Source organism: Aulonocara stuartgranti (genome assembly GCF_965226115.1).
Source record: "Aulonocara stuartgranti genome assembly, chromosome: 4".
Classification (NCBI taxonomy): Eukaryota; Metazoa; Chordata; class Actinopteri; order Cichliformes; family Cichlidae; genus Aulonocara; species Aulonocara stuartgranti.
In genome coordinates this window covers 35,875,579-36,008,360 of record NC_138942.1, presented here as the reverse complement: position 1 = coordinate 36,008,360, position 132,782 = coordinate 35,875,579, and the positions used below count along the sequence as shown (strand labels likewise).

Below are 132,782 nucleotides of genomic sequence, written 5' to 3'. Positions count from 1 at the left end.
GGGTCTAATGTTTGGCATGAATTTAGCTGGAAAAGCATCATGAGATTTTTCATTACCCCTGCTCAACAAAGATATCGAGGACTTGGTGATAAATGTTGGAGATGTGGGGGAGACGGAGCTAACCATTTCCACATCTTTTGGGACTGTAAAGATATTCGCCAGTATTGCTCTCTAATCCATGATCATTTACAAAATGTTTTTTCATTTGTTTTTCCTTCAACTTTTGAGACCATGTTTTTGTGCAATGCACCAGTGGATAAACTGGATTCCAACGACAGAAGACTCCTGTACATCCTTCTGGCCGTAAGTAAAAAGCCTCTTACGAGAAGATGGCTTAAGCCTGAACCACCAACGATAGAAGACTGGATCCATTCTGTACAAGAGATCTATACGATGGAAAAAGTGTCATTTTCTCTTAAACTTCCAGGGAATATGGTCTAAATGGACAGACTATGTTAAGCATATGAGGTGTGATTTTGTGTACGATGTTACAACCCTGAGTACTACGTAAACCTGGCTGCCCTGCTGCCTCCTAACCCTAGATTTTTTGTTTGTTTGTTTGTTTGTTTGTTTGTTTGTTTGTTTGCTGTTGTTTTTTTTGGGGGGGGGGGTTGTTTTTGTTTTTGTTTTTTTCTTCTTTTCTTTTCTCTTCTCTTTCTGTTTCTACCTGTGGCTCCCTATGTGTGTTTTGTTAGAGTCTTCCCAGTTTAGGTTTTGTAGAGTTTTGTGTTCAGCAATAAAAGCTGCCATTTTGAGTTCAGTCTTGTCTCCAGTGAGTTTGCGTTTGGGTCAAATTCCTGCCTGCACACAGCCGATCATGACATTATTGACCAAAGATAAGCTCACATGTCACCTCATGACACAGACACTTATTTCCACAGCATGCACGAGGACTGACAATAAGTGTCTATAAAGCCACTTCTATCTGCCACACCTGTGCTTCTGTCATGGTTGCTCTCCTCTCACTCTGTCATTTATCCACAGTCTGCCTCCCTCTGCTCCGTCAGCTGACGTCCTCTCTACACCACCTGCTGTGTTTTATCCTGCAAAAACACATTTAAGAAGCGTTGCACCGAGTAACGGGAGGAACTGCTATAAAATCCATTTAAAGGAGGTGGTGCTGAGTGCTGTGACTGGGGTCCCACCACTGACATCACGGGTGGAGGACATGTTGGAAAACTGCTACAAAGTGCTGTGCAGCCAGCAGAGCTTACAGTCTGTCCTGTGTGTCATACAGGCTCTCACACTTAGTGTTTCTGTGACACATTGAAGAGAAGTTTGTGTTGTTCACAGTTGTGCTTGTACTGAGTGACAGCTGACATGACCTAACAGGAATAATGTGTCTGTGCTGAATGAGAAGTAACACACAATGAAGTCTTGATGCATCTCAATCATCCAGGAAAGTGAGTCTGTTGCTTCTGTTCATCTGGACGCAGCGTTTTGTGGGAGAAACGTGTCGTCATCATCAGGTGACGTCTTCAGTCTCAGCTGCAGGTTTCAGTCTTACAAACAGGACATTTGCATAAAGACTGAAAGCAGCTGCAGGAACGATGGGCTGGGAGCTCCGTTCCTTCATCTTAATTATGCAGATTCTCAGGACCATTGATCAACAACCACTGATCCATGTCCATGAGTCCCATTCACAGAGATGTGGGAATGGCTGCAGTCACAGCATGTAAGATGGAAAGAAATTAGAAGTGTTTAGCTGAAGTGGATTTGATTTATCTTAGTTCTTTTTTAACTTGTAGTTCTACATTGGAAGATTATTGTGATATTGAAATATAAAAATAAATTTATATTCTATTATTTTCTCAAAATAAGCGTCACACTCGTGGAAGCCGGTGTAGCCGCCGAAACGCCAGCATTTATGGAGACTTTCAGCCCCAGGTAGGCCAGTTATGGATCTTCGGATCCACATTATGTCAGCAGCTCCACCGTGAACTATGTTAAAGACAAACACGCTCACGCCTCACAGACGACAGCTTACAGTCCTGTAGAGATAAAGTGACTTCGTACAGCCCCGACCTGCAGACGCTGTGCGCAGAGGTTCAGGAGCAGAAGTCCCGTTGTAAACATATCACGGCAGACCCGACGATGTTTCCATGAACACGCTTTCAGCATCTCTTTATTGACCACTCAGCCTGTGAGTGGGTCCTGTCTTCTCCACGTCCACACCACCTTCATGAATGCGCGGGCACCCCCCTCCAGACCTGATCCCTCCGTCCGTGCACATACCACTCACACCCGTCTCCTCATACTGGGGCGAGTTTTATAAAGTGATATTTCAGTGTGAATTTATACAATGACTTCATCTTTGATCCTGACACTGTGGGGCCCCCTTATACACAGACGCGTTTTAGACACTAGTCTGTAAAGGTGTATGTTAGACAAATTGTGTTGCCTTTGATGTACATTGTCATATTGTCTCAGTAACGGGACATTGACAGATATTTTAGACAACCCCCCCCCTTCACTAAGGTGTCGGTTATATTCTCCTCACAAATGTAATAATAACTTCTAAGCTCTCCTGACAGGATAATAACACAAACAGACACACATTGTCATGGGTAGTGAGGCAGACTCAGCGCAGACCAGATGTCACGGCTGGTAAGGCGAGCCGTGTGGTGTGGAGGAAGCAGGACCCAAGATGCAGGCAGTGGATGAAATACTGGTGAGGTTTATTTACAAAGGTGTAGTGGCAAACAAGCAGTGGAGCATGACAAATAACTGAAGACACCTAAACTGGGAGAACTAAAAATAACAGACCTGGGAGCATACGACAAAGGGGATGAAAAGCAGAGAGACGCAGACGAGGAACAGGACACTGTGGAACACAGGGTAACGCAGACTGACACGAAGTAACACAGACGAACCGGCAACAGGCAGGAGAACACACAGGGCTTAATACACACCAGTAATCAGGGGATGCGAGACAGGAGGGCAACACAGCTGGGAGAAATCTGGGCTGACGGGACAGGGGAAACGTAAACTGATCACACTCACATATGACACGGACCTTCACAATAAAACAGGAAACTCAGATACATGGAACCAGACAAGACATTGAACTAAACAGACAGATTCACAAACAGATGGGGAGACACCATAGACAGACAGATACAGACGCAGACTCAGAGGCAGATCGAAAATAACACAGAACTTAAACAATCATCATCTAGAAAATGATAACAAACTAAAAGCGCTGGGTCACCGACCCAGGACCATGACAGTACCCCCCCCTCAAGGGCTGGCACCAGACAGCCCAGCAGAAACGAAAAAACGGACCAAAACAAAACAGAAAACAACCCGACCAGGGCGGGCGGAGGGGGCCCAGGACGGAGGGACAGAGTCCAAAAAGGCCCAGATGGTCAAGTTCAGGAAGCCGACCATGCGAATGGCAACGGGGCAGGTCCGGATGCCGGCCACGCAGTAGGCAGTGGCGTGGAAACAGTTCTGGGGGCCGACCGTGCGGACGGCAACAGCGGCATGGAAACAGTTCTGGGGGCCGACCGTGCGGACGGCAACAGCGGCGTGGAAACAGGTCCGGAGGCCGGCCACGTGGAAGGCAGTGGCGGCGTTCAGGAGGGCGTCCACGGTGGCGGAGATGCCCAACAGGCGGCCAGGCAGATGACCGACGATGTGGAGGTGGTAGTAGGGGACCTGAAGGCTGCGTGGCCCCTGCAGCCCCAGGTGAAGCGGAGGCTGGACCAGACGAGGCGGAAGCTGAAGCGGAGGCTGGACCAGACGAGGAGGAAGACGAAGCGGAGGCTGGACCAGACGAGGAGGAAGAGGCTGGACCAGACGAGGAGGAAGAGGCTGGACCAGACGAGGAGGAAGAGGCTGGACCAGACGAGGAGGAAGAGGCTGGACCAGACGATGAGGAAGAGGCTGGACCAGACGATGATGCAGAGGCTGGACCAGGCAAAGCAGCTGATGATGATGCAGAGGCCGGACCAGGCAAAGCAGCTGATGATGATGCAGAGGCCGGACCAGGCAAAGCAGCTGATGAGGATGCTGAAGCTGGACCAGGCAAAGCAGCTGATGAGGATGCTGAAGCTGGACCAGGCAAAGCAGCTGATGAGGATGCTGAAGCTGGACCAGGCAAAGCAGCTGATGAGGATGCTGAAGCTGGACCAGGCAAAGCAGCTGATGAGGAAGCTGAAGACGAGGCCACTGCAGGTGATGCGGAGGCTGGACCAGGCGAGGATGAAGACACGGAGGCTGGACCAGGCGAGGATGAAGCAGTGGCTGGACCAGGCGAGGATGAAGCAGTGGCTGGACCAGGCGAGGATGAAGCAGTGGCTGGACCAGGTGAAGCGGATGAAGCCGAAGCATGCGCTGGACCAGGCGACGCTGAGGATGCTGAATCCGGACCAGGCGACGGCGTGGAGGATGCAGCAGAGGCCGGGCCAGGCAACGGCGTGGAGGATGCAGACGGAGGCGCTGCAGCAGGTGGCGGCATGGATGAAACTGCTGCTGCAAGCGTGGATGAGGCTGCTGGTGGAGCAGCTGGTGGCTGGACGGGCTCCTCGGGCCCCCCAGCTGACGAGGAAGGAGGCTGGACGGGCTCCTCGGGCCCCCCAGCTAACGAGGCAGAAGGCTGGACGGGCTCCACGGGCCCCCCAGCAAAGACAGTCTCAGAACCAGTGGGCACTGGAGCCCCTGGCACACACAGAACAGAACCAGCAGGTGCGGAGACCTCTGGCAGGGACGCAACAGAACCAGCAGGCACACGGGCCTCTGGCAGGAACGCAACAGGACCAGCAGGCACACGGGCCTCTGGCAGGGACAGAACAGGACCAGCAGGCACACGGGCCTCTGGCAGGGACAGAACAGGACCAGCAGGCACACGGGCCTCTGGCAAACACATAGCGGCCTGCAGCTGCGCAGAGCATTGACCCTGCTCAGGCAGCGACAGCTCTGTGCAGTCCTCAGCTGGGTTCCTAGCCTCCAGGGGTCCAGAGTGGGCTGAGGGCTGAAACCCAGCCTCTGGGGAGGCCCTGGAGTGCATCACAGTCTCAGGACTGGTCAGCTGTTGAGGGATGATTACGTTATTAACTGGTTTGTCTCTCTGCTTACAATGGACGGATGAAAAACAATTCCCTTCGGATAGCATAGATTCAGGTTGTTGTACTGGAGGAGCTGGTGACACAGGACGCAGGGCTAGTGGCTGCTGAACAGGAGGCTGAACTGATGATAGGGCTAATGATTCCTCTGCCAACTGAGCTATAGACTGGGTTATGGACTGTAGCATAGTTTGTAGTAAGTCTGGCTGTGACTGTAACTGAGCTATGGGTAGTGAGGCTGAATGTGGTGGAGGTGGCGACTGGGCTTTAGGCCGGGTGGCTAACTGAATAAACACAGCCCCAGAATTAACAGTCCCAAAGTCTGGTGAAACAGAAAGAGTGTCATTTTCACTCACCACAGCCGGCGGTTCTGAAGTCCCACCACCCGGCTGTGGGGTGAGGCGCCTACGACATGAACGTTGCTTCCTCCTCGGAGAACGCTCCGACAGGCCGGGTAACTCCACATCCGGCAGTTCGGACTGCATATCCTCCGGTGGGCTGAGCAGACGAGCGGTAGGGGGGTGAAGGTGCAGCTCGTTCAGAAAGAAATTCTGAACAAGTGGGTGGAGTAAGCTGAACAGCCAGGGGAGACCGGAAACCAGTCGCTCCAATCGATTAGTTATGGCTTGGCGGAATCCCTTCTCCTCATGCCCCAGCCATAAATTAATTAAACGGTCCACAGAATAAATGATATCCTCCCGGAGCTCCTCGGGCGGGTTGAATGCTGCTGGGTCCATTGTGGCCGGTTCGTACTGTCACGGCTGGTAAGGCGAGCCGTGTGGTGTGGAGGAAGCAGGACCCAAGATGCAGGCAGTGGATGAAATACTGGTGAGGTTTATTTACAAAGGTGTAGTGGCAAACAAGCAGTGGAGCATGACAAATAACTGAAGACACCTAAACTGGGAGAACTAAAAATAACAGACCTGGGAGCATACGACAAAGGGGAGGAAAAGCAGAGAGACGCAGACGAGGAACAGGACACTGTGGCACACAGGGTAACGCAGACTGACACGAAGTAACACAGACGAACCGGCAACAGGCAGGAGAACACACAGGGCTTAATACACACCAGTAATCAGGGGATGCGAGACAGGAGGGCAACACAGCTGGGAGAAATCTGGGCTGACGGGACAGGGGAAACGTAAACTGATCACACTCACATATGACACGGACCTTCACAATAAAACAGGAAACTCAGATACATGGAACCAGACAAGACATTGAACTAAACAGACAGATTCACAAACAGATGGGGAGACACCATAGACAGACAGATACAGACGCAGACTCAGAGGCAGATCGAAAATAACACAGAACTTAAACAATCATCATCTAGAAAATGATAACAAACTAAAAGCGCTGGGTCACCGACCCAGGACCATGACACCAGAAACTCCTTCAAACAAGAGTGAATTTATTTACAGTGCTCTCCACAGTGAAACATGTGTACAACGGTGTTTGGGAAAAGGGGCCGGAGTCCAGGAAGAGAAGGTTTTCACACGGATTTCACAAACAGCTCCTCTTCTCTCCACCAGCACTCTGGCTCACGCTCAGTCACAGTGCACAGGGAACGGGTCCAGGGGGAATGCTGACGGCTCAACGATCCAGCGACGAGTTGAGCAGGTCCGCCATCTTAAGTAGTGCTCTAATTCGTGATCGGCGGCAGGGGTGCTGATCATCCCCAGGTGCGTGGGCCAGGGGCGGGAGCCCACACTGAGCTCCGCCCCGGCAGGAGAAAGAGAGAGCAGAGGCGAGAGAGGGAGAATGAACAAAACTAAGTGTCTGACTGGCGTCAGCTGGCGAGGTGCGGGGACCATGACACACATGGAGCTGACTGTGAGTCCACAGGAGGCCTCCGTCCCCTCACTGTCTCTGCTGTGGTGAACATCTGGAGTCCTTTAACTGCTCGTCTCACAGGAGACTCAGCGAGGACGCCTCTGGTCTGCTCACTTTATCTCCACCATCTCCACCCACATCACTGACACTCAGCCCCACCCTGTCTCTATCTGTGACCTTTCACCCACTTTAACTAAGGTGGTGATCTACTGTGATAAGTTGCATCAGAAGCTTCATGGTAGAATCAAACTCTGTTGGTTCGTTTGCACGATAATGTTAATCACACACACACACGCATGTACGCACGCACACACACACACACAACAATTCTCACACTGGGGTTTTTGCAAATGATATCAGTGACCACAACCAAGACCACAAATAGCTTTTAAAGGAGATTTGAAGCTTTTCTGGCAGCAAGCTTCATGATTTATGGGACTATAACTGGAACAGAATCTACCTGATCACCAATGGTGACACTCCAGATCAAACCCTGATAACTCATAACCTACATGGTAATTTCAAGTGTGGGGGATGCATTAATTGTCAATACACCAAAAATGTCAAATCATTCAAAGACCCTATAGGTGACAAAGCCATTGCCACAAAGGGCTTTATCACATGCAGAACTAAAAATGTAATCTACATGATACAGTGCCCATGCAATAAGATATATATAGGAGAAACATCCCGCCCTCTTAAAGATTGAATTAATGAACACAGAAGTTCGATCAAGAGGAATGATTCAACCAGCCCTGTTGCAAGACACTTCAACGATAAACATCCAAATTCACCATTATTTTTCCGGCATTGAAGCCATTAAACTAAACCAAAGAGGTGGCAACATAAATTTTATCCGGAAAAAAAGAGAAGCATCTTGGATATTCCGTTTTAAGAGTCTGCACCCCAGAGGTATGAATGAGCATTTTTCGATCAATGAGGTTTTATGAACTACACCTTTTTTAAAAAGAATTATTTTAATTTTTTTATCCTAATTTTATCAGTTAAATTACTCTCACATGAGTAATGTTTATTCAAGTAATCTTGTTAGTTCAGCCAAAGAAGGAGTAGCGTGCTAGACATCTCACCTTAAGTCCTAATTTTAAGTCTAATCTTTAGAGACTTTACAATTTAGAGACATAAATAAGGTTCTTTTAACAAATGTGTTCCCATGTGATGATGTAATCGTGTTTTCTAATTCTAACGTGCTTTTACCATTAAAGACTGCCCCCCTGTTTTTGTTTTGTTTGTTTAAAATCTGTGTGTATATTTATAGCATCCTTCTTATGCATTTCATGCATGTGTTATTTTCAGACATATGGGGGTTATGTCCCCCCCTCCTCATCATTAATGATCTAGCCCAGTATTTACTTGGGCGGGACTTAACCAATTAACCAATACCTACCTATTATATGTCAGCTGACCTATCTATGAAGTTTTGACTGGTTAATTTGAATTTTTTTCTGTTTCCTGTCTTGTATTTAAGCAATTCTTTACAATGTTTTACTATGACCGTGATGAAGGCCACAAGCCGAAACGCGGTGGTCAATTATTAAAGTTGTTCTTCTTCCCTCAAGTGTTGCTGGAGTTCCTGCTTTTTTTATATACAAGTTATATGCCAGACAAAGGAGGAGGTGATCAGTGCAATATAAGGTGCAATGTGATGGGTGGTGGTGCACAGTGAGTGTCCAGGGTGCGAGGGGTCCTTGAGGATGACATTGTCAGTATATAAATGTCTCTGAGGGAGGTTAGTGTCGGGCCCAGGGCCGCTCTGCTGCCCTCACCACCCGCTGCAGTTTCCTCTTGTCCTCCACAGCAGCTGAACCACAGTGTGCAGCAGAAGGAGCTCCATGGTAGAAGTTCATTAGCAGTTTGTGATTAGCATTCTTGGACATACGTAGATCTTGTGGAGATACAGAAATTATTTTTACTGCAATAATATAACCTGCATTATTAACATTGCCTTAATAATATTACTTACAGGATTGATATTGTATCAAAGATGTTTGCCATCATAGTAACCTTTTTCATTACAGGTGTAGCTATGATCATTTTATACACATTGCATATTTGTGCTCATTCAGAGTTGATGTTCAGTCTATTAAAGGTCTCAAGCTTTGTGAAGCGCTATGTCTTCACAATCCATTGTGTGGGTGACCTGGAACATAGAAGGCCGCGTACACGCTTGCAAACACATATAATCTAGAAACTTGCCAGGCCAAAGGTCTGGAATTCATTTAGCTTCTAACTGCATGTTAGTCTACTTGGTAACAGATGACAGGAGAGCAGTTAAGAAAGGGATCAGTCTTCAGGGACCATGTAGGCTTGAAATGTATTACCATGTATGGCAGGTGTTATCAAAAACTGAACTTTTGTATCTCTTTTTACACATTTAAGATGTACCATTGACTGTAATCGATGTATTTTAATCTGTAATTGACGCACGAGGGGGCGTAAAACCCTGATGCTATGAAATCATCATCTTGTGTATTCTTAGGGGGAGGCGTTTTGCTGATGTGATGCTGTATACTTCTTCTCCTGCGTGTGTTTTAATAAACTCATTGTCTGATTGCACTCTCCTGAGCCTCTGCTGGTGTGTTCTGTTGCTCAACATTTTTCGAACTCGAAACAATCTCAAATTAAAAACCAATGATTGATGCAAAACTCATTTGTTACTTTGGGTTTGCTAGTTTCAGTTTATTTAATATGAACTTTTAGTTATGTCATTTCTTCTTCAAGTAATGATTCAAGACAAAGAGAAGGTAATAAGGCAAAGACGTGGTATTGGCCACTAGTGAAGTGTGTGACTGTCAGGCTGCCAAACAAACCTCTTCTCCAGCACGTCACACTTGTGGAGCTTCCTGGAAACTGTGACTGTAACAAGAGCAGAGATCAGATGTGGAAAGGGCTCATTCAAGTTTAATTCAAATGTATCTGCACCTTTAACTTTATCTGCACCAAGTCTGATCTGTGTGATCATTCACATGATCTGAAAGCAACTTAAAATTCAAATATAGATCTTGGGGAAGAAACACTGACTCCACATTCACAGGAGACTGAAGACACAAAAATAAAAGAAATGAATCAGCCAGTTGACCAGTGTGCTTATTTTAGGAACTGTTTAATATTAGATTTTTCATAAACTCTGAGACATTGTAAGTACATTTGTAAATACACCCTCTAGTGTAAAATTTGTGTTGATGAAGATGAAACAAGGGTTGACATTTCAGCAAACAATGATCCCAAACACAGCCAGCTGGTTTCAGAGAGAGAAACTAAAGCTGATAGAACGGCCATTGACCTGAATCCTCACAGTTTATAGAAGGGGCCCTGTTGATGTGGAGAAACGTCTGAGCACATGTAATGTGCAAGTTAAGAGCATTTGAGCATCTCATGGTGGTTACCTCAGATACTATCTGTCACTTTGTGTAGAGCCACGCCCACAGCGCACAGAATACATGTGTTCGACTAATTTGTCCACCAGGAGGCATCTTGATGCTGTCATCATACACAAAGGCTTTTGTACAAAGTGTTAAACAAACTGCAGCAAGTGTGTTCAAGACTTTTTCCCTGTCTTATTTCTCTTTATTACACATAATCTATGGAAACGTGTGGTTTGATTACTTTGCATGTGTGGATTTGATGGGTTGTTGCCACATCTGGTGAGATTTTCATGTCAACAGAACCTTCTGAAATATATTTCTTTAGAAAATTGGTGACACTGGTGACATTCGTCCAATACCCGCTCTAGAAGAAGCCCTACAGTACAGAGATTCTAAAGACTGCAAGGTGGCATCAGCAGGTATTGAGGTAAGGACAGGAAGAAAGTGGAAGGCTGAGAAGGCAGTTGAGGTGGCGGAGTCACACCTAAGGCAGAAAACACTGGTGAGGGTCTTAGCAACAGGGGGAGCAGGCTTGGGGTACTTCCCAAAGGCCCAGGTCAGCAGGGCACAGGGAAAGGAGAGACACCAGCTACTCCAGGAAGAGGTCCGAGCAGGTGTGGAGGAGGGGCGAGTAAGTCGAGCTGTAGGCCTTAAGCGGCAGAGAGCATGGACAAGGTGGGAGAGCACCTTGCAGCGCAAGGTCACCTGGGCAAACATCATGCAGGCAGACTTCCACCGGATCCGATTCCTAGTGCAGGCAGTATACGATACTCTGCCAAGCCCAGCAAACCTCCATCTGTGGGGGAAGAGCGAGACACCTGTCTGTCCCCTGTGCTCTGGAAGAGGGACCCTAGAACACCTCCTTAGCAGCTGCCCAAGGGCCCTGGCCGATGGTCGGTATCGTTGGCGGCACGACCAGGTGCTCAGAGTAGTTGCTGAAAAGATTGCCTCAGGAATCAGCACCAGCAAGCATCATCATGCTCCGAGGAAGGCAATCTCTTTCATTAAGGCTGGAGAGAAACCCCAGGTGCGCCCGAATTTAACAACCGGCCTCTTCAACACAGCCTCTGATTGGCAGCTACAGGCTGACCTGGGTAAACAGCTACAGTTCCCTCAGAACATTGCAAAAACATCCCTCCGTTCAGACATGATAATTATTTCTGAGGCCTCAAAACAGCTGATCATGCTGGAACTCACAGTGTCCTGGGAAGAGCAGATCGAGGAGGCCAATGAAAGGAAACGAGGAAAGTACTAGGAACTAGTGCAGGAGTGCAGGGGAAGGGGCTGGAAGACTTTCTATGAGCCCATAGAAGTGGGTTGTAGGGGCTTTGCAGGACGATCACTCTGCAAAGTCCTAGGCTGGCTGGGCGTGGCTGGGGCAGCCAAGAAGAGGGCCATCCAGGCTGTGAGTGAAGCGGCAGAGAAAGCCACAAGGTGGCTGTGGATCAAGAGGGCTGATCCGTGGGTAGCTACTGGTACGCAAGTCGGGGCCTGATCACCCCCAGCTGGGTCGCCTGGGCGAGGGTGTATGATGTTGTGAGACCCGAAACACCTGATGACCCCAGGATACATCACTGAAGATGCGTACCAGTGCATCCCAGAGATGTGTCTTTATAGTCTTTTATAGTTACAGGAAAGCTTGGCTGAGGTTGGAATCTGCCACACATGGAGTTGAAATGACAAAAGATGAGACTGAGAAAAAAATATGAGAAAACCGAAGCAAAAATCCTCCTTATATATGACTTTAATTATCCATAAAATCATCAACTACAACTATTGAACAGCGTATAAGTTAAAGTAAAAGCTTTAAAACCAAGTTAGTACAAACATCACTAATGTCACATAACTTTGTCTTGGGCAGTTAAAGGTGAGTCTGTCACGGTTCTTTGTGACCCAGCATTTTAACTTGTATTTTATATTGTGCTTCTAAGTCCTTGGTTGTGCTGTTTTGTGGGGAAACAGGAGATGTATCACTCCTCCTGTTTCCCCACAGCGTTTACACTTCAACCTGCTGTTGGTGGCTTTTTTGCTGTGACATGTAAAAGTCACAGTGGTATAGTGTCTCTTTAAGACAACCCAAGTTGAGGGTTAATGTTGTCATCGGTATGCGCCACTGCCCTCTCTGTGAATGTGTGGACATGTGCTTGCACGCTAGTGCATGAGGAGGGACGGATTTTATGTTTTACCTCTCCAGACACCTTTCTTTTGCAACGTTATGGGTTGTACGAACACTGTGCTATGTTTGTAAACACTATGTTTGTTAAGCTGCAGCCGTTCAACCGGGCTTATATGGTTGCCGAAGAGAAGGTCGATCGTGGCTCAAGAGTTGGCAGTTCGTCTTGTAATCGGAAGGTTGCCGGTTCGAGCCCCGGCTCGGACAGTCTCGGTCGTTGTGTCCTTGGGCAAGACACTTCACCTGCTGGTGTTGGCCAGAGGGGCCGATGGCGCGATATGGCAGCCTCGCTTCTGTCAGTCTGCCCCAGGGCAGCTGTGGCTACAACTGTAGCTGCCTCCACCAGTGTGTGAATGTGAGAGTGAATGAATAGTGGTATTGTAAAAGCGCTTTGAGCGTCTCGAAAAGCGCTATATAAATGCAATCCATTATCAGGTGCATTAAAGGACACACTGTGGAATTCCCAGTGTGAGTGTGTATTCTCTCTGTACCAAAGACGCCTCGTCCCAGTGGCCCCCAGGATTACAGGCCCGTGGCACTGACCTCCCACATCATGAAGACCCTGGAAAGGCTCATCCTGGACCAGCTGCGACCCATAGTAAGACCACATCTGGATCCCCTTCAGTTCGCTTATCAGCCTCGTCTCGGAACAGAGGACGCCATCATCTACCTGCTCAATCGTGTCTACACCCATCTGGACTGTGAGGGTCATGTTTTTTGACTTTTCCAGTGCTTTCAACACCATCAGGCCGACCCTCCTGGGTGATAAGTTAGCAGCGATGCAGGTGGATGCTTCTCTGGTGTCCTGGATTGTTGATTACCTGACAGGAAGACCACAATATGTACGTCTCCCACAGTGTGTGTCTGACAAGGTGATTAGCAACACAGGGGCACCACAGGGGACTGTCCTCTCCCCCTTCCTCTTCACCCTCTACACCACAGACTTCAGCCACTGCACAGAGACCTCCATCTTCAGAAGTTTTCTGATGACTCTGCGGTGGTTGGATGCATCAGCAGGGATGATGAGACAGAGTACCGGGCTGTGGTCGACTCCTTTGTCACGTGGTGTGAGCAGAATCATCTGCAGCTCAACGTGGCAAAGACCAAGGAACTGATCGTGGACTTCAGGAAGACCAGGAAACACTTGACCCCTGTTTCAATCCAGGGGGTTAGTGTTGACATTGTGGAGGACTATAAATACCTTGGAGTACACATTGACAATAAACTGGACTGGGCTAAAAACACCACAGCACTTTACAGGAAGGGCCAGAGTCGTCTCTATTTTTTGAGGCGACTGAGGTCCTTCAACAGCTGCCAGAAAATGCTGAGGATTTTCTATGAGTCTGTTGTGGCCAGTGCGATCCTCTATGCTGTTGCATGCTGGGGGAGCAGGCTGAGGGTCGCAGATGCCAACAGACTTAATAAACTGATCCGTAAGGCCAGCAATGTTGTGGGGATGGAGCTGGACTCCCTCAAGGTGGTGTCGGAGAGGCGGATGCTGTCCAAGATAAAGACAATGTTGGATAACACCTCCCACCCACTCCATGACACGCTGGTCAGTCACAGGAGCTCGTTCAGTGAGAGACTGAGATTACCCATGATGCACCACTGAACGACACAGGAAATCTTTCCTGCCTGTGGCCATCTCCTTGTACAACGCATCCACTTAACACACTGTTTGCTGCTACAACTACACATGTTTCCTTTCCAAATATTTATTTATAAGTGACTTATGTATGTATGTGTCACGGCTGCACAGCAGTCGTGTGGTGAATTGAGAAAAGGATCCAAGATGCAGGCACTGACTGGGGTGCGAGTGAAAATTTATTTGCAGAGGTGATAAAGTGACAAAACAGGAAGAGCAGAGCGGGGAGTAAACAAACCTAAACTGGGAAAACTAAAGAACAAAACTTAAACCAGACACTCACGGGAGGAGGAGCGAAATGCACAAAGAGAGATGGCAGAGAGACGCAGAATGAATACCAGGTAACAGAATAATGCAGACTGACATGGAGTTAAACAGACGACGCGACAGAGAGCACAGGAAGACACAGGGCTTAAATACACGGGGAGTAATCAGGGAATGGGCCACAGGAGGGAGACACAGCTGGGAGCAATAAGGCTAACGAGACAGGGGAGAGGTAAAACTGAACACACTGACATGAGACATGAACTTTCAGAATAAAACAGGAAACTAACAGACACAGAGAACCAGACCGGACACTGAACTTGACAGGCAGACTCATGAGCAGACACAATAACACCATGGACAGACAGAGGGAACACAGAGAAGTGGAAGCAGGCAGGCAAAGAACAGAAACCTAACAAATGGCAAAATCACAACAGAATACACACTCTGAATGAACAAAAGCACAAGGAACACAAAACACTGAGTCCTCAGACTCAGGACCATGACAGTATGTATGTATATATATGTATATATTGTACTATTCTTAGTTAGCGTATTGTCTGTCTTGTCTTAATGTTGGTTTAAAATGGAGCACTGTAACAAAAAATAATTTCCCCCAGGGATCAATAAAGTATTCTGATTCTGATTCTGATTCTGATTTTGACTATCCTGCTAAGTGTTTTTGCCGCCTCCTCTCAACCACTAAACACAACCCGACATTACAGACACTTAGTAGTAGAACTGACACACAAAACAAAACAACAACTACACTAACTATATACTCTGCAACACACCCAGTGAGCTTGATTTGAAGTGGGTTTAATAAACACATTGCAATGTGGAGAGAGCATCCCAGTGAAACACCAGGACCATCTCTGTGGCCACCGCCCTTACATCTTATATACAGACACACAGACAAAGAACATCCACAAACTTTCACATGCTCACACACATGTAAAGTGGAAACAAATAAATCTCCTTTCTGACAGTTTCAGCACATTTCTTCTTCTCTTAGCTGCTCCTATCTGTATGTTTCAGCCTGTATTTTTGTAAGAACTATAACAGTGTGGACAGCAGGACCCTATGATTGTCTGTTATTAACAGTATTGAGTCTGAACTCTGTGGGAAGAACATTGTTATTCAATATTTAACCCCAGTGCGTGCATTATGATAGAAATGGACAATGAACAGGACGCTGGACGCTCCTTAGAGGCACAGGCTGACACTCGATGATGTCTCAGACAAATCTGTGCTATGGAAACAAAGATCGGCATCATTCACTTTCAAATCAGCACATTTTTGGAACATTTCCTCCGATTTCAATGTCTGAAAAAGGACTAAAAGTGGGTGGAGGGACCATTTTAAAAACATATATAAAAGTATTTAAAGCAGAAAATTCACATTGTTATGAATATAAACATTTTCTACCGTATAATTTTCCTACCATGTTGGAGCAGGAGGGTGGGTGACCCACCATCCTGTATTTGGACCTACTACATCAGAGCATCTGCGTTAAAATAGTGATGTCGCTCTATAATGAGTGACTTTGAGTTTAGTGAAAGAAATGTTCATTCTAATTGTAATTATGAACTATGTGCAGATATTCTTGATGCCATTACAACTGCTGAGCAGTACAGGCAATGTTTAAATCGCCACGCCTCACTGGAAGTGTTTTATTTGTGTTTTCTTTTAAGTGCTTCACATGTTAACTGTGTTGTGTTTCATACATGACTTCTGCTCTTTTGTTTCTTAGAGTTCTCGTTTCTACACTGTGAAGCCTGCATCAGCATTAAAGGATTTCTTCAGCCTGCTCGAGCTGCAGGTTCTTGCTTGGCAATAATAATCTTATGGTCGCCCGATCGCTGTGTGTGCAGTTTCTTTCTCACAGCTCATCACTGGAGTGAATACTCACTCACTACTTAAGTGCATGGACGGCTGTTTATGTGTATCATAGCTTTCAGTTATAAACCACAGACTCGTTTATAATGAAGCAGCTTCTCTGGTTGAATCCTGTCATCCTCCTGAGATATCAGATTTCTCCAGAGAGCCGCTGTCTTACAGCCTCCGACTACCTACGTGGTCTCCGTTAGGGGGGGCAGAAGAGGCCCCAGCCCTCCATGCACCAACAATCTGCAACAGCTGATCCCGGGAAACACAGACGTTCCCAGCATAGAGACAGAATCTGTCCACTGTGATCTTAGTGTGTGCAGTACTGCAGATTGTGGGATAGATGTGATACCAAGTAAATGTATGGCCAGTATTGCTGATACCAATGCTGATACTATAAAAACAGCTTATGCAGGGGAGAGCAGTGTATCATAACTTATGACATGAATCATAAGTTTGCAACTTCTGCAGACGTTTTTAATGAATCACTGTGATTCTGCAACACTGAGTTAATAAACACACCTGTGAGCTTTTCATTTTAAACTTTTTGTAGACCTGAAAGGTCCGTGTGCCTGTCTGCAGAGCACAGTGTATGAAATGTGCCTGAGACCGGAAAATATTGCCTTAACTGTTCACCAAAGCCTGCTGTATGTGACAGTGAAAGAATGATATCGATGCTTCAAATAGATTTAGACTTACAAACCGTTGTTTGAGGGCAAGTCAAGGCAGTTCAACTCTACTCAGTTATGGTGCATTATAAGCCATATATCTTTAATAATTTATATTTTAATTATGAACTATCAACACTTGAAGATTCCCCCATCTCCTCTGAACAGAATGGTCTAAGAATGACCGCTCCAGCCCCTACGGTTAGGAAATTATGGCCAGTCGTTTGACAGGAATCCATAAAACCAGGAAGATTCAAATTGAATATTCAGAGTGGTTGACTGACATCCTGTGTGTCTCTGTGCATTTGTGTTTCCATATGTGCTCATATTTCTAATTGTGTGTATCTGCTGGCTGTTCTTTCGTGTGTTTTTAACATTTCTGCCAGTTTTTCACAGTTGAACAACAAGTAGTTTTGAGTGAACGTCACCTTATTCAGCTTTTTTCAGCTGCTCATTTTCCAATATTTCTGCTTAAGTTGTTACTTTTCTGCTGAATTGTCGTGTTTCTGCTCTGTTTTAGTTATTATGTTTCTCTTAAGTCACAATATTTTTCAATATTCAAAATGAGCAGATCCAGTTTCACTGGCATAGATACACACAGGCCACACGCTTAATAAGATAAGATAAGATAAGATAAGATAAGATAAGATAAGATAAGATAAGATAAGATAAGATAAGATAAGATAAGATAGAACTTTATTAATCCCTCGGGTGGGTTCCTCTGGGAAATTCGACTTCCAAAAAAAGCACAGCAACGACCGAAGTTACAGTTACAGAACTGTTATATATATATATACACACACACACACACACACACATATATAAATACAGAGACAAATATAAATAAAATATACAAAGGGGATAAATAGAATAAATAGGAATAAAAAATAAAAATACAAGTGAATTGCACATTTCAAGTATTGAGTCTATTGCACTGTTGACTATTTACAAAAAGTATTGCACAAGGTATTGTACAGTGAGGTGAAGAGGCACTACAGCTTAGTTGTTCCCCCCTCCTTTGTCCTCCTGTTTCCCCTCCCTCTCCCCTCCAGAGAGGAGTTAAACAGTCTGATGGCGTGTGGGACAAAGGAGTTTTTAAGTCTGTTAGTTCTTGTCTTGGGGAGAAGCAACCTGTCACTGAACAGACTCTTCTGGTTGTTTATGGCCGTGTGCAGAGGATGCCCAGCATTGTTCATAATGTCCATCAGTTTCTTTAATGTCCTTTTCTCTGCCACTGTCACCAGAGTGTCCAGCTTCATGCCGACCACAGAGCTAGCCTTCCTGATCAGTTTCTCCAGCCTGGATGAGTCCCTCTTTGCTGTGCTGCTCCCCCAGCACACCACAGCATAGAAAAGTACTCCAGCAACCACCGACTGGTAAAACATCCTCAGGAGCTTCCTGCAGATGTTAAAAGACCTCAGCCTCCTGAGGAAGTACAGTCGGCTTTGGGCTTTTTTATACAGGTGCTCTGTGTTGCATGACCAGTCCAGTTTATTGTCCACCCACAGCCCGAGGTACTTGTACTTGTTGACCACCTCCACCTCCTCCCCCTCTATCTGAACCGGCAGTGGACCTTCTCTGGACCTCCCGAAGTCCACAACCAGTTCCTTAGTCTTTGAGGTGTTGAGTTGCAGGTGGTTTGTGTGACTCCATGCGACAAAGTTCCTCACCAGACTTCTGTACTCCTCTTCCTGATCATCCCAGATACACCCCATGATGGCTGTGTCGTCTGCAAACTTCTGAATATGGCATAATTCAGAGTTGTAGCAGAAGTCAGAGGTGTACAGGGTGAAGAGAAGAGGGGACAGCACAGTTCCCTGTGGTGCTCCTGTGCTGCTGACCACAGTGTCAGACGTGATGTCCTTCAGCCTGACGTACTGTGGTCTGTCGGTGAGGTAGTCGGAGATCCAAGCCACCAGGCAGGGGTCCACCTCCATCCTGTTCAGTTTTTCCTGAAGCATACAGGGCCGGATGGTATTAAAGGCACTGGAAAAGTCAAGAAACAGTATCCTGACCGTGCCTTTTCCCCCATCCAGGTGTGAGTGGGCTCTGTGTAGGAGGTACAGGATGGCATCCTCCACTCCGACACCCGCCTTGTATGCAAACTGTAGTGGGTCCTGGGCATGTTGTACCTGTGGTCAGAGGAGGTTGAGGAAGAGCCGCTCTAGAGTCTTCATAAGATGTGACGTCAGTGCCACCGGTCGGAAGTCATTCAGCTCATTGGGCCGGTTCTTTTTGAGGACCGGGACGATGCAGGATGTCTTCCATAGGGCGGGCACTCTCCCCAGTCGCAGACTGAGGTTGAAGACTCGTTGTAGCGGCTCCCCAAGTTCAGCAGCACACGCCTTAAGCATCCTAGGACACACCTTGTCTGGGCCTGCTGCCTTTCTGGGGCGAAGCTTCCTCAGTTGCCTCCTGACCTGATCCACTGTGACACTGGGAGATGTTTGGGAGGAGGGGAGGGGGGGAGATGTCTTGCTGCTGATTGGAGGAGGGGGGTGTCATGGTGTCAGGAAGGGGGGGAAGCGAGGGAGGCAGGAGAGTGGGGATTGGACTCTGTAGTGAAGGTGAGGGTGAGGGTGGGGGGGTTGTAGGCTGGTCAAACCTGTTGAAGAAGTTGTTGAGTTCGTTTGCCTTCTCCACAGTCCCCCCCACTGTGCTTTTCTTGGTGTTGTGGCCTGTGATGGTTTTCACACCATTCCAGACCTCCCTCATATTGTTCCTCTCCAACTTCTGCTCCACCTTCCTCCTGTAGGTGTCCTTTGCTTCCCTCAGGCAGCGTTTCACCTCCCGCTGTGCTGCTTTCATCTCCTCCTTCACTTTGCTCCTGAAAGCCTTCTTCTTCATGTTGAGGACAGCTTTGACTTCCTGTGTTACCCACGGTTTGTTATTAGGATAACACCGTACCGTCTTAGCAGGGGCGACTGTGTCCACACAAAAGTTGAGGTAGTCTGTAAGACAGTGTCGCCCCCTCTATGTCCTCACCATGTGGGCTCAGGAGCACATCCCAGTCTGTGGTGTCATAGCAGTCTCTCAGAGCATCCTCCTTTTCTGGGATCCATCTCCGGATGGAGCGCGTTGTGACAGGCTGCCTTTGGACGAGGGGTGTGTATTGTGGCTGTAGGTAAACCAGGTTGTGGTCTGACTTCCCTAGTGGGGGGAGGGGGGTGGCTCTGTATGCATCTCTCACATTAGCATACAGTAGGTCAATTGTCCTGTTGCTCCTTGTGGGACAATAATAGTCCCTGTTCACTCTATGCTCTGTGTGTGTCTGTGTGTGCGTGTCCTAAATTAAAGGTAAGAACACACACTCTGACACACGGATGCAAATATAAGTCATCTTTATTTATATAGCACATTTAAAAGACATCAAGTGTCGGCCAAAGTGCTGAACAGAGGGATGATATGGTGAAAAGAATTAAAATAGATAAGATGAAAACATCATAGAAACATTGAGACATCCGTATATGTTTGTAAAAAAATATGTGTACATGCAAATATGCACATCCATATACAAAAATGTACACATTCACACACAAACACACATATGTGAACTTAAACTACACGTACACGTGTCTACACATGCAAACATCATCCAATGAGATAAAAGAGCAGAATAGCTGAAACACAATAACAGAGGTGTCAGAGAGATCCTTGGAAAATAGGAGGGGCTTCAGATTGGATTTGAAGACTTCCAAGGATGAAGAGGATTTCATGAAAGGGGGACGACAGCAATGGAGAAAGCTGTCACCTCTAGATTTGAACTGGGAGCGTGGAACTAATGACAGCATCTGACTGGAGGAGCGCAGAGTTCGAGTGGGGCGGTGTGGGCTGAGAAGACCTGAAATGTAACCTGGAGCCATAATAATAAACGCACACGCAGCTGCAGAAACCCAGCATTACTGGGTTTCTGCAGCTCCTGGTTTCCTGTTTAATACATTCACACAAGCAATCAAACGCTATGAATCCTTCCACAATGTTTGCAGTCACTTTGTAAAAGTTGTACAAAGGCAGTCACGGATCAGCTCATGATCTGGATTCATTGTGGCTGCTACACAGATACTTCTGGGTCACTTCTCTCAGTTAGGAACCTTCCTCACCAAACTGACTGTTGGACCACACCCCTGGTTTCATGAGAAATTGTTTCAGCCATGATTTCTCTTCCTGTATTTCAGAGTAAAGACTGAAGTGACAAATGGAAGCATGTTTAAAAAACGCAATGTGAGAGAGACGTTGAGGTCCTTAGAAGTTACCCTGGGTTTTTCTGTCACCCTGCTAGATGTTACACACCTTGTTATTGGACTGATTTGTACTGCTGGACTACTCCTGCGGAGAGTAACAATACTCTTACTAATTAGCTCCCTTTCACACCTTTGGGGATATTTATTTCTGTGTTTGCAGCGCTGTGAGCCAGAACAGCGAGAGAAAAATCTGCAGCAGCGACGAGCCGAATGCTTACGTGAATCGCAGCAGCTGCTCATGTGCTACGCTGAATTAGAGGATATCTTTGCTCTGGATTTCTATTTCTACTTTTTCATTTCTATATGATTCTTCTTGCATCTAAACAAAGATGATTCAATTTGCTAAATGTTGATGGCTCTTCGTGCTCAGGTGTAAATGAGACGTAATATTTGCTCTTGGTTTGGTTCTCCTGTACAGAACCTTGCAGTACAACAGAAACCTAAAAACATTATTTGTAGTTGTTATTCTTAGTTGTTCTGCTGCCTAAATACCACAGGGTCTGATTATGAAGTTATTGAGCTGCACATACTTTACGACCTGCTTAAGTTCGAGGTCACAGCGTCTGTAGAGCAGCTGGAACATAATGAAGTCTACAAGGTTAAAGTTTTCTCTTCAGTTATTGTTCTTTCTGCTGCTTGGTTTGATGGATCTGAGAGCTTTTGTTTTTATTATTGTTATTATAATTATCATGAATATTTTACTCTCTAGAAGCTTTAAAATAGTGTTTGTGTTTGAAAAAATTGATTTAAGAATTGAACAGAAACATCTGTCCTTCTGAAAATGGCCCAAAGGCACGGAGACAAAGTCAAAGGATGCAACCTGTAACTTTCTCTTCCTTCATGTCAGGACCATCATCCATGATTTATATAAAATGCATATAGCAACAGTAGCACTTTAGTTTGGACTTTATGATTTCTGTAACTGGAAAATATTATTTTGTTTAAAGACAGAAGTGACCGCATAGTTGCAACATCAAAGGGAAATATTAATTAATTAGCATCAAGTATATTATTCTGAAGGCATATTTTCAGGAGACACAAACAACCAAAAAAGCAAATAGGCCTACTCAATATCGTCCACTGCAGCACCATGAATTCAGATCAAGCAAAAAACAACATAATACAGTAATAGAAAAAACACTATACTGTACACACAAAAAATCATGACAACTGTGCATACGTGGGCTCATGGATCCCGCCGTCTGTTGGGGTCTGGCCACAGGACCTCATCGACATCGCAAGCAGTGTCTTCTCCCGCTGGGCACCGGGGAAAATATCCTCTTGCATGTCGAAACCATCCATGGATTGCTGTCACCTGAATGTCGCCGCAGGCCTGTTCCATTGCCTGCAGAAGAGGCATGCGGGCATGTGGTTGGCGGTCATATACTCGCCATCTCCAAGCCTAAAAAAATCCTCAATAGGGTTTAAAAATGATGAGTAAGGGGGCAAGCATACCACTTCAAGTTGGCTGTGGTTGGAGAACCAGGCCTGGACCAGAGCAGCCCGATGGAAACTGACATGATCCCATATCACCACAAACCTGGGCTGATCTGCTCTGTTCTGTACAACTATATCATGGAGAGCATCTAGAAATGTGAGTATGTGTTGGCTATTGTATGGACCTAGTATTGCATGATGGTGCAGAAGCCCTCGAAGGCTTATGGCGGCACACAATGTGATGTTTCCCCCGCGCTGCCCTGGGACGTGCACAATTGCCCTTTGGCCAATTACATTACGACCCCGTCATCTTGTTTCGCACAGGTCGAATCCAGCTTCATCAATGAAAATGAGGCTGTGCAGCTCCATCCATGGCCGAGATTCTCTGTAAAACAAAGAGAACATATTACTGCACTACAGTGCTACACATACAGAACCCTCACCCATCACACAGGTACCTGTGTAGCTCTCAGGATGGATCCATGTGGTACTGATATGGTACATATTCAGCTGCTGCTGGATTTCACCAATACTGTATTGTCATGTAAAGGACAGTTACACGTACCCGTACATATTCAGCTCGAAGTCCTTTGATCCTGTCACTGTTCCTCTCAAATGGGACTCTGTAGAGCTGCTTCATGGTGATGCTGAGTTTTCCCAAGATGCGTGTGATGGTGGTGATGCTCACATGGTCTATGTTGTTGAACACTCGCCTGTCTGCAAGTATTTGCTTTCGTAGCTGGTGGAGACGGATGGCATTGTCTGCCCTCACTAGGTCCACGACGGCGAGTTCCTGCTGTTGTGTGAACAGGCGTTGGCGTCCTCCCCCAGAAGGTCTTCGAGTCATTCTAGAGAAATACAATCAGAATCAGAATCAGAATCAGAAAGGGTTTATTGCCAAATGTTGAGCAGGTTTACAACATTAGGAAATTGCTGCGGTGCTTCAGTGCAAACATACTGTTATAAATACTGTTATAAATTAAGCTTAAATAGACATGAAAATAAAAATGAGAATAAGAATTAAAAGTGCTAAGTAGATAGATATATACATGATATATACATGAGTGCAGGTGGTGATCAGTGCAAACATGGAATGATGCAGTGACACAGCGTAGGGTCATGTGTTAGTGGTGGGAACAGTCATACGGTTATTGTTCATGTGTCCAACAGCAGAGGGGAAGAAACTGTTCTTATGGCGAGAGGTTCTGGTGCGAATGGACCGGAGCCTCCTGCCTGAGGGGAGCAGGTCAAACAGACTGTGTCCAGGGTGAGAAGGGTCAGCTGAGATCCGAGCTGCACGCCCCAGTGTCCTGGAGGTGTACAGGTCCTGCAGAGATGGGAGTCTGCAGCCAATCACCTTCTCAGCAGAGCGCACAACACGCTGCAGTCTCTGTTTGTCCCTGATAGTGGCTCCAGCGTACCACACGGTGATGGAGGAGGTGAGGATGGACTCGATGATTGCGGTGTAGAACTGCAGCATCGTCCGTGTTGGCAGGTTGAATTTCTTCAGCTGCCTCAGGAAGTACATCCTCTGCTGGGCTTTCTTGATGACGGAGGTGATGGTGGGCTCCCACTTCAGGTCCTGAGTGATGGTGGTGCCCAGGAAGCGGAATGAGTCCACAGAGGTGATGGTGGTGAAATACAACCACATACTGTCATCGCTTTGCTTATTTTCTTACAGTACTTTACTGTATATACTGTATCATCCACTGTACAACACTGTACTTCAATATAAGTAATCATGGTATGTTTCACAGAAACTACCACTTTGGCTGCAAAAGCAGCATTAGCACCCTGCAGTACGCTGTACACTTGATATGGTGATGTACTGTAGAACAGTGCTATGAAAACCATCTGAGTAGAGTAGAAGGCAGAGAGGTGAAGACAGACCTGCTTTCTAGTCTGAATGTTCTTACAGTTTTTTCTGATTGCTTAAGCACATTTTTTGTAACTATTGGCTAATTTTGCAAAACTCTTCACACAAATAAGAAAACCTGTCACCCAATAATCCAAACATTGTAGTTCTCTTGCAAAAGCAAACACAGCTGGATTAACTCTCCACACCTTTGTAAAAATGGTGTTTCCGTATCAAACAGTACACACAAGCCATCATCTACTAAGCACACAATGCGCCAACTGCACACTGATGGTATGAATACAAAACACATCTGGCTTTTGCTTTCTCTGTGCACAAGGTAGGCTATGTCAGTTTGAGCTCATACTTCTGTCATAGATCCATAAGCATAGAGGGATCCAAACTTCAAGTACTGCTGTTTATTCAAACACATCAAAACAAACACAAGTGTTTATTTCCAAGTATAGGATTATTTGCAATCGCCATAATGACTATATGGGTTACTTGGTCTGCAGTGAACATGCTTCCTCTGCCCCAGCATCTGGTCATCTAGCAATTCTGTAAAGTAACAATTTCAGTATTTTTACATCAATGGTATTGGTGTGTTTCTCATTGGCATATGCCAGTGCTACAAATCTTAGTGCGAAGTGACTGTACTAACCGATTCTCATTTCAAGATGTCCTTATGATGCTTGCTACAGTGTAGCGGCTCGAGTTAGGCTGGACCCGTTGGCCAGCTACCCTCAGGGTCATTCCACGGTTGATGACATGGTCCACTATTGTAGCTCTGATGTCATCAGCAATTCTATTTCTTACTCTTCCTACCCTTCCTCTCCCCCCTCCTCATCTGCCTCTCCCCCCTCCTCATCTGCCTCTCCCCCCTCCTCATCTTCCTCTCCCTCCTCCTCGTCTTCCTCTTGCTCCTCCTTGTCCTTGTCGTCCTCTTCGTCCTACTTCTTCACCTCCACGTCCTCTTCCTCGGCCTCCTCTACTTCTCACTCTTCCTGCTCCCTCCATTGTACTCCGCACACACAGCTTACCTGTATTATAGTGCTTAGGCTGATTGCAAAGTGAACTAATTATCTAAAACAGTTTTCACATGTGAAAGTGTGCCAGACAGTTGGCAAATTAGTGTTAATGATAGCCATACATGTGTATACTTTTGCTAGGAGTGTGTTGGAAATTTGGTAATTGAGTGTTGTGCAGTGAATTGTGCCTACAGTTTTGCAAAGTGTGTGTTACAAAATTGCAAACTGAGTGCAAAGCAGTTTTTGTGCTTTTAGTTTTGCAAACTCAGTGAGTGGTTTTGCTATAAGTCTGAATAGTTTTAGAGATTGTGCTACAGGAATCACAGTTAGGGTTTAAGCATTCAGAAAAAACTGTAAGTAGAAATTTCAGGTATCTGTACTTTACTCGAGTATTTTTTTCCTGACAATGTTTTACTTTTACTCCCTACGTTATCGGAGAAATATCTGTACTTTCCACTCCTTACATTTACAAAGCAGACATACTTTTGATTTTAAGGGGAGTTATTTCATCACACCTTCAAACGTCAACCTGATTTGAGCCTCAACAGCAACACGTGAAAGGCAGTCCTGTTCGTGTATTACAGTTTTTTCTGAATGCTTAAACCCTAACTGTGATTCCTGTAGCACAATCTCTAAAACTATTCAGACTTATAGCAAAACCACTCACTGAGTTTGCAAAACTAAAAGCACAAAAACTGCTTTGCACTCAGTTTGCAATTTTGTAACACACACTTTGCAAAACTGTAGGCACAATTCACTGCACAACACTCAATTACCAAATTTCCAACACACTCCTAGCAAAAGTATACACATGTATGGCTATCATTAACACTAATTTGCCAACTGTCTGGCACACTTTCACATGTGAAAACTTTTTTAGATAATTAGTTCACTTTGCAATCAGCCTAAGCACTATAATACAGGTAAGCTGTGTGTGCGGAGTACAATGGAGGGAGCAGGAAGAGTGAGAAGTAGAGGAGGCCGAGGAAGAGGACGTGGAGGTGAAGAAGTAGGATGAAGAGGACGACAAGGACAAGGAGGAGCAAGAGGAAGACGAGGAGGGGGGAGAGGAAGATGAGGAGGGGGGAGAGGAAGGGTAGGAAGAGTAAGAAATAGAATTACTGATGACATCAGAGCTACAATAGTGGACCATGTCATCAACCGTGGAATGACCCTGAGGGAAGCTGGCCAACGGGTCCAGCCTAACTCGAGCCGCTACACTGTAGCAAGCACCATAAGGACATCTTGAAATGAGAATCGGTTAGTACAGTCACTTCGCACTAAGATTTGTAGCACTGCCATATGCCAATGAGAAACACACCAATACCATTGATGTAAAAATACTGAAATTGTTACTTTACAGAATTGCTAGATGACCAGATGCTGGGGCAGAGGAAGCATGTTCACTGCAGACCAAGTAACCCATATAGTCATTATGGCGATTGCAAATAATCCTATACTTGGAAATAAACACTTGTGTTTGTTTTGATGTGTTTGAATAAACACCAGTACTTGAAGTTTGGATCCCTCTATGCTTATGGATCTATGACAGAAGTATGAGCTCAAACTGACATAGCCTACCTTGTGCACAGGGAAAGCAAAAGCCAGATGTGTTTTGTATTCATACCATCAGTGTGCAGTTGGCGCATTGTGTGCTTAGTAGATGATGGCTTGTGTGTACTGTTTGATACGGAAACACCATTTTTACAAAGGTGTGAGGAGTTAATCTAGCTGTGTTTGCTTTTGCAAGAGAACTACAATGTTTTGATGATTGGGTGACAGGTTTTCTTATTTGTGTGAAGAGTTTTGCAAAATTAGCCAATAGTTACAAAAAATGTGCTTAAGCAATCAGAAAAAACTGTAATCACCAGAGGATGTCGCAAAATGAGATGAAAGAGGCAAAACCGTGTGAAATAGTCTGGGATTAAAGTGGGCCACTGTTTTTATTTATTTTTCTGCACAGCACCAGAATGACTGCAGTTGCAGTACTTCAGCATCTGCCTGGCCAGGAGTGAACATAAAAGGATCAGTATTTTTTAAGTGACTTCTATCAGTTCAACAACCATCAGCAAACACAACAACTGTTTGTTTGCAGTTTGTCTCAGTGTTGTTTAGAGGCTGCATGATAAACAGGTTAGTTTGCTGCACTGTGGTGGAGTTAAACAGTGTGCTGGACTGTTGCTCAGCGGCTGCTGTGCTCACGGTCAGAGTTACGTTACATCAAGTGTAGCAGAGATTAATATGATCATCACCACAGGTTCTCATACCGACACTGTGACAAACCGTCAGTATGTTACATGTTGGGAATGACAATGCTCTGGATCTTTAGCTGATGATGCTGAGATTCGTTCACCTTCATACCAGCTGTATAGTGTCTAATATAAGACAGTATAAAGAGTATACTGTCAGTGTAGAGGACAGAAATCAGCCAGACAATTCATAAAACATCAGCTGGCATCTTGTTGAATTCAATTCTTTACATCCACAAAGAGCCGTGAGCAGCAGCACCCTGGATCAGCTGATCACTGAAGCTCTCGATAGAGACGACGGAGTTGTGATTCACAATCAGTCACAACATCTGACTTTAATGTTCCCCCACTTGCTAAACCCTGACTGTGCTCATTTCCCTGTTTAGAGGCAAAGTCACCCTCTACAGTGCACGCAGCAGAAAACAGATCTGAATGAGTCCTTCTTTAGATTCTGCTCATGCTCCATCTGACTGATTCAAGCTGAGGACAAGTAGAATTAACACTTAAACTGAAATAAAGCTTTTATTCCATCTACTAATATTATTTTAATATTACATTAATATAGCACAAGGTTCATTAAACATTCAAGGAGTTACTTTGAGTACTTTTCAGAGCCTGTACTTTCTCACTTTGGTTAACACGAGTATCCGTACGGACACTTTAGTCCAGAACGTCTGCAGCCTCTGCCCATCTCTCACAGCAGTGCAGCTGCCTGTTTAACACAGGACTGGAAACACTGGGCTGACTAACAAACTTCAACTAGCAGGAGCTGATTTGACGGTTTTAAAGCCACGATGCTGTGTTTCATGCATTGTTGCAGTTGGCTTTGTTTCCCCCCTGCATTCATTCACCAAACACAGGACTCAAACAGGCTCACATAGCTTTATTGGACTTGTGGAGAGGAAGCGTCTGTCAGGAAGCTTTACAGGAAACTGCGTCATTTCATCAATGCACCAAAAACCAGAACATGGCCTCACTGGAGAACTGCACTTACATGTGTTAAATGTTAAGCCAGTTCATTTTAACAGGCTGTGACCTGCAAAGGTATTTTGCTGCATAAAGTTTCTTAAAGATCTCTTTAGAAATAGCTCCAAAGCCTCACACTTCCACTTCAGTATAACAAACACAAGAAATAAAGAGAAGGCAGAAAATATACAGAAAAACCCAAAAACCCTGAAGAGCAGATGTGTTGGTGTGTAAAAAGAACTTGGCTAAGGAGAGGAAGACCAAAATGATGAAGGTACAATTACTGAACAAACTTTCAAACAGAGACGATCAAGTGGAGAATACTTGCTCATGTCTTTGGCAGTAAGTTTGGTGAATACGCTCTCAAAAAGACAAATACTGAGCTTCATTTGAAGATCATCAGGCCGTCTAAGGATTTATAGGATTGCAGCTTACAGAGGGGGCAGCACATGCTGGACCACCCTGTAGGTGCTGGGTCCTTTTAATGGACTGACTACAGTGATCAGGGTCACATGGTTACCACGTGACTTGCAGCACTTCACACCGTTTCACCTTCCTCTCCAGGCACAGTCAGTTTAATTCAAAACCAAAGCAGCTGTTAACCTTCACACTGATTTTACAGTCATTCAACATCCTGCTCTAAATATTACAAAGCACATTACTCCAGTTCACAGACACGCGCACAGCATTTGTTATCTGTGCCTCCATCAGGTCGACGCGGCCTGTACGCTGTGTGGTACGGTGTTGTTTGCTCCACAGTCGATGTACTCGTACGTCTCCAGGGACAGCTGCTCATAGCGGGCCAGGCAGAAGACTGTCAGAGATATCCTGCACAGAGATCACCGTGAAAATCAACAAGCTGGAAACTGCAGACCTTCACAGCTGTGCGTCAGCCCGAGTTTGAAGACACTTCTCCTTCACCGACTCCCTGCTGGGAGCGGAGAAGAAGGATGGCCTACACATTTCGTTGTCACGTACAAGTACCAGCAAACATTCATGAAGACCAAAGCAGACTCACGGGACATGTTCATACCTCAGCTGTGATCGGATCGAACAGCTTCTGTGAATCTCTTCATGCTTAAAATGTTCAGATTTCAAATAATGTAGAACCAATTAAAACAGCCAAGAGCAAAGACCTACTACACCACACTGATAATATAAGCTTGTTAACATCTAACTTTAAAACTTCTTTATTGTATTTTCTGCACAAACTGAAGAAGACTACGAGCCTGCTGAAACAAAAGCAGGAGGATGTCATACTTACTGTAGGTTCACATACAGAATATGGACAGGCAGCGACTCTTTCTTACAGTAGTTACTGCAGAGGGAAGACAGCAGAGGCAGGAGAATGAAATGTTTTAGACACAGAACAGAAACAAACTGTGCACCAGCTGCTAAATGAGAGCGTAACACAGCAGAGCTGGATCATTTCACAGTGCAAACCAACCTTTGAACAACATTCACCACTTTCTACATCACCTGTGCAGAATGTAACCTTCAAACAGCGGACTGACAAATACAGATTTAAGTCTACAGAGAAAGACTCAGACTTGGATGCTTCGTGTCACACATCTGCTGTTAGACAGCAAATGCATTAGAATAGATATGATTCAGTGACCTCTGACCCCCCAGTAACCGCTCTGACCATAAATTCGTCCCACTTAGGCTCACCTCAAACCAGGGTCTGTCAGCTGGATGGGTATCATGAAGGAGTACTGCGAAGAAAGAGAGATGCAGAGTCATTCCTCACTTACTGTGATACTTGTTGAACAAAGTCTCAACAACAGTAATCTTCCTTAAATTAAAAGCACAAAAATAACAGAAATCAGATCCATCAGTGAGGAAACATCGCTCTGGACAAGTGAAATGTTTTAATGTTCATTTTTGTTTCGTGAACAAACCAAATAAAGCCCTCATCAGTAACTGGGATATGTGAAAATCTGTTCTGGTTAGATGGAGCTCTCTCCGAATGTTACAAACACGTCACATGAATACAGCTCGGGTCAAACAGAGCCAGCTCGCTGCTGCAGTTACAGACAAAGACATCAGCAGTGCTCCAACAGCCTGCATCCAATCGGTTATCTGTCATTCAGCAGGATTCATTAAAGCCAAACATCCTTCAAATAATACACGTAGACTTTTCAGCCTCATACATCTGTCTCACCACAGTAACCACAACAACTAAGCTCTCACTGGCTGCAGAAAAAGCCTCTGACCACCTAACCTGGACATTTGTCCTGAAAACACTGGAGAAACATGGCCGTCGTTTATCCGATGGATCAAAACACTACGATAAACCAAAAGCAGCAGTTGTAACAAACACCTCAATCTCAACAAATTCACAGAGGTGCTACACGAGGAAGAAAACACTATGTTTGCACCTAAAACTCAAACACCCATATGGACTTACCCCGACTTCACTGCAAATGGAAAACACGTCGCACACCTCTGTCGCACACCTCTGTCACATGTTTGATCACGATCATTTCAACAGCTCATTGACAGGAAACAGTTTCTCCAACTCAAACACTCCACCAAAGCAAAGTATCAACAACACTCAGCTGGCACAACATCGCTGCAAGACAGCGTCACTGAAACTGCAAAGTCACCAAAAACACTGAATACACGAATACCCTCTAATGACAATGCACCGCACACTCCAATCAACAAACAGCAAAACGACTTCAACATCCACACAGACAGTCCAATCTGCACTAACAGCACCAACAATTTAAAATACTACAGTCCGCACACAGCACAGGACGCGCACCACGGGACCGACTGACTCAGACATCTGCACACATCACTGATGAGCACGTTAACACATCCTGGTCTGACCACCAATACACAACTTCTGGAAATGGTAAATGGCCTGTATTTATAAAGCGCTTTACACATCCAGTCATTCACCCATTCACACACTGGTGATGGCACACCACCAGTTGTAGCCACAGCCACTGTGGCACTGACAGAGGCGAGGCTGCCGGACCACCGGGCCCTCTGACCACCACCAGTAGGCAACGGGTGAAGTGTCTCGCCCAAGGACACAACGACCGAGACTGTCCGAGCCGGGGCTCGAACCGGCAACCTTCCAATTACAAGATGAACTCTCAACTCTTGAGCCACGATCGCCCCATGGAAAGAAAAAAAAAAAAAAAACTACCAAAACATCCCAAACCCTCGACCACAACATCCCGCTATGCCCCTCCGTCTGTTTACATGGTGATCTGGAAGAACTAAACATAAACTCCAAACAGATGAAAACAGTCCTGGCTGTGGCCCCGACTATCACCAGGAAAACAAACTGGAAAAAGCTTAGACCTCCTCACACAGCAGTATCAATGGAACAACAATCAGCAATACATAAAACCAATTTGAACACTTCATTCAAATCTAAAAGCTGCTGAGCTAATGCCACAGCAGAAATCATCAGCAGGAGAAGGAAACGCGACAAACTCGCTCTTATTTATCTGCTTTTCTCTTCTTATCCTGCCTCGCTGCACTTCTACACAGAAGGACAGGTGTGTGCTCCTTCCTCTCAGCTGTGGTGACTGCGTCACATCTCACCGTTTTCATGGACAGAGGTCTGACAGACACGACGTTCTTGATGGACACCGTTCCCAGCACCGTGCCAAAGTTGAGTGCCTGTACTGTCAGGTTGTAGGCCTGCACCGCTGCAAAGTTGTTATTAGTGATGTTCAACACGTTCTGCAAAAGAAAGCAAAGAGCCATCATCCCGTCCGTCCCTGCACAGCCTGACTGCTCCGTTCATCACAGCCGTCCCTCTCTGCTCACCGTGATGTTAATCTGCACGCCGTCGTGAGTGAAGTAAACAGAGGATGAACTGACAGCTACTGGAGACAGAATCACGGAGCGCGGAAACAGGAAGAACAACACCAGGACGCTGACCAGGAGGCACAGCCCGACAGACGAGGCCACATACAGCTTCCTGAGTGAGGACAAAACATGAGAAACACAAATGCATAACACAACAAGCATCAGCAGCTCTCTTACGTGTGTCTGGGCCTCAGCCTCTGGTCAGTACAGGCAATGACAGCAACCAGCTTGCTTTCCTGACCTGCAACACAGTTGGAACAAGGTTCTTAGATTAGAGAAGAAAGTGGGGCAGACGTAACGTTGCTGGGTTATCAAAGCAAACCGTGACCGCTCATGTCTGTGTCAGCCCTGTGGCACACCGCTGACCCCACTGGGGGGCTTCTCACCCTGTGACAGTTTTTCACACTCAACATGTGGTTTCAGTGTCAGGGTTACAGTTGGGTTGAGCTTAGGTTTAGGGTCAGGCATTCATTGTTGATGGCCACGAGGATATCAAACCAGACATGCATGTGTGTGTGTGTGTTCACTACCTCTGGGTATACGCCCGGTGCCCTGACAGGTGGGACAGTGAACAGTGTCTGCTGAGCTGCATCTCCTGCTCCAGCTGGTCCTCTTAGTGCTGTCCTTCTCACTGATAGGCTGGTTGGAATCTTCCTGTCCCGCCCCGCTGGGCTGGACACAGTCCTCGGTGACACCCTCACACTGGCTTGGAGCAGCTCCCATACCTAAAGAAACAAAAGATTACAAAACACAAGCAAAAAAAAAACAACTACCACACACACACAGTACTGTGCAAAAGTTTTAGGCAGGTGTGTAAACATGCAGTAAACAAAGAATGCTTTCAGAAACATAAATGACTGTTTATTGGCCCCAAACGTACACTACAGCAGGACAACGAGCCCAAACACAAAGAACGAGCACTGAAGTGACGGTCCGGCCCCCACAGAGCCCTGACCTCAACATCGAGTGTGTCTGGGATTACATGAAGAGACAGACGGATGTGAGGACGCCTACATCCACAGGAGATCTGTGCACTGATGGGATTTAGATTTCTCTTTTGTTCATGTAGTGCACAGGTGTCCAACTGCAGGCCTCGAGGGCCGGTGTCCTGCAGGTTTTAGATGTGTCCTTGATCCATCACAGCTGATTTAAATGGATAAATGACCTCCTCAGCATGTCCTGAAGTTCTCCAGAGGCCTGGGAATGAACTCATCATGTGATTCAGGTGTGTTGACCCAGGGTGAGATCTAACACCTGCAGGACACCGGCCCTCGAGGCCTGGAGTTAGACAGCCCTGATGTAGTGGGTGCGTTGGGTGCAGCTGGCAGATTTTCCAGAACAAACCAGGAGCGATGGGTCATCTGTGACAGTCCTGTAGTAGCTGGACTGTGCATGTGAAATTCCACAGTTTCAAATCATTTTCTGAATCATAAGGAAAAACTACTCATGCTGTGGAAGATGGGACCAGTGATCTGGATGTGCCAGGCCCGGAGGCTCGAGGCCTGGAAAAAGATGTGAGAGTGGATCACGTGAAACGGAGTGGGTCACGTGAAACGGAGTGGGTCACGTGGATGTGTGACTGCGCCCGTCAGTAGTAGTTTTTCGCTCAAAGCTCAGTGAATAAGTATCACAGCGCTGTGTGCTCAGTGACACAGACGTGTTTAAACGTTGCTGTGACAGGTTTGAACGCGTGTCTCTGATGTCTGTAAGCGCTGCGTGAAAACGTCCCTTCTTAATATTTGAACACCCGGGACGAGTGTGAACGAGACGCCTCCAGCTCCGGGGCCGCTGCTACGTTACACAAGCGGAGCACACAAACAGCAGCCGCGTTCCCAGCTTCTACCCCTCCTGCCCGCGACAGCACCGGGCTCGGGACGTACCTGGCCGCCGTGGGTCTCTGTTATGAAGCAGCCCGTGTCTGTATGCGCATTCCTGCTGCACCTGAGCCTCGGTTGGCTAATGGTCGATCACGCCGCTGACGTAAACACTTCCTGTAGCAGCTGGCTGCACTCGTTACGTGGCCTGTTATCGTCCTCTTACGGTTCTTTTTTATCCCAGAAGCTGGGACCCCGTGTGACCGCAGTCCGGAGCGGAATGTCACCGACAGGTCACTTCCCGTGTTTTCATTCGGAGCCGAGTCTGTGAGAGGAAGTGCTCTTCGTCAGTCTGACGTCAGTCACTACTGTTCACCTTTGTCTTCGTCACTGGACGCTGTTGGTCAAACTGACTGTGATCACTGGGCCATAATAAATGTGTCAGTGCGATTCTGGCTTTGGCTCATTTCAGCTGGTTTCCTGGTATAAATCTGGCGTTAAGCACAGGAAATGCACTTTCTATGGGGCTGCTCCCTTATTCAGACTGGGTCGCCACAGGGTTGCTTTTCCTCTGTCTCCTCTCAGCTGTGAATCTTTGATTTGTTACGTAATGTGTAAATCGTTCACCCACGCAAACAGACCCTGTTAGAAATCTTTGACTGTCAGTAAACAGCACATGGTCTGATTCAGTTGAGTTCTTCAGCAGTAAAGTTTTTCAATGTGATGAAAACATGTTCTGTGGCTTCGTTTTCTTCACACACACGTTTACTGGCCCACGCTTGCCCACAGTGGGTTAGGGTGGAACCCACACTTAGGGGCAGCTGTGTCTCAGGTGGTGGGCTTGGTCAGTGGTCTGATCTGTGACTCCTCCAGGCTCCTGAACCCGTAGCTGCCTCCAGCGTCTCCATCACAGTGCGTGTTGTGGTGTGAAAGAAGCTGCTTAAGCGTAGATAAAAGTGCAGTCCACTTACCATTTACCACTCAGGCCGGAGTGGGTGTGCCCACGCGGAGTCCGTTTTACTGTCTAATGAACAATTAGTTTATTTGAAATGACTTGTTGTGTTTATCAGTGAAACGTGGCAGCGTGAGAACAAAATCTCCCAGTGTTCAGAACATTGTGGGCATCGTGTGGCTGCATAAAAAAGATTTATGTCTAAAGAAGAGGATTATTGCTAAAATTGGGAAAGCTCAGCCCTGTTGTGGTATTGGAATAAAGCCTCAGCTTTGTGCATCTTTGACTGTCGGGTAGGATCATCACAGTCAGACTTTAACTCAATGATTCATGAACAGCTTTGTTTAACACGTATGTGGCACTACTCACACTGCAGGACATGCTCTTCTCCAGCATCTAGCCTTACCTGATGACAATGCTGAGTACATGCTTTCAGTGAGCACTGCTGTGGTTGCTGCTTCTGGCTCCCCTGGTTAAATAAGCGATGTTCCTACTGAAAGGCGGCTGTAAGGGTTTGGCTGTCCATAGAGAATTTTCCCACTTTTATGAGGCCGTGAAAGTCAAGATCTTATTTCAACAGAATTAAAAAATCATAATCAGAATAATCCCAGAGTAGTATTTGATGCTACCAGCAGCACTGTTCCTCCTCCACCTCTGATGGACGTGAGATCCAAACTCTTTTTCTCTCCTCCTCAGCCTAAACCCGCCTCTGTCAGAGGTCACTTCCTGTTTAAAAAGGAGCTACAGTGTTACAAGATACTTGCTCAAAGACGCTCAACAGTCCCATCTTTGACACTGTGAAAGATATATGATGACATTCATCTAGCATGTTTGTTGCTTCTATTTACAGGTGACATCACAAACGTGACCTTTTTAGTTGCACGTGATGCTTCTAACACACGAAGCAGAAGCCTCAGGTGGGTGTAATGCATTTAATTGGAGACATTGATTTGTACATCATACAATATTCATAAAGTGCAACACAGAAAAAAGCAAAGAGCCATCCCCCGTTTTTCTTCCTCCATAAATACATCTTCCCCAATTTGAACATATTTCATCCAACCACAGCTTCTGGCACACATGACGACTCATTTCAGCACGATGACACACGGCACACACCTGACCTTCATTTGAAGCAGGCCACACTGAACCTGTGGCAGGACACTTTTATTCTTACCTTTCAAATTAATTACCTATCCGAGAGGGTGAAACCCGACAGCATGATTTATGAAACGCTAATATAAAAGAAATAATGAATGCCTAAAACTGATGAAAAATCTAAACATCCGTGCGAGATGTCCGGAGCTGTTTGAGTCAAAAACGTGGCCCAGTGTGGGGGCTGTACCTCTGGTCCTTCAGACAGCAGCAGGAAAGACAAAAGTTAGAACAAAGAGCTCATGCTGTTCTTTAAATCGTTTCAACCACCCAGCATGTGACCTGCACGTCTGCCTCAGGCTCCACCCACACTGTTGCTTTCTGCACAGACATGTTGCATCAACCACACACCAGTGCAGACCGACACAGACAGGGTACCATGTGACGTGAGGTGTAACGGCATAAAGTATAGAAGCACGCAGCGTATCGCACCACACCAACAAAACATCCGTTATTACAAAGTATGAGACTAAAACTGCAGAGCAGCTTTAACTAGCACACCTAAAGACACGCCGTCAGACTTACAAACAGCCTTCAAGCAGTCAAAGCAGAACTTAAACTAACTCAGCCCACTACTTTACTAATGAAGTCAGCTCAGGGTCCAGCTACGAGCAAAAGGAAGGAGCAGCGACCTTACTGTGCACACCTGACCGAGCCCGCCAACGTCTGCAGCACCACGTGTGTCTGGGATTCACAACAAGCGTGGCAACGAGCCCCTCGTGACCCGCACACCTCTTTGGAACTTTCTCTAGTGGATGGAGGGAAATCCATTTCCAAAGGTGTTACTATAGCTACCAAACCTTAATGCTGAAATCAAGTCGCAATCACCCGGGCCCCTCAGCTGACCCTAATGAGCAGACGTACCACAAACCGAACAGGCAAGCACGTCGTCCGCCCATCTTAAATCCTTCATCTGATGGGAGAACTGAAAGCAAACAGCTGATAATGAACTGCGTCACGAAACTGCGTCTCCATTCAAAACAGCAGAAGCATGTAAACATGGGTGGGAAATAAGAAGATGGGACGCGCAGAGGACAGGAAAGGAAGAACGTACGCTGCTGCTCATCAAGTTTAGCTACGATCGCTCTATGCAGAGGAACTGGTGTGTTTCCACAGCAGCTCTGGGTAAACTGGTTCTCCGCGAGGTTGCAGCTCTGAGTGCTGAACAAACCTGGTTGATTAGCTAGTTAACCATCATGCAGTGGGACAGTGAAGTCTGTTCACCACCACTGACTCACAACAGCAGTAAATCACACACCAGCTAACAGTCCGGCTCAGTTTCAGCTACACTGAGTGGTTTCCAGTGACTTCTCTAAAACAGGTGATGCACACATGTTGTATTTAGTGTATATGAGAAAATCCCAGTGATGGACTAAAGTTACAGGACAAAGGCAACGCGCAACCAAAACGGCACGCTGCAAAAAGCTCATCACACACGTCGTTACCAGCATGAAGAGCGTCACTCAGATGATCTGGGCTGAGCACGTGTGCGAGTTCTGGGAAACCGACTCAAAAAAGGAGGAATGTGTGTTTTGAATAGCACGGCTATTTAAACATCAAAGTACTTCATTGCATTCATCATCACAAGTCACATCAACACGAATGTGTCGCAGCAGTCCTGCTCCTCCAGCTGGAGCTCTGGAAACACCAAAGGGTCAGATTTTATACAGTAAAGCCTCACACACACTACGTCACCTGACCAGTTCTGCTTACCTACAGTCAGTGTGATTATTTACAACCCGATAATAAAGTTATTAGTAGCTGTTGGAACGGCTGCTCAAATAAAAGAGAAAGAAGCAAACCTGCAGCTGACACTGTGCAGACGAGCTGTGTGGGCCTGCTCTGGGACACAGGCCAATGATATCTAACCAAAGGAAATTTGCAAACAATGCTAGCTTCGTGAACAGCATCAGCTCACTACCAGTCGAGCTGCTTGTTACAGTCGTCACCACAATACGCAGAAACATGCACCACCAGCTGGTGTGATGGAGCCGACTGGACGAGGCGAACGAGACTCTGAGGAGATAAGATGACTTGATGCCTCAGCAGGACCATCAGCACGAAGCTGCATTTTCCTTTAGCCCAAAGATGTTCTGAGCGAGCGGGTTCGGTAGGCGACCTGTGAGAGTCTGCTGCTGTGGACTTGAGCAAAGGAAACGCGTGAGGGTGCGTCTGTAGCTTTTTGGGATCCCTGCAACCAACAGGAGCAGGTACAGCAACCGTGGAGTTTCTGCAGCCAACACAACTTTAGCTCAGGTTTGATGGAAGCGAATGCTTTCACGCTTCACACTTCGTTAAAATCCATGATGTTAGCATGTGGTGTGATTCACATCTGAAGACCTAGAATGCCTGTTTTCACCTTTCTTAGACAGATATGCAAAGAAAACCTGCAACTACCAAGATCTACGCTGAAAGTACTAAAACTACAGACAGTGGGTGGGTGATGGTCCGCTGGAGGATCCAGGGCTGCTGGAATGTCCCCTGACAAGCTCGTAGTATAATCCTCGGTCCAAAAGGGCAAATTAGTGGAGAGCTGAAAAGAAGGAGGAAGAGTTTGGCCTCCTCGTCATCAGTAGCGTGTAGAGTACCAGTCATTGTCGGTCATCTGAACGAGCTCGTTGACCACGTCCAGCAGGTTGTAGTTGTGTTTCTTTAGCAGACGCTGGTTCAGAGAGCGGTCTGCAAAACCCATCTCCACCAGCACGGCCATCATGGTGTCCTGGGTGGATGCATCCACTGGAGGCTGGGTGGAAACAAGATCGGATCAGTCGAGCGAGCCAGCTACTGATTACCGCACAGGCCTGAATGAGTCTGTATCTGAAGTGTTTGAAGGTCTGACTGCTGACAACATGCTGTGTACAATGTAAATAAAAGCAGAGTGCAACATGTCACGACTGCGTGGCGTCCCCTCGTCAGGAACTGATCGAGCATCGGGAGCACCGTCTGATCAGGGAGCACCTTCGCCAGCTGGCTCCTGCTCTCCTGGATTAGGGATGCAGCCCCAGCTTAAAAGCCTTTCCAAGGTAGTGCAATTAGCTTTGCATTGGACTGATTAATGTAAGTGTAGCCCCACAACTGTGTCGCCTACGTGTTGCATCGCTATCATGCAGAGAAAAGAGTTCAAACCTGGGCTGTGACGTTTGCTTCAACACTGGAAAATAGGCTTGAAACTCCAAAACACACAAATGTGAATATGGGAGAAAAAAGCTGCTAAATGTGTCACCTGTGTGGGGCCTTGTCCGGTGAACAGGGCTTTGTAGGCAGAGGCAGCTACTGACAGAGCTCCTTTCACCAGGCCGCCGGTGAGGCCTTGCTGCCTGAGGAGGGCAAACATTTGGAGAGTTAATCCTTTTGTTCTCTCTTATCAGTGTTTACGATTCATGGATGTGAATTTATTTATGAGCTGTCTGCAAGGGGAAAGGTTACAGCAGCAAACAGAAACCAGAAAGCATCCTTGGACTTCATGCTGCCTCCAAACTGTTAGTGCTCGTCATTCTACTCGGGGGGCCAAAACATTATTCTGCTTCTGTCTTAGTTGGCAGCTGGGATTTAGAAGCACAACGATGGGCCAGGCTCTCAGCAGAGCCACGGTGAGACGACTCCTGTACGTATGTGCGTCTGAGCTGACCTTAACCTGACCTCAGGCTGACCTGTGAGGACTCTGCCTGCACAGTCATACTTCGAACAGCACTGCAGTTCAATCAGCTTCATTTGAACCTTTGTACATTACTAACTTCACTTTCTGAGCCTCAAAGGCAGCGAATCGTCCTGTGAGCCTGGGAAACTCGGACAAACAGCAGCAGGCAGCTGGACTGGCAGCTTGTTACAGTCTCACTACTTTAACATGAAGACATTATTTAGCTTTTATGTTAGCGAGCAGATAATCTGCCTCCCGTCTCCTGGAAGCCTGCGTTTGTCCGTTTCTATTAGAAGCTACATTCAAAGTGATCGGATGATGGCGCGACTCTGATGTCTGAGATTTGTAGTATCAGTGGTGTGCACGCTCCATACTGAAGAGCAGATACAGGAAGTTGAAAAACAAACTGAAAGAAGCTGCATCATGTAGGCTCTGCACGATAAACCAAACCTAGCCAACGGATGGATGGACGAATAAAAACGTGATAGCTTCATTGTGCGCGTGTGTGTGCGTGTGTGCGCGTGTATGTGTGCGTGTGTGCGCGCGTGTGTGTGTGCATGTGTGTGCGTGTGTGTGTGAGAGAGAGAGACCTGGGGTCCTCGGGGTCGTTCTTCTCCGTGTCAGTAGCTTCAGGATCAGTCTGAGCGCGCTCAGGAGCTGCTTCTGCAAGACAGAACGATGCGATCACCGTGGACTTCATCAGAGTGGTACTGTGACTGAAGTGACAGCGAGACCCAGTAAGGAGCCTACCGTCCTCAGTCTGGTGCAGTTCTGAACCCTGCGCTCCTTCCTCAGCGCCGGCATCCTCCTCCTCTCTCTCTGCGCTGCTCTCTGGGCTGTCAAACACAAACATGTTTGCTTCGCTCATTTACTGTCCGCACAACAACAACGCCTGTGCCGCTTCATTAGCTTCATGACTCGGCTCGCTGTATTTGAATCTTGTTTAAATGAAGGAAAAATGTTTTTATATGATACGGCACACCATCTAACATATTTTGGTAGCTATTTTGTGACTGACAGGTGATCATTTGTACACAAGCAGGAAAGAAAGCATTAGTAATCTCCTTTGCTTGATGAAGGTCTAGCCCTGAAACGCTGTAAATGAATGGCGCTACTGTGGTGCAGATGTGGTGCAGATGTGGTGCAGCAGTGGAGCGGTCGGTCTGAGGAAAAGACCAGCTTTCCTGAGGAAACGTTCTCATGCTTACTGTGATGTGACGACAGCTTGAGGCGGGGTGACTACTTCAGGAGTCAGCGGCTCATCGTCCAGCGTCTGGGATGTACACAGCATATCGTTGGCACTGCTGGCTCCTGACAGCTCCATTCCTGGAGCCGCTTCATCCACCTCGTCCGCCTCCCCCTCTCCTGCGGCACTGTCCCGACGCTCAGCTGAGGGGGTATCTGGGTCTGTGTCGGTCTTGGCTTGGACGTCTCCGGGCTGGGACAGAGCAGAGCTGCAGCGGGACCGAGAACAAAGAAAAAGTGAAAGCACTGATTACTGTCCCACAGCCGAGGGTTCTCCCACACACTCCAAAGCCACGGCTCCTACCTGTACATGGACTCTCCCAGGGGCCGAGTGGTGTCAAAGCAATCGGGGAGGATGATGATGTAATCCTCGGAGGACGTGGAGGAGGAGCGACTCCTCATTACATCCCTCTTCTCCTCCTCTTCTTGCTTCTCCCTCACTCTGGGCTCCACACAGATGCTCTCCATGTGCGACTCCTCAGCTTCACCTGTGATGAGACCAAGGAAGCAAACGCTGGGTGTGACTGGCTGCTGTGCACATGCTGGGACACATGCTGGGACACATGCTGGGACACATGCTTCACTCCCACTCATGACACAGAGGTTCAAGCTTCGCTTCGACTTCTGTCGTGCCCAAAAATGGCGGCAGAAGCTAGAAACATAAAAGAGGACCTGAGGGTGTGTAGTGTGTGGACCTGATGCGTAGCTTGATTTTTAGAAAGGTGCACAAGGTTTTAACACATAAGCTAGCTGGAGCCTAGCTTAGACTTGAAGCAGGAGCAAGACCATCGCACTTCTAGAAATCTGGACAAATTTATTAAACCCCCCAAAACGGGGCTCTCCAGAGACTGAGTCAGCTCCCAGCCAGACTGAAAACAACTTAAACATAAAAACATCACAAAGAAAGAACAATACAGTATCCACAACAGCACCAGAGAGTAAAGCAGAGAAATGTGGATTATTAAAGGTCCAGTTCAGTTTCATTTACACAGCACCAGATCACAACACAGTCGCCTCAAGGTGCTTAATATAGTAAGGTCGACCCTACAACAATACATACAACAATCATATGACCCCCTATGAGCAGCACTTTGGCGACAGTGGGAAGGAAAAACTCCCTTTTAACAGGAAGAAACCTCCGGCAGAACCAGGCTCAGGGAGGGGCGGGGCCATCTGCTGTGATTGGTTCTTGATTCATTTAAAGGAACATAATCATTTCTGTTAGTACACGACTTAATAAATTGATCAACAAATCGAGTCTTTCTATTTGTGGCAGCAATTTTCCAGCTTATCAATCAACCAAAGACCAGACAGACTGGTGCTTAGCCTCGTCCCCCCCCAGCTGTAACACCAGTGATCACCTATCGTCCACCTGGGCCTTACACACAGTTTGTCTGATGTCTCGACCGACCCCTCCCCTCTTGTTTCCTTAGCGTAAGGAGGCGTGAACTCGTATGTCAGGTGCATGACAGCGCCGTGAGGAGTAGCAAGCCACAGAAAGTTGGGATTTGGAAAACAGATGGAATGGATTCAAAGGCAAACGCAGAGGCTGCAGTGTGGGAGCACTTTGGGTTTAAACTGAATGACCGTGGTGAAACCTGTGTGAGCCGGTTTGTCGCCTTTGTTGTCAAATAGTAGCAACTAAACTGCTTCCTGTTAAACCCAGAATTTAAAATGCTGCTCCTCACACACGAGCTCTTCAATAATCGGCCCCAGTCGTACAAAGTGTTGCAATTAGCTGACATTTAAAGCATAAACAGCTGTTCCTCGACAGAGTCCTCCTGTTTGTGGTGAAGGAGCTCCACACAGACCCTCAACTGTGCTGTCACAGCACATGTCAGCTGGCTGCCCGTTAGCACCGCTGCCTGGGGTTTCAGTGGCGCCCCTCCTGCTGATGCTAGCTGAAAGAGTTTCCAGAGCTCCTCCCAAACACTGAGCTGACCATAAGCTGCAACCCAGAGCTTCAAGTCTGCTCCCGTACAAACCAAGGCCGCCATCACACCTCACTGTCCTTGAATCGAGCCCAGTCATACGGTGACATCTTCACTCAAATTAGACGCCGCCTCCACTTTATATACAGTCTGCAAATGGTCAACGCTCACCCCCAAACTGGTGCAAACAGCTGTTTCTCACAGAGAAGCTGCTTGAGTCAACATATCAACTTAAAAATGTCACCTGTGGCGGTGTGTTCTGGCAGCGTGGCGGTCCCGGCTGAAACGTGGAGCGGCCCCGGTGCTGAGCTCGGGCCAGGCAGCACGTTCAGGGGCACAGACGTTGGAGTGGGCAGGGAGGCTTTCAGTGGGGAAGGGATGGACGCCTTCAGACCAACGAGGGGTTTCATGGGAGTCTTGGAGTTGCTAGAGCAGCTGTCGGGACTCTCCTCCATTTTCACCGTTTTACTCAGACAGGACAGCGAGGAGGAGGAGCCCTGAGCAGCTGGACGTACCACTGAAAGGAAACACGAGGACCACAGTGAAACACCAGCAGATCACGCTGCAGTCTGACGTTCCAGCCAGAACAGACTGTATGTGAACATGGACGCGTTCCAGCCAAACAAATGATCATTCATTTAAACGCACGAGCCGGCGCCGAGGGCGTGTCACTGACCTTTTCCTGTACCTGGGCAGGATCCTCTCAGAGGTATGTGATCAGGAGCCTCCTCCAGGGTCATCGAGCGAATCACAGTCTCACAAACAAACTGAGTACCGCTGATGTCATCCTCCCCTTCCTCCTGAGCTGGGACTCCGCCCCCTTCAGCTCCAGGTCCTACCCCGTGGGGGACATCTGAGGACCAGCAGCGAGACAACAAATGTCAAGACACGCCCATTTCATTTTTGAACACAGCTGTATCAGCAGGACAGCTGCTCACAGTCAGAGAGCCAACTGCATGGCTGTGAACAGCTGGACAGTCTTTGAAGAAAACCTTCACCCCATTGCATGCTGGGAAGCCAAACAGGGTTTTTCAAGGGACCTGAATCAAGTCAGTCAGGTGCGGCTTCTTTAACGAGTACTTGTAGTTTCAACAGAAGCTTTAAATAAACTGGGAGAACACTGAGGAGGATTGGGACTTCATTACCCATGATGCTATTGATGACTTCAGTCTCTTCCTGAATCAGACCCAAGGAGGGGCTGCCCTTGTCCAGCAGAGGGCCATCTTGAGACAGAGGGGACATGCAGGGTGTGATGTCTGGAGGAGAAACACAGACAGCACTGAGCTCTTACAGCACGTGGACTTTTACAGCCGGCTGACAGAACGAAGACCGAGTGGCAGTTTTTCCAAAAGTGTAACATTTTGAAGCCGACGTGGGGAACACTTCAGAGAGCTTGGTCACCTGCTCTGTGTCAGAGCACTGCGTCTGGAAGCTGAGAGCACCGGTCTCTGATGTGCAGACTGAAATGTTCCAGCCTCATTCGTCATTTATTACGCTCCGAGTGTTTCCAGTGAATCAGCTGTGGGCTGCAGACACACCAGTTTAGCACCTGAACTGCACAAAGCCACAGAAAGCGGTGCGTCTAACCAAACTCAGTCTGCAGCTTCCCCACTCGATCAGGGTCACAGCACCTGACGCTAATCAAACTACGAGGTCAAAGAAACATGAACGTCTATGAATCACAGACGGCCTCCGTCAGCGTGTCGGGCCGATGCTGCCACTGCTCAGAGGACGCTGTGCTCGCCGTGTCTGAAAGAAATCTGCTGTCTTTGCATGTTACAGTTTGAACGTTGGTATTTGTGGTGCAACAGATTGTATCTGACTATTTTATTGTTCACATAACTGACGTGCTTGTAGTGCACACACGTGTCTCTTAACCAGGACGAGTGTTCTGGCTGTTCTCTTCTTACCAGCAGGCGTGTTGGTGGGGGCGCTCTCCAACTCTTGGACGATGTTGATATCCAACAGCTCAAAAGACAGAAGATCCTGACAAATGAACAACAGGTAACAGATTACAAGGCTAGTCTACAGGTCACCTGACCTGTCTCCAAACCAGTACAATCCAAGGCAGAGCCCCAGTTTATAAATGAAGATGATGATGTTTCAAATCATTTGTAACACGTTTCTTGTTAACAGAGGACTCAACTTATTGCTACATAAGTGCAGGGTTGTTGAGTGCCTGAGTCACTTTGCTGTTAAAGTGCCATCCTGTAGTAAGTACGAGTCATAGGCCACACCCCTTTCCTTTATATTTTACTGGGAAATGAGACTTTGCATAACTTCAGTGAATTTGAAGGTGAATGACGGCTCTAATGGCTCCACACACGCCCTGCCACGCCGCCCTGCTGCGCCGGATTTTCAGTCCAGTTGCTGTGTAATCTGCAAACCTCAGCCTCTCCCTGTCTAAGCTGGAGTGGACGTGAGTGTTTGTGTTTCGCAAACCAATCCAGCTGTCAGCCAATCAGCATTTGGCCCACAGTGAAGCCACGTTACGCTGAGTTTTTGGAGGAACAGATTGAAAAGCCCCTCCCACAGGCTTGCATAGGCAATTACAAAAGCAAACGGGGGTTGGTGTGACTCAGGTGGTAGAGCAGGTCGCCTACTAATTAGAAGGTTGGTGGTTCGATCCCTGCCTGCACGGACCAACTACACTAACCCCACGCTGTCACTCAGACGTAGCTGTATCTACTAAAAAGCTCTGTCACCTCATTCTTCATTTATCGCATCCACAAACTTGGAGGATCCTGTCTTCCTTCTCTCACCCCAACCGGTCGCAGCAGATGGCCGCCCCTCCCTGAGCCTGGTTCTGCCGGAGGTTTCTTCCTGTTAAAAGGGAGTTTTTCCTTCCCACTGTCGCCAAAGTGCTTGCTCATAGGGGGTCATATGATTGTTGGGTTTTTCTCTGTATCTATGAAGCGCCTTGAGGCGACTTTTGTTGTGATTTGGCGCTATATAAATAAAATTGAATTGAATTGAATTGAATTGAATTGAATTGAATTGAATTGAATTGAATTGAATCGTGTCGCTCGTTTATTCTGATGACAATAAATTTGACTAAAAGTCTGTCTCCATGGAGACACGTGGACTCTGAATGTGAATTTAGACGGAAGCAGATTTACAGTTGTTGCTCGTTTGTCACAGTTCATTTCAGCCTGTATCATAAACAGATTACTAGGGATGGGTATCGTTTAGGTTTTATCCGATACCGGTGCCAAACCGGTACTTTTGAAACGGTGCCGGTGCTTAAAGAATGGAGAACACAAACTTTGTCCAAAAACCTCTCATGTTCAGCTGGTTTTTTGTAAAAAGATAACAATGTTAGCCTTTTCTGCAGCTATAGGGCATATATGGCATCACTCTTGGCTGGAAGCAGTGCTTAATCAATGGCCAGGACTCTCCTCTTCGTGTTTTTGGGGGATGTTGCTAACTCCGGGTCCGATAACAGGCACCACACCCGCAGTAGATGTGCTCGGTGTGAGGTCTCGCAGGAAGCTATCAAATACGGCGCATTTCTGGGCTTTTAAAAAAAACGCTATGCGTCGCCAGGTGTTTCATCGGATTTGAGGTGTTACCTCCTTTGACAGTATCACAGTATCAGCTTAAAGCACTTGTTGCTGCTGAGTTTGCATCTTTTGCTGTGAAGTACAGCCAGACTTTTGACCGCTTCGCCTTGGGCATTTTTAATCTGTAGCTCTGCTCTAACAGAACGTACGTACCTGGCCCCGCCTACTATCCTCGGAAACATAAAATGATTGGCTAGAATCCAAAGTGTGTCACAGCTCAGGAAAAAAAAAGCAGCGAAATGTGCGCTGCTTTTCGGTCTGGTTACTACCGTTTATGTCAGAACCGACACCGGTACCCAGCCCTACTATCAAAGACAGAGCAGCACACTGACTGCCAGTGTGGACCAGTCCCAGTCTTCACAGGCAACAAGTTTACACAGCTGCAGTTACTTTGGTTGTGCTATGATCTGTACAAACAGATGCTTCACTGCACATTCATGGACATTTGAATAAACAGATAAAATATGAGCTATTATTATTCCAGCTTCATGTCAGCTGCAGTATACGTACAGTAACGTGATGTTAGCATACTGAAGTTTAGCTGCTAGGATGGGGAGGAGCATCACAGCAGGTTACCTGTGCAGTGAGCAGGTCTACAGACGGGATGTAGTACTCTTCTTGGTCCACTGACAACAACGGCTGTTCCCTGGAAGCTGCACACGCTTTCCCATCCTTGGCTACTGGGTTCTTGCCCTGCAGGCAAACATTCACATCAACCTCATTTGTGAATTTGCACATCCAGAAATTTATTTCATTTTTAAACCATCTAAACTTCAATTTGTTTTGTATGAAATTTACAAACCAACCATCCTTGATCTCACCCCAACCCTCTCACACCAATTAGCTAAACTGCAGGAATGTCTTACAGAGTTAAAGTTTGAATAAAGGTTACATCAAATGATTTCAGCCTCCCTGAACTGCATTCGTCCTACCTGCGGTGTGACACAGGGTGAAACCAGGATCCCATCAGCCATCATGGCTGCTGGAGCCAGAGGGTCGACCACGATGCTGCACCACACTCTCGGTCCAAACTGCTCCCCAGCGTGGGCCAGACGCCAGTGAGATGTGTAGGAGCCCTCCACAGTGGGCGCACACAGCGCTACGCTCACTATGCCAACCTGCACGCACACACACACACACACGCTTGTTTCAGTGCTTCACGAGGACACGTGCCACAGCTCGGTGGGATGTCTCACACTCACCTGTCCCGGCTGCAGGAAGGGAACTGCCACTTCTCTCCAGCGGTCTCCAGATCCCACTGCCAGGTTTCCCCACATAAACTTCAGCTGCAGGAACCAAACAAGACATAATATAATGGTTCCTTAGTGGGAGTTTGCACAGTGGACCAAAGCCTCCCACAGGTGTTGAGGTCAAAGAGCAAAGTGACGCTCTGTGGTCAGTAAATGTCAGCACTTTGCTGCTAAACGTGATGGAATAATGTTTGACACTATTAACACTGTTAAGGAGGGATTGGTTGGTCACAGTGAAACAGGGTTGCTGTTTGTTTACACGAAACACAAAGCACGGCTGAACTAAGCCTGTTCAAACACAAAGCACCAGGGATGAACCTGAAACTCATGAGATGTGACGACGAGCGTGGAATTTGTGTTAGTCAGTGATGACATTTCACTACAAAGGTTGGGTAATCAGTGACGCTCATCACCTGGGATCATGAGTATAGCTGTTTCTATGGCAACCCAGCCAACAGTTACACTTCCCCCAAAATGTAAAACGTACATCTAACGGTGGGTCGAATAATATAGTTGCGTCACTGTGGCCAGCACACCGTCAGGTCACGTCTGTGCTGTACACACATGGACGCGTCCATGATATTCACGGCTCTGAGACGGCGAGCAGGTCTCGTTCTGGTGTAGGTGCTCTCAGGAGAATCCAAGCTGTTAATGAGCTGCTGTTTGAGACTTTACCTTAGTCTCAGCACTCCAGCTGAGAGTCCCAGTGTTCCTCATCTTCCAGTACTTGATAAACTTGGTCCCAGGACGCAGACGCGTTCCGTCAGGAAGGTTTTCGTCCAAAAACGCTGCCGTCATGGCAGGAACCACCAGGGGACAGGGGCGCTTTGGTCGCCTGGGCAACAAGAGGAAAACCCCTTTATTCAAATTCTTCATCACGTCTCACTTTAAACTCATTCATATCGTCATTCAGCTCCCATCATCCCAGAGCAGCGGTTACAATGGACCGCCTTATTGACTGCTGCAGTCTGCTTGCCATATTTTCCCACAGTCTATTCACTTCATTGCACTATAACAACCTAGGATCACCATTCATCTTTAAATGTGCTTCAACTTTTGGGGAAGCCGTAGTAGGTGGACAAAAGCTTTCAGGCTCACAGAAATGCATTTCGTCCACACCGACCCCTGACGAGCTGATAGCGCCTCGCTGTGACTCGACTGTGTGAGCTGATGTTTGAATAAAGACAGACTTTGTTTCTGGAGCTACTCTGGAATCACACATGAGGAGATCGACACTGAGATATTTGAAGTGCGTCCTGCAGCCTAACTTGGTTGGGACCTACTCTGGGCTGTTGTGCTGTGTGGCTCGAGGCTGCAGGAGGACGGGGGAGGAGCTTCCGTCTCGATGGGACGAGCTCCACTGTATGCCCCGCCTCTCCATCCTCAGCTGCTTCCGGATTTCCTTCACCTCGGCTTTCAGCAGGCGCTTCTCGGCTTTCAGCCGCTGCTTCTCTGCCTTTCGGAAACTGCGATCCCCCCGCCTGTAGAACCTAAACAACAATGGATCGAGATGAAGTAACATCAGCATTATGGGAATGTCTACAGCCAGGTGTAGCATTTCATACTGGATTCAGACAGCCCTGCATCAGCTCACACTCATACCACATATCTTTAAAACAAACATTCATGTTTTTAAATATTTAGTGTGTAAAGCTGATAATATGAAGCTAGTTTGTGCTTTTTGGTAAATATGAACACGTGTTAAAGTCCGGTAGCTGTGTCACACCTGCTGTGGTCTGGGGCCGGTGATCCGTGCTCCGGGATGGACAGGGGAGTCCTGGCTCTCACCAGATTGTGACTGGGATCGTGGGAGAAGCTGCAGGGCTCGCACAGAGTACAAGAGGTGCACACGCTGTGGAGTGAAACAGCCCAGAGGGATGAGAGGAAACGTGAGACTGCATCTAAAAACTGACACCGTGATGAAGAGCACGCACTCAGCTTCACAATCTGCAGAGATAACAGCTCCTGGCATGCAAGGAGAACGCAAGGAACTGCACAATGTGACCAAACAGTTTGTGTGCAGAGCTGAAGTTAGAGCACCAACATCCTCCCTTTACAGCAGCGAGGCCACAGGGTAAATGTTCACTTGGTAATAGGGCTGGGCCATATCATACCGTTCACAGTAATAACAGTGTAACTTTGGGCAATGATGGGAAAATGAAATATGGCGATAGAATATGGGTAAAACACGCATGCGCAGTGCCTTTGTTTACATATGCACATGGCGGCGACGCAGAACGAGAAGAGGCGAAAGCGGATCGTTGAATGAAACGATGAACCTGAACTGGTTTGTAAAAATGCTGCAGCTTCAGTGGTGGAACTGGTTTAGCTTTCGTCCGTCAGATACACAACAAAGCACTATTTTTGGTAGCGCATGCTAGCGGGCCGTCGTTATTACCGTGTTGTTTGGAAAATACGGCGCACTTAAAATCAATCCTTTGATTTTTCTGAAAGTCGACAGAGCCCCTTATAATCCCGTGTGCCTTATGTATGAACTCTGGTTGTGTTTACTGACCTCGAAACGATTTTATGTGCACGGCGCTCGAAAATCTGTCAAATGTTTCAGTACGACTATCGTAGGCGGAGCCTCGCGGAGTGATACGTACTGTGCTTCAACATAATATTACCGTATTGTGTGTGTATAAGCTCTTTTTAAGTTCTGTGGATGTTATACATGGTTATGCTGAGGATGTGTCGGCCAGTTTCCACTGGAAATGCTTTTTGGTTAAACTGTCAGCGAGGAATTTGCACTGTTACATTTTTATATAACTTTAATGCAGATAAAAAACAGCTGCTTGTTTCAGTGAAAATACATTGATGGGTTTTTTGCACTAATAAAGTTGTGGAGTTGTAAAGTGTTTTGTCTAGTGTCAATTATATCGTCAGTTATATCGATATTGCAGATGTTCAAATGCGTATCGTGATAAATATTTTGGGCACATCGCCCTGCTCTGCTTGGTAACAACGTTTTGCAGCTTATTCATTTGTACACTGACAAGTGTTAGAGTTAAACCCAGGCCTACTGCGACACCGGGACAGCGTCTTTCACCAACAAAGATAAATCAACAAGCAGAATCCAAAGACTGAACTTACTCAACAACACATACCTGCACTGATAGCCTCCTCCAGTAGTCTGCCCCCTGCAGGACGAGCAGGGAGGAGTTGAGGAGGACGGAGCTCCAGGCAGAGTGGAAGAGGACACCTCGGGGACCTGCTGGGTCTCTGCTCCTCCTACAGCTTCCACTCTACCTCCACCAGCTGCACCAGCTCCTCCTGCTGCTCCTCCTCCCCCTCCCAGGGGTTTGTGGATGCAGCACTGTCCTGAAAACTCCCGACAGATCTTTTCCACTGCCTCACGAACTACCTGGTCCTTAAACTGAATGCAGTAGCGAGCACTTTAGTCATCAGTCGTTTAGCGGAGTTACTGCTATGACACTCATCAGGACGTTCTTACCTTCTCCATGTAGGAGGTGAACCAGGCTGGAGGAGTCTTGTCTTCTTCTTTGGTCCCTTTTACTTCTTTCATGATCACCTGAGCAACAAAAGAACATCATCTATGTGCATGCAAACATATGGGCGCAGCAGTGGATAGATGCAGTAAGAATGAAGCCTGTGCTGGGCTCTTACCATGCCCTGTTCTGGCACTGCAGCCTGGACCTTGCGACTGACCACCTGAGCAAGTGAAGGGCAGTGCTGTGGGGGCCTGAAGCCCCTCTTGGGTTCTGCTCCGCTGGCCTTGGTGGTGGCAACCCTCGTCGGCTGGCCTCGAGTTTCGTACACATTCATGTGCAGTCGGTTCCCCTGCCTCACCGCACTCTGGAAAATAAACACGCCGTCAGTTTCTCCGCTAGATTCGTCACCGGCAACACAAATGCTTCACTTAAGAAGAGCAGTAAGCACAGCGATACTATATCATAAGGAAGTCTTTATTTTCATGGGTCAAATGTAACTGCACAAACCATGAAAGAAGAGAAACACCAGTAGGCTATTATTACTTTATTTCTTTATCAATTAAACAGATCAAAGTTGTGGAGAAGCCTGGAATCAGGATTGGGAAAGCTGTGGCTATCGACCCAAACATGTGGCCAAATGATCTCAATATAAAAGAGATAATCACAGATGGTAAAGACACACCCTTCATATCACATCACAATGAAATAGAAGCTTATGGCGGATGATAGCATGGGCGGGACGTGAAAATATCCTCCGTAAATCTGGAGTCTTCTTCATACACTAAGAATAACTGTGGAGTTCCACAGGGCTGCATGTTAGACCCAGTTCTGTTTTCTATGCCTTGTCCATCAATGAAGGTGGATCTGTGCTATACACAGGTCAGGGATCTGTGCTGGAGCTGGATGTGAGGGGGTTCGATACATCTTAGCTGACGTTGCAAAGTAAACAGGCGCTGCTTACACAACGAGCTAACACAGCACTCCAAGACACCAGCAAACAAACACTCCACAGAAGCTTTCCACGTCACGTCTGCACTGTAAAGGAACAGGAGTGTGGAAGCAAGGACACCACACTAACACTTTCTATCCACAGGCTACTGAACCACTGCCTATGTCCAACTGTTTATCCATAACTGGAAATTTGCACTTTTCGTACATATATACACCCTGATATCGCTCTGGATATATTAGCACTGTGACAGTGTTGCAACTACTCGCACTCTAACTTCTGTTTACACCCACATATAAGCTGCAGGATTCACAAAGCACTGTTTTACTATTATTACTTTCTTGTAGTCGTGTGAAGGGAGCCTGCAGACTAAGCAGGTGCTCTGCATAACCGTCTGTGTTCTGCAGAGCACATGACAATAAACTTCTTGAATCTTTAACCGTGAATGAGCTCACCTTCAGAGCCTCCTCATACTCAGCTGGAACACAAGCAGAAATGACCAACGTTAACATGAGTGCACTTTTATTTGGACTTTGTTTAATGTGTAGCATCATGTGACTGCCCAGGTGCACTTACCTTGGCTGTTAATGGACACCTGGAGGAAGAAAAGGAGAAGACGGTTACATAAATATGTGCTAAGAATGCGTTACATGGAGGAACTCCTGGAGTTCAAGGATCGCTCCTTCATACAGGGCTGCTCACTTGTTAGTGAATCCTGGTCAGAATGTGAGCAAAGTGTTATAGGCACAACTTACCACAGTCATTCAGCTAGGCTACCACATTCTACTGCTGTAGGTTAGCTGTACCTACTCACTAATCTCACTTTGTATGGCACTCCTCAGTCTCTTACCTCCTCGTTCTCCTCATCAAAGTAGGTCAGCTGCAGGCTGCACAGGCCAAAGGAGCGCTTGACCTGTAATAGACAGACAGATGTTGTCACATCCAAAGTCAACTCTTATTTACTTCTTCACTGTAAATCTCAGACGTGTGGTGCTACACAATAGCTCTGAATGGCTGCTCTGCAAAGCTGGTCTGGCCCCAAAAGCTGGTTCTGCTCATCTGGACGTTTTCAGACTCGTGGCCCCTGATCAATGATCATGACAGTTTGCATATCAATGGTCACAAACTGACCCCACTGTTCCTTCAGTGGTGCTAGTGTCAGTCATTATGCAAATGTGCTGTTTATAAGGTTGGAAACCTGCAGTCACTGAAAACAGAAACAACCTTTTGGGATTTGCTCACCTGGACGACTGAGCATGCATCAAGACAACTACTCAAAACATGTCATTACTTCAGGACTCGACGGTTATAATTCTCTTCTATAATTAGGCTGGAAACATCTGGACCTGACCCAGAACACTGTAGCAACAGAGAGCCTCCCCACACTGACTGCTTATGAATCCATTACTGAACTTCATTCCTGGTAAGTCTTGAATGATGAGCCCATCATATCCTGCAGAGCTGACAGCAGCACACACCCACAGAGGGCTGCTGCTTACTTCTGGTTCAAAGCCAGTCTTACACACAGTCCTACAGGGTGAAAGGTCACACACTAAAACTGTTTTACATAGAAGAATTGTTTTTGCATATTTTGCACTCAACCAATCACAGCTCGATCAATGCTCGAGCAAAAGCCCACGAACGTCACCAGATGGTGTTTCCTGCCTTGATTCAGTTAATGTAACACTTCAGCTGAGCTCTGTGCACTGACACCGAGTGTCTGCACCTCAGTCACATCTTCGGCTGCATGAGTGTTTGAACAAAACTGTGGATTTATCTCCTGCAGTTTGTGTTTCACCCACACCCAGGCCTCCCCAGACCTGCTGACCGTGGCTGCCCCTCCTGAGCCTGATGCTGTCGGAGGTTTCATCCTGTCAGGACCGAGCTCTCTGATTACGCTCACACTGTAACACAAGTGCTCTCTCTTGACATAACTGTTATTGTGGTGTTATAGCAAAACAATAAAATGAAGTGTATACTTTACACATCAGGCACAGAGTGAACACATTCAGATCCATGATTGTAAATGAGGACGACATCACAACTGTGTGTGCCGAGTGCTTCAGCTGCTGAGGGACTGAGGGAGGAGTTGTTCCTGTATGTTTACTATCAGGAGGATGATCCCTCAGCCACAGGGACCAGGTCACAGGCCTCCATCTACGCTCCTGCTAGCTGTTCACATGCTCTGAGCAGCACAGTGCATGCCTTTGACACAAACACATATAAGCTCGTACTGTTTCACAGATCGGCATCAAATGAAAAACAGTGAATGCTAAACCTGTTGCAACAGTCTCAGCAGCCAAACGTCTGTGACTCAGCAGCACTCACACCAATGATGTGCTCCAGGTACAGCCGACCATGCAGGGCTCCGAGCCTGTTTCACCTTCTTGTTCCTGACTTACTGCATTTCCAGTCCCAGTCATATATAACTGGGCTCTTGCTCAGGGCTCCGTTACTCTGCACTGCCAAACAGATCTACTGCAGCTCTGGATATCTGCATCCTTGCAGTGCGTAGCTGCATTTCTGAGGAGGTGCATGTCAGACTCACAGATTTAACACAGTACACAGTAATGAGCTGAGCTCTGTCATTCACATCTATATTATCCTATGGTTATTACGCCACACGCCGAAGTCCTACACGTGGCAAATATTAGAGAAATCTGTGCGTGTATCTGAATTAAACCAACACTTGATAACAGATATAAATAAATGCAGCCAGGCTTTCATCCTCGGATCTGTCACTGCGTTACTAAAATGCACCAGCTCAGTGGAAATGCTTCCATTTGTTCCATTTTCTGTGGCAACGTTAGGAAAGCAGCATAACGTTAGTTACACATAAGGAGCGTGTGCCCATGTCGTGCTCGCAGTGAGGACACAAACACAGCTCCTGCACCCCCGCTGCGTGCTGCAGCCGTGGAGTATCTTTGTGGTTGTTTCGTCTGTTTACTTCCTGCACTCGGAGTGAACCACTGCGCATGGCGGTGAATTGGCTACGCTGTTGCTGGTGGTGACGTTAAACCGCTGGGCAGAAAACGCAGGAATGTGTACGGGCCTGTCTGACGCGTTGCCTTTACCTCCCCGATGCCCACTGTGACCCACGCAGAGCCTTAAAGGTCACGCACTGATTTTTCTATTATTCGGCGTGTTTCGCTCTGACATGCACAACAGTGTGGCTCAGTCTGGAGGGGCGAGCACGTCCTGAACAGCCTAGTGTCTAAGCAGGGATCACGGCCCGCCCGTGGAGCTGCTCGAAATGAGTGCGGCCCGTCACGAAGCGGGCCGGGACACAGGTCTGCGCGACGTGACGCACTCCCGGTACTTCCCGCACACTGTCGCCGTCACACCCGCTGGGCTGGGCCGCTCACCGTGACGGCTCGGGCTGGAGTAATCCTCTCCGTGAGCACACAGCGGCCCACGGCACCTCTCACACGGAGGTGTAAGCGTTTGCCCCGTGTGTCTGTCAGCACCTGTGGGCCCCCTGAACCCCCATCCCTCCGTGTGCTGCGTGAGCGCCATGCGTGTGGCGTCGTGTCTGACAGCAGGCCTGCTGCTCGTCTCTGCTTACCATGGCCTCCATCGACTCCCAGCTCTTGGTCTCGGATCCCGACAGCAGGAAATTCTTGGAATTTCCCCTGAAATTCACCTTCAGGTTGATGTAGAAATCCATGGCGCCCCCCTCGGTGCTTTAGAGCATATTACACGCGACGTACACGGAGGGTTTTCCGCACCGCCGACGACTCTTTCTGGGTTAACCTCAGCAGCTCAGTCCACCACGATTATCCGTCGAGCTGTGAGGCGTATTTTGTGTTTACATCAGCGCAATGAACACACCCACTTTGCACCACGTGTCCGGAACAATTTCTTCTTTAGGGTGCCTCTGTGCCTCTGAGTTGCGTTACTGCCCCCTCTGGTTTAACGCCGCCATATTGGCTTGTGTCCGCGATGCTGTGGGCTCCTCTAACGAAGATAGAGCCACGAACTGGTTTGGTTCTGGGCGATGGCTCACTGCACATCAGCACAAAGCTGTTTCAGATGTACAGGAGCGTCATTAGAAGCTTTTTGATATGTTATTATTAATATTATTATTATTTCAAAGTCTTTGGGCAAAAAGAGTGTTTCTTCCCTCCATCCATCCTTTTCAGGGTCACAGGGGGCACTGGAGCCTATCCCAGCTGGGCAAGACGCAGGGTACACCCTGGACAGGTCACCAGTCTGTGGCAGGGCTAATGTAACCAGTGTTCCTGCGTTGTGTCTGATAAAGAAAGGTAAACGAAATAAAGACCTCCAAGTTATTAACTTGCCCACTCCAGCTGCTCTCCTACAGGGGAATTGTAGAAAAGGGCCTGCATTTATTTTTTTACATTAAACATAAAGTACAAACTTACATTTGACACAAGATTAAAAAAAACCACCAACACGAAATCCGACATACCTGATAATGAATGGTAAATGGTAAATGGCCTGTATTTGTATAGCGCTTCTACTAGTCCCTCCTAGGGACCCCAAAGCGCTTCACACACCCAGTCATCCACACATTCACACACACATTCACACACTGGTGGAGGCAGCTACAGTTGTAGCCACAGCTGCCCTGGGGCAGACTGACAGAAGCCAGGCTGCCATATCGCGCCATCGGCCCCTCTGGCCATCACCAGCAGGTGAAGTGTCTTGCCCAAGGACACAACGACCGAGACTGTCCGAGCCGGGGCTCGAACCGGCAACCTTCCGATTACAAGACGAACTGCCAACTCAAAGACAACTGCCAAGACAAAGTAATTAACTTGCCCACTCCAGCTCCTACAACCAAATGCAAAGTAGGGAAGAGGGTTAGCTCCACCCACCACAACTCCCAAGCTAGCAAGAATTATCTATTCACGCTAGCATTAACTGTGCCTATAACACATATGTGGCACACACGTACTACACATTTACATTTACAGCATCTAGCAAAGTCAGGCACAATGATGACAATAATTGAACTAAAGACACACAATCAGAAACATCAGGGTGGCTAAATATACATTATATGTGTGTTGTACGGTGTCTGGAAAGAAATGACACCCACCTCTCCCACAGGGGAATTGTAGAAGCGGGGAGAGGCCAAAGGGGTGCACTGTATTTATAGGGTTGCACCAAAGAAGAAGAAGAATCCATGATAGTGTGCGGTCATCACTCTTGCCAATGCTGTAGACGGTATCGACAGTATGGGTGGCCGGAGGTACAGCTCCTGTGTCCCCAAGAGATGTCACAGACCCATCCAGGTCAGACTCAAGGGGGCCACTGACAACGCTCACAGCAGGATGTGCAGCGTCGTCATTCAAAGTTGTGTCCAAGGGCAAAAAGTTAACTTGAAGGAGCAGGTTGCGATGCACCTTGTCTGTCTCTGATACAGCAGATATGAAGAGCAGGATCCAAGTCGACTACCGTGCACACAACAGGTTCCCATTTGTCAGGGAGCTTCCTTTTCATTCTGACTCCCTTGTTTGCCAACAACACCTGGTCTCCCAGTGAAAGAGGCAGACCCTTCACCTTTCTGTTGTACTGGTCAGACTGGTGTCTCTGCTCCATTGTGCTGAGTTCCTGGGCTTAGAGCATGGCAGAACGCAGGTCATCCATCAGTGACTTGACATAGGTATCATAGTCACAAATGTTGTCATCATGAAGGACATCCCGAAACATGAGGTCAGCTGGCAACCTTGGGACCCTCCCAAACATCAAGTAGAAAGGTGCACAGCCGGTGGTCTCGTGTGCTGTACAGTTATACACAAACGTCATGGACTGTATCATCTGCGGCCATTTCTGCTTAGATCTGGGGGGGAGGGACCGTAACATGTTTCCAAGGGTGCGATTAAATCTCTCTGTGGCACCATTACCCATGGGGTGGTATGGTGAAGTGTGAGATTTGGCAACGCCACCCAAAACCAGAAGCTCTGCAAGCAGCTCGCTCTCAAAACTAGCTCCCTGGTCCCTGGTCCCAAAGCTTTTTAGCAACTCTCTTAGCTGTCTGATCCTGGCATTGGAATGCATGTGCTAATTTTGTGACGTGGTCAGTGATTACAAGGACATCCACAGACTTGTTGTTGCTGTCCTCAGCTGACCAGAAGTCAATCTACACAAATCTACCTCATAAATCCCTCCATAAACTGCAGTTGGTTCAAAACACAGCTGCTCGTATTATTTCCAGAACTAGATCCACTGAACATATAACACCAGTTCTTAAACAGCTCCATTGGCTCCCAGTTCACCTCCGTGTCAATTTCAAGATCCTGCTTCTCACTTTCAAAGCGCTTCATAACCTCGCTCCTCCATATCTATCCGATCTTCTCCACACATCCTCGCCCCTTCGTACACTCCGCTCTTCTTCAGCTTCCCTTCTGTCAGTTCCACCTGCTCGCCTGACTACCACGGGACTCAGAGCCTTTAGTTGTTCTGCCTGAGACTTTGGATGCACTTCCACTTGCTCTACGGACCACACACTGTCTCACCACTTTTAACTCACTACTCAAAACCCATCTGTTTAGAACTGCATACAACAGATCTGTCTTAGGCCATTTTTACCTTGCTCAGTTTTTATATTTGCTTTCATACTTTTATGGCTGTTTATGTCTAAATTTTATCTACCATGTTTGCTATATATACATTATTCTTATGTTTTTTATGGTATTGTTTACGTGTTACTGTAAGGTGACCTTGAGGGTCTGAAAGGCGCCTATAAATAAAATGTATTATTATTATTATTATTACAAGTTGCAGTGGAGCACAGGTCTTAATGCTTTCCAACAGGGCCCTAGCTGCTGGCTCTGGGGTCTTGTTGGGGTCTCACATGATTGCACACATCCTTCTCCATATCATACCAGAAGAAACGCTGACGAGCCAAGGAGAGTGTGCGAGGTTGACTTTGATGACCAGCGTTGTCATGTATGCCAGACAGCACCATTTGTTTTAAGGAGTCAGGTACCACAAACTGGAATCTCTTGTGTTTGGTCAGTGGGTCCCTCACGACTCTGTAGAGGACACCATTGAGGAATGTGAGCTTATCCCATTGTTTTAGAAGCTGCAATGTATGTTAGTTCTCGTGATAGCGCTCATGTCAGGAGGGCCTGCGCTTACGGTCAACATAGCAGGCTACTCTGGAGATCACAGGATCTCTCTTCGAGGAGATCAGCATGGGATATCAATTTCTCACATGATTGCGCACATCCTTCTCCATATCATACCAGAAGAAACACTGACGAGCCATCACATGAGAGACATCACAGTCAGGTGGACTAATGGAGGTCAGGTGAGCAGCGCTGGTGAGAAGCAGACTCCCACTCACAGAGGGAGGACATGATAGAAGAGACGTGATCAGTTGACAGAGACACATCGAGCACAGCAGATGGTGGAGCACTGTGTATCGACTGAGGCTGACAGGTCAAACAGAAGCCATCTTGGACACTGGCATCTTTCACATCACTGACTTGCTCTAGCAGCTCAAAGTATGGCTCCGACAGGAGGCGCTGGGCCAACGGCCTCACAAACGGTTCCCTGCTCAGGGTGTCTGCCACGATGTTCAGCTTTCCAGGAACACATTTGATCTCAAAGCAGTATGGTGCAAGCTTAGAGACCCAACGCTGTTCACAGGCATCCAGCTTTGGCTTAGTCAGAATGTATGTGAGAGGATTGTTATCAGTCCAGACAGTGAACTGGTGACCCTTGAGCCAGTGGCTGAACTTATCGCACACAGCCCACTTCAGAGCCAAAAATTCAAGCAGGTGTGCTGGGTATTTGGCCTGGCTGCGGCTGAGAGACTTACTAGCAAAGGCTATAGGTCTTGCTCTCTCCTCACCAGCTGGCACCTGGGATAAGACAGCACCCAGCCCATCCATGGAAACATCAGTTGAAAGGATGAATGGCCTCTCAAAATCAGGATGTGCCAGCATCGCACAGCTGAGGAGTGCACCTTTGAGTTCCTCTCTCCCTCCCGCTCTGTTCCTGTGCTACTGTGAGTGTAACTACCGCCCTTCCCCCCTCTGCCCAGCGCAAAGCACAAGGCTCGCGTGCAGAGTGAAGCGGAAAAAAGGGTGAGAGAGGGTGAGAGAAAGGGAAAAAAAACCCATGGCTTGCATCGTTCACTTCAAAGAGTCGGCTCTAAGAGCCGTTTTGTTCGCGACCGACACATCACTACTGGTCATTGCAGCTAGAGGGCACATTCTGGGGAGACCGTGGCTGGGTGGTGCATGGAGTTAAGGGAGGATGTGATATTTTCCCCAATTTGCTTTGCTAAATCAGTAATCAAGCTGCTCAACATGTCAGTAGTGACAGCTTGGGTGTGTGTTTGCCATTTGCAAGCAGTTGGTGTGGAGCTAGCTGCCCATCCATGCGGGCACCAATACTGCTGGCCTACCCCTCCCAAAACACCTTGGAGCAATCTGATGACCCCTCCCCAAACCAAAAGTCACATTACTCCCCGCAGAGAACAGATCAGGCATAGTGCTATCCACAGTGGCTAAATATACATTATATGTGTGTTGTACGGTGTCTGGAAAGAAATGACACCCACCTCTCCCACAGGGGAATTGTAGAAGCGGGGAGAGGCCAAAGGGGTGCACTGTATTTATAGGGTTGCACCAAAGAAGAAGAAGAATGCGGGGGGCTCCAACTGATAAAGAATATAACTACAGGCTTGAAGGTCCTAAAAGTCATGTATAACAGGAACAGGAACCCAGGACCTTCTTGCTGTGAGGCAACAGTGCTAACCACCATGCCACCCGAGTCTTTATCCCTTTTCACTTTTTTTTCACGTCCCAGTTCAAATCATTGTCAACATGAGGTGGTAATGAGCAAGGTGAGTTGTCAGGGTTTGTTGGAGATCTTGTCCAAATGAATGAATTTCAGGATGGCAGCGCTCGCAGATACACTGCCAGTGCAGTAAACGCATACCTGGATAGAACAATATCAGTCATGGATTGGCCTCCCTAGAGCCCAGACCTCAACACTATTAAAGCAGTCTGGGATCATCTTGATAGAGAACAGAACTAAAAGCAGAAACATCCAAAGAAGAGCTTTGAATGTCCTTCGAGAAGTCTGGAGAACTGTTCCTGAAGATACTTGAATGACAAAGCTGCCTCAGAGAGTTCAGACTGTGCTGAAGAATAAAGGTGCTCTCACGTGTAGCCGGGTGGAAGTTCGATATTATGGGACATGCCACTGGATGGCACTGTTTTTCTTTTGGGGTACCTCTGAGAGCGGAAGGGATCATGGGGATCTACGGAGACATGCACGAGTGCTAGCTTGCATTGGTGTTATGTGGGTGTGCAATGCCTTTTTTCGCTGCGTGATCTGTTTTGAACGCAAAGTGTGCAACAGTTAAGGCACCAGGAGTAGCTGCCACCAACTTCGCCGTTCGTCTCAGAGGGATCCATATTCCGTTTTCTGCTGGATTAATGCACTGTATGTATTTGAGTTCACACTTGTATTATACTATCTCTGTGGGTAAGAGGGAAATGTACCGTGTTAACTGTTTAATCTTGGCTCTGTATCTATGCAGGAGAAGCCACTACAGTTATTTTTGCACTGCTAAGTTTTGTTTTATTTATGTTTGGGTTTATATCAGACACGAAATGACGCTAGATGTCCTTGAGTTCCAGATGCTGATAAAGTTGGGGAAATAACCTGCAGTAGCAGTGGGTTACCAGAGCACAAAGCTGTTACTGGATAGGAGCTGTCTGTAACAATTTTATTTCTTTATTTTTACAACCTTGTTATTTTCTTCTGAGCACTTACTTTATCATTCAGATTAAAAGAACCCCAAAGATAATCTGTGTTCTGGGCTGGTTAATTTAGCCAGGCTACACAATTTGGTACCAGGAGTGGGGTATCTGCAAAAGTGGCAGCTCAGCGATTTTGTTTTTTATGGGTTTCCGTTTAAGTAGGTTATTTTACGGTGCAAGAAATAACTGTAGTGGTGGTCACCTGCGACGCGAGGGATTGGAAAGGATCGGACGATTGAGGCCATACCAGAGGTGTGCAGAGGAGCAGTGGCCAGTCTTTCCAGAAGAGGGTGATTTCGATCGAGGGAAGGATTCTTTCCAGAGGAGAAGAGGACATCAGTGGCACCTAGCTGAATAGACTGCTAAGGCAATTTCTGCATCCTGACCAAAGACTAATCTGGACACAGACATTTCATTATGTCAGACACAAACAGTGACGATGACCAGGGTTTGGCGGGGGCCACCGCAAGGGACCCTGTCACTGAGCTTCAGGCAAAATTGTCAGAACTGAGTAACAAACATGACCAGGCTATGGCCAGGATAACTGCTTTGAGTGACGGGGCAAGTAGGTCATATGTATATCTGCCGCGAGAGCGACCTATTCAACCCTTTAGTGGGGATGCAACCGTAGATGGACGTTCTGTAGAGGAGTTTATTGATGAAGTACAGAGGGGTATCAGAACTAGAGGCTTGGGTAATGATGATCAGGTTGACTTCATTTTTTCCCTCCTCAGGGGTTCTGCACTTGAAGAGATCAAGTTATGTACTGGGGGAGAGCAAATTGAACCCGAAGAAATATTTTGTTTTCTCAGAGAAGCTTATGGTGAGAGGCGCAGTGTAGCACAGTTACTGCAAACCTTTTTTAGCCGTTTCCAGCTAGAAGGTGAAGATTTCTTTGAGTACTCACACGCTCTGTCCCAGATCCTCCGCTTAGCCCTTAAACAAAGGCCTGATGCAGTACGAGACACAAAGATGGCAGTTAGAGACCAGTTTGTGGAGGGAGTAAGAGACTCCACTCTGCGAAGGGAGCTTCGCAAGATGGTGAGGGAAAAGCCAGAGTCTACGCTTTTTGATGTACGTCAGGAAGCAATTGCTTGGTCGATGGAAGAAAAACCTAGTGGCACCAGAGTTGCCAAGAGCAGGCCCATATTAAGTGACAGTGCGGTTGCAAGGGATCAGAGTACCCGTGAAGCTCCAGATAGGTCATCTGCAACTCTAGATGAAATCCTTAAGGTGGTTTCTGAGCAGGGCAAGGCTATTGGGGAGTTACTCAGTGTGGTTAGGGAGAGTGTTACATCCGGAGAAAGGGCCCCTAAACGTGGGATTCCCAGATCAAAGTTCCAGTTCACTGATGATGGGAAGCCCATCTGTTTCAAGTGTAAGGGAGTTGGACACATTGCTAGGGAGTGCAAAACCCTTAAGCAAGGAGCTTCTCCAGTTTCTGTTCCTGCACCTGGTCAGGGAAACTAGCCACCTCGGTTGCCAAGAGCCGGGCAATTCGAGGGGAGACTACTGGCTCAAAGACCCTAACTCGTGAGAGATTTTTTGACAGAGCAGTTGGTAAATGTCCTGAAGTTGAAATTGAGGTGGGAGGGATTAAGGCTAGAACCCTTTTGGATACAGGGAGCCAGGTTAGCACCATCTCAGAGGCATTTTTCCGACAACACCTAATGGGTGAAGATGATGATGTAACCCCTACAGCTAAATGGCTTAAATTGACTGCAGCTAACTCATTGCCAATTCCTTATATAGGTTACATTGAGCTGGATGTGCAGGTCATGGGGTTAACAGCGCAGGAGTGTGGGTTTTTGGTAGTCAGGGACCCCGCCCCAGAACCAGGAGGGCCACAGGACCAAGAGCTAATGTCAGCTAAAGTTAAGGTGCAGGAAAATGATATGGAACAGCAGGTGGGAAAAGGTGCCAGCAGACTAGAGGGATCCCCCCCTGTTCTTGTTGGAATGAACATAATAAAGAGATGTAAGGAGCTAGCCATTGCTAGTTTTGATTCAACTCTCGGAGGAGAGTTAAATGCTGCTTGGGGAGAAGCTTTTCAGAGGGTGCAAGCCTGCGAAGTATTAGAGAGGTCATCCATCGCCCGGTTAGCTGGTAAAAATACTGTACACGTGCCAGCATCATCCGTGGCCACAGTATTTGCTAGAGGGCTTGGGAAAGTTTCAGATGACCAGACCTTAATGTTACTTGAGCCAACCAACACGCTCGTTCCCAGTGGTTTGGTTGTTGTTCCTACTCTTGTTGAAACTGACAGGCACGTGTTTCCAGTTCAAGTTGTGAACTTCTCTCAGGAAGATGTGTGGTTGGCTCCCCGGACCAGACTTGGTATGCTTACTGTAGTGGAGTGTGTTGAAAATGCAGCTGAGGTGCAGTTTAATCGTATCTCTGCTGACCACGAGGAAGTGTCACTGAATAAGGAAGGGGCTAAAGAATCTGATGGTGAACTGAAATTGCTGATAGAGCAGCTGAGCATTAGTGGCTCCCAAGAGGAACAGACCAAATTAGCTGCACTTTTGGCTCAGTATGCAGATGTTTTTGCTTTCAAGGATGAAGATCTAGGTTATACAGAGAAGATCAGTCATGAGATACACCTAGTCGATGATGTCCCGGTCACTCAGGCCTACCGACGGATACCTCCAACACAGTACAAAGAGGTGCGAGAACACATAACCCAGCTTCTGAAAAAGGGTGTGATCAAAGAAAGCACTAGTGCCTATGCATCGCCCATTGTGCTGGTGAGGAAGACAGACAACAGCTTGAGGTTATGTGTCGATTACAGGCGGCTAAATGCCAAGACCAGACGTGATGCCTTTCCTTTGCCCCGTATAGATGAATCCTTTGATGCATTACATGGTGCAAGGTTTTTCTCGACTATCGACCTGGCAAGTGGCTATCATCAAGTGGCAGTTCACGAAAGAGACAGGCACAAGACTGCTTTTACAACCCCATTTGGGTTGTTTGAATATACCAGATTGCCCTTTGGTGTGTGTAACGGTCCAGCCACTTTCCAAAGACTCATGCAGGCCACTATGAGTGACTTAATCCTTCAGATCATGCTCGTGTACCTAGATGACATATTAGTCTACTCATCAACTTTTGAAGACCATTTGACACGTCTTCAGACAGTGTTGCAGAGACTCAGGGAAACTGGGCTGAAGGTTAAGGTGGAGAAATGTCATTTTCTCCAATCTAGTGTACGCTTTTTGGGTCACCAGATCTCAGCTGAAGGGATAGGTACGGACCCAGACAAGATAGCTGCAGTGAGGCAGTGGCCAGTACCCACCACAGTTAAAGAGCTGAGATCCTTCCTGGGTTTTTGCAGTTATTACAGGAGATTTCTCCATGGATTTTCGCAGCTGGCAGGTCCTTTGCATGATCTGATTAATGCATGGGGCAAGGAGGACAGTCCAGCTAAATATAAAAACTTGCTGGAAAGTGTGTGGACGCCATCTTGTCAAGAGTCATTTGAACAGCTGAAAGAGAAGCTCACGAGTGCCCCCCTACTTGCTTATGCTGATTTCTCACTGCCATTTGTTGTTGAGACGGATGCCAGCAGTTTAGGACTGGGAGCAGTTCTTTATCAGGTGCAGGGTGGCAGGAAACGTGTTATAGCATACGCCAGCCGAAGGTTGAGAAATGCAGAGAGAAATGACAGAAACTATAGCAGCATGAAATTAGAGCTCCTCGCCCTTAAATGGGCTGTGTCTGAGAAGTTTAGGGGGTATCTCTTAGGCTCCAAATTCACAGTTGTGACAGATAACAACCCCCTCTGCCACCTGAACTCAGCAAAGCTGGGAGCCATTGAACAGCGCTGGGTTGCCCAGTTAGCGCCATTTGACTTTGAGGTGCAGTATCGTCCTGGTCGGTGTAACACAGCAGCCGATACCCTCTCTAGACAGCCATTAGCAGGGGAGCCCCAGCCTGCAGGAGATGAGGAGGAGTTTGATGGATGCATATCCATCTGTAACCTTGTCAGCAGAGGGACAACGCTAGGCCTGGACTTAGTAAGTGCAGGTGTAAAATGTTGTCAGGTGAGGCAGGCCCGGGTCACAGCAGTTGAGCAAGACACCCATTTTACTGATTCCCAAGGGAATACACCCACTCTGCCAGGGTATTCTAAGGAAGAGTTGCGACAGTTTCAGTGCTCTGACCCTACTATCAAGTCCTTTAGGCAGTTTTGGGACAAAAAGAAGAAACCCACACACCAGCAGAGGAGAGGTTTGGCTAAGTCTGTGATTTCTCTGCTCCGGCAGTGGTCACGTATCATGGAGTTGGAGGGATTGTTGTATCGGGTCATTGAGGATGGACATTTGGGGAGGTGTCAGCAGCTCCTTTTGCCAGCTTGTTTAAAGGAAGCTGTACTGGGGAGTGTGCATGATCAGATGGGGCATCAGGGGGTGGAGCGGACCCAGAATCTGTTAAGACAGAGATGTTTTTGGGTTGGTATGTATGAAGAAGTGGACCAGTGGATTAAGAAATGCTACAGATGTGTGCTTACTAAGTTGCCACAGCCCAAGATTCATGCCCCTGTCAAGCCTTTTTTGGCCACTAGACCTCTTGAAGTGGTTGCAGTAGATTTTAGCATGTTGGAGCCAGCCTCAGATGGACGGGAAAATGTGTTGGTGGTTACAGATGTTTTCACCAAGTTCACACAAGCTTTCCCCACACGCGACCAGAAAGCTGATACAACTGCTAAGATTTTGCTTAGAGAGTGGTTCATGAGGTATGGCGTACCAGAGAGGTTACATTCTGATCAGGGCAGAAATTTTGAAAGTGATGTGATTCAGGAACTGTGCAAGTTATATGGGGTTAAAAAAAGCCGTACTACACCACATCATCCCCAAGGTAATGCACAATGTGAACGTTTCAATAGGACACTTCATGACCTATTGCGTACCCTCCCACCTGACAAGAAACGCCGTTGGCCTAAGTATTTGCCAGAATTGGTCTATGCGTACAATGTGACTCCCCATGCCACCACAGGGCACTCGCTGTATTACCTCATGTTTGGAGTGCACCCCCACCTTCCTGTAGATGCTTTACTGGGGCAGGAGCAGGTGCTTGATAAGAGACATGACTGGCTGGTTGTGCATCAGCAGCGCTTAAATGAAGCACATAACAGAGCAAGGCAGTACACGGAGCAGAAAGCAGCGGAAAGGCTTGAGCTGGACAAAACCCGAGTCTATTGCCCCCCTGTTGAAGTAGGTCAGTTAGTTTATCTGCGACACTGGCCCCAAGGCAGGAACAAAATTCAGGACGCCTGGAGCCCTGTGGTTTATAGGGTTGTCGAAGTCCAGGGCAGCACACATGCAGTGGAGCCGGTGGAGGGTGGACCAGTAAAACGGGTTCACAGAGCTAACCTTAGACCTTGTATTGGCCCAATTCCTGCACCCAGGAAAAAGAAAAATAATGAATCCCCTGTGGTAGTGAGTCCTAGGACAGAAGAGAAAACAGGCTGTTCAGATCCAGATCCTGAGTATGTGTTGTTCGGAGAAACCTCATACCCAAGTGCAGAGCAGGGGTCTGATGAAGCAGTTCAAAGCAGTGACATTTCTGAGTCTGTAAACACTGATGATGCTCGTGTTACTGTACCATCTGACTCTGAGCAGGTGTCCACACCAGAGACAGTTGCTACTGAAACTAACAGGGATATTGGGGTCATTCCACCAACACCAGTGCCCCGTCGGAGTAAAAGAGCTAAGGCTGGAGTGCATTCAAACCCTTACCATGTCCCTGTATCAGCATGTCATGCCATCACCTTGAGCCCTGAGGTACTGTCTCAGTTGTTGACTAATTTGGGTACTGCTCTCTTTAAGGAAGCAGTGCATGAGTTGAGATATACCAATTGAGTCACCGGGGACGTTGACTCTTAAGCAGGGGAGTATGTAGCCGGGTGGAAGTTCGATATTATGGGACATGCCACTGGATGGCACTGTTTTTCTTTTGGGGTACCTCTGAGAGCGGAAGGGATCATGGGGATCTACGGAGACATGCACGAGTGCTAGCTTGCATTGGTGTTATGTGGGTGTGCAATGCCTTTTTTCGCTGCGTGATCTGTTTTGAACGCAAAGTGTGCAACAGTTAAGGCACCAGGAGTAGCTGCCACCAACTTCGCCGTTCGTCTCAGAGGGATCCATATTCCGTTTTCTGCTGGATTAATGCACTGTATGTATTTGAGTTCACACTTGTATTATACTATCTCTGTGGGTAAGAGGGAAATGTACCGTGTTAACTGTTTAATCTTGGCTCTGTATCTATGCAGGAGAAGCCACTACAGTTATTTTTGCACTGCTAAGTTTTGTTTTATTTATGTTTGGGTTTATATCAGACACGAAATGACGCTAGATGTCCTTGAGTTCCAGATGCTGATAAAGTTGGGGAAATAACCTGCAGTAGCAGTGGGTTACCAGAGCACAAAGCTGTTACTGGATAGGAGCTGTCTGTAACAATTTTATTTCTTTATTTTTACAACCTTGTTATTTTCTTCTGAGCACTTACTTTATCATTCAGATTAAAAGAACCCCAAAGATAATCTGTGTTCTGGGCTGGTTAATTTAGCCAGGCTACACACGCAATATTCACTTTCACATTCACTGAAATTGTACAAAGTTTGATTGTGCCTTCTATACTGTATTTGCAGGTACACTATAATCAGTGTTAATAATAAAAAATAATAAACTCTTAACCATTCTCTTACCATATTTACATTATTTTCGTCCTTATATCAACTGATATGAATTAGTATTAACTGAACAGTTTTATATGCAGTAGTCCTTCAACCTGTCACACGTTCTGTTGTTCCAGGCGGCAGCGTTACAGTTGCCATGGTTACAGGGTGCCGCCTCTCTGACTGTGTGTTTCCTGGGTGAGAGAGCGCCTTTTTGTTGTTGTTGATGTTGTTGTGCTAAGCTAACAGGCAGAGTGTTACAGGCATCGCCCTAAAGCATGTAGCCTGATGGGCAGTGTAGTCCGTGCTGTAGGGAGGATGGACTGTCATACCCGTGATGTGTCAGTGAGCGAGGGAGGGAGAAAAAGGAAAAGTACGAGCTGTCATCGAGCAGAAACGGGAGCTGGAAGCATGTAAATATAATAATAACCACTGCAGCCAAGAAGAGTAAGTACACTATTAAGACTCGACTGTACGCTGTGTTCCTGTTTTCCTCTGAAACAATAAGTTCTGTTGCAGCAGCCTTTCAACGTCTCTCTCTGTCTCTCACTGCAAACTTGACCCACACAACAAAGTAAAGCTAGTTTTCAGCTACGAGCCCGACATAAACCCGACGTATTAGTCAGAGGTCCTTTACTACGGTTCGGAGCCGCGGACCTTCAGTAACAGTAATAAATCACATGAATAGCACATTCATGTAGCTGTAAAAAGCATGATAATATATTAAGTAATCCAAAGTATTCAGAATACGTTACTCTCATTGAGTAACGTAACGGAATATGTTACAGAATACATTTTGGGGCATGTAATCTGTAATCTGTAGTGGAATACATTTTAAAAGTAACCTTCCCAACACTGACTACAATGCCAAAAGTGTTCGCTCTTCTTCCTTCACACACACAAACCTGAGTGACATCAGGGTTTAACAGGACGTTGGCCCAACCTTTGCAGCTATACCAGCTTCAACTCTTATTGGAAGACTTTCCACAAGATTTAGGAGTGTGTTTGTGTGTGTGTTTCTGATCTTTTTCCCAGAAGCACATGTGTGAGGTCAGACTCTGATGTTAGATGAGGAGGCCTATTTAGCACTAAATGATCCCAAAGGTGTTCTGTCAGGACTCTGTGAGAGCCGGTCATGTCCGAACTCACTCATTGATGTCTTAATAGAAGTGCTTTGTGCACTTGTGTGTAGTTATGTTGTAGCAGGAAGGAGCGATTCCCAAACTGTTCCCACAAATCATGAGCATGAAATTGTCCAAAATGTCTTGGCATGCTGAAGAGTTCCTTTCACTGAAACTAAGGGGGCGAGCCCACGCCTGAAACAAAACATCACATCAGAATTCCTCATTCACCAAAGTTAACAGTTCGCACAATGCAGTCCGATAAGCACAGTCTCCTGGTAACCACCAAACCCAGACCGGTCACTGCAGAGAGCACGTCTGCACTGCTGTATAATGCAGCGGGGCGGTGCTTTACAGCACACACACTTTGCAGTACGCTGGGTGATGTAAGTCGTGGATGCAGCAACTCGGCAATGGAAACCCATTCCACGAAGCTCTCTATGCACTGTTCTTGAGCTAATCCTTTACTATAACAACAATAAACAACTTCAGTGAACAGTCCAAAGATTTCATGGTTAAGGCCCAATATTGATCCTAGCAACATCCCTAGAAGGAAGATTTCTATACTGATGGCAGTGGGCTCTTCTGAAGGACAACACCCTGATACAGCGAATTGTATCAATGAATCAGTGATATGAACATGAGCACTCACTGTTTTTATGGGGCTCAGGTTGTCATGGAATAAGGTGGGGACCTGTCCTGATTACTTTCAGTCGCATCTTGTTTGTTGTGAAATCCACTGTGAATATGTAAATGTTAGGGTTCCTGGGTCGTTGACTCAGTGGTTTCTGTTTTGTACCCTTTATTTGTGTTCTCTTGGTTTATTTTTGTGAAGGTTCTGGTTTCTGTTTTGCATTTCTATTTTTCCCCAGCTCTTCTTGGTGTTTATGTTGTTCTCAGGTTCTGGTTTCCATACTCCCTCTATTCTGTGTCCAGTCAGAGTCTGTGTCCGCCCTGGTCCCACGTCTCTGTTCCCTCTGTTGCAGTGCCTGCTTGTGTGTCTGTAAGTTCAGTCTGTGTTTCCTGTTTTACTTTGAAAGTCCGTGTCTGATGTTAATGCGTCTGGTTTTGCTTCCTTTGTCTCGTCAGCCCTGATTTGCCCCAGCTGTGTTTCCCTCCTGTTTCCCATTCCCTGATTGCTCCCTCTGTGTATTTTTGGGTCCTTTTCCTGCCTGCACATGACAGTAAAGAAGCAAAACCACACACACTGGGTCATTGCCTCACATGTCTCTGGTGCTGTGTAAGTGCCCCACAGTGACTTCCTGTGAGGGTTTAAATGGTAGATGGACTCCCTTTCCACTCAGTTTGACTTCTCTGAGTACTTTTTTACTACTAGCCTCATTCATATAAACACTTTCCCCCCTATGCTCAAGTACTTTTAACTTAACATCCGCACATACAGCACTGTGCAAAAGAAGATCTGTGCTTAGTTCTCCGAGATGTTTGGAGCAAACTACCCGCCGAGTAAAAACTGTGCACGTGGACCTAGAAGAAGGCAAAGGGTGGTTGCACCAAACACTGATGCGATTTCTTTGGTTCATTCACTGCATTTTGTTGATTGATGAAAGTAAATGATTCACACTGAAAGCACAGTGCTGTGTGTTTGTGTTTAGTTTATCTTCCCAGGGGTAACTCATCAATATAACTAGAAATGCCTGCAGGAGGAGCCAGAGATCAAGACAGCCCCCTCATTTGCAACCACGATTTCCACACATGACCCTAGAACGTCACGTCATTAGTCAGTATCCGCTTCCTGAACACCCTCGTGCACAAACTGTGAGCAGCTCTGGTTTCCTGCTTTTTGAGGGGCTTCTGTGGGAAGCAGTTGTGGTGAAATCGCCCCCTGTGAGCAGCACTGTTTGCTGGATGCTGAACAAAAGTCGAACTTGACACCAGTCCGGTCATCAGTTATTCCTTTAATATAAAACAGTAACAGAAAGAATGAGGCCACACCAAAGATGCAATCTGGTTGAAGGACATGTCATTATTGTCACTGCAGTTGTAGATGTCTGTAGAAATCAAATCTATGTTCAACATGTAGCCTAAGACTGAGGTCTGCCTACACAGAATACCAAACACAGTTTTACACAGCTGGAGCTACGGCAACAGGTACACTACTCCTGAACGCAGGAGACACAGCAACATGAACCAGGCAATGAGATGAAGATGATCCACGCTGCACCTTCAAACCTTCATTTCTTGTCTTCCATGACAGTGTGAGTAAGGGCGCGAGGGAAGGAAGCATGGCAGATGTTGTGTTAGAGCAGACGAGCTAATTTGTCATGGAGTTTCTGACACAGGGGGACACGCTGTACACATCAGCATTCCAAGTAACAAGTCCTCCTTTTACGGAGTGGAGATGAGTTTGTGTTTGTGAGGATAGAAAAGAGGTTGGCAAGAGTATTAACAAGGTTTACAGCAGTGACACTGTGGGAGTGTGTGGAGGACTTGGTCATGCAGCTCCACCTGTACCACCTGCTGTAAGAGTAACACACTAGAGAATTGCAGCAGCACTTCTCACAGAGACCTCTGTACATGTGATGTGCTGCTGACAGGATGAGACCGAATCAGCAGATCCCACTGCTGAGCCCTGTGAGGAGCATTTGGAGTAACTGGAGGGAATACACTAATTTCATGTGCACAAACAGGCTTTGGCATTAAAACGTGGTCAGTCTGTCCCAGTGAGGGTTTAACTGTCGCTGTCGTCGTGTCCTGTCGTAGGATGGTGTGTTTGCTGCGGACTGTGGTGAAGTGCATGGCGAGGTCAGCTGCTCGTTGGGGGTCCTCTGCCCGGCCCAGGTCTGGACTCAGTCCTCTTTGGCTTGGTGCTGTTCACACATGGTGAGGACTGACATCTGGAGCTGAAGCTGCATCTGCACTCACCGGTTCTGTAGAAGAGGTGGACAGAAAGACTTGAGTCTATAGCAGTATGGTAATAGGAGGCAGTGGTGCCTGCTGCGAGCGGGAAAGACAACCCTTTGGATAAAGCAAACACAAATAGAGGTAGGGAAAATACCAGGTCTTTGTTTCAGCTGTGAGCAGTGAGGGCAGCAGCTAGTGGCTCACACTGTCACTGCAGGTCTGAATCACAAGCTGTTGCTTCCCTTTGACCCGTGCTGCGATGCTTCTGTCACAGGTAAGCCTCAAAGCCGTGTTTTTGAAAACTTACACACAAAGTAACTCATTTGAAACAGTGTTGCTTTGGTCACAGCTTGGATTTCAATCTCAGCTGTATTTAAAAAGAACTGAACATGAAGCCAGAACAGTTTCAGCTTCTAAAGAAACAGCTTTTAATCATCGTCACCACTTTATGTCCTGGGACCCTGCTTTCTCTACCTTTGTGAAAAAGGAACTTCAGCGGATCGGCCTGATGAGTAAGGATGAGATATTATCCATGTTTCATTGCTCCACTTCAGATCTGCTGCAGAACGATGGACAGCAGTGGTTGCACACTGGCTGCTTTAATATGTCACTGCCTTGAGGCTGCAGGTTACATCCACGTCTGTTATACTGTATGAGGTGAAGCGTGTGGAGTAATTTGGCACTAAAGACTTTGTATATATATTTTATACTGACACCATTATAGCAGAGTTCTTGCTAAAGGATGGCTCATAATCAGTTCATCAATTCTTAAGCCGTGGCAAAAGAAAACTAATTTTCATCACATTATCTGAAAGTGTTTGCAGTTTGAACCTTTGTCCTTCCTTCCAAACATGGTGTTTCCACGTACTGTATGCACACAGTGTTCAGGCTTTTTATTCTGGGTTAGTGAGCTCTGTACCTTTATCAGTTGTGAGAGTACACACCCCCTCCACCAGCTCTTTGGCTTCCACAGCCAGCTGGAAGGCTGGGTCAGGAATTGGTGATGGGATGTCGGGGCTTTCCGTGGCAGGAGATGACCTGTTACTCCTGATATAGACAGACACACAAGCAGAAGGACAGTTGGAGCAGGAACTCGACTGCAAAGCTGTAAGGCGCTTGTAAGGTGAAGGTCGCGCTCTCTTACCCCCCTTCTCCAAATAGGCTGGGCGTGGTCAGCACTTTGTGGACGTTCTGTAAAGAGAGATAATGTGACAGCTGTAAGGCCGAGCGCTGGCAGCAGTAACACACACCGGGTCTCTCTGTGCTGTCAGGATGAAGCGAACCAGAGAGAAGAGCTTGATTGCTGGACCTCGTCAGTTATTAGTGTTATCAGCCACAGGCTGCACCTTCCCCTCGTTGTGTTTTTCAAACTGGTTTCTATGCTGATGGCTTTGTGCACACCCCTGTGTCTGACTGGTTCCTGCACCTTGCATCCTTCCACCATCACTGACGGCACCGATGGATATGAGGAAACATCCACCCACAGCCAATTCTCCTAGGACAGATGTTGGTGGAACAGCCTGTGCAGCAGCTGGTTTATGGCTGTGGACAGAGCTGTAGCACACTTCCATCACTGGGGGCAGACTGACTCCATCAGCTTATTTTCCCGTCACTAGATTTAAAGACCAGATCTGGAAATCTCAGAGCTGCACATGCAGCCTCCACATCATCTGCCGCACACCATGGAAGGAAACGCTCAAGCCTTTGGTCAAATAATGCAACAGTTATGTACAGCTCTATGCATTTTCCTACTCCATCTAATAAATCTACAGGTTCGCTTAAATAGTCTTAACTGCAAAATAAACCATCACATGCACAGTGGCTGACATGGGTCCCATAATGTGTTTTTCTCTGACATTTACACTTGAATGTTGTCCTGGGGGAAACACTGAGCTGTTAATAAGTTTGAATGACGCCATCATTTCTGTACTGGCACTCAGTTACTAATAGCATTTTTGCCAAACAACCTTCAGTCTGTATGTGTGTGTGTCTGCAGGGAAGACCAGGAAATACAAACAGGTGGCGAGCACATCACTCTTGTTGATTAACCACAACTAAAGGGAAAGATGGCACAAACTGCATCCTTATTATCACGGAAGCTAACGTGTGTGTTTGTTTGACAATCAGAAGAACCGACGTCTGAGACCATTCTGCAGTTTTGTGTGGATGCTCAGTTATTGATCGTCTTCCCCCTAACGTGGGATATTTAACAGCTTTAGCACATTAGCAAAGAAAGGCTTTGATGGAGAGGGGACATCAGCTCCCCTCTCCATCAAAGTGTGTGCATCTCTTATAACAAGTTGTTGGAAAAATAACCAGCGAGAATGTGGTGATTACACTGTCACCTGCTTCAGTGACTACAGTTGTGTAGCGAGCTGTTTTGCTGCTTCACCACCTTCACTTTTCAACGACATTGAATCTCTTTGTAGATGCTGACAGTTAACCACGTCACGCAGCGCTCAAGCCTTTCATTCAGCTGTTTCAGTTTTTATTCATATATTTTTATGCACTTTTTCCTGAACCTGTTAAAAGCTTCTATTTTAGAGATACACAGTCTTCAGCTTTGATAACTGAGTTCTTATCAATCAGTATAAGATTATATTCCCCACATTAACACTCTGTAGAATTTGTATTTTTATTAATACTTAAGGCTGAATTGAGTGTGTTGTGCAAAACAACTGTAGAAAGCTATGATAACACTTTGAGAAGAAGAAGCAATGTTAACAGCTTCGAATCGCTGTCCTGTCCCAGTTCGGACCGAGGTTTAGCTGTGAGACCAATACAACACTCTGGTATACAGAGTGGACTCAGTCTGCTTCCTGCCTGTTCACAGCTCTGTGTGCATCCAAAGGAACACCAGTACCTGAGCAAAGCCTAGCAGTTTCTTGTTGGAGATCTCCAGCGTTTTCCTGCTCAGCTCGGACTTCTTCAGCTGGCAGTCGATAGTCGTCAGCCTCCTCTTCAGCTCGCCCACCTCCTCCTGACAAACACACCAACACACTCAGCTTGTGTACGTGTGTCACGTAGACAACTCTTTGGGTGCATGAGTGCATCATGTATCACTATACAGTACAATGACCTTTGACCTAATGCCTGAACATATTGGATGTGTAAGATGTAGAGTACTGTGAAGATGCATTTAAAAATACAGACAGATGTTCAGACAGATGTTTCCCCAAATTTCAAGGCTGAAATGAGGTTTTCTTGCTCTCCTGTCAGTGGCCCTGAACAAGGCTGTGGGCCACGACTCTGACATCATTGTACCTGCATGGACTCTGCTCCCCGTCTTTGCTTCTTGGTGGCCAGCTGGCTCTTCAGGTCTCTGATCTCAGCCTCCAGCAGCTGGATGACTTCTTCATAGTCCTGCTCAGCACTGCCGGCCTGCCGATGCACCGCCTCAGACGCCTGCAGACGACTCTTCAGGCGAGTGTTCTCCTCTACAGTCAGACAGGCTTTCTAGGAGAAATGACAGAAGGATTCACTCGCTGCCTTCAGTCTTCGTCCATGTTTTCAGATGATTCAGCTGCCAGTGAGACATATTTTACATTGCTAAATACAACAGGATGATCATATGAATATGTTATTAGCTATTTCATTTTACCAGCTGAGAAATCTTTACATTCTTGGTTCTCATACTTAAACTGTCCTACGACATCGAGAAGCTGCACAACAACACCATTTCTAATCATTCATCAACTAAAAAACAGCCGGCATTATCAGCAGACTCAGTTTGATTAGTTTCACTACAAAAATAATTTCCATTCAACTTTGACCCCACGCTCATATCCCACAGTTATAAAGATGTAACTTGAGACTGCGCGTCTCCACAGGCTGCAGGCTGGCCTCTGACCTCTGAGGTCTTCTGCAACTCCTCCTCGAGGGTTTTCTTGCTGTGTTCCATGTCCTTCAGCATCACCTGCCAAGAGAGGCAGCAGATGAAGTGGCAGCTTCCTGTATGACTGTTAAAGACCCCACCTTTCCATTCAGAGGACAGACACACAACTGTGAGGAGAAAAAGCAGCTAAATCTTGGTGAGGTTGGGACGTTGGGCTTCGTCTGTGGTTTTCCCACTGAGTGTGTGTTTGTTGGCTAAGTGTGGAAACAGGATTCTATGTGTTTAGTTTTAAACTGCAAAACGTATTCTCACTACTTCACTTGGTAGCCAAAGAAATGCCACCAAAACGCCCACTCCAGCCCTAGTCTATGATCCAAAGAGATGACTGAGACTAAGAGTGTAAATGTGCCTATTAAACCATATTTCTGGGCACTGTTGAAGGAAGCAGGTTTAGCTAGCCATGCCGAGTCAACTCTGAGACGAGGAAAACTCGTGTTTCCTGAACTTTCCTCCGACTCCTCCCATCCTGTTTATTCTCCAAAGTGGCTGTCAGAGCACGGAGCGAATTCAACTGCAGATTTTTAGAAACAGTTAACCTGAGTGCTTTTACAGTCATTCTGTCATCAGTATATAAGAACAACGACAGTAATTATGTCACTCATTTATTATCAGCTCAGAATAAAATCCATTTTTTCCATCGTTCTAACTCTGTGACTAATGCAGCTGAAATGCTAGTGCCAGTTCTGTTACATTATACAAGCTTGCATTTACACTGCTATGCTGATGACACCCAGCTCTATCTGTGCATGAAGCCAGATAACACACACCAATGAGTTAAACTGCAGGAATGTCTTAAAGACATAAAGACCTGGATGGCCGCTAACTTTCTGCTTCTTAATTCAGATCAAACTGAGGTTATTGTACTCGGCCCTGAAAAGCTTAGAAATATGGTATTATTTGACTGTTGGAGTTTTATATTATTGTAGGGTACATCCTCTATAGTGAAATTAACAAAGTTTTACAGTTTACATCATATAGTTAATCTCTGTAATATTCTGAATATTTAAGGAGCTTGCAAAGAAAAGCGTCTGGACTTCTGTAAGTTGCTTGAAGACGTTTCACCTCTCATCCGAGAAGCTTCTTCAGTTCTAAGGTCAAATGGTGGAGAGTCCCAGATATAAACCTAGTGGGAGTGACCCCCCACAGAGGGACAAAAGGACCCCCTGATGATCCTCTAATCGCCTGAGCCAAGGTGTGAAACTGGGTGTGGGACCCAATCAGCCAGAGTTTCGGGTGTGTTCATTGTGAAACCTGGCCCCACCTTATCATGCGAATTCCTGAGGTCAGATGGCCCAGGATGTGAGTGGACGTTAAGGCGTCTGGGGAGGGATCTCAAAACTGGATTATAGATGGCAGAGAGTTGGTGTCGTAAACCCCGCCTCTGTTCAAAGATGGTCGCTCACAGTGGACATAGATGCTTCTTTCACTCCTCTTTCAAACCATCTGTCCTCTCTGTCCAAAATGTGAACATTGGCATCCTCGAAAGAGTGACCTTTGACCTTAAGATGCAGATGGACTGCTGAGTCTTGTCCTGTGGAGGTGGCTTTTCTGTGTTGTGCCATGCGCTTGTGAAGTGGCTGTTTGGTCTCTCCAATGTAGAGGTCTGAGCATTCCTCGCTGCACTGTACAGCATACACCACATTGTTAAGTCTGTGTTTTGGCGTTTTGTCTTTCGGGTGAACCAGTTTGTGTCTGAGCGTGTTGCTGGGTCTGAAATGCACTGGGATGTCATGCTTGGAGAAAACTCTCCTGAGTTTCTCTGATACACCGGCTACATAGGGGATGACAATGTTGTTGCGTCTGTCCTTCTTATCCTCCCTCGCTGGTGTCTGGTCTTCTTTTCTGTGCCTCTTTGCTGACTTTAAGAACGCCCATTTAGGATAGCCGCACGTTTTGAGTGCTTCCTTTACATGTGTGTGTTCCTTCTTTTTCCCTTCAGGCTTAGAGGGAACATGTTCTGCCCGGTGGTGTAGGGTCCTGATTACTCCAAGTTTGTGTTCCAGAGGGTGATGGGAGTCAAAGAGGAGGTACTGGTCCGTGTGTGTGGGCTTCCGGTAAACTTTGATGTTGAGGTTGCCGTTCTCTTCAATGTGCACAGCGCAGTCCAGGAAAGGCAAACAGTTGTCCTTTGTGTCTTCCCTGGTGAACTTTCTGTTTTTATCCACAGCGTTAATGTGCGCAGTGAAGGATTCCACTTCTTGTGTCTTGATTTTGACCCAGGTGTCGTCCACATATCTGTACCAGTGGCTGGGTACTCTTCCTTTGAAAGAGCCAAGAGCCTTCCTTTCCACTTCCTCCATGTAAAGGTTGCTGCAATAGGTGATACGGGGGAGCCCATGGCACAGCCATGTTTTTGTCTGTAAAAGCCTTCGTTGTACTTGAAATATGTAGTGGTGAGGCAGAGGTCTAACAGTGTGCAGGTCTGATCGGGGTGAAGCTGGTCCTGTCCTCCAAGGAGCTGTAATGTGCAGCCATAATAAACAGGAGCACTGAGAGCGCACTCAGCCACGACACCACTGGAGTTAAAATGTTTGTTACAGCTCTGTGCCAGAAAACCACCAGGACAATGCAGCAATCGTCTGTGCTCTTACTCACAGTGATACATTTCACTGTAAATTTGAATCATTTTGTCACCATTTTATCGATACACGGCGACACGTGTAGGTGCCGATCATGGGCATCATTTTATGTGAGTGTGCTCAGAGTGTGACGCCCAGTTTAACAGAGACAGCTCCTGACCATCATCATGATACTCATCATCTCTAACTGGGGCTTCGGGTTTGTCGAGCCAGCTAAGGTAAATTAGCCTGAGTGTGTTGGACTTCATTCTTAGTAAAGACCACAGGACAGATACGAAACAAGACAGTAGACATAATAAAAGACACTGTGGGACAGAGGGAGACACAGTCAAAGAAAAGTAAAAGTAAAGATACTAAGAGAAAACATAACAGCTGGAAGTCCTCACCACTAACCAAAGAGGGACAAACAAAGGTGTGTTTTCACCTTGAGCTGTTTCATCTGCGTCTGCAGCTGCTTCACCTCAGTCTGAAACTGCTCCATCTCCTCACTGCTGTAGCTGCACTCTGATTCATATGTCTGCACACACACACACACACACACACACACACACACACACACACACACACACACACACACACACACACACACACACACACAGTTAGCCCTTCATTTCTGGGTGGAAATTTTAAAATATTAGATTAATTGTGACTGGAGTTTGTTTTAAAGCTTAGATTTTATGCTATTTATGCCTTTTTTGCTGCTCTTTTTTAAAAGTCATTCTTTTAAACTGTATTTATTCTTTTTAAACTGTATTGCTTCTTGCACTGTAGAGGCTGGTGAGAAACAGTATTTGGTTTCAGGCTGGGTAACATCATACAATAAACTTCTTGAGTCTTAATTAATTACAGAGTCTGCTGTTTTGTGTCTATATGAGCGGCTGTGAGAGCTGCTTACAGGTGAGTGGAAGGCTGAGGTATCCATCAGACTAGCTGCTTCATGGTAGGAGAATGTGAAGGGACCCGTCTCCAAGCCCAGCTCCTCCAGGTTCTCCTGGAAGATGTTCCGGGTTGCCTCCACAAAGTCTGAGCCATCACACCAAAACAGATGGGATTCATTGTTTTAACAGAAAAACAAGGAAAAGCAAACAATCAGGGTCATGTGTACACACACACACACACACACACACACACACACACACACACACACACACACACACACACACACCTTATAAAAATCTGTGAGTCAAAGCGAAGAAAGGTAAAAGAAAGAAAGACCTCCAAGTAATTAACTTGCCCACTCCAGCTCCTACAACCAAATGCAAAGTAGGGAAGAGGGTTAGCTCCACCCACCACAACTCCCAAGCTAGCAAGAATTATCTATTCACGCATTTGGGTCCCCATAAAGAGAGACACACACACCTTACTGTATATGAAATTATAGACTGGCTCCAACAGCGTTACAGGCTCTGGACCCTTTCACGTCTGTCACATGGCTCAGGGTGAACCTGCACTCATCTGTTAAAACCACGGGACACCAGTGGTGGACCTGCCACTCCTGGTATTTTGTGAATAAATGCCAGTTGGGCTCCATGGTACCGTACAGTGTGCACAGCACCCACTAGAGGACATCCAGCCCTCTGACCACTCTCCTTAGGATGCATTCACACCAGCGGCCTGCTGCAGGTTATTTTGTAGCTCTGACAGTTCCTCCTTGCACGAAGGAGCAGATGCTGGTCCTGCTCATGGCTTATGCATGTCCAGCTCTCCTCGAGTAATCTCCTGTCTCCTGGAAGCTCCTCCACGCTCTTAAGAAACGTTCTGGAAACAGCACATATTGATGTGCCATCTTGGCGTATCCCCTCATGCTACCAGTAGTAACACTGAGTCTAGCCTAATGCGACACTAGTGAAAAAACAGTCAGAAAAGATGAGGAGAGAAAAATGTCAGCGACCTTCATCTGTAAAGTCACTACTGTCGCCCCTCTAGTGGACCTGTTGTTAATGTCAACGATACCAAAGCAGCTCAAACTGATGAACAACTGCAACATCCCAAAGGTTAAACTGTTGATGCTATACTCTGATTAAAAAGTGTTCCTTTACATTTTGGGATTAGTGTGTGTCACAAAAGCATAAAAGAAAAGCACTGACAACAACAGCGAGCCCAAATATCCAAAGACCCTCCGCTGGGTCAACGCTCCAGAAGCCAGACACGGCAGAAACACATTTATGCACTTTCTGCATCTTCTCTTTGACTGTACAGGACAGACACTGCACTGCTATGACGTGGCTGCATAGCTTTAGTCAGGGGTATTTCTGAGGTATAGCTCAGCAGTGTGCATCAGTGTGCATCTGAATATCACCTGCGGCAGTTACTACAGTTGTGTGGCGAGGTTAAAAAGCTTCTTTGTCACACTGAAAACTGACTTTAGGTGTAACATACATCTTTAAGCCATTACTTTGTCGTACGCTCCTCAGCATCACAGAGTTACATGAAAAGGCAACAGACCTGATCTGTTCTTCGAGACGCTGAACAACCTGCCTGCCAGGTGACTCATCACTGCAGCATTCATGTTCCTCAGCTCACCTATAGGACCCTACACACTCAAACTGTGCGGCTGTCATCAGCATTACAGCAACTGCTTTGTCACAGAAAAGCATCCTGGAAGCTTGGTGGCATGGAGGCATGTGTCAGGATGGGATCTCATGTTTGACCTGCAGTCTAAAGACTAAGCTGCCTGTACAGTTTAATATCATGCACACCCTTTATCATCCAGTCCTTTCTGTCAGTGAGCATTAACAGGTACACGCAGGTGAATTTAGCCCTACGATGTAAACGCTGGCCCTCCAAACGACTGGAAACATGTAGTCACAGCTGGTTACACAATCTGACATTTTACACAAGTGACACAACCAATAAGAAACATGCTGCTGTCACATGATTTGACAGGACCTCAGCACAGATCTTCCACCCAACAGCTGACACGACTACAAATGTGTGCGGCTCATATCAGTGAGTGTACGTGTGCTGCTTGCATGCATGTTACCTCCATAGGCCACGGTGCCTTGTGGGTCTGTGGTCAGACTCTGTCGCAGCTGCTTCTTCTTCTCTTCTGTGACATCCAAACCAAGGAAGGACAAGGCCTAAGAGAGACAGGAGCATGAAGCATGAAGCATTGTATGCTGTCATCAAACTGCACTCTGCATATCACACTTTGTTCTCCAAGTAAAATTATACTTCATTACAAATATTAGCCTAAAGTTACTTCACAAAGCATCTGCAAAGAGGACGCTTGTCTAGGAGACATACTGATACACCTGAGCTACCAGGACAGGATGCAGTAGAAGAAAGTACAAAAACTGCCTACATACACTTTGAGTAATGTGTTTTTCATAAATCGATTATAGAGTTCTTTAATTAGCAAATTCACCGCAGTCATAAAGCAGACACTGCTCTGTTCAACACGTGTGTAATTCCTTTGTTTTCAATAGAGTTTTGTACACTGCCTGTTCGTTTTCCTTTGCAGAGCCAACAAATCAGGACAGAATGTTGCCAGTGTTTAAACTCACTGTGTCTCTAATCCCTGGATCAACATGCCCAAGCAAAATGTTGGCAACATTAAAATCAACCTAAATAACAGTAACAACTGTACAAAGAGAGAGTCGTAAAGCTGAAGGGACAGAGTCTGCTGACAGGGTAAAAATAATCCACATGCAATGGAGCAGGCAGGGCAGGCCTGTAAGAGGGAGATTAATAACTGGATGCATAAAGATGATGGGCTGGGAGTACTGGGATACTGTGGGTCCAATCTGAAGTCAAATCTGGGTTCGGGCTGAGGCCAGTTTCTATTAGTTTCTGATGACTGAAAGTGATGAGTGCACTGCAGGAAGAAGCAGTGAAAAGGCGAAATAACATAGGAAAAGGTGCAGAGTGGGTGGGAGCTATACTGAGTAATACCAAAATCAGGAAGAGAATGAAGCTCACTGAGAGAGCAACTGCAGAAGATGAGAAAGGTGACGCCGTGGTTAACGGTGGTCCCTGTGGTAATCGGAGCACTTGGAACAGTGACTCTTAAACTAGGCGAGTGGCTCCAGCAGATCCAGGAACGACATCTCTGCAGGGAGGAGCGCAGACTCTCAGGCCTTTGGTAGAGGGCCCAAGCATGAAGGATAAAGAGCACCCAGAGGGCAAGTGGGGGACATTAGTGCACACTAATCCATCCAAATCATCCATTATCCAGGTGCTCCGATCACTTCCATGGCCCAGGTGTGTACAATCCCGGGTCGCTCTCAGGAGCTCAGTGAATCCCAGCGTGCTTCCATGATAGGATGCTGTCTGCAATCATTTCCTCACTACTAAATATTCCACAATCAACTCTTAGTGGTATTACACAGAGGGGAACAATTGGGATAGACGGCAACTCAGCCACAAGCGGCAGGTCACGTAGAAAGTGCCTCTCTAGCAGCCAATCGCTTAAAGGACCAAAACGACCTCGGTCCACCACATCCTGCCACGGTGGTGTTTCTGCATGCAACGCTTAGCGTCTCAGCCCTGAGCTGCTGCAAATCAGACTCATAAGGGAATTTTCCAGGAAACTGACATCACTTCCTAGTTCGTTTCTCACATACCTGCTGGTAGGTATTCAACACTGTCGACCAGGATCACCCACAAACCTCGATCCAGTTTCTGACTTCAACAACATACACCTTTCAACCACCAACCATATATGCCTTCACATGTGTCATCGCTCTCACATAATCTGTGTGATTTCTTTAGTATGAGTGTCCACTTAACTGTGTATCAGGCAGCATAGGTCTAAAGAAGCCTAGCCGAGCAGGTCAGGACTCACCAAGTCTAATTTGTCTGATTTGAGGCGAATGTAAGGGTCCAGGGTTATCTTAGGTTTTGCTCCTGTCGGGGATCTCTGGCTGGTTGAACCTGGAGAAAGAAAATGAAGAAAAGAAAATCAGGACTGACTTTGGTTAAAAAGAAAAAAAAACGAAACCAGAAGTTTGGGTTGTTTAAAAAAATCCTTTCTTAAGTAGACTGCGTATATACACACAGATGTGTGGTACATAGAACAAGGAAGCACTAGCTCAGGGGTCGGCAACCTGCGCTCTTTAGCTCTGCGGCTCCACGTGGTTTGGAAAACAAAGTATTTAACTGAAGTGTATTTTATTTGTGTTAGTTCGTTTTTAACTTGTGCTTCTAAATTGGAAGATTATTGTGATCTTGAAATATAAAAATAAAATGATGTTATTATTTTTCATCTCTCACAATAAGCATCACATTCACATAAACCATACCAGCCGAAATGCTGTGCGTTTGTCGAGACTTTCAACCCAGGCAGGCCAAGTATGGATCCTCATGCATCCACATACGTATGTGAGCAGCTCCTCCATGAACTATGGTAACAACAAACACGCTCACGCCTCACAGACGACAGCTTACAGTCCTTTTTTACAGCTTTGTAATTCATTTAAAAGAGACCTTCACCTGGGTGCATCTCCTTTTTGCTGTATTTTTTAAGAGTTCAAAATGTGTTCATTACATAAATAAAATGTAATTTTCTCTGTAGCACTTCATGGATTTCATAAGCAACACACCTTAGTTGTCTATACAAAGCATAAAGGTAAAAAACAATAACAGTGTTATCTTCATTTTAGATGTCAGAAAGTATTTGCGGCTCCCAGTGTTTGCTTTTCCGTGGAAACTGGGTCCAAATGGCTCTTTGAGTGTTAAAGGTTGCTGACCCCTGCACTGGCCTCTTAACAGAATACTGAAAGTGTAATTAGGAGTGAGGAACAGCAGGAGAAATATCGTTATATAATCTGTCATATCAGAGTTGAATAGACAACCTGATGTCGGTGTTGCTGGTTTAAAGCAGGTCTTTGTGACTGTGAGCAATGGTACAGGGAAAAGCAGATGATTAAAAAGAGAGGAACTGAAGAAAAGTGGATGATTATGTAGACGCGAGGGGAGGGAGCAGCCAGCCATTCATATGATGCGTTTTTCTGTCCCAGATTTGAATGGCTGCTCTGCTCTTCTGACTTTAAACTCTGTTTACACTCATGTTACTGTTTTACATTGTCTTCATAGTGTGGAGTCATTTTGTAGATTAACTGATTTAAGAGGAGTATTTATCTGAAATGTTGTCACAGTGAACCATATTTAACCTGGATCATAATTCTGGAACATTATATTTTGTAATATAATAAAAATCTGTTTCTGTGTGTGCGCTCACCTCACTACAAAGTGCTGACATCTGTCACAGCTAGCAACTGGCTTAGAGGCTGGCAGGGAGTGAAATGATTAGAGTACCTAGAAAATAACCTTGGCTGGGTAATCCCAGCCAATTGGATTGCGAAAGGCTGTCCAGTGGCTTTCGGCCGAGAGCCACGAGCAGCCCTATGACACTACAGCTGCTGGTCTGAAGCAGTCCTTCAGTATGACGACAACTGGACTGCTTCAGATCGTTTTCAGTTTCCTTTGGCAAAGTGATGTTCTGCTGAGAGGCATTTGTTGCACCAGAAATAAAGAACAGCAGACATAACGCGAGCCAAAAATATGTTGAAATGAATATGAACTGTGAATACGTCCATTCACTTAAAGACTGCTCTTATCTGTGTTATCTAAATGTTTCTATGTAACATGCTGAGCCACTGCATGCATCAGTACAGCCTCACTGATCTGAGATCCAGTCTCCACTTCTCTGGCTTTACTTCAGGACTGAGACAGATGTTCAGCTGAACTGTGGTGACTGAAGTGCACTAATAAGAGTCACCATTTCATCATTATTTTCATCCTCACAAAACTATTCAGTGATCAATATTTACAATGTTTAAAAGTAGAATGGGAGGCAGAGCCTTCAGTTTTCAGGCCCCTCTTCTGTGGAACCAGCTTCCAGTTTGGATTCAGGAGACAGACACTATCTCTACTTTCAAGATTAGGCTTCAAACTTTCCTTTTTGCTAAAGCATATAGTTAGGGCTGGACCAGGTGATCCTGAATCCTCCCTTAGTTATGCTGCAATAGACGTAGGCTGTAGAGTGTTTCTTCTTCAGTCACCATTTTCATGAACTATGTATTGAATCATTAGTTGATGTTAATCTCTGGCTTTCTTCCACAGCGTGTCTTTGTCCTGTCATCATCCTCCAAACCCAGCCAGTCACATGTCCACCCCTCCCTGAGCCTGGCTCAGCTGGAGGTTTTTCCTTTTAAAATCAAGTTTGTCCTTCTTGCTCTCGCCAAGTGCTTCCTCTTGTTGGAGTTTCCTCTGTGTTAAAGCAGTTTGAGGCGACTCTTTGATGATTTGGTGCTACACAGATAAAACTGAACTGAATCAGGAACCCCCCCGCTGTGATCTAGCAGTACTAACCACTGACCCACTGTGCATATGAGTCAAATCAATAAATGACAAAGAAAAATCCCTCACGTGTTGGTGCTGGCTCTGTGCTCAATGTGCATATGTGGCTCCCTTCCTGATGCTGTCATCAGCTTCCTGATGACATTTGTTTTTCTGTCTTCTCGATACTTTTTCACACTGTGCATTCTTTTGCTAAACATTAGCCAAACATGTGTTCTCAGTGTAGCAGAGTTTTTTATTTCCAGAGTTTTTGTTGAACAGCGGAGCTCTTAGTCTTATACCAGAGGTTCCCAAAGTGGGGGTGGCGCCCCATATGAATTAAGAAAACGAACGCTTAGACACTGCTAGCATAATGGACAGGCTCCCGGGGGGGGGGGGGGGACAGCACTGTAGTCTGAGTGCAAACACAGAGGTCTCACCTGAAACATGAATATCTGGAGGACAGATGTCAGGAGAAGGTGAGGAAGGTGGGGCTGGCTCCTTTGCACAGATCTACACCAATAACACAAGGAAAATAGTTAAATAGAATTCCAATACTAATGACCAATGAGTTAATTAGTGTAGCTAATAATTTTGCTGTCCCAAAGGTGGATCCTGTTCATCTAGACGTAGTGTTTTCAGTGGGAGAAACATTTCATCCAGGTGACGTCTTCAGTCTCAGCTGACTGCAGGTTTCAATCTTATAAACAGTACATTTGCATAATGACTGAAACCAGCCCACTGAAGGAACAATGGGCTGGGAGGTCAGTTCTTTGATCATTAATATGTAAATTGTCATGACCGCTGATCAATGGCTATGAGTACCATTCACAGAGAGTTGGGGAATGGCTGCAATCACATCATTGTAAGATGGTGACAGATAGACCCTTAGGCCCCCTCCTCGATTCAGAGATGGTCTTTCCCTTATTAGATTTATTAGATTTAGTAGCTGGTAGTAGCAGAAATGGGACTGAAGCTAGATGATGCAATGGTCTAGCTCCAGTTCCGGCTGTCTCTATATTGACATTAAACACAACAGTTCTAAGTTCTTTGTGGTAACTGTGGACCAAACTCTATAAATGAGAAAGTAAAGAAATGAATTTCTTCCAACTTTCTTTAACCTTCTAAGACCTGAACTCTTCCATGGCATGCATTTTAATTTCTCTTTGATATTTGGGCATACTGGGGCCCAATGAATGTAAAAATAAAGAATTACCAGATTTTTTTTTTACCTTATTTTTGCTTTTAAGAAAAATCAGAGCCACATATGAGGATATTCGTTTACAATTGTGATAGAACAGTAGCAGCATAATGTCCTCGTAAGTGGACATCAGGCCCTTGCCGAGCAAAATTGAGTATTTTGGTCTAAATAACCCAAAATGTGATGTCCACATATGTGGACGCCAGGTCCTAGGAGGTTAAAAATCATAATTATTTAATTCAACATTTTACATGTCAGAGAGTTTGAACTGGCTACAGTTTCACTTTGTAAAATCACTCTGATGTTGACCCACCTTATGTAACATGCTATATACTGTGAGAAGTACAACTACTCTTTAGTCAATAACGGTTCATTAATCAGTGTGTTTATTGGACTATGTTTATTCCTCAGTTATACCAAAGTACAGCAGCCTTTTCAAAGTTATTTGGTTGATCTTTTAGCATTTTTTTGACGACATTAGTACAATATGAGACTTTAGCTCAAAGAATAAATGTAGTCTTAACCTGCAATTTTTGAAACAACATAATGGACTCAGCCAGCTGAGACATTTAAGGACACCTGGTGTTTTTGGTGTTTTTGAATGAGGATAAACAGCAACAGTAACTCTGTTTCCCAGAGCTCAGTCAGGTTGTTTCTTTTATCCTGCAGTCGGTGTGCTGATATAGGTACAGAAGATACAACTCTAATCTTTCTTTTACATGGAAATCCTGCTTCTTCTGCAACTTCTGGTTTGCTGTGAGAATAACAGGCCACTTCTTCTATGAATGACCTGTAGGAGCCGTGTATGTGGTGGAGCTGACCTCGGGTGATCGGATGTGGACTTTTAAGCGTCCAGAGTTGTAGCTGTTGCCCGAGGCTCGCTGGAGCCCATTGTGAAGAGACGTGCTGCTGGGAAAAAGTCCTTTACCCGGGATGAAGGCTATGTCCACAGCAGTATCTTGGCTAGAGACAAACACATAAGCATGTGATCAGTGTTGGCACACAAAGCGTGGTCCATGTATGTGGGACATTTTGTTTACCCATTTACAAAAACACATTCAACTTTGGGCTTAAAGTGTAGTATCAGCTTTGACACTGTATTTACAGGTGGGTCTATGGCAGTTTGTGTAAAAGTCATTTGGTTGCAGTCTTTAACAAAGCTTAAATCAGGTTGCTTTTTCCAACCCAGGATCGAAGATGCTGTAGAAGATAATGTTTCCACAGTATGAAGGTTTCTGCACAACTTTATTTATTTAAGTATTATAAGTTATTAGCTTAAACTGTTACAAGAAAAACTAAAAGAGTGATATGAGCTTTTCTCAGTTTGAACTGATTTTAATGATCTACATGTAACCCAGTGAACTGGAGAGAGTGTATATCCATGCCATCACACTGCTTTATGTCTTTTACAGACAATGTTTTACACTTATACTCATCATAGTATCCACCATCCTCTTTACAATGTGTCCAAAACCGTGAGACTTTTTCTTAAGTCTAATCTGGCCTTGCTATTCTGATCACTGGTTTGTGAAGCTGTCCTGCAGTGCTGTTATCTAGCTGCTTGATGTAAAAGGCCACCACTCTTGCAAAAAAAAAGCCTTTTACATGGATTTCCGTGTAAGGGGAGGGATTTCATCCCTTCATATAATGTCAATCTCACAAATGACTTTTTGTTTTTTTTCATAGAATGTGCCAAAATCCTGAATCATGTGCTCTCACTGTCTGCCTGGTTTCCCATAAATTCATTGTATATGTACAATGACAATAAAGGGCTATTCTATTCTATTCTTTTTTTTTTTTTTTTTTTATATTTTTATTGAGAGACAAGTGTACAGTAGTTTACAATGACAACACAATCTGTTCCCCTCACATATTTTTTAGTTTTTCTTACATGAACAGACACAATAACACACACACAGGCACACCTACACACACGCTTAAGTAAACAAACAAAACAAAACATAATAAGAAACCCAAAACAAACACAAACCCCAAAAGGGGGGGGAAAAAAAAAAAAAAAAAAAAAAGGGGGGGGGGGGGAAGAGACATGATATTAATCAGCTGGTAGAGCGTTTAATGACTTGCAATAGTCCACGAAGGGGCCCCAGATAGAATAAAATTCTTTGTATTTGCCCTTCGCCACAAGGCCTATCTTTTGCAATTTAAGAGATGACATCACATCTCTAAACCAAAAAGAAACTGAAGGTGGCTTTGAAGATTTCCAAAGGAGTAAGATGCAACGTCTAGCCAAAAGTGATGTAAAGGCTAATATTTTGAAGTGTGTAGGGTCGGTTAGACCAGTGTTGACTGGAAGCCCAAAAACAGCTAGAAAAGGGTCCATGCAGATTTGGGTCCCAAGAGCTTTGGAAAGAATAACTGAATACTGACTCCAGAAGCCATGGAGTCTTGGGCACAGAAAGAACATATGGCCTAGGTCACATGGGGTGGCATGACATCTCTCACACTGATCCATCACTTGTGGGTAAATCTCAGACAGACGAGACTTTGAATAGTAAACCCTGTACAACACCTTGAACTGGATGAGTTGTAACCTGGCACAGGACGTACTATAACGGACATTGGATACTGCTTTCTCCCATTGCTGATCCGAAAAAATTATTCCTAACTCCTGCTCCCAAGCCCCCCTAATTTTAGCAACGGAATGGACATTTAAATCCATAAGTTGTTTATATATTAAAGATATAATTGACTTCTTATTGGGTTTAAGGGATAAGAATTCCTCCCATGGTTGGACATTTGGGAGAAGAGGGTAGGAGGGGAAGAGAGCAGAAGTGCAATGCCGTGCCTGAAAATAACGGAATAGATTGGTAGCCGGAAGATTTGTTTCTGAACACAGGTCTAAAAAAGTTAAGAAAGTGCCATCTTTATAGAGATCCTTAAATGTATTAATACCATGACGCTTCCACTGTACATAGGTACCATCAATGAGGCCAGGAGTAAACAGATGGTTCTGCGTGATGGGCATGTGTACTGATGCAGAGATGTACTTAAAATGACTTATTCTATTCTATTCTATTGTACTGAGATGTCTTTTGACTTTATGCTCTGTGCTTCCAACTGCAGGTGTCACACTTGGAGTCAGTTCCAGACCTTGGATCTTATTTCTTTATGAGGAAGCTTTGAAAATCTATCCTGCCTGCATCTGTCAGCTGTCTAACCCTGTGTGTAGGAATAACTCTGTTTCAGTGGGTACTGCAGTACTTTTGTTTGGTATATCTTTAAACTGAAACTGGGAAAACATTCATTATCTGACTCTAACTTAATATGTGTTGGAAAACAGTAAAAATAACAAAGAAATCATGTCAATGTCCAAAAACACACAGACACTAAGATCAAAACTGCTTATACTGTAGCACTGTGTATACACTGGCTCATTGTTCCACACTAGACTTACTTTGGTACATTCATTTCTAACATGAACACCACTCACCTGAATTTCACTTTGTTTAGCATGCTTTTGGCCTCTTCATGTGTCACACCAATCAAGGACTCCTTGTTAATAGCAATGAGCTGATCTCCCGGTCTCAACCGTCCATCCTGCACAACAGGGAGACAGTTTTATTCCCACTGAGCAGGAGGCTACAAGCCCTGTTTCTCCTTATTTAAAAGTACAATAAACTGTCAGGGCCACTTCTAAGAATCAAAGTACTTATCCAAGTCTAGTCATTATCAGCTCTTTTCAACTGCAGGAACATAACTGCAACATGTATTTCAGTTCAATCCAATTCAATTTTATTCATATAGCACAAAATCATAACAACAGTTGGCTCAAGGCGCTTTGTTCTGTAAGGCACGATCAATAATACAGACAAATCAAAGAAAATTCCAACAATGATGATGACCCCCTAATGAGCAAGTGCTTTGGCAATTGTGTGAAGGAAGAACTCCCTTTTAACAGGAAGAAACCTCCAGCAGAACCAGGCTCAGGGAGGGGCGGGGACCAGATAGGGGAGAGGAGAGAAAGACAAGCTGAGGAAGAGAGACAGATATGAATCATAACTAATGATGAAATGCAGGGAGGTGTATAAACAGGTGATGAGTGAGAAAGGGTGAGAGCAGGAAAAATCCATCATGGGAGTCCCCCAGCAGCTTACACCTATTACAGCATAACTAAGGGAGGATTCAGGGTCACCTGGTCCAGCCCTAACTATATGCTTTAGCAAAAAGGAAAGTTTGAAGCCTAATCTTGAAAGTAGAGATAGTGTCTGTCTCCTGAATCCAAACTGGAAGCTGGTTCCACAGAAGAGGGGCCTGAAAACTGAAGGCTCTGCCTCCCATTCTACTTTTAAATACTCTAGGAACAACAAGTAGGCCTGCAGAGCGAGAGCGAAGTGCTCTAATAGGGTGATATGGTACTACAGGGTCATTAAGATAAGATGGGGCCTGATTATTTAAGACCTTGTATGTGAGGAGCAGGATTTTGAATTCTGGATTTAACAGGAAGCCAATGAAGGGAAGCCAAAACAGGAGAAATCTGCTCTCTCTTTCTAGTCCCTGTCAGGACTCTTGCTGCAGCATTTTGGATTAGCTGAAGGCTTTTCAGGGAGTTTTTAGGACTTCCTGATAATAATGAATCACAGTCGTCCAGCCTGGAAGTAATAAATGCATGAACTAGTTTTTCAGCGTCACTCTGAGACAGGATATTTCTAACTTTAGAGATGTTGCACAAATGGAAGAAAGCACCCATCCATCCATCCATCCATCCATCCATCCATTTTCTTCCGCTTATCCGGGGCCGGGTCGCGGGGGCAGCAGCCTAAGCAGAGAAGCCCAGACCTCCCTCTCCCCAGCCACCTCTTCCAGCTTATCTGGGGGAAAACCAAGGCGTTCCCAGGCCAGCTGAGAGATATAATCTCTCCAGCGTGTCCTGGATCTGCGCCGGGGCCTCCTCCCGGTGGGACATGCCCAGAAAACCTCACCCAGGAGGCGCCCAGGGGGCATCCTTGTCAGATGGCCGAACCACCTCAGCTGGCTCCTTTCGATGTGGAGGAGCAGCGGCTCTACTCTAAACCCCTCCCAAATGGCCAAACTTCTCACCCTATCTCTAAGGGAGAGGCCAGCCACCCTTCGGAGGAAGCCCATTTCTGTCGCTTGTATCCACGATCTCGTTCTTTCGGTCTCTACCCACAGCTCGTGACCATAGGTGAGGGTAAGGGCGTAGATCGACCGGTAAATTGAGAGCTTCACTTTTATACTCAGCTCTCTCTTCACCACGACGGACCGGTACAGCATCCGGATCATTGCAGCCGCTGCACAAATACGTCTGTCGATCTCCCGCTCCCTTCTCCCATCACTCGCGAACAAGACCCCGAGATACTTGAACTCCTCCACTTGGGACAGGGTTTCATCCCCGACCTGGAGTGGGCACTCCACCCTTTTCCAGCTGAGGACCATGGCCTCAGATTTGGAGGTGCTGATTTTCATTCCCACCGCTTCACACTCGGCTGCGAACTGTTCCAGTGCGAGCTGGAGGCCATCACCTGATGAAGCCAACAGAACCACAATATCTGCAAAAAGCAGAGATGAGATTCTGAGACCACCGAAGTGAAAGCCCTCCGCCACTTGGCTACGCCTAGAAATTCTGTCCATAAAAATTATGAACAGAACCGGAGACAAAGGGCAGCCCTGGCGGAGCCCATCACCCACCAGGAACGAGTCCAACTTATTGCCGGCTATGCGAACCAAGCTCTTGCAGTGGTCGTATAAGGACTGAATGGCCCATAGCAATGGGCCAGACACCCCATACTCCCGGAGCACCCCCCCACAGGACCCCCCCGAGGGACACGGTCGAATGCCTTCTCCAAGTCCACAAAACACCACCACCACCCCGGTCTGCCAGTCCACAGGTACTGCCCCTGATCCCCAGGCAACATTGCAGAGATGTGTCAACCAAGACAGCCTTACAACATCCAGAGCCTTCAGGAACTCGGGGCAGACCTCATCCACCCCAGGGGCTCTGCCACCAAGGAGTTGTTTAACTGCCTCCGTGACCTCGACCTCAGATATTGGCTGTCATCCCCCTCGTCCCCAAACTTCCGCCACGGAAGACGTGCCAGTGGGATTAAGGAGGTCCTCGAAGTATTCCTTCCACCGCCCGACAATTTTCTCAGTCCAAGTCAGCAGCGCTCCACCAGCACTACACACAGTGCAGTTGGAACACCGCTTTCCCCTCCTGAGTCACCTGACCGTTTGCCAGAATCTCTTTGAGACAGTCCGAAAGTTTTTTTCCATGGTCTCTCCGAACTCCTCCCACACCCAAGTTTTTACTTCCACCACTGCCCGCACTGCATTCCACTTGGCCTGTCGGTACCTATCAGCTGCCCACAGGCTAACCAAGCCCGGTAGGACTCCTTCTTCAGGTTGGTGGCTCCCCTCACCTCAGGTGTCCACCATTTGGTTTGGGGTTTACCAAAGCGACAGGCACCAACCACCTTGCGGCCACAGCTCCATGCAGCGGCTTCGGCAATGGAGATGCTGAACATAGTCCATTTGGGCTCAATGTCCCCAGTCTCCCTCGGCATGTTGTTGAAGCTCTGCCGGAGGTGTGCGTTGAAGATGTCGCGGACTGGGGCCTCTGCTAGACATTCCCAGCACATCCTCACTGTACGTTTGGGCGCGCCAGGTCTGTCCAGCGTCCTCCCTTGCCACCTAATCCAACTCACCACCAGGTGGTGATCAGTTGACAGCTCAGCCCCTCTCTTTACACGAGTGTCCAGAACATATGGCCTCAGGTCTGGTGATACAATTACAAAATCAATCATCGACCTGTGGCCTAGAGTGTCCTGGTGCCACGTGCACTTATGGAAACTCTTATGTACAAACATGGTGTTCGTTATGGCCAAACTGTGGTTTGCACAGAAGTCCAATAACAAAGACTTCTGTGCAAACCGTCCGGCTCACTTTGCACCCGACCCCTACGGCACCTCCTCAGGTTAAGATCTGGGAAGCCGTTCCTCCCAATCACACCCTTCCAGGTCTCACTGTTGTTGCCCATGTGAGCATTGAAGTCTCCCAGTAGGACAACAGAGTCCCCAGGAAGAGCACCCTCCAGTGCCCCACTCAGGGACTCCAATAAGGCTGGGTACTCTGAACTGCCACTCGGCGCATAAGCACAGAAGGGAACAAACCCTCTCGTCCACTGGGAGAAATCCCAACATACCAGCAGCAAGCCAAGGGGATACCAAGATACCCACCCCAGCCCGACGCCTCTCACCAGGGGCAACTCCAGACTGAGACAGAGTCCAGCCCCTCTCCAGGAGACTGGTTCCAGAGCCCAGGCCATGCGCTGAGGTGAGCCCGACTATATTTAGCCGGTACCTCTCAACCTCACGTACTAGCTCGGGCTCTTTCCCCACCAGAGAGGTGACATTCCATGTCCCAATCGCCAGTCTTGGTAGCCAGGGATCGGTCCGCCAGGGCCTCCGCTCCTGGCCACCGTCCGGCTCACTTTGCACCCGACCCCTACGGCACCTCCTGCGGGTGGTGGGCCTGCAGGAAGATGGGCCCATGTCCCTTTTTCGGGCTGTGCCCGGCCGAGCCCTATGGACTAATGCCCGGCCACCAGACGTTCACCCTCGGGCACCCTCCCCGGGCCTTGCTCCAGGGCAGGGCCCCGGTAACCCCATCGCGGGCAGGGTGAACTGTTCCCTTGATGGGGTCTTCTGAATCGCTCTTTGTCTGGTCCCTCACCCAGGACCAATTTGCCATGGGAGACCCTACCAGGGGACAAAAGCTCCCAGACAACATAGCCCCTGGGATCCCTGGGACACACAAACCCCTCCACCACGATATTCTCATTCTCAGAGGGGTGGAAGAAAGCAGTCTTACATATTTGTGTAATATGTGCATTGAAGGACATATCCTGGTCAAAAATGACTTCAAGGTTCCTCACAGTGTTACTGGAGGCCAATGTAATGCCATCCACAGTAAGAATCTGGTTAGATACCATATTTCTAAGATTTTCAGGGCTGAGTACAATAACCTCAGTTTGATCTGAATTTAGAAGTTATGTTATGCCTTCTAATGTTACTGTCTCAGGGAAGCATGTATAATGTAGACATTTACTAGCCGGGACCACATACTCATTTTAGGTTTGACAGCATTTCTAGTAAACAATGAGAGAAAGAAAACACGAACGAACAGCTTGTAGTGGGGGAGAAGGGGGTCATGTATAGACAAAGAAGGAGTGTGTGTGAAGGTCCTGCTCCTGAAATTCAGAAAAATGATCTCCAAGAACTAGTCCTAGCAATGAACCCTGTGGAACTCCATATCAGTTTGGATCAGTTTGGTGGTGAGGATGTCTGGTAGTAAGGTGTTGAAGGCTGAGCTGTAGTCAAAGAAGAGCATCCTCATGTAGTGCTTCCTGTTCTCCAAATGGCTCAGCGCTCTCTGAAGGGTGATGGGAACAACATACTCCATGGACTAATTTGCACAGCAAGCAAACTGGTGGGGGTCAAGGGAGGGGGTACAGTCTCTGATTTGCTGAGACACTATCCGCTCAAAACACTTTATGACTAGTCTGCATATGCACGCCTCAATTTCTTCTTTCTTATTCTTATGGATAAAGCATGAGGAAAGCGGAAGAGCGAGGAAAAGGAGATTAAACGGTGCTTCATTTCTCCTCTTCCTCTCTACTCATGTTTCATTCAGTTATCTCATGGCCTTCCACTCAGAGATCAAGGAGTGAGGGCTCAAGCAAGCATGCTGAAACTGAATGTTGACAAAGATGATGGCAAAGTCTCACTGTAGGAGATTTGTTAGCTGTAAGTGTAGTTTGTACGTCTTGTTCTGCAGTTTGTGTAAAAAGAAAGGTGATAGGACCTTTAGCTAACACAAACTGTAACACAAACTGCGATTTAAATAAGCAAAGGCTTTACTCCATGATGGCATGTCTTCCACTTCATCACACCGCTCATCTTTCCCTCTCATTGCACTTTAGGTTTATTTGAGGCTGCTTTCCTCTTTTCTTACCCGGTGACAGTCTCCTCCTGACAGGACCTCCTGGATGAAGACTGCAGGGCCGTCAGGCCTGTTGGAACCTCCTCCAATGGTGATGCCTAGACTGCCGGATCGTGCTATTGAAATAAGTTGAATCACCCCTTCACCTGGATGACTAAGAACACAAAGACACGGATAATCAATTCTGGAAGTTAGGAAAAGGGGTCTGTGGTACACCTCAACTTACAGGACCTGCTTCTAACAGCTGGGTGGAAGACAAGAACTAAAATTGCGTCCAGTGTTACTGGCAACTCGGAGGGTTTTTATTTAGCTTGAGTCCACACCTATAGCCAATTTAGAATGAGATCAACCTAACGTATAAGCCTTTGGACAGAAACACAGGGAAATGATGCAAATAACACAATAAAGGCTGATCGCAAGATTCAAGAGTGGATAATGGCAGAAGTAGTTCCATGGTTAAGAAAAACAGCTTAACATAGTTCAGGGACTCACTCGAGGATTTAGGTGTATCATTGGCAACAGTGTACAATCAAGAGATGAATGAATGAAATACAACAAGGTGCAAACCACAGGTTACACTGGAGGCCAGATTAGACTTTGACAGAAACAAGACTTTGCTCTCGAAATGGAAAAACAATGTCTTTGGACAGATGAAACCAGGATGAACTCTGATCACAACGTTTGAAGGAGAACAGAAAGGAGAACATGTGTCCATCATGGCAGAGGCAGTTAGAGCATTGGTATACATCAGAGTCAAAGCTTTGTTGTCAAAAACCATACGTACACATCATACACAGGAATTTGAACTCAGACAGACTGAGACTGATCACAGATAAGTGCAATTCATCTGCAATGTGTCTCTTTGCAGTAGGGGCTACTCAGATCAGCTGGTTATATTCTGGGTTTATCCCTACATAAACCAGCAGCTCTGTCATGATCTGTGGAAGAGTTTTGTCATTTCTGTCTCCAGTCACAGCTTTCCTTGTGTGAATGGAGCCTAAACAATCTGGAAAAAGTCCTGCAGCTTCCCAAAACACAGATAAGATTTTCTTTTTATTTTCTTGTTTCATTATTATGATGTTCTGACTTTAATTACATTAGCCCTGCTGACATCTTCCCTTAATGAAAAGTGGTTCACTTTCAACCACTTTGTTCATCCCAACCTAACCAACCAGAACTCATTATTTTAGCTCCAAGACTTCTTGATGGTCGGGTTGACAGTGAGCCTGTATTAAATATGAACTCTTACCTGAGGGAGCGCAGCATGGGCCCACTGTTGTTGTACATACTCTGAGAGCCTGCTGGGCTCAACAGCAAAGGACTCTGGGAGCGTGACGAGGAACCGGATGATGTGCTATCCAGGTAGCGACCTCCTTTGGATTTGAAAAACAAACAAACAAAAATTACATGAGAGAGATAACCCAGATTACAGTTATTTTAGGAAAGGGCAGTTAGCAGTCCAGACTTTCAGCTGCTCCCTTTAGCACACAGCAGATCATCTGCCTCCATCTCACCCTATCCCAGCATCCTCCTCTGTCACACCGGCCCTCGGGATATCCTCCTTCACTACATGCATGAGTCTGTGAGGTCTTCCTCTTTTCCTCCTGCCTAGCAGCTTCATCTTCAGCTTCCTTTGTCCGATATATCCACTCTCCCTCCTCTGCTTGTTTCCAAAACCATCCCAAACCCCTGAACTCACTTCCACCCACTCCACCTCACTGCCTGTTGCTTTGGATGCTTGATCCCTGTATTTAAACTCACTACCTTTGCACCTTCATGGTGACCTTTCCACCCATCTCCCTCCATACTCCAGTATTCTGTCTGGCTTGTACAGACTTTCATTAGTCCAGTCTCCAGAGCATACCTCCACCTCTTAAGGCTCTCTTCCACCTGCTCTCTACTCTCAATTTTCTCTGCAAAAATAAGGATCACGTCTTAGTCAGTTTGCTCTTTTTAAATTAATTTCCATAAAAGTTGTCTCGTAGTATGTCTTCATTAAATTGCCCCATTTTGCATTTTTTCCTTTTAGAACATTATTTCTACTTGAGTCGCTCTTAATTCCTATAAATATTTAACACGAGCAAACTGGTCTCATACTACGCATATAACAAAGTGTTCCCTGTTTTTAGAACATTATTTTTCTTCTAGTTTGTACTTGAACCCTAGCTTAAAGACCTCAGTGCAATGTTTTAGCATCAGTGAGGGCTGTTTAGATTAGCACACCAGACACCTCACAATCAAATTTCTCCTCATAAACAAGTGTTTTTACACCAAGCGAGGAGTGGTCCATGCAGCCTACAGCAGCAAAGCCAACAGCATGGACCAGCTCATCACTGCTGTTAGTGAGGATCTTTTTCTCGCTGTTCTTGTGTCTCTAGAGAGACTTTCAGGCTCTTGCAGTATATTCCTGTGAACCATCCATACTAACAATTCTTAATGCAAACCACATTATAGTGCTATCTCTCTTTATTCTGGAGCTGAAGCCTGATGTGTCAGCAGCACTGCTCACATGCTGGAGCTCTGTTTAACAGCTCTGCAGCAGCTGGCTGCCTCCTCTCCAAGTCAAACAGATGTTGGTAAATGTGCACTTGTCGTAAGGCATTTTAAGGTCGACTTACTCCTTCCTGCCTATAGGCAGAGTACTCTGACTAAAATAGAACGGTTGTTTTCTATTTTCGTTTTCAAATGTTAAAGGTCATGTTGGTCTTTGCTTTAGAAATTGGACAACAGTTTGAAGAATATCTGAAAGTATACTTTTTAAACACAAACTGATCAGGAAAATAATACCAAATAATAATAAAATAATATTTGCATAATCAATAGAGTGAGACATGACTTTCTCATGGACTTTAAGGCCATTTTCCACTGTTTCCATGGTGTGACTGCTAACCAGGCTCCCTAAGAAACGGACAGCACTGTTGAAAAGCTGCATGTTAATCCAAACCACAACCACCAAACACCATCAAGTCATTGGTTCAGGTATGTGGATGACACCAGGGTGAAAATTGAATCTCAGGACTTACCACAATTTACTAGATCACATCATCTCAGTGGACCGACACATCAAATTCACCAGGGAGGATATGAAAAGTGGCAGGTTAGCCTTCTTAGACTGCAAGATTTCCATCAGTAATGGGGGACATCTAAAAGCTGATGTGTACCGTAAACCTACACATACGGACGCTACAACACAGAGCGAACACCATCCCCACTGACACAGCAGCCAGGGAGGCAGAAGAACATCAAGAAGGCCCTGAGTAAATGTGGTTATCCCAGCTGGACTTTTGTCAAAGCTGGGAAGGCTCCTAAAGAAAGCTCCAGCCGATCCAGGAGAGAAGGACAACCGCTGCCCAAGCGAAAACCTGTAGTGAGCCTGTATGTGTCAGGAGTATTGCAGCAGTTGATTTTCTCTAAAAGATGCATCTCTCTGCAGGAAGCTCCTGAGGATGTTTTACCAGTCGGTGGTTGCTGGAGTACTTTTCTATGCTGTGCTGTGCTGGGGGAGCAGCACAGCAAAGAAGGACTCATCCAGGCTGGAGAAACTGATCAGGAGGGCTAGCTCTGTGGTCGGCATGAAGCTGGACACTCTGGTGACAGTGGCAGAGAAAAGGACATTAAAGAAACTGATGGACATTATGGACAATGCTGGGCATCCTCTGCACACGGCCATTAACAACCAGAAGAGTCTGTTCAGTGACAGGTTGCTTCTCCCCAAGACAAGAACCAACAGACTTAAAAACTCCTTTGTCCCACACGCCATCAGACTGTTTAACTCCTCTCTGGAGGGGAGAGGGAGGGGAAACAGGAGGACAAAGGAGGAGGGAACAACTAAGCTGTAGTGCCTCTTCACCTCACTGTGCAATACCTTTTGTGCAATACTTTTGTAAATAGTCAACAGTGCAATAGACTCAATACTTGAAATGTGCAATTCACTTGTATTTTTATTTTTATTCCTATTTATTCTATTTATCCCCTTCGTATATTTTATTTATATTGTCTCTGTATTTATATATATATGTGTGTGTGTGTGTGTGTGTATTATATATATATATATATAATATTCTGTAACTCTGTAACTTCTGTCGGTGCTGTGCTTTTTTGGAAGTCGAATTTCCCAGAGAAACCCACCCGAGGGATTAATAAAGTTCTATCTAATCTAATCTAATCTAATCTAATCTAATCTAATCTTTTAAACCCCAAAACATGCAGCAGTAAAAATCAGTCCACCTGGCACAAACAGAGTATGGTGTTCCTAGGGAGCATGGAAACAAATGGCCTTAATGAAAAAAGTCCATCAGAAAGTGACTTCTCAGTCTATTGATTATTGTTACCTAATGACTGAGCTTTCTGACAGAGACATAACAGAGAAAAGCTGTTTTGTCTCTGTCAGGAAGGCAGTTTGATCTACTGCAAAGACTGTACCGTGTTGTCTTCATCCAAAGCAGAGGGGCAGAGAAAAACATGCTTCTCTACATGCAAACACATTATTACAGCAATACTGTGTCACGTGCATGACAAAAACACTTTGTTCTAATGCAAATGCAGCAACAGCTTTCTATTAAGAAAGAAATGAAAATGAAAGTGGAAATCACCAAGCAGAGCTAAGCAGAAACATCCCTACCTTGCTGGATCGGAGAGTTCCGTGTTGATCCAGTGCTGCCATTAGATCCATATTTCTCTAGCAGATCAGCAAATTCTCTCCTTTTCAAGAGAAACAGATGTTGAGACATGACAGGATGACTGCATGTTACATGTTAAAGCCAATGATGTTGTAATGATTTGTGTAGACCTGGACAGCTTTGCTTTGGGAAGTGATATAGGTACATATAAGCTCTTTTAAGTCATATACTCCAGGAAAATCACAACATGTCAGAAACAATTCAAATGAATGGCAGGCAATCATTCTGCTGAGTACTTTTTGCAGCCCTTCTTTATACCCAAAAACATCAGGACACTGTGTAAAACGTAAATGTAAAACAGAATGTGATTATTTTTAGGCTTCATCAATACATATTTTATCAAAACATAAACATATCATATTTCCATTGAGAGGTTTTTATATTTCATGAACAATATGAGCACATACTAAATTTGAAGGCAACAAAACAACAAAGTTAGGTCAGGGTCACGAAATGCTGGACAACTCAAAAGAAACAGCTGCAGCTAATCATGTTAACTGGTAACAGGTCAGCAGCATCATTGTGTAAAGAACAATAGAACAATTTTAGAATAAGATTGCTTTAATGACACGTCACAGTTATATTAGTTAACCACAACTAAACTAAAAAACTAAAACTAGGTATGAAAAACAAAAATGAAGGCCTTCATATTTGAATACTGCAGCTATTAGAACAGCATTGCTTCTGAACTGGCCTCCCTGCAGTCCAGACCTTTCACCACCTGAGAACATTTAGAGCCTTATGAAATGAAAAAGACAAAGAGAAGAGCTGGGACTGTTGAGAATCCTCCTTAGCTCACAGACCATTATGGAAGCAGGGATGCTACACAGTAGTGATGTTCGATTCGTGAACGAATCGTTCAATACTCGAGAATCACTTTACTGACTCGTGAATCATGATTCACAAGCCCAACTGACTCACTGACTCATCCCTGTTGCTGTTAGCAAACTAATTCCATTAGTAGAAATATATCTAGCTTATAATTAAAATTGTGGGGGGAAAAACAACAGCCAGTTTCGTAACAAAAGCATTTCTGCTCTGAACTGGAAGAAAAACCCTGAGTAGAAGCTCACATCAAGAAAATAGCTCCTCGGTTCAGAGTAGCATCGCGCTGCTAACATGCTAACAACACATTTGAGCTACTCACCCCCTCCCTTCCTGTGCTGAATCATAGAGCGAACGAATCACTCAGGATTCACTCACCCCCTCCCTCCTGGCTCACAGCTTCTTCTTCTTCATGGTTGGCAACCAATGTTAAGGGGCATTACCGCCCCCTGGCTCACAGCTCAGTGGACATTTAGATGAGAAAATATATATTTGACACATTTAAGGAAAATACTAATAAAATACAAATAAACAAAATAAATGTTTATTAAGCAATTCTGTGTCTCTGCATGTGCGTGCGTCTGCGCGTGTGTCTCTGCATGTGCGTGCGTCTGCGTGTGCGTCTGCGCGTGTGTCTCTGCATGTGCGTGTATCTCTGCATGTGCGTGTATCTCTGCATGTACGTGTGTCTCTGCATGTACGTGTGTCTCTGCATGTACGTGTATCTCTGCATGTACGTGTGTCTCTGCATGTACGTGTGTCTCTGCATGTGCGTGCGTCTGCGCGTGTCTCTGCATGTACGTGTATCTCTGCATGTGTGTGCGTCTGTGCGTGTGTCTCTGCATGTACGTGTGTCTCTGCATGTGCGTGTGTCTCTGCATGTGCGTGTGTCTCTGCATGTACGTGTATCTCTGCATGTGCGTGTGTCTCTGCATGTACGTGTGTCTCTGCATGTGCTTGTGTCTCTGCATGTACGTGTATCTCTGCATGTGTGTGCGTCTCTGCATGTACGTGTGTCTCTGCATGTGTGTGCATCTCTGCATGTACGTGTATCTCTGCATGTGCGTGTGTCTCTGCATGTACGTGTATCTCTGCATGTACGTGTGTCTCTGCATGTACGTGTATCTCTGCATGTGTGTGCGTCTCTGCATGTACGTGTATCTCTGCATGTGCGTGTGTCTCTGCATGTACGTGTGTCTCTGCATGTACGTGTGTCTCTGCATGTACGTGTATCTCTGCATGTGCGTGTGTCTCTGCATGTACGTGTATCTCTGCATGTGTGTGCGTCTCTGCATGTACGTGTATCTCTGCATGTGCGTGTGTCTCTGCATGTACGTGTATCTCTGCATGTGCGTGTGTCTCTGCATGTACGTGTGTCTCTGCATGTACGTGTATCTCTGCATGTGCGTGCGTCTGCACGTGTGTCTCTGCATGTACGTGTCTCTGCATGTACGTGTGTCTCTGCATGTGCGTGTATCTCTGCATGTGCGTGCGTCTGCATGTACGTGTATCTCTGCATGTGTGTGCGTCTGTGCGTGTGTCTCTGCATGTACGTGTGTCTCTGCATGTACGTGTATCTCTGCATGTACGTGTATCTCTGCATGTGCGTGTGTCTCTGCATGTACGTGTATCTCTGCATGTGCGTGCGTCTGCACGTGTGTCTCTGCATGTACGTGTGTCTCTGCATGTACGTGTGTCTGCGTGTGCGTGTATCTCTGCATGTACGTGTGTCTCTGCATGTACGTGTATCTCTGCATGTGTGTGCGTCTGTGCGTATGTCTCTGCATGTACGTGTGTCTCTGCATGTACGTGTATCTCTGCATGTGTGTGCGTCTGCACGTGTGTCTCTGCATGTACGCGTGTCTCTGCATGTACGTGTGTCTCTGCATGTGTGTGCGTCTGCACGTGTGTCTCTGCATGTACGTGTGTCTCTGCATGTGCGTGTGTCTCTGCATGTACGTGTGTCTCTGCATGTACGTGTATCTCTGCATGTGTGTGCGTCTGTGCGTGTGTCTCTGCATGTACGTGTGTCTCTGCATGTACGTGTGTCTCTGCGTGTGTGTGTGAGTGCGTGCGTGCGTCTTTGTGAGAGAGAGACATATTTAGGCTCAGTCACCTTCAGCTGGCTGTTGTTGTGATCTCAGAGTCATGGATTGAACTGAACTTTGGGTTAGTTTGTGTTGCCGTCTGTTCTCTTTCACTAAAACATGAAAACGTGTTTACAGAATGCTTCTCACAAAGCACAATGCTGCAGATGAAAAGGCTTAACTTATCAATAAGTGTTTTTCCTTTTAACTGTAATTTGCTGACGGTAAGCAAACAGCACATGCTGGGACACTTCTGGGTTGTATTTGTGTCGGTGTGGGGGTGTAGACAGATATAAAGATAGAGACGAATAATCCCGACTCCCAGTCCCCAGCACTACTGCTGTCTGCCCGCCAGCTCCTCTGGGCTGCAGGGTAGTTAAAGCACACAGTGCAGATTAACATACAATGCTCATCATCCAAAGCATCGTCTCCGTTAAGCTCTCCCCCTCCCCGACTCTGCTGTCACATCCTCTGCGCAGAACACAAAGAGATGGAGAAGGGAGGATAGAGTGGCTCAGGCAACCTCACTGCTGACACAGCTTGGCCTCAGAGAAATAGGTACTACACTACACACAACATTGTAATTCTACATATCCACCCTGTATATGAGGACTCTGCCAGTGATGACTTCAGTCTGGCATGTATCTTCTCCAACAGCCGAGGTATAAATCCCAACTGTCACGCTGTCTTCACTGAACACGCAGAATATTGCATTTTTAAGTAAAGCTCATGGCTGACACTAGTGTGCAAAGTCTCGCTGTTTAAATATGCAAATCCTCTACTACCTTTGTCACGGATCACGTTGTGTGCAGTGGATTTGAAGGGAAGACAAGGCCAATGCTGACAGCTGGCACTGACCTTGTTTTCACTCAGACTGGCCATAGTCAGATTAGAAAGCTGGTTCAACACTAATACTACCAGCCAGGAGTAATGCTAGTATGGTACTGTCAGCACAGTTCAGGCATCATGTGTTCCACTCATTTTGAGCTTGTTATTCACGAGTTGTTTGAGTGGAGCTGGTGTGTTAAACAAAAGGAATAAAAATGGATCCATCTTTTTTGGTGCTAGTTTGCTTTGCACATGTACCCCCCCAAAACAAAAACAAACAGGCCAGAAAACACTGCTGTTCAGGCTGCAACTGGAACACCCACAATTTCTTTTAGTTCAATGTCATCAAAAACTGTTTTTAGTCCATTAGATCTGACCCAAATTGAGCCCAAGACGAACTCCTTTTTTGGACATGTATCCCTAATGTAACCATAACTCTGTGACAACACTGGCAGATGCCTCAATAGTGAGACATGAAACCCACTCAAAGAAAGTTGTTCGTTGCTTCTACACCTAAAATTCATTTGGTGTCATTTGGTAGTGGTTGAGTTTGCTTCAAGATGCTGTGTGATTTCACTGATTTCTATAACGGATTCAATTCTGATTCACAAGGTCTCAATTTAATTCAATTTTCAGTCAGAAAGATTATAATTCTGATCATTTATCAGCACATATCCATATTTTATATCTATGTATAAAAAGAAAGCTGACACTGTGAGACTTTATCAGAGGTGTGAGCATCACAGCGGACGACATCCATCCATCCACCCATCCATCTTTTTCCGGTTTATCCGGGGACGGGTCGCAGGGGCAGCAGCCTAAGCAGAGAAGCCCAGACCTCCCTCTCCCCAGCCACCTCCTCCAGCTCGTCCAGGGGAACACCAAGGCGTTCCCAGGCCAGCCGAGAGATTAAAATCTCTCCAGCGTGTCCTGGGTCTGTCCTGGGGCCTCCTCCCGGTGGGACATGCCCGGAACACCTCATCCAGGAGGCACCCAGGAAGCATCCTTGTCAGATGCGCCTTGAGGCGACTTTTGTTGTGATTTGGCGCTATATAAATAAAATTGAATTGAAATTGAGATGCCCGAACCACCTCAACTGGCTCCTTTCGATGTGGAGGAGCAGCAGCTCTACTCTGAGCCCCTCCCGGATGGCTGAACTTCTCACCAACCACCCACCCAGGCCACAGCGGATGCCTTTGTGTCAAAGTAACTGATCAGACGAGATCGGGCGATCTCAGGGTGCTATGGCTGTGATCTCAGAAGCTAAGCAGCGTTGGGAGAGAAACATGAAGGCGACTTTCCTGGCCTGGCTTTTTTTTAGCAGATAACCTTAAAAATATTCTGCAGTAGAACAAAAACTGAAGAAAAGCATGAACCAACATTTGAACATCACCTGATGCTGCTGAAGTGAAGCAGAGCAAAGTTACAGAGGTTTGATTAGAGACACAGCTAAGAGAGTTGCAACTTGGCATCATTTGTAAAAGTTTAGATTTTTTTGGTATTGAACAGCAGAAATGAGACTTTCTTGTCAAAGGTCATTTAAAAAACAAAAAAAACAAAACAGCGGGCGACAACACTGCACACAACAGTAGACTGGTGCAGAATGCAGAAAACAGATTTTTGATGGTAAACTAGTCTTGAAGTACAGAGAGAGCTGTGCAGGAAGTGTGATTTCATTGTGGTGGAAGCAAAACAGTAAGAGAGAATTCATGATGATGGTTTTCAAACGTGAAGCGTAGTTTGATCTTCTTTTGCTGTTGGTTCAGTGAATTTTAGTCGGAGAGTAACGAAACCTGCTGTTAAAGTGAATTGTTAAATGTTGTCATTTTTATGCTTACCATCTCTACATTGTTTCAACTCTGTGATGAAAGGAATTCCTTTGTCCCCCTCCCCAGCTTCTCGAGGTCCCTTCACAAGCACATCCTTGTGAAGGGTTGTTTGATGTTTGGTAAGCTTCCTGCCCTTTTTATGGCTTCACTGTGTGAAGGAATTGAACCATATATTGGGTGTGGGGGAGATTGCCATTTTATGACTAAGGATGTTGTTAGAAACAGTTGGAAGTAGGAACACTGCGGAGGTAAGGAAGGAACACTGCCAGAGGTAAGTGACGGAAGTGACCGGAAAAGGTAAGCGACCCATGTTGTAGGTGACGTCAGACGCCGGAGATTTGGCGGAAAAAAAGCGAATGGTAGCGTAAAATTTAATAAAGTTTCTTTAAGCTTCAGTATTACCAAATAAACTAACCAATTGTCATATAACTAACAACATCTGTCCTATCATCTCTAAACCCTGGAGGACAACGGGGAGAGTTTAGACGCTCTCCAAGATTACATCGACCGGTGCTTCCAAGATTTAGTAATGAAGAAGGCCCAGAGTGCATCTTCTCCGGCCAAAATTGAGACGCCGTCATCGAAGAGATGTCGCCCGGCAGACTCCCCCAGCATAACATCGCCTGCTGGCAAAGACATTGCAGACATCCTGGAGTCAACGCTACGGGAGTCGGTCAAATCTCTCACCAATAACGTGACCCAGTTAAACATAGAAAATAAAAAAATAAAAGAGTCCGTTATCGACCTACAAGTCCGTAGCATGCGAGACAACCTTGTGTTTTCTGGTATTCCAGAATCTGCCGGAGAGGACGGGGAAGCAACGGTGAAAAGCTTCATTAAAACCCACCTGAAGCTGCCAGAGGACACTGTAAAGAACATTGCCTTCGAAAGAGTGCATCGCTTGGGGGCCGTGAGGTGGGAGACCACGTCCAATTGTGGCCAAATTCGGCCAATTCAAACAGAAGGAACAGGTGAAGAGTCGCGGCGGAGCTTAAAGGAACGGACTTCAGCGTGAACGACCAGTTCCCCAAAGAGATCCTGGAACGCCGCAAGGTCCTGTTCCCAGTTCGACGTAGCTTCATCCAGAGAGGCTCCCGCGCTGTCATCGCCGTGGACCGGCTCGCCGTGGACCGGCTCTACGTGGACGGACAGCTCTACCGCGACCCCGGCACCACTCCGTGGTTATATTGACTGCACTCCAGATAAGAACCCGCTACACTCTTTTCTTATTCATTCACACTCTCTCCTTTAACATGGGTTTAACCTAGTAATATCAGTATGATGTCATAGCAGATATAACATCGTCACCCTCCATCATTGCTTTAATTGGAATGTTTCCGTTTCTTTTCTTTTTTTTGTTAACGCTCACCGTTCTCGTGTTTTTTTTTCCTTTCTCTTTTCTTTCACTGCTGTGATCACCTACTTCCCCACTCACCTACAAACAACACCCTCTATTTCTGCATATTCACACACCACGATCACGCAAACACATGCGCTCAACGGCAGCACATTTACACCAGCCTCACAGCGCACACAGACTTATAGGACACACACGCAAGCCACGCTTGTTCATATTAGTGAATATTCACACACATAGTCAGACTTATGGAGCCTTTCACCACACATTTTTCTTTCTCTTTCTATTTACAAACAAGGGATGTTTCCACATTCTCTCCACCTGTCTAAACGAAACACCCAGCGTACACACACAATTATGGGAACACTAAGGTTTGTCACATGGAATGTAAATGGAGCTGGCAACAGAGGAAAGAGGTTAAAGATATTTTACCAGCTTAAAAAACTACAGGCAGATGTTGTTTTATTAGAAGAAACTCACAGACCTGTCACAGGTTTAAACGAACTTAAAACACCTGAGTTTCCTAACGTGTTTGCAGCCTGTTATAATTCTAGACAAAGGGGAGTAGCAATTTTAATACATAAAAATGTTAATTTTACAGTACTCGATACAGTCATAGATCCAGAGGGCAGAATCCTTATTATTAAATTATCAATATTTAACAAAAAGCTATGTATTGTAAGTATATATGGTCCAAATGTTGATGATCCCTCATTCTTTCACGGTTTTTTCAGTGCACTCTCTGAACACTTAGATGGCACACTTGTTCTTGGAGGTGACCTCAACCTTGGACTAAATGAAGACATGGATAGGCTCACTACAGCAGTAACTCAGCACAATTGGCAGTCCACAAATATAATCAAACAGTATATGAGCGACTTTGGTCTTTGCGATGCATGGCGCTCCCTTCACCCCACCAGTAAGGAATATTCTTTCTTCTCACATGTCCATCACTCTTACTCTCGTCTGGATTATTTTTTGGTCAGCAGCTCACTGCTGAACGACATTTCAGACACTGAGATTCACCCTATAGCTGTCAGCGATCATGCTCCTGTATCTTTAACACTAATACATAAGAAGAACGCTACACCAAGTAAAAACTGAAGATTCAATACATTGCTGCTCAAAGATGAAGACTTTATCAAATATTTTAAAAAAGAGTGGACTTCATATTTAGACTTTAATGACACTCCCGAAACATCAGCTTCTGTTCTATGGGAGGCAGGGAAAGCTGTGATGACAGGTAAAATAATTTCTTTCTCATCACACAAAAAGAAAGAAGAAAACAAAAATATTCAGGAACTAGAAAAAAACATCAAATCCTTAGAAGAAACCTACGCGTGCGACCAAGAATAAAGAAATAATGAACAAAATACGCAAAACAAAACTAGAATTAAATTAAATTATTAATAAAAAACACAATTCCTAGTACAAAGACTTCGCTTGCAGAATTTTGAACACAGTAACAAATCAGGTCGATTGCTAGCTAACCAGTTAAAAATAAATAAAGAAAAAAACTATATTGGGTGTTCAAGATTTATCAGGAAACACAATATATGACCCTGGAAGAATAAACAACATTTTTAGGGATTTCTATGAAACTCTATATTCACCACAAATAAACCCATCTAAAAATGAAATTGATCAGTTTTTTGAATGGCACTGGATTCGCCACTGACATCAGGTGAACTCCAGGAAGTTCTTCCAATTAACTGCTCCTTCCATAATTCTTCTTCTGCCCCACTACAATCTGGAAATATTAAATATTTAGGTATTAATGTCTCTCCTAAGCTTTCAGACTTAACTAAATTAAACCACATCACACTTCTAAAGAAAGTAGAAGGCGATCTGACTAGATGGAAATCTTTACCCATATCACTCATGGGAAGGGTCGCCACTATAAAAATAATGAACTTGCCAAAAATAAATTACTTATTTTTAATGATCCCTAACAAACCATCACAAGATTGGTTCAGATCTCTGGATTCGTATATTTCTAAATTCCTTTGGAAAGATAAACCCCCGCGTATCATCTTAAAAACACTTCAAAGAACCAAGGATAAAGGAGGATTAGACTACCTTATTTTCAACAATATTTCTTAGCCAACAGGCTTCAGTTCATCTCAGGATGGTTAAAACGTACCTTCTTAGATGAGCCCTGGCTAGATGTTGAACAGGCACTATGCAATGATCTAGAGATCTCAGACCTACCATTTATCAGCTCAAACATCAAAAGACATGAATGGTTCAAAAGCATCAACATCAGTTCTTCTCTGACAGCATGGTGGGAGTTTCTAAAAATAACGGAGTCTTCATTAATCCCATGCAAACGTACACCTATCTGGAATAACCAGATAGGCGCCATCACCTAGCGGGGGTGGGGGGTCATTGTTTGGTCCCGCCTTCGCCATTGTGGTTGATGTGGAGGTAGGGACGGGCTTAGGGCGTCTGGAGAATCCCTAGGGACGTTATCCCTGGAGGGCTTAACCCAGGGGTTGTGGTCATAACCTGGTTAGTGGCTCTGGTTGCTCTTAGAGGGTGTTCTCCTTGTGGCTGCGTGCAGCAGGGCTGGGGAGGGTCTGTGCTGGTGGACGTAGGTTACTGGCCTGGTAGCCTGGCTGCCCCTGAGTAAATCCGGGGCAGGCGTGGGGGCTTGGGGTTCGGGGGTGCTTCGCCTCCGTGCTGGGGCTCTGGCTGGGCCTTGGGGGCTTAGGTCCCTGTTGGTGTGTCGCCGAGGTTGTGGGCGGGTGGGTGCACGGGGGCTCAGCCTTGGCGCAGGGGGCCTCTGGCGCATCTGCCTAACTAGGGGGCTCTTTAACTGACAGGGAGTTTGTTCCATCCTTGCAGGAGTCCACTCTGCAGGTGGGGGAGAGTATAGGAGAGGTGGGGAATAAACTTAACCTGGGTGTCTACTGTCTTGTGCAGTCTGGGAGATGATTAAATGTTAGGGTGGGTACAGTTTCCTCTGTGGTGGGGTCAGGTGGGCTGCCCCGGGTCCTGTGGGGTTGGGTGATCCTGCTGCCGTAGGCCCAGATCTTGATGGGCGTGGGCTCCCTTGCCTTGGTGGGTGCCGAAGGACGGGGGTGCCTATTGGGGTCAGCGGGGGAGCTGGCCCCAGGGAGGGGCATCTTGCTCCTCCCTTCTTTTCCTCCCCATCCCAGGCTGCCTCCCTCTTCCCGCTCCAACGCACCCACCCACTCTAGTAGGGCCTTGGGGTGCGGGTGTGTCACCAGGGTGCAGGGGAGGCATCCCCCCCCCCCCCCCCCCCCCCCCGTCCCCTTCTGGCAACCTGTGCCTCAATTTTATTCCACAACTCAGACATCCACATTACTCACAGTCTCATAACACATACATATAGGGCCTTGAGGGTGGGCACGTTAACGGCGTCCAGTGGACAGTCTGTGTATTCAACCCCACCTCTGGCGCCGGTGCCCACCTCTCAATTTTAAATCCATGTAGACATTGAGGGTTCTCGGGAGGGGCCGTGCTAACACCTGCTGCTCTCTGGCAGCAGCACCATGCTCTCCCGTGTTTTAAATCCACCTTGAGCGAGAGGGGGGAGGTATGGGGTCTTCACACACCCCTGTTCTCTGCTGGCCATCTGGGCGGGGGGGGGGGCTGGGAGAAGGTGTTGGCCGTCCGATTGGGATCTGGGATGCGGGGCCTCCCTGCTGCTGTGGAGCCTGGGGCGGTCTGCTTGCCTTCACCCCGGGGGAAAGGGTAACATCTCCTGGGTCTAGGTGCCGTTTCCCCCTCCAGGGGTGAGGGTACCTGGACCTGGGGTATAGAGTTTGTTTGGGGAGTGTGATTGTGTGTACAGTGTCCATGTATGTCTATCCCTACGTTGAGTGAATGCTGAGTATTTGTATATGTGTGCATGAGGGTGGTAATGCATGTTTGTGTCTGTGTGTGCCGGTTTGTCTGTGTCTATATGTCAGGTCGGGTCTTAGACTCCACCTCTCTGGGAACTCCCAGGCCCTCCAAGGCCTATCTCCCCTCACCAAACTCCCTGCCGGTAACTGATGCCCTCAGGGGTCGGTACGTTGGTGGTTCTTGGTGTCCGGGGCTGGGCGCTCAGGTATGTACCAGCTCACTCCCAGTGACTACTTGGTGGGGCCTGGTGCCTGTTGGTCGGTCAGGCCTCTTCCTGGGGCAAAGGGGGCCCTCGGGCCTCCGGGCCTGCGGCTCGGTTCACTCTGGCACAGCTGGCTGCCGGCAGGGCCGGCGGGCACGCCACTGCAGCCCCCTCTGGCTTCTGCTCCGTGGCTACTGGGTGACCCCTCATCTGGGGCTCTCCTCAGCTCTTCCCAGGAGGGTGGCACAGATGCCCCTCCGGTGGTCCCCCTTGGGCTCTCGCACTCTGGGGCATCTGGATGTCTGGAGGCTGGATTGCCTCCATGCCTGCTTCATGCCCTGGGGGACGGGGCTATGGCTCTCTACATCCTCTAGCACAGTGGTTCCCAAACTTTTTTTTGCTGGGCCCCCCTTTGTTTTACAAGAAAAATGTTCGCGCCCGCCCCCCCCGCGTGCAAGCACACGCACGCGCACATCCTCCAACCACACACAACCATATTTTGCTCCATTGCGGTTTATTTCACACCTCAAACATTTAGTAAACAATTAAGCAAATACAAGTAATCTGCAATAAATTACAGGTAGTAAGAAAATAAACTACTAACTCTTTTACGCTACGTCCACACCTACATGGGTATTTTTGAAAACGCAGCTGTTTCGTCCACATAAACGACGTTTCGAATCACCGAAAACTGAGATTTTTTTTAAAACTCCCTTTTTGCATTTACGTGTGGACGAGGAATACAGAGTCTGCTCTAGCAGACCATTACATGGGGAAACCTTTTGAATACAAGCGCGCTGATCCACACAAGTGTGCACACGGGTGTTCACTGTTCATAGACATAAACTACACCTCTATCAACAACATTCAGTATTTAGTATTTACTGCTGTTTACACTTAGCTAGATTAACGTGATGGTGTTGTGTTTAGTATGTTGCTCTGTTTTTTTTTGCTTGTTTTCTCTTCTTCTCTTTTTAAGTGCCCTTTTTCACTAAAAAAAAGAATAAAATAAAAACGTGGATAAAAACTTCATCCTTAATAAAAAAGAAAAAAAAAGAAAGAAACAGTTGGAAGTCACTCACACAGAGAGACACACATTCTCACACACTCACTCAAATACACACACACACACACACACACACACACGGTGCCTTGTCTTAGAACCATTTGGGGGTTTTAGGTGGGAGGTGCTTGTGTTGTATTGTAACTGTCATGCCAATAAAAGGCAGCAAGAGGAGGCCGTTGTTGGGGTCAGTCTACGGTAGGATTCAGAGAGCTTTCTGAGACACCGGCCGGGGCCTCCCTTGCTAGCAAGTAAAAGATGTTCGTCTTGTTTTTGTCGTTAACGAGAATACGTTTCTAAACTAGCGGGGCTTGTGGAAACACAGACCCAACACCTGCAGCATCAGAATCTGTGAGTAGAACGGGGGGGCTCCACGCTCTGTGTTTACATTTTTGAAGGGAACTTGTTTACCTGCTCTCATTTACTGTTTTAGCTGTTTGGTGATTGTTGAAACAGTTTTGTGAGCTTTAACCTGAGATTCTGGCATTTCTGGTAAAATACATAAATATTTAAAAATCGATTCAGGATTTAATGAATGCATTATTCAAAATGAAATCAGGGAAATTGATTTTTTAAACCCACCCCTAGTGACACCCGGGGCGATCGTGGCTCAAGAGTTGGGAGTTCGCCTTGTAATCGGAAGGTTGCCGGTTCGAGCCCCGGCTCGGACAGTCTCTGTCGTTGTGTCCTTGGGCAAGACACTTCACCCGTTGCCTACTGGTGGTGGTCAGAGGGCCCGGTGGCGCCAGTGTCCGGCAGCCTCGCCTCTGTCAGTGCGCCCCAGGGCAGCTGTGGCTACAATGTAGCTGCCATCACCAGTGTGTGAATGTGTGTGTGAATGGGTGGATGACCGGATGTGTAAAGTGCTTTGGGGTCCTGAGGGACTAGTAAAGCGCTATATAAATACAGGCCATTTTACCATTTACCACCCCTGTCCACAAAGTGGATTTTTTGTTTGTTGACAGTATAAAAAAGGGATTCTTGATGGACCAGATACATTGGCCTGTGGCTGCATCACTAATCCAGCCACAAACCACAGGCACTTGCTCTGCATTGCCAGCACTACAGAAACGAAACTTTGTGGCTTAAGGAAGGATTTAATAATCAACTCTCAAACCTGCTGGGAGTTTGATTCCCTTTAAACAGTTGTACAGGTGCAAGTTCATGGTCTTTCTGTAGGCATCATGAAATGCATCCAAATACTCCACTGCTCGACTAGACAGCAAGGCCTGAGAACTGATCATTTAATAGCCTGGCTCCCTGACATCACTCACAGAACCTTTGGGCCCTCTACAAAAGCAGGACCTACAGTAAACCAAGACAGTACTCCTTTTTGAACAGCATTTAGGGGGCATTACTGCTGTTTAGGGCAAAAAAAATGATTTTGACTACCACACACAAGCTCATTTTTATAGTCTGCAGAGAAACAGTGGCATTAACACACAGGACTGTAGACAGACTTCTGCTTACTTTGCTTCCTCATCTCTGGCTACAAGAAGTCGCATGTGATTGGTTGCAGAGGCTGCTCTCAAGATATCCACAGCTCTGTGAAACACATGCAAACACATTTACACAGATTGTCTTCCAGCATCACTACTGTTAACATGAGAGCAGTGACTTTAGCAGATTACCTTTCACTTGTGACACCTACTAGGCTGTCCCCATTCACTTCCAAGATCTGGTCCCCTGGCATCAGGTTTCCTGTGAAAGGTTAAACACAGATTACATGCAAGTGCAGAGGGGAGCTGTCAGCTGGACAGCAGTGGTTCATTTTGGATGTTTCTTTCTTTCGGGTTGACCCCAAAACGTGTTATATCTTTAAAGAAAGTGTTGTCAAGAGAATGAGCTGCCAGGTTAGTTATATATAATGCAATATAATATTATATAATAAGCTCAAGTTATTCATGCTCAGTTATTTCTAAATCAATAACAATTATCCATTACTGTATCACGTTTGTGTAATCGAAGAAAACCTCCGTTTTGCTAGAGTTATCTGATTTTTACTCTTCTGCAAACGTCTTAGAGTAAGTTTAAAAAGAACATAGAAAACAAAATACAACATTGTTCACTTCAAATGAAATATTACCCAGAAAGTGAGCTGCTTGGCTGAGGTTTTCACTCTCAGAGTGAGTCCTTGTTCCATTATACGAGCTTCTTTCAAAGTTTTGTTTCGGTCATGGATTGGCCTCCCCAAAGCCCACACATTACTGAAGCAGTGTGAGATTATCTTGACAGAGAACAGACCAAAAGGCAAAAACATCCAAAGAAGAGCTTTGAATGTCCTTCAAGAAGCCTGGGGAACGATTCTTGAAGACTACTGAAAGAAATGACAGAAAGCTGCCTCAGAGAGTTTAGGCTGGGCTGAAGAAGAAATATTCCCAAATAGTCCCTTTCAAATTCGCTGGAACTAAATGAACTCTCTTTTTGCCTTATATCCTATAGGACCCATGAATGTGTCTTACAGAAAAAGGGATTTATGATATGAAGTCCATCCAGCCATGGGGGGTGGCTGTAGCTCAGGAGGTAGAGCAAGTCATCTACATCTACTTAGTGGTTTGATCCGTGGCTCCACCCTAGTCTGCAGGCCAAATATCCTTGTACAGTAAATGAGAACAAGAAGACTGTAGAGAGTTCCACTGGGATTAAAGACCATCCGTTTGATGCTGAGGACTTTGATTCTGCACATTGTGTGCCGTAGTCTGAACCTGCTCATGGTAACATTTATCTGGCCACTTCAAAGACTGTGTTCACTGAGTTAGATGTCTGACAGACATGCTGAATGGTTATGATGGATTTTTTTCCCTCTAGTGACACCAAACATGCTGCGTACCTCAGCTTTAAACCAACATGAGACTCAGTTATGAGTTAAACAGCAACATCTTGCACATTTTAGTGTGAACTCACTTGGAATTGACATGAAAATCTTAGTGAGGAGTCGGGGATGTGAACTGTGAGCTCAGCTCTTCTGACTGCAGTTTAAATGTCAGACTGGTGGGTCAGGAAGAGACCAGCACTGCGACAATACAGCAAAACCCTTTGATCTGTATACCAGCAACTGAAGAAGAATGTGGCCTAACTAAAGTCAAGCATATGTGGTGTTCTGGACAAGCTGTAAGAAACAAACAACAATTTTTACAGACACTTCTCTCTTTGCCCTATATCCATCATTCATGGTGCGATACACAAAAAGTAGGCCAAGACAATCTTGTGGTGTATATTATTCATGTTTTAATACTCACAGGAGATATGCTCCAAAAATACTTGTTCTCACTGCAAAGGTCTTCAGTCAGGCCACTGTCAACGTTCATTTCTATTCTTTGGCTTTTGGAGTCATTCACATGATCTTCATGAATGGGAAAATTTAGCACAAGGGCTCGCTAAATTTCTACATTATGTAGTAAAGGCACAAACAAAGGATTTGTGCATTTAAAATAACACCAGCACTGCTGCAGACTGCATGCTTGGTCTCAACAGACATGTTCAAGGTGTTGCTGTGAAATATCGGAGGAGACAATGGAAATGTCCACAAATAACTGCTGTACTGTTATGTGGCTTTTCTATAGGCCAAGCCAACTTGGTCCTCTTCACCTCTTTTGAACTTTCTGGGAAATATTCAGGAATTACCCATTCAGTAATACTGCTTCACATAGAGCCTATAAATGTTCAGTCATTCTCCAACAGAGATGTTGGAGAATGACTGAACATTTATAGTCCCACAAGTATTTTCTCTTTTTCTTATCGCCCCAATTCAGAGGCGGAAGTCGAAACTTTTACTGCCTTTGTTCTAGAAATATTATCTTCTGTGTTGGGGGTCAAAGTAACTAGTCTAAATTCAGACTGTGCTGTTCTAGCACAGTCTGACCAAAGGTTTCTGGATTTCAAGTCTTACCATCAGTTGAAGCAAGGCCACCTGGTAAAATCCGTTTGACGTAGACTCCAAACTCCTCTCCTGTTAGCTCCTTCACTCCACCTATCACTTTAATTCCTGTAGAGAGAGAGATAGAAAAAGAGTACTTTAATGGGTTTTCCAGTGTTTCTTTAATGATTTTTTGCCCTCCAGCCACTTTGTGCCTTGTAAAAAATGATGACAGTGGAGTCACTGCCTGGAAACAATGCATCATAGGGAACACTCTGATTTCCAGGTTAATGACAGTCCTGCAAAAACCTGCTCAAGCACAACAGACAGAGGTTCATGTCTCCTGGCACACTGTTGTCAGATTTCTTCCATCTATGACCTGGTTACATTTCTTACAGCTCAAAGGGGTTCATTTGACTGACGGGCTTCCCTCTGCATTATTGTCTTTACCCTTGAGGTGACTGCTCTTATGATTTGGCATTATATAAATAAAACTTAATTGAATTTCTGAAACAAAACGAGCTGGTTGGACTGTGTGCATTTAGACTGTGTTTTCCTGTCTCTGAAACCTGTGCCACTGCAACCACTAAGCATAGAAGAAAGTCTTTATGACCAGATCAAGCTTTATGTAAAGCACTCTTACTTTAATGCACTTTCCCCCGTACACTAAATCACCACTCCACCACTATGTCACTGTTCCACACCATTTCCACAGTAAGAAGCAATTCAATTCCAAACAGAAGAAATGCCCCTGTGGGCCTGTGAGCTTGAGGGTCCTGCTCAGTATTTTACTGTTCCTAGGACAGCATCCTTCTGGACAGAGATCTCCAATGTTGTTCCTGGGATCTGCTGGAGCCACTTGCCTCGCTTGGGAGTCACTGCTCCAGTTACCACTGGAACCACTGTTAGCTTCACCTTCCACATTTTTCGAGTTCTTCTCTCAGCCGGTGGTACTTCTCCAGCTTCTTGTGTTCCTTCTTCCTGACATTGCTGGTATAGCTACTAGAGATGGACTGATCCGATATTACGTATCGGTATCAGTCCATCTCTAATAGCTACATCTATTACTGCGGCCATCTCTGGTTGTCCACCACTACTATGTCTGGTTCGTTTGCCATCACCAGTTTGTCCATGTGTATCTAGAAGTCCCACAGGATCTTAGCTCAGTCATTCTTGACCGCCCTAGGGTGCGTCTCCCATTTTGACCTTAGGACTTCCAGGCTATACTCGGCACTGAGGTATTCACTAAGCATGCGGTCAGTTATAGTCATCTTCCTGATGTACTCGTGGATGTTCGTTGTCTCATCCTGGACTGTGGTTCTGACATTCAGTAGTCCCGGGCCTCCTTCCTTCCACTTAGCGTCTCAGGATGCTGGACTTGGGGTGAAGCCCTCCATGCCCGGTAAGGAGCTTCCCTGTCTTATTGTCAGTGGCTTCTATCTCCTCGTTTGGTCACCTTATTATCCCAGCAGGGTACCTGATCGCCAACAGGTTGTAGGTGTTGACAGCCTAGATCTTGTTCTGACCATTCAGCTGACTCCTCAGGACTTGCCTGACCCTCTGCAGGTACTTGGTGGTTGCAGCTTTCCTAGTCTTTCCCATTTGCCTGTGGGATCCCCAGGTACTTGTAGCTGTCCTCAGTGTCTACATGTTGCCTTCTGGTAGCATGGTCCCCTCTGACTACCTTCCTTCTCTTGTTACCATCAGACTACACTTCTCCAGTCTAAATGATGGATGGTGACTTGTGCTATTGGGTTGAAGTTGGCCTCTAGTGTTGTACACCACATCCCCATTGAGTTTCTGATGAAGGCTTTTAGGGTCCCGTTGATCTTATATAGTTCTAGGATCCATGTGTAGAGCATCGAGTCATAGGCCTTCTGGTAATCAGTCTCAGGTGACTGCTATGTCTACCAGAAGCCAGTGTTTCTCCTCTGGTATTCTTGCTCATGTGTCAAGCCATGTGCCTGTTTATCTTAGCTGCTATGATGCCTGACAGGAGCTTCTATGTGGTACCGAGGCAGGTTATTGGCTGGTATTTGGATAGGACCAGTCCCTTCTGGGGATCCTTGGGGATCAGGACCTTCCGGCCTTCTGTTAGCCATTCTGGGTGCGTTTCATCCTTTAGCAGCCTCATTGAGTTCAGTCAGCTTCTTCAGCCAGTAGGCGTGAATCATACTGATCAGATCAGCTGATTAGTCTCAGTGATGGTTGCAGTAGGGATTGTCTATAGTGCTGCATTCAAGTGCTGCTTCTAGTAGACCTTCAGAGGGTAACTTGTGTAATCTTTCTAACTGGCTACAGAGGACCCAGGTTTCCAGCTTCGGCATGATGCAAAGGAGCAAAACTCCAATGTGGATAGAAAACGAATAATAATAATTGTAATAATCTTATCACTACCAATTAAATGTAAATAATTTAAGCAACAGTAACTATAACTGAATCAGTGGACAAAATGATTCCACGTTCATGTGTTTTATGCACACTTTACACACACAGCTTCTACAGCTCCAACAGCCCATCTGATTCCTGCACGTGGATCTTTCATCACTGCACTCCACAGAGAATATAGTAGAGTTAACGCTGAAATCAGGCCTTCTTTAGCTTAAGGCTTCCACTGGCCTGCTGGAGCCAACACAGAGTGTTACAACTAATTGGGTCTGGAGTGAAGGGCTCAAGTTAATTATCGCCTGGTGGAACAGTGGGGTTTTAAAGTTCCTTGTCTCAGTCCTCCCATCCTTTTATACTCTTCTCTGAGGAAAACAGTTTCTTGTTCTTTTAAGCCTCAAAGCAGTCTCCTCCCCTCATCTATCATCAGATAAGAAAAACATGCAGCTGGAGCAAATATGAAAGACTTGCATCCCTTGTTCTTATTCAGCTTTGCATTTACTTTCCGAATCATTACTTCCCATTCACAATGAGTCAAGGGCATATTTCTTACACAAGAACTGAATGTCCCAGATCTAAATAAAATGTGGGGTTATTCAGTGTGATTACAAGAGGTTCTTAAAATGGTTTCTTATTCCCCAGATAACACAAGAACATGAAATATAAAATGTCTGTTGAGTAGGGAGAGTGAGTTTTGAAAACCGTCTTCTTTAAAGCACAAGCTGCAGATACTGCCAACATGCCAACAAAATGAACTGTGACGGACACGATTTTCACTGCAAACACCGTCCCCTGCCCACAGGCTGATGCTGTGCTGCTTTCAGCTGCGCTAACAGAGAGATTCAAAAGTGCTGTCCTCCATATGCGATTGTATGCTACAGTGTGTACAGCAGCCCTTCTCCCTGCTGAAAGCTACATGTGTGCACTAAGGAAGCCTTAAGACTTTAATATATGTATCAGAACACTGTATTCACCTGCAATGTGCTCAGGTTGGATGGGAATTAGTTGCTTTGCTTCTCACCTGCGTGCACATATTGATACACAGGTTGGCTTTTACGCATCTTCATTCTTCAGACTTTTTGGCTTTCCAGTAAGTCAAAAAACCTTTGACACTGACACATATGTATAAATACAGCACAACCAATTACTTAAAATCACTGTTATGCCAAAAGCATAACTGGATAGAAAATAAAACCCTCACAGTGGCCAGTTCATGACCGATGGTTATGGACTGGACTCCTCAAAGCCCGGACCTCAACATTATTGAAGCAGTGAGGGTCATCTTAAGAGAACATCCAAAGAAGAGCTTTGACTATCCATCAAGAAGCCTGGAGAACCATTCCTGAGGAACACTTAAAGAAATGACAGAGTCAGAGTCATGCTCAGTCTGTCAGCTGCCTGAGAGAGTTCAGGCAGTGAAGAACAATAAAGGTGTTCACACCAAATATTCACTTTCAAATTCTCAGTAAATCACTGGACCCATTTCTCATTTTCCTAGCCAAATATATATTGCATAACATACATGTACGCACTTTACAAAAGCATATAAAATGCACACAAATTGTGTGCATTTCTTTTATTTGTCAAAATAAATGAGAAAACAGAGCTGCCCTATGTACTCTGACTCTCTGAATTCTGTTATTTAATATTTATTACTGCTTTAAATGTTACATTTCAAGAATAATTACAAACTGTATGTTCAGAACTTAAACATATTCAGTTTTATTTATATACTGCCAAATCACAAGTTGCCTCAGCAGTGCACACGTTCTTTATGCCATCAGCTTCTGCAAACGTTACTAAACATCAAATCATGTAAGACATCATCTTGGACATGTCAGCAATAATAGAGTAATACAGTTCTGTTCTGAGGAGATTTACACAACCTCATGAATATATATGTGTGGACGTATAAATATGGACATAAATATATCTATATAAAGCAGTTTTGCTTCACTGTGATGTTTGGCAGCTTGACAGTAGTTGCATTCATGGACATGAGTTGTTTTTTCTTGCTTAGGCACAAGTTGCAGCAGCACAGTGATAGTGCATAGTAGACAGTGGAAGTGGAGGATAAAAACAACAGCAGCTCCTGTATTCTTAACCCCACTCAGTTAAGTAGGTTATGGCTTTGACCTACTTCCCCTGCTTGGCAAACACAGTGATCTGTAGCATGATACCTACTCTGCAAATCCCTTTAAAACGCAGACTAATATTATTTAATCTACTCATTATCATGCTCCATCGCCAGTGGTTAGTGGAGGATGGTTGAATAAGGCTATGTAGATGATTCAGACTTGGTGTAAAGAACTGAATTCTGTTGGGTCCAAAATGTTGTTTTTTTATTAAATCCATGGCTTCATCTCAGCTTGTATGTGTTTGGTCAACTATTGGGTATAAAGTGTCAGACCACTACGTCCTGTGAGGGGAACAGTTTCTCTCAGAACTCAGGTTATGTTGACACACCTGCAGAAAGCACGAGCTTTATTCACGAGGACAAGTTTTTGTCCGAGTGTGTGGCCGAGCCTGAAGTGGATGTCGTGCTTGGAGAAGCTTCTCCTCTGATAAACCTGCTACACAAGGGATGACAATGTTTTTCCGTTTGTCGTTCAGTTTCTACGCAGCTGACCTTCTTTCCTATGCATCTTTGCTGATTTGACGAAGGTCCTGTTGGGATAACCACATGTTTTAAGAACTTTCTATCCATGCGTGTTCCTTTTCTTTCTCTTCTCTCTGGTGTTGCAGGGTCCTGATTACTCCAAATTTGTGTTCCACAGGATGTTTGGAGTCAAAGAGTAGGTACTAGTCTGTGTGTGTGGGCTTCAGTGTTGAGGTTTCCATCTTCCTCAATGCATACAGCACAGTCCAGAAATGGCAAACTATTATTCTTCTACTTCTTGGGTTTTGATTTTGACCCAGATGTCATCCACATATCTGTGCCAGTCTTTAGGGGCTGTTCCTTTGAAAGAACCAAAAGCTTTACTTTCCACCTCCTCCTTATAAAGGCTGGCTGCAATGGCTGACACTGGGGAGCCCATGGCACATCCATATTTTGATGTACAAACCCTGGTTGTATGTGGTGGTGAGGCGGGGTGAAGCTGATTCTGTTTTCTATGGCGCGGTCTTACTGTAGGTGTTGGTAAGTTTTTGTTTGCCATATGTGGAACTTCCAAAATCGTTCTTCTCCTTTAATGTCTTATGGAAACTGTGCTTTGTCCACAAACTAATGGATCACTAAAGTCAACGTCATTTCATGGACATTTTTTTACTAAATATGTTACAGTACAGTACTGGCTACTTTTTAAGTAATCACTATTTGAATGCGGATCCTAAGTCAGACGTGAGCTGTGTAAGCAGTCAGACAAGTGCGAGTGAAAAAAATGAAAGAACTTAAGTTGAGCATCTTATTGAAGTTAAAGAGCCAGAGCAACATCTACAAGCAGCAACACATGTGACCTCTGCAAACACAAAGGAGAGTAGTCGAGTGTTGAGGTGTGTGGGGACAGAAGTATGAAAAGACTTACCTAGGCCATTCTCACAGTCTGTAAACTCCATGGAATGAACAGCCCGGTCAACTCCGTATGGACCCATTAGTGTCCTGTTAGAGGTCAGTGGATAAAAAGGAAGCAGGAAGCAGGGAAAGGAAAGAGAGTGAGGGAGAAAAAGATGACGAAATAGGAAAAAAAACCCAAATCTAACTATTTTTTTCACAGGCTGCACTGCTACACAGTCAGAATCCATCCATCACATAGGAGAACTATAGTATTGGGAACTTAACCTCAGATAGCTTCTCCTGTCTAGGCCTGAGACTTTGTCACCACACACAAGGCAAGGAGTGTGTCTTCAGTGTGTGCTGCAGATACTTCATTGTGAAAATTAGTCTTCTATTCATGGTACTGTCAAAAATCTTTCTCAAATTATGAACACAAAAGAATTCTTTCCTCACACTGCTGTTTGAAGACAAGACCAAATACAGCTGTGACAGTAGCAGAGGAAGCAGAAATGAGACGGCAGCATTGGGTAACTCCAAAGCATCTTGGTAAGATCTCACACAGTGAGCAATTCTCTGAGAGATAGGGCTGGCACACATGTTGTTCGTCTTATGCAATAATGCTGCACAAGAGGACTGCACACTGCAGCTTTCCCCTTTTCCCTCTTTACTAATCCTCATCTAACACTTGCAAAGCATCCCTTTGCTTCCCTCATTAGACACTACTAAAGACAATGCAGAATACTGCAAATGAACAAACCATAAATGTCACTTTTTTGGTATCTGGAATGATGTCTTTTTAGCACTTTATTTTAGTTTGCAGTTCCCTTCCTGTCTACACCCAAATGACAAAAAGGACTATCAATATTTTAGCTGCAGAGGGTTCGCCACTGCTGTCAGTAACAACAATGAGGCTGAACTTCGAAAGAAACACTGGCTGATAACACAAAGATGCAACGTTCAGGATGGAGCTGGACCTTTCAAAATCATCTGTTAAGGATGGATATACAGTCTCACACTAGAACAGCGGGATTCACTGTTGATTTTTGTATTTTTGTGGTTTGGATTCATTTTACTGCTTTGGGCTGTCTTTGATTAATGGTCATGACAATTTGCATATTAATGATGAAGAAACTGAGCTCACAGCCCGTTGTTCAGTGGTGCTAGTTTCAGTTTTTAGGCAAATGTACTGTTTATAAGGTTGGGGAAACCTGCACTTGGATGAGTGACGAAACGTTTCTCCTACTGGAAATGCTAATTTGTATTTGTATTCCTTGGACCAGAGAGCGGGTTTCCACTTTGCTACAGTCCATTTTAAATGAGCTTTGGTCCAGAGAATCACTGATCATGTTCACATATGGCTTCTTCTTTGCAGGGTGGAGCTTTAACCTGCATGTGTGGACAGCACAGGAAGTGTTCCTGAGCCCATGCATCGATTTCCACCACACAATCGTGTCTGTTGTTAATGCAGTGCTGCTTGAAGGACCAAAGATCACACAAACAAATGAAAAAAAGAAAATGAAAAAAATTGTGAAACTGCACCACAGTTTGTTGGCAGTTTTTTCATCAGCCTCTCCACGACAGTCTTTTCATACCCAGTTGTGTTACTTACTAGTTAACCTGATTAGCTGCTAAATGTTACTCCAGCTGTTTCTTTTGAGCACCACTTACTTTTCCAGGTTTTTGTTGCCCTGACCCAATTGTTTTGAAAGATGTTGATGCCATTTTCATGAAATACAGTCCTGAACAAAACTGTAAGACCACTTGAAAAATGGCAAAAAATCCTATTTTGCATGTTTGGATCTTAACGAGGTACCAAGTCGAGCTTCAACATGCAACAAGAAGGAATGGGAGTGACACAAAACATTTTTTTGAGCATGCAAACAATGCTTAAACTGAAACAGGCTGTTTTACAGCTGATCAAAGTTTAGGACCACACCTCCAAAAAACCTGTAAACCCACCAAAACAGAAATCAATGTTGCAAACATGAACTCAGTAATGAGTCGCTCCACAGTGATTGTTGATCACTTCAAAAATTCGTTGTGGCATGCTTGATGCAAGTGTTTCCATGAGGTGAGAGGGAACATTTCTCCAAGTGGTGAAGACGGCCGCATGAAGGCATCTACTGCCTGGATCTGTTGTCCGTTTTTGTAAACTTCCCATCCCCAAAGGTTCTCAGTTGGATTTGGATCAGGGGAACACACAGGATGGTCCAACAGGGTGATGTTATTGTCCTAGAAGAAGTCTTTTGTCCTGCAGCATTGTGTACTGTAGCATTGTCCTGTTGATAAACCCAGTGGTTACCACACAGACGAGGGCCCTCAGTCATGAGGGACGCTCTCTGCAACATCTGGACACAGCCAGCAGCTGTTTGATGCCCCTGCACCTCCTGAAGCTCCACTGAAGGAAAAAGCACCCCAGGCCATTATGGTCCCCCCTCCACTGTGGAGCGTAGAGAACACCTCGGGTGGGATCTGCTTGTCATGCCGGTAACGTTGGAAACCAACAGGACCATCAAGGTTAAATGTGTTCTCATCAGCGAATAAAACTTTCTTCCACCTTTCAATGTCCCATGTTTGGCGCTCAAAGTCCAAACAGTCAGTTCTGTGGCATCCAAGGACACGAGGCCTTTGAAGACCTTTCTTGTTTTGGAAGCCCTTCAGTCTGAGATGCCGTCTGATGGTTATGGGGCTGCAGTCGGCACCAGTAATGGCCTTAAATTGGGTCGAGGATCTTCCAGTGTCTTGACAGCCAGTTGGATCCTTCGGCTCTGTGCTGGTGAAGTTGTTTTGGGTCTTCCACTTGACTATTTTGTTCCATAACCCTCAGGATCATTTAAGAAATTCCAAATGACTGTCTTACTGCGTCCCCACCTCAGCAGCGATGGCGCGCTGTCAGAGACCCTGCTCATGCAGTTCAACAACCCGACCACATTCAAAAGGGAACGTTTTTTGCCTTTGCCATCAGAACGTCATGACAGTGAGACTACCTGACAGAAAATGATGAATCCACATTTTAACACAGATTTGGCCTTAAGGCATGTGGACCTAAACTTTTGATCAGCTGTGAAACAGCCTGTTTCAGTTTAAGTGTTGTTTTCAATAAATTGCATGATCCAAAAATGTTTTGTGTCACTCCCATTCCTCCTTGTTGCACGTTGAAGCTCTACTTGGAACCTTGTTAAGATCCAAACATGCAAAATAGGATTTTTTGCCGTTTTTCAAGTGGTCTTAAAGTTTTGCTCAGGACTGCAGTAAAATGTTTCAGCTGAAACATTTGATGCTTTCTCTATGTTCTATTCTGAATAAAATGTTTTTACACCACATCCCAACTTTTTTGGAATTGTAGTTGTACAAAGGTCACATTGGCCAGGAGTTGGAAAGCAGCCATGATGGTTCACGTAACATCTCCACATATATTTTAGAATGCAGCTGGTAAAATCCACAAAGAGCATTAAACCTCAGAACCAGCACGGGTCAGCTGATTAGTCATTTCCTGCCACTGAACAGCTACAAAGGTTCCCCCCTTTCCCCAGTCCCAGTTTAACCCTCAGGTCTACAGGTGTACGGCAAGCTGAGTAATTGTCCTAAAAAAATTGAGTGCACTGAGTTATATCACATTCAGACCAATACAGTGGCAAAAGCTAAACCCATAGGCATAACCACAGACAACATAAAAGATGGATGAGGCCAATGTGAAATCACCGACTGCTTGTTTCCAACCTGGATATGGCAGTGAGGGGTGGATCCAGCCATGAAACCACCCGCTCATTGGTTAATGCCTTGTGTGTTTCCAGAGGTGACAGCAGATTACCCATGTAACACTACAGGACATACAGTTTTTATGCAACTATAGCCGTTAACCCTTGCTGGCCTTTTGAAAAGAAAGGTATGATGGCGCCTGTGTTTGGCTCTGCCGCTGCCGGGTGCAGTTTGTCGCGCTCTGCTACTTTTGTGTTATTTTTTTCTGCTCTGCTGTTCTCACTTAGTTTTAACGATGTATTGGCTGCCTTGGTGTATGATCGTCTGGCTTTGCTATCCATCCAATCCTCTATGGTGCCTCACAATGTCTCTTCGTCCTCCGCCGGTATTTTCCACCCGCCTCCATCAGCTGGAGCCTCGCTAGGCACTTTCGGCGGTTCCTCTAGACCACGGAGAAGGAGAGGGAGAAGAGGAGGTATTTGGGTAAAGCTCAGGCTTTACTGGCGGCGGGGTTTGGCTGGTAAGAAACGCCGAGCAGACCTTGTCTCCTGTGCTCGGAAAAGCTCCATGGAGGGGGACTTGTCTTCCACTTCCCTGTCTGAGGAGGGTTTATCCAGACTCTTCTGCCGTCTGGCCCTTTATTCCCTCGGTGAGTGGATTCTACGAGCGTGATGGCTCAAACGTAGATACTCAAAAGTAGTGATGGGATTTCCGGCTCTTTTTAGAGATCCGGCTCTTTCGGTTCGGCTCACTAAAAAGAGCCGGCTCTTTCGGCTCCGAACCGGCTCTTCAGGTTGTTTTGTTGCTTTAATTAATTTATTATTAACAATAATATAAAATTATGCACAAAAGGAATTACTAACGTAAAAACAAGTGGTTTTATTTATATATGTTTATATATAAATATATGCGGTGGCCCCTAGAGACAAAACACGTACAAACTCCAAAACACATTTCTAGCATGAACTGAACTTCCAAAGCAGAGCTACTAGATCACTTAAATTACACAATTGAAAGCATGTGTGTATTGTTTGTGTATTTATACACAGGCACTCATATATATATTCAAATAATTTAAAAAAAAGTTCATTTACCTGTTATTACCACACACCAAATCCGGTCGTTGGTACTTGCTGGCTTGTGTAGCCACAAGATAACAAAGGCTCAACACTGCGCCCAGCATCCTGGAGCACTTCTGTTGTCTTTTGTACGTGTTTTGAGTTTTTATGTGCTTCTGAGTTTTTATATGCTTCTGAGTTTTTACGTGCTTCGGAGTTTGTACGTGTTTTTACGTGTTTTTGGAGTTTTTACGTGTTTTGGAGTTTGTACGTGTTTTTACGTGTTTTGGAGTTTGTACATGCTTCAGAGTTCGTACGTGATTTGAAGTTTGTATGTGCTTTGTCTCTAGGGGCCACCGTAAATATACTTTTATTTATTCACGCCACATAAAATGTAATAAATAAATCATATAATACAAAAATCAACTATTCACATTTCAAGTTTTAACTATTTAAATTTTCAGCTTTTTCCTTTCACAAATTTAAAGTGAAAAGAACACAAAACACTGCAAACCACAACACAATTAAATATAAATTATAATATGAAAACAGAAAGAACATGCATATTCTCTGTCATATGGACCTGCATGAATAAACTTTCTCAATCCTTTATCATCTGCAACCGAAAATAGTTGTGGATGATTACTATACCTTTCTAATGTTGTTGTCCCTGCCTCTCTTTCTCTCTCTCTGGCTCTGTTCCTGTGCTACTGAGTGTAACTACCGCCCCTCCCCCCTCTGCCCAGCGTAAAGCACAAGGCTCGCGTGCAGAGTGAAGCGGAAAAAAGTGCGAGAGAGAGAGAGAGAGAGAGGCTGAGAGAAAGAAAAAAAAAAAACCCACGTGACGGCTCGCGATAAGGAGCCGGCTCGCGATAAGGAGCCGGCTCGCGTCGTTCACGTCAAAGAGTCGGCTCTAAGAGCCATTTCGTTCGCGAACGACCCATCACTACTCAAAAGTATCTATGTCCTGTAACTCGAGCCCCTGCAAATACTGAGGCTTCTACCTCGCTGAATATGGCGCTTTTTAATGCTCAATCTCTGTCTAATAAATGCCAAAAATGAGCTCACTCCACAGAAACAGCCCTTCTTAGGGTCTCAAATGACATTTTGATGAGTAATGATGCAGGAAAATACTCTGTCCTACTTATGTTGGACCTCACATCGGCTTTTGACAGTGTTGACTACCACATCCTCCTTGAAAGGCTTCAACACTGGGTTGGTGTATCTGGAACTGCCTTAGAGTGGTTCTCCTCATATCTACATCACCGATCCTTTTCTGTGATGGTCTCTGGTTTTAGGTCATCCTAAATTCACATGTGACACCATTGCTATCTCAGCTTCACTGGCTTCCTGTGGAATTTAGAGTCCATTTTAAGTTCCTGGTCTTGACATTCGGAGCCTTGCATGGACTGGCACCAGTCTACATCTCTGATCTGCTACAGCCATATGTCCCTAGCAGGTCCCTGAGGTAATCAGATCAGGGCTTACTTGCTATAAAAAAGACTAAGATGAGAACTAAGGGTGACAGAGCTTTTGCCACTGTGGCCCCGAGACTGTGGAACTCTCTCCCCCAAACATTAAGAACTGTGGACTCAGTCGTTGTTTTTAAAAAACAACTCAAAACTCACCTTTTTAACTGTTTTTGATTAATTTTTGCCTGTTTTATATTGTTTTTTTTTCCTTTTATTATTTGTTATCTTATGTGCAGCACTTTGTGACACTGTCTAGAAAGGTGCTGTATAAATAACATTTTATTTATTTGTTTGTAAGGTTCATACAGTCTATGGGCATGACCGGAGTCACGAATACACTCGCTGAAGCTTGGTGCCATTCAAAAAACTCAGTGGTTGTGTTGTTAGACACACATGGATGAAGTATAACTTGTGGCATGAGAAACATATTGTAAACATAACTGAAGCAGCTCCACACTGCCGACTGCATCATTCACCCTAACGGATAAAATGTCGATGAGACAAGCTTCCAAACGTCTGTCAGTAAATGTTCCAACTTTGGTAAAACATGGATCATCAAATCAGCAACATTTACAAAATCAATGAGCCACACAGTAAAAGCACAGACTGAACATTAAATGTCCACAATGGAACCCGCTAATGAGAGCCGATAAAGTGCCTCATAGAGGCTCTTTTCAAAGGAAACTTGGGACGCACTTGGTCTCTGATGTGGAGCTCATCCGTTTGTAGCGCATGCAAGAAAGATCACTGCATCATTTCACGCGGAAAACTAGAACATATCGATAAGCCTGAGAGAAGAGCACGAAGCACAGCTCCGTGTGAGACACGAAGCAGATCCACGCGCCTGTGTTACAGACGGACAGTCAGCGTCACGGTTACCAGAAAAAGACCGAGAAGACACGCGGTGTGTTTGGTTTCCACGGGACAGAGTTATGGTTAGTAAACGCATCTCCGTGTTTCCAGAGTTCAGCTGTCAGCATCGTGTCACCGCTGCTGTCACACAGACTAACCTCTACCTGCACACGCAGCCGCTCGCCTTTACCTGCTGATGATCACCGCTCCTTTGTACATGACTGAAAACGTTGGCATGTTGACATGGAGCCCGGTTCTCCGGTGAGACAGGCGGAGGCTCGGTCGCAGCGTTCAGCCTTCAGCCAGCAGCCACATGATGGTGCACAGGCACTAATTCCAGCGAAGCAGCCTGTGCGCTCCAAACATCTCCACCTTCAGCCACACGGTTAATCTCTTACATAACTAAAGTCGGCGGAAAATGAAAAAAAAAAAACCCTCTGGGGCTGGAAATGATTCGGTGGTTTGTTTCGCACACATTTCTCACCCTACCTGTCATTTTCTCTTGCTGTGGCTGTGCAGCGGCTTTATTTGTTGCTGGGAACAGCTCCATTCAACGGAATCTGCCTTTCCCCCTCTCTCTGGATGTTTGTGCTACTTTGATGGTAACGTGTTTAATTGTGTTTGGCCTCGTTACGCGTGAACATGAGTCTTTCCATAGATTCTACCCACACTTCCATTTGTATCAACCACAGCTTCTTTTAAGACGATATTGGCCACTGCGCTAACAAGTTCTTGTTGAGCCAGAGAGGAGGGGCTTACGAGCCTTTAAACACATTAATGCACAAGTGCCCTGCTCTCCATTTAGGAACTGCAATTTAATCCCCAGATGACATCCATTACTCTGCCTTCATCTTTAGCATTCAGACCGTCTATGCTGTCATCTTCACTACTCAAACAACGATTCTTCATTTTGGCTTTATTTTGATCAGCTAATGTTACAAAAATGCGAGAAAGAAAAAGAAAAGTTACCACAGTGCTGTCTCAGCTCAGTGCTGCTAGGAAGCTTTTTTGTTAGAGACAGCCTCATCCATGATCCCTAAAATGAATTTAATGCAAAGACAAAATCAATCAATCAAATGGAGGCAACAGCGCTTAAAGATGCAACACTGGTGACTGTAACTGAGCTGTTTCTTGTGTGTTTCCACCCAGCAACATGACTGTGCCCCTCCCACCGGACACAGGTAAAACCTGCTGAACCTGCCTGTGTTTGAATTCACTGTTACACTACATTCATAAATGGGGGAGCGCTCCAGTGTACACTCTGTAGCTTCTTTTTGATTCAGTTTGGTGCGTAACTTTTCTAGATTTGAGGTGTAATTTTCTATCAGTAAAATATCCTCACTGGCAGGTACAGCACAAGTGGAGGTTTGAATAGAAAGAATACACTAAGTATATTTTTTAAGGTTCTTGCTTCTAGAATTTCCTGACATTGTTATTACATGTAGATCCTTACAGTGTCATTTGCAAATTGCCCAAAGGCACGTAATAATTAGAAAATACATAAACATTTTTCTCATATGGTAATTCTAGTTGCTGAAAGTTACCCCCCTACACGAATAAAGAAATGCATGGTGACTGGTCAGTAATTACACCATTATTTGTGTGCTGTATTAAAAAGTGCTGCCCCCAAATAAACTTTCTGAGTGACACGGGTGTGAGGCTGCAGGAGGTCTTTGACACAAACAATAAATAACAGGAAAATTCATAGGAACGTTTCCTGGAGCACCGGGTGCTGAGATATTCAGCTTCAGCCTGAGACACTGAAACAGCTGAAAACCTGAAAACCTACCTGGCAAATCCTAGAGGCACTTTGAGTCTTTGAAGCATGTCTGTGCTGTGGTGCAAAAGCCTGGACGTTAGCTTGTGGTTGTTAACATATGCTCTGCATATTTCCAATCACGATGCTCCGCAGCTGCCAGCAGATATGGAGAGTACCAATTGATGAAGTGATGATAAGCTTATGCACACAAATCCATACAGCACAAGCACGTGCTAAATATAGGCCTCTGTAAGAAGGCTGTTCAAATACTCCAGGCACAGATCAGACTGTATGACACACACGGAGTTGCTTACAGCTCAGTGGGGTTTTCTTGCTCTTGTCTGCTTTGCTTCAGTCTGTATGGCTATTACTTCACACTAAAGCTGCCCTAATTATCTTTACATATTTTCTCTTTCATTCCTGCTTCTTTACATTTTCTTCTTAACTCTTTGAGTTCTAGCTACTGTGCATACTAACGTTTATTAGTTCTTAACTTCACATCTGTCTCTGAGCTTCTTCCTTCTTCTGTTTTTGCATTTAGCTTTACTTCCTGCCTGTGACTGTGTTGATTGTGTGCACCTGTGTCTAACCACCATTAGCATTCACTTTATGTGTATAGTCCTGTATTTGCCT

The 132,782-nt window shown here is 45.8% G+C and overlaps 3 protein-coding genes and 1 long non-coding RNA gene across 18 annotated transcripts; 1 reads left to right on the top strand and 3 right to left on the bottom strand.

Moving 5' to 3' along the window:
• Window positions 1-28,595: 28,595 nt before the first annotated feature.
• Window positions 28,596-35,796, bottom strand: LOC309704986 (transmembrane protein 106B-like). 4 transcript variants are annotated; one of them, XM_082530571.1, is made up of 8 exons: window positions 35,708-35,796; window positions 33,066-33,260; window positions 32,713-32,776; window positions 32,494-32,647; window positions 32,266-32,406; window positions 30,370-30,413; window positions 29,963-30,016; window positions 28,596-29,526 (listed from the first exon to the last, which is right to left on the bottom strand). In XM_082530571.1, exons 1-8 carry the CDS (start codon window positions 35,727-35,729, stop codon window positions 29,406-29,408), a joined length of 795 nt encoding a protein of 264 aa, XP_082386697.1. In that variant the 5' UTR covers window positions 35,730-35,796; the 3' UTR covers window positions 28,596-29,405. The 4 variants fall into 4 exon arrangements, with proteins under 4 accessions (XP_082386697.1, XP_082386698.1, XP_082386700.1 ...); XM_082530572.1 differs by lacking the exon at window positions 35,708-35,796 and adding an exon at window positions 34,416-34,881; XM_082530574.1 differs by lacking the exon at window positions 35,708-35,796 and adding an exon at window positions 33,880-34,381.
• Window positions 35,797-36,219: 423 nt separating this feature from the next.
• nbr1b (NBR1 autophagy cargo receptor b) lies at window positions 36,220-56,333 on the bottom strand. 3 transcript variants are annotated; one of them, XM_082530450.1, is made up of 23 exons: window positions 56,049-56,333; window positions 53,334-53,396; window positions 53,060-53,078; window positions 52,939-52,961; window positions 51,710-51,898; window positions 51,537-51,614; window positions 51,190-51,458; window positions 49,809-49,934; window positions 49,366-49,572; window positions 48,758-48,917; window positions 48,035-48,118; window positions 47,765-47,950; window positions 47,409-47,525; window positions 45,180-45,255; window positions 44,415-44,525; window positions 43,946-44,122; window positions 43,514-43,786; window positions 41,643-41,826; window positions 41,302-41,547; window positions 40,844-40,929; window positions 40,684-40,756; window positions 39,680-39,773; window positions 36,220-39,199 (listed from the first exon to the last, which is right to left on the bottom strand). In XM_082530450.1, the coding sequence occupies exons 1-23, from the start codon at window positions 56,148-56,150 to the stop codon at window positions 39,026-39,028; spliced, it is 3,117 nt and encodes a 1,038-aa protein (XP_082386576.1). In that variant the 5' UTR covers window positions 56,151-56,333; the 3' UTR covers window positions 36,220-39,025. The 3 variants fall into 3 exon arrangements, with proteins under 3 accessions (XP_082386576.1, XP_082386578.1, XP_082386577.1); XM_082530451.1 differs by lacking the exon at window positions 39,680-39,773 and having other exon boundaries at window positions 39,057-39,199; window positions 56,049-56,332; XM_082530452.1 differs by lacking the exons at window positions 43,514-43,786; window positions 43,946-44,122; window positions 44,415-44,525 and having other exon boundaries at window positions 56,049-56,332.
• Window positions 56,334-67,956: 11,623 nt separating this feature from the next.
• On the top strand, window positions 67,957-68,779 carry LOC309705027. Its single transcript, XR_014276436.1, has 2 exons — window positions 67,957-68,412; window positions 68,510-68,779. It is a non-coding gene; the product is annotated as an uncharacterized lncRNA (long non-coding RNA).
• Window positions 68,780-71,936: 3,157 nt separating this feature from the next.
• Window positions 71,937-132,336, bottom strand: LOC309704955 (syntaxin-binding protein 4). Of its 10 annotated transcripts, none has more exons than XM_082530479.1 (23): window positions 132,180-132,336; window positions 131,360-131,426; window positions 130,581-130,792; window positions 123,341-123,414; window positions 117,465-117,560; window positions 115,207-115,276; window positions 115,046-115,120; window positions 101,454-101,533; window positions 98,082-98,205; window positions 96,845-96,986; window positions 91,305-91,411; window positions 88,675-88,816; window positions 87,093-87,165; window positions 84,158-84,246; window positions 82,355-82,451; window positions 80,267-80,394; window positions 79,796-79,888; window positions 76,748-76,813; window positions 76,162-76,353; window positions 75,761-75,877; window positions 74,042-74,088; window positions 73,817-73,944; window positions 71,937-72,923 (listed from the first exon to the last, which is right to left on the bottom strand). In XM_082530479.1, the coding sequence occupies exons 3-23, from the start codon at window positions 130,625-130,627 to the stop codon at window positions 72,868-72,870; spliced, it is 2,043 nt and encodes a 680-aa protein (XP_082386605.1). In that variant the 5' UTR covers window positions 130,628-130,792; window positions 131,360-131,426; window positions 132,180-132,336; the 3' UTR covers window positions 71,937-72,867. The 10 variants fall into 10 exon arrangements, with proteins under 10 accessions (XP_082386605.1, XP_082386610.1, XP_082386613.1 ...); XM_082530484.1 differs by having other exon boundaries at window positions 76,748-76,801; XM_082530487.1 differs by lacking the exon at window positions 76,748-76,813.
• Window positions 132,337-132,782: the final 446 nt, after the last annotated feature.

What these genes read in the sequence shown, in the direction of transcription:
- nbr1b (XM_082530450.1), bottom strand. Translation starts at nt 56,150, where the DNA reads ATGGATTTCTACATCAACCTGAAGGTGAATTTCAGGGGAAATTCCAAG. An exon ending in AGTATGAGGAGGCTCTGAAG is followed by an intron (nt 51,899 to 52,938) that starts GTGAGCTCATTC and finishes TTTATTTTCCAG; the next exon opens with AGTGCGGTGAGGCAGGGGAA. An exon ending in TAGACCTGCTCACTGCACAG is followed by an intron (nt 45,256 to 47,408) that starts GTAACCTGCTGT and finishes TTCATTTGTCAG; the next exon opens with GATCTTCTGTCTTTTGAGCT.
- LOC309704986 (XM_082530571.1), bottom strand. Translation starts at nt 35,729, where the DNA reads ATGTACTCAGCATTGTCATCAG. An exon ending in GCGTGCAGATTAACATCACG is followed by an intron (nt 32,407 to 32,493) that starts GTGAGCAGAGAG and finishes TTTCTTTTGCAG; the next exon opens with AACGTGTTGAACATCACTAA. An exon ending in CTGACAGACCCTGGTTTGAG is followed by an intron (nt 30,017 to 30,369) that starts GTGAGCCTAAGT and finishes TTCCCTCTGCAG; the next exon opens with TAACTACTGTAAGAAAGAGT.
- LOC309704955 (XM_082530479.1), bottom strand. Translation starts at nt 130,627, where the DNA reads ATGCCAACGTTTTCAGTCATGTACAAAGGAGCGGTGATCATCAGCAG. An exon ending in AGTTGCAGAAGACCTCAGAG is followed by an intron (nt 76,354 to 76,747) that starts GTCAGAGGCCAG and finishes CATTTCTCCTAG; the next exon opens with AAAGCCTGTCTGACTGTAGA. An exon ending in AGCCTATTTGGAGAAGGGGG is followed by an intron (nt 73,945 to 74,041) that starts GTAAGAGAGCGC and finishes TGTCTATATCAG; the next exon opens with GAGTAACAGGTCATCTCCTG.